The sequence below is a fragment of the Semicossyphus pulcher genome, unplaced genomic scaffold (genome assembly GCF_022749685.1).
Source record: "Semicossyphus pulcher isolate SPU_LCO1_2020_fin unplaced genomic scaffold, fSemPul1.0.p SCAF_23, whole genome shotgun sequence".
Classification (NCBI taxonomy): Eukaryota; Metazoa; Chordata; class Actinopteri; order Labriformes; family Labridae; genus Semicossyphus; species Semicossyphus pulcher.
In genome coordinates this window covers 12179648-12307354 of record NW_027211697.1, presented here as the reverse complement: position 1 = coordinate 12307354, position 127707 = coordinate 12179648, and the positions used below count along the sequence as shown (strand labels likewise).

The 127707-nt window shown below is 43.1% G+C and overlaps 8 protein-coding genes across 9 annotated transcripts; 2 read left to right on the top strand and 6 right to left on the bottom strand.

Annotated features, from left to right (window-relative positions):
- Nucleotides 1-8953: 8953 nt before the first annotated feature.
- Nucleotides 8954-11396, bottom strand: pvalb8 (parvalbumin 8). Its single transcript, XM_069674135.1, has 5 exons — nt 11209-11396; nt 10698-10765; nt 10074-10206; nt 9500-9609; nt 8954-9220 (listed from the first exon to the last, which is right to left on the bottom strand). Exons 2-5 carry the CDS (start codon nt 10756-10758, stop codon nt 9195-9197), a joined length of 330 nt encoding a protein of 109 aa, XP_069530236.1. The 5' UTR covers nt 10759-10765; nt 11209-11396; the 3' UTR covers nt 8954-9194.
- Nucleotides 11397-14927: 3531 nt separating this feature from the next.
- Nucleotides 14928-17184, bottom strand: LOC138602660 (parvalbumin beta-like). 2 transcript variants are annotated; one of them, XM_069674174.1, is made up of 5 exons: nt 17102-17184; nt 16427-16496; nt 16189-16321; nt 15313-15422; nt 14928-15223 (listed from the first exon to the last, which is right to left on the bottom strand). In XM_069674174.1, the coding sequence occupies exons 2-5, from the start codon at nt 16485-16487 to the stop codon at nt 15198-15200; spliced, it is 330 nt and encodes a 109-aa protein (XP_069530275.1). In that variant the 5' UTR covers nt 16488-16496; nt 17102-17184; the 3' UTR covers nt 14928-15197. The 2 variants fall into 2 exon arrangements, with proteins under 2 accessions (XP_069530275.1, XP_069530276.1); XM_069674175.1 differs by having other exon boundaries at nt 16427-16493; nt 17102-17177.
- A 1767-nt stretch (nt 17185-18951) lies between these two features.
- Nucleotides 18952-20055, bottom strand: LOC138602509 (parvalbumin beta-like). The gene is made up of 4 exons (XM_069673972.1): nt 19995-20055; nt 19598-19730; nt 19140-19249; nt 18952-18983 (listed from the first exon to the last, which is right to left on the bottom strand). Exons 1-4 carry the CDS (start codon nt 20053-20055, stop codon nt 18958-18960), a joined length of 330 nt encoding a protein of 109 aa, XP_069530073.1. The 3' UTR covers nt 18952-18957.
- A 2788-nt stretch (nt 20056-22843) lies between these two features.
- On the bottom strand, nt 22844-25542 carry pvalb5 (parvalbumin 5). Its single transcript, XM_069673971.1, has 5 exons — nt 25455-25542; nt 24859-24935; nt 23667-23799; nt 23258-23367; nt 22844-23083 (listed from the first exon to the last, which is right to left on the bottom strand). The coding sequence occupies exons 2-5, from the start codon at nt 24917-24919 to the stop codon at nt 23061-23063; spliced, it is 327 nt and encodes a 108-aa protein (XP_069530072.1). The 5' UTR covers nt 24920-24935; nt 25455-25542; the 3' UTR covers nt 22844-23060.
- Nucleotides 25543-26640: 1098 nt separating this feature from the next.
- Nucleotides 26641-54702, top strand: lmtk2 (lemur tyrosine kinase 2). The gene is made up of 14 exons (XM_069674368.1): nt 26641-27156; nt 33795-33928; nt 34098-34251; nt 35739-35815; nt 36039-36157; nt 36492-36579; nt 41393-41523; nt 44443-44527; nt 46362-46483; nt 47126-47275; nt 47391-50436; nt 50850-50982; nt 51069-51314; nt 52593-54702. Exons 1-14 carry the CDS (start codon nt 27054-27056, stop codon nt 52619-52621), a joined length of 4617 nt encoding a protein of 1538 aa, XP_069530469.1. The 5' UTR covers nt 26641-27053; the 3' UTR covers nt 52622-54702.
- Nucleotides 54703-56414: 1712 nt separating this feature from the next.
- On the bottom strand, nt 56415-70010 carry tecpr1b (tectonin beta-propeller repeat containing 1b). Its single transcript, XM_069674663.1, has 26 exons — nt 69923-70010; nt 69632-69736; nt 68414-68646; nt 68142-68324; nt 67914-68036; nt 67668-67790; nt 66954-67128; nt 66505-66605; nt 66316-66417; nt 64275-64402; nt 62244-62857; nt 61949-62064; nt 61713-61868; nt 61485-61634; nt 61229-61386; nt 60891-61018; nt 60585-60678; nt 60380-60476; nt 60210-60289; nt 60066-60122; nt 59805-59979; nt 59289-59424; nt 59006-59098; nt 58805-58911; nt 58593-58712; nt 56415-57476 (listed from the first exon to the last, which is right to left on the bottom strand). Exons 3-26 carry the CDS (start codon nt 68636-68638, stop codon nt 57336-57338), a joined length of 3582 nt encoding a protein of 1193 aa, XP_069530764.1. The 5' UTR covers nt 68639-68646; nt 69632-69736; nt 69923-70010; the 3' UTR covers nt 56415-57335.
- Nucleotides 70011-71914: 1904 nt separating this feature from the next.
- Nucleotides 71915-80036, top strand: bri3 (brain protein I3). Its single transcript, XM_069674340.1, has 3 exons — nt 71915-72491; nt 74702-74810; nt 78645-80036. The coding sequence occupies exons 1-3, from the start codon at nt 72347-72349 to the stop codon at nt 78775-78777; spliced, it is 387 nt and encodes a 128-aa protein (XP_069530441.1). The 5' UTR covers nt 71915-72346; the 3' UTR covers nt 78778-80036.
- Nucleotides 80037-81538: 1502 nt separating this feature from the next.
- baiap2l1b (BAR/IMD domain containing adaptor protein 2 like 1b) lies at nt 81539-125400 on the bottom strand. The gene is made up of 14 exons (XM_069674733.1): nt 125162-125400; nt 123547-123622; nt 122158-122244; nt 113373-113434; nt 110883-110954; nt 109564-109698; nt 99960-100112; nt 98213-98368; nt 97050-97164; nt 96695-96911; nt 92382-92444; nt 89871-90102; nt 82568-82614; nt 81539-82480 (listed from the first exon to the last, which is right to left on the bottom strand). Exons 1-14 carry the CDS (start codon nt 125210-125212, stop codon nt 82408-82410), a joined length of 1539 nt encoding a protein of 512 aa, XP_069530834.1. The 5' UTR covers nt 125213-125400; the 3' UTR covers nt 81539-82407.
- Between the last annotated feature and the right edge of the window lie 2307 nt (nt 125401-127707).

Here is a 127707-nt window from a genome sequence, read left to right as displayed (position 1 = left end):
TATCAGTTTTTGCCTGCACGTAGTCTGTAATACTCAAGGGCTGATTGTCTTAAGTTACTTCTCAAAAAGAGTGAGCAATAAAACACAACATACTATCTTTGTAGTTTCCATCTTCCACACACTGAAGTTTCACTTGAATCTTCCTAACTTGGGAATTCCAAGCATCTGAGCAACACGTGAACACAGGACAAAAACTGAAGTGAAGCGGCGGTGAGTAGTTTAATTAATTCCCTTGGGATTACATAACGTAGGAGCTTTTAACTTTTGTTTAGATGTTCACACAGCGGTGCTTAAATCACCCAGGTCACCACATTAACATTATCGTTACATACCACCACCTCTCTCTCTCTCTCTGAAAGTGTCATCCCAAACGCACTAGAGGACGCCACAGTATAATTTCTCACATCCAGGCTTTGTAAGTGCAATGCATGTCAGCAGTGAACAGAGGAGTTTTAACACTGGTATGAACCTTATAATATCTCAACTAACCCATGAAGATGCAAACTACGGTTTATCGTAATTTGTAAAGTTGTAAAAGGGTTTATTTGCAATTAGTAAAGCTTGTGTTCAAAAATGGTTTTCAGAATGGACTCCTGCCTCTGTTTTGCTACAGGTACTATGTTTATTTTATGTATAGATTACAAGATTACTTTTCTTTTATAAAAGAGGAAATCCTGTGCTGTTTTGTTTCTCCCATCAAGACAGATTACCTGCTGTGATACACTACACAGAGGTGTAACATCCTTGCTAGTATCAGCCCATAGAGTGCAGTGCTGCTGCAGTTTTCTGTCCTACATGATTCAGGGGGATTTATATTGCAATAAAATTATTTGATAAACATTTGCAACCATATTTTGATCCAAAATATTAAATATTTTATGCAATTTAAGCAAGCTGTTTGTAAGCCCTTGAGATAGATTACTTTATTAATGAGTTACACTTATAAATTACAGTGAAAATCACTGTCCTATATGGCTAAGGCTACCTCTTTGGTATTTGATTTGCTTCTTGGACCTTTTTCGTCTTTGTTTAAACCTTGCGTGTGAGCTTGGATTGTCCGGCCTGCATTTATGTGTGATTATAAAAGAGCTTTGTGCAAGTTAGTGAAGTCGTTAGTCTAGCCAGTCTAGTCTCACTAGTTTATTCCACCTTTTGTATCTCAGGATTACAAGTTAGGGATAACAACAGAGTATTTTTTATCTTACCATTCATGCAGTAAATGTACTTTCATGTCTTGTGTTTCTCCTGACATTCAAATATTTGTCACTGGTGGCCAGTTACATAAAGAGAGCATGTCAGATTTGACTTCTTCTCCTACAGCAGGCAACCTGTTGCACCAATCAAAACGAACTGCTGCCATCAAGCCAGTGTTAACAATCACAGATGTGATCTTCTGGCTGAAATAAACCTGGCGTCACAATCCTTTAACAATGAAGTACTTGAAGAGGCCGTGACTTTGCCTGATACCTTGCTCTCCTTTGACATGACCCCACGCGGTCACCGTCTTCTCTGGCACCTTTCTGTCAGAGGAATCAGCTTAGTGCTGTTTCACACTCGAGCTACATCCTCTCCTCTTCTGCCACCAGAGCCGCAGCAAGAGATTTAATGAAAATCCACAATTGGGTTTGCTGTTTCGACAGCTTGTTTGCCCTGAATAATTCACCGTTTGCTGAAGTTTGGCAAAAGAGAGGGAAGGAGGAGTATGGTCAGTGTGTGTTTGTGTGTGTGGGGCTGCTGGGGCCAACCTGGCAGCCCTGCTGAGGTAATAGTCAGATCTGATGACCAGACTAAGACCTGAACGAGAAACTGAGACTACAGAGGGAGCTGAAACCTGACAGTTCACAGCAGTTGTTTAAATGATGTAGGAACAAGGGACATGAAGTCTGTCAGGCTGTAGGTAACAAGGCTGAAGGATGTTGGTTGACATGGGCCTGGTAGGTGCTGCCTTACTGGGTCACGGACTCAGATGGACAGTGTGTAAACTGACAGATGGAAATAAATATTTTGCTTGGACTTGCTTACTCTGCCTCACAGGAACAGTTTGGGAAAGATTGAAACATTGATAGCACTCTCATCCAGCGCTGGTTAGCTTAGCGCTTATTCAAAGGCTTGAAACAGCTAAACTGGCTCTGTCTAAAAGTCAAAAAATATATATACTTATTAGTATGCCTTAAGCTTACTATTTTGACATTTTATATATGTTTTTTTCTATCTTTATTATAACTGAATTGTAAAAACAATAATTTTAGCTTTAGAGTTATAATCTAAAAAGGTCTCAGTTTCGTTCTCTTTGGCGACACCTGATGGCGATAAACGGCAATTGCGGGAGTACACGTCCCAGATAATCAGACGTCTACAGTTTGCTCCCTTTGTTACTGTTGTAACTCTTGATTTTCCTCGCTGACGGTCGCTTTCCTTTTCAGACTGTTTGCTTCATCTGAGCGTCGAGTTTGTTTCTTTTTCTTTGGATTTTCACTTCTTGTTGAAGTTGTATCTGTAGTCATCCATCTTTTCTTTGTTTGTTCAGCCATAGTAGATTACTGTTTACTCGCAACACTTGCAGAGAGCGGAAAAGCAGCCGCTTAGCTCCGCCTACCCTCTCTGGCAGACCAACCACTGCTGGCTGTTGGAAAACTTATCACTAACTGGGCGCAGCTTGTCATTCATTCCGTGAACGTTGTCACAGACAGCCAGTCTGTAATACTGCAAATACAAAGGCTTTCATCAGTGGGCCATAGGCTCAATCACCATTGTGTTACCTCATTAGTGACCTAAAAGACATTTATTTAAATGAAAATCTTCAAGAACACATAAATAAAGATACAGCCAGAAGCTAGTTAGCTTAGCTTGGCACAGACTGGAGATAAGGGGAAACAGCTAGCCTGTCCGTGTCACTCTTACCAGCACGTCTCAAGCTCACTAGTTAACATTTTATATCTTGTTGTTCTATCTTTAAAATAACTGGGCCTGGAGTGGTGACAAAGGTGAAGGGACATAAAGGAAGCAAAAGTGCGGATACTGCTACAAGCTAGTTAGCTTAGCTTAGTACAAAGACAGCTATAGCCTGGCTCTGTCCACAAGCAAAAATGATACTTACCAGCCAACTCAAGCTGACTAATTCACATTATATATCTGTTTTGTTCTTTTAAACAATAACTGAATCATAAAAACAACTATATTAAGTTTTACGCAGGTTCGTATGTAGGACTCTTTCTTGGCTGTTACAAGTGACAAAGGTGAAGGGACATAAAAGCATGTTGAGTTTGTTGATGAAAGAAACACTATTAGACACGTGTAAGTCATGTCTGAGTTAGTGAAAGACTCCATGTGTGCGTCTACTTCAATTATGGATGTTGTCAGGTGTTTACCGACCAAACTCCGCTGTGTCACACACATTTTTAACATGTCCCTCTGAACCACACAGTTTGCCCCCCATTATTCAGCTCGTCAAAGTTTAGTCCTGGGTGACTCTCGCCCATCTTCTCTGATTGTGCCTTCTCATTTGGAAAAGTCTGCAAAGTACCCGTCTACTGCTCCACGACAGCCATTACTGTGTCTGACGGTGAGTCAGCACGTGTAGCAGCTGCTCGGGGGTTTAAGCAGGGTGTGGCTTTTTAGTTCAAATTGCAAACTTGCATTAGTTAATAGCTCAATGTGTGTGGAATCAATAAGCAGATATGTAAACAAAAGGCTTAAGCTAGGCTGGAATTTCGAGAAATCGCCTTTCCATGAGCGCCCTGTGTGTATGAGGGACGGCCATTGATATGTGCTTTGCTTATCATTCATTAATGAAGGGAAGCTGCACGCAGACATCATAAGTAGAGGCTCAGGACTAATGCTTGTTGAGGAACAGAGGCAGTGCTGTCATCCCCTGCATTATGGATAGAGTTCCTGCGCAGAGCTCACAAAGCCCATTCAGTCATCCTAACACGGCAGTTAAATCTTTTACGACGTTCCTCCCTGTTCGGACTATCAGGTAGCAACATCCCTGATACCTGTAAGCTCCAAAACACCAGGAATGAGTCAAAATATGATCACTGTTTGCCCTGCGTGACTCTGGGTTCACAGCGGGCGCCCACATGGTTCAGCCTCCGGACGCCCGGTCTGCTCGAGCACCTCGGTTTGTTATCAGTTAAAGATGGGGTGCACATTAAAGTTTCACACAGACTTAATCAGTAAGGTGAGCCTGACACTCCTTTCTTGATATGAGTTTTTGGTGACAATGAAGCGAGGGCATTAATTATTGAAGTGCCGAGCAGACAAGCAGGCAAGGCCTATGTGTTCATCCTAAAGCACCTCTCCAAACAGGAGGTGCAGTCACACAAAATGTTTTAGTATAAAAGTGAAGCTCAGTTTGTATTATTGACTTTTTCTCTTCCTTAATGCTCGTTTGTTACCTGATGCTGCATCCTAACATTTCAGGGTGACTACTGCTGCAGCTAGTGTCACTACTACCACCAGTCCCTGCAGGATTTTGTGGCCTTTTTTTGTTGTTGTTGCGACCTAAAATGATTTTGCAGCGACCCTTTTGAAAAGTTCCGATGCAAGTTGCAACGTTTTGAGGTGTAAGTCTGATGACATGCGGGAGGAGGTGCACAAGGGAACTGTCCTGCTGAAGTTACATCCATCATCTATACCACTTATCCTGTTCAGGGTCGCGGGGGGCTGGAGCCTATCCCTGCTGTCATTGGGCAAGAGGCGGGCTTACACCCTGGACTTATCGCCAGTCAATTACAGGGCAGACACATAGAGACAGACAACCTTTCACGCTCACATTCCTACAGGCAATTTAGAGTCACCAATGAACCTAACAAGCATGTCTTTGGACTGTGGGAGGAAGCCGCAGTGCCCACGCATGCACGGGGAGATCATGCAAACTCCAGACACAAAGGCTCACTTTGTCCGAACCGGGAATCGAACCTTGAACCTTGAACCTTCTAGCTGTGAGGCAACAGCTAACCACTGCAGTATGACCTGCACTACTGAACTGAATCGTTAGTGTTAACCGTTAGTGTAACGGAGGCTGCAGTCCTGGACACACTGATCGCAGGTTTGACTCTGCCGATCATTTGGTGCATGTCATCCCCCTCTCTCTGCTCCCCACGGTTCCTGTCTCTCTTCAGCTGTCCTATCAAATAAAGGAAGAAAAACAGCCATAAAAATAATCTTTATAAAAAAAGAAAGTGTATGATTTACCATATTATTTTACCCCCACTGCTTCAGATACATCACAGGAAGTCATAGCATCGTTTTCCAGCAACAGACGTAATAGTGAACAAATGTATTGTGCCTGAAGCTTGTACGTCACATCTAAACTTCTGCTTTAGCTCTTAGCCGATGTTACGTCATCTTTAAGGCCATTCATGTGAAAGAAAAGCAACCTGATCCACGTTCACTTTACAGTCCAACATCTCTTTTTTATGTAATTGTTTATTTGAAATGGACAGAGCACATTAATGAAGGTCAGCATAATAATCCAGGATGTACATGCGCTGGAATTAGCACTAATGCTAATTTAATGTCCAAGCCCGGAACATCAACAAAATACAGAAACAAATACACACGAATAACTGCTGTTGTCTGTGTTGTTATTCACATCGTCCGCCACCAGGATTGTCGGACATCACTGCCCTGTCAGAGCTGCGTTCCCCGGCCTCTCTCTCATCCCTCCCTCTCTGCCCTTCAGTCCAGGTAATCTGCTTGTCACATTATCTTGTTCTGCTGTCCCACAGCAGCACATCCAGCAGTCAGTGTCGACCTGTTGGCTCACATTTCCTTCCTGTTTACCGCTCGCCTCTCCTGACCCGCAGGGGTCATGGCTTCATTGTGCGTCCTCTGGCTTGTGTTACCTACTGGCTTCCCCAACCTTGTCCCGCTTTCAGCCGCGAACCCCCCCGACTCCCTCGTCTCGCTCCTTCACCCCATGTCTGCAGGATCACGAACTGATAACAGCAGATATGGATACATGCTCATCTAATTAGCCCCGTGTCTGTCCGTGCATGTCCACTGTTGTCTCGATGGATGACAAGTTGCCTGTAAACGTCTTTAGTTAACATTCTCTTATATGCATTAGTGGTGAGGGGGGGTCAATACAGCAAATCATCGTGATATTCTGCATCCTAATATTGTATCAATACACAGGTGCTATTAACAACCTTTTATTAAATGAAACAGTTTTCAGGCCAGAGCAGTTTAAACAGGGCGTCTGAATGAGAGTTACCCATGGGTGCTTTGAAGGGAATCAGCTGAGCCATCCGTCTTGAGACCGGCTGCCATCAGCTGATGGAGTTTGACAACTAGGCTGAACTGGACTTCATGACCGGCCTGAATTAATACTTTGCCAAATCGGATCCCATCGGCTCTAGTCTGAGACTGGGATCACCGGTGAATGTGCCGGGCGGTAAGCGATAAACGACTTCCCGTCAAGACTTCCTGTTCCGCGTGCTGCATTGTTACAGAAACAGACTTGAGACTCGACTCAGATTCGAGGTTTGGTGACTCGACTACAACACTGCCAAGGACACGTTAAAAAAAAACCTGTTGACTTAAAGATGTGGGAACCAGAAATGCAAAAATGCTTATTTCTGGGTTTTTGGACTCATTCCTGAAATAGTCACCACTTACATAACATCAAATAAATCCTTATTTGGCTTCATCACATTAATTTCACTTTATAGCGACAGTGAAGTTTATGATATAACAAGACACATAATATTAGTGATGAACCTTATTTGAAGTGCTTTACAAAAAGGGAAATAGATGATGATCAAAATGATCCTTAAAACAAGGATAAAGTAAAATGGACTGTACTTATATAGCACTTTTCTCTACATGTCACACACTGATGGCTAAGTGCCAACCTCCAGTCAGATCTATGCACATTCATACAAGGTGGCTCTGCCTTCAGCAGCAGTTTGGGGTTCAGTGTCTTGCCCAAGGACACTTCATGTGACTATAGCAGTCAGGGATCGAACCACCAACTTTCCAATTGAGAGACTACCGACTCTACCACTGAGCCACAGCCGCCCCAAGTGCAAATACTCAAAGACAAAAGTAAAAACGTACAGGTAATAAATGTAAAAAATAAGATTACAGTGAAAATAGAATGCGTACATGCATCCATTCATTTTATTTACTCAGTTAATTTCAGTTGTTTTCTTGAGATCTCAACTTATTTATCTCGTTATCTCGAGATAATAAAGCTTGTTTTGTCGTGATAACGGGATAATTTTCCAACGACCTGGAAAACAGAGCAACAGGCTGCTCATATTACAGACCAGGACATGCCATGCTGCCAATGCCCACACCAATGAGGTGAGTTAAGTTTCTACGTTTGTTTTGTGCTCATGAAGCTCTGGGGATACGAGTTAAGATCATCAGACGTGACTGTGGTGCAGCGTTGATATCTCGAGATAAATGACGCAAAATCTCGAGCAACCGGAAGTTAGTAAATAAAATGTGGATACATGTGCCCTTAGGGTTTCCATACAAAATATAAGATGGAAAATTAAAACCATCATAAAGTAAATAACACTGCCCCCATAATAAAAAAAATAGGTGTATAGATAACTCAAGTAAAAGACAACACTTGTGTCAAAGTATAAAAACAAGCTTGTATCATTGAAGTCGTAGCTAGCTTAAAGCTACAGTGATGACATTTGTTTTTAGCTTCTTTTTTAAGCCACTGATCGATACAGGCCTGTAAACACTCTTAAATCCTCTATCATTATCACAGCGCACCATCTGAATCCAGCAGCAACGCGCATGACTTCACGTTCTGCACGGTGACCACGAGCTCACGCTAATAGCAGGTTCTGCCTTATAGCCGTGAGTAGCAGGTGTCTGCTGTAATGATCAGGTGCTGTCTGTAATAAACAGGTAATCGAAATGACACTTAGGTGGAACCGCTGCAGGGACGTGCGCTACTCTGTATTTTGGCGCCTCTAGTGGGCGGGTTAATAGTGAGGTAGTTGTTAGTTTTAATCCTGTGAATCCGCTAAGTGCAGAGAGCGGAGGAGCCGTGTGCTATTTAAAGAGGGAGGATGCAGAGATGTGAGGTGGTCAATATTTTGTCTGAGCGTTGGAAAATAGAAATGATTCCTCTTTAACAGAAGCTGAGCAAGCGTTTCTGCGCTGTAAACGAGAGCGGGCAAAGGAACACATGTAGCATGCTAAGCTATAGGATTCTGCAGAGTTGGCATCTCCAGGACACACACACACACACACACACACTCACACATCCGCACTCACACTGATGCATGCATTAACAACAACTCTGGTGTGCGTGCGCTTGATGTGTGGGATCGTGTGTGTTTGCATGGACCGCCGTCTGAGTCTGATCTCATATTTGATTTTTGCAAATGCTTTGGGTTTTGTGTTCCTGTATCTGTCTGTGTGTGTGTGTGTGTGTGTGTGCATTGTTGCCCTGGCCTGAGCAGCACCGAGGTTCAGCTGGGTTTATTTACAAAGCTGAGGTCAGGTGTCACTCGATCCAGCCACAGTGACACTCAGGTGGTCATCAAGGTCACCTCCTCTGCTTTTTCACTGCGCTAGCTCTGTGACTCACACACACGCACACACACAGACGCAGACGCACACCTGTACCGTATACTGTACAACTGATACTGAAACCCTGCGTTTCCAGGACAGGTCTCGCTTCTCACTTGTCTGGCCTTTCGCCTCATTTACCGCTGCGTTAGTGTCGGGTAAATAGAGAATTAAAGGCACAGAAGCATGAGTGTGTTTATTTGTGTGTAAGTGTATTTAGATGAGTGTGTATGTGGACTCCCACTTCCAGAGGCTTAATTAGGCTATTTAACACTGATTGACTCCCACACGGTATTTTTCTTAACCATGGAGAAAACACACAGAAACAAAGAGGCACACTTTGAATATAAAAATGATGAAAGGATTCACAGATTTGGGATTTTATTCTTTTATTTTCTCAGTAATTTGGTAAATTTATTGTACATTTATTTGGGAAATACAGCTTTACGATCCGTCTTAAACAAAAATAACTACAAACATGGTGAGAATGTGTTTGAGTGTGGACCAGAGTGAGTGTTTCAAAACAAAAAGTTTAATCTAACCAGGTGGGAAAATGATTGACTGAATCTAATAGAGCCCTTGAAGCAGTGGAGTAAGGGGAGGGAGCGGGGTCCGATCGAGTTGCAGAGGTGATGGAGTCCAGGTGTTTAGGACAGGACCATGGCCTGGAACTCTGTGGAGGAAAAAGATGTGATTATTCAACACGTCCACCGAGCACCTGCCTTAGTCTGATATAGCTGTCTTATAGAGCTAGCATGATGAGGCTAAATGCTACATTTCTGTGCTGCTGTTGTGCTCTTCTCAAGTCCACATAAAACAAACACATTTAAAAGTGGTCAGCAGCAACATGCGGCAGTTTGGAGGCCCTTCAGTGTCTCTTCTGTGTTGCAATTTAGGGCATAAAAATATGTTCCTACTGACCGCAATCAACCGGGCTACTCTAGGAACTCACCATCTGCTCCAATCCGACCATCGCTGTCGTCATCAGCAGCACACAGGAAGCCCTTGGTCTCCTTGTCTGTCAGAACGCGAGCCCCGGGAGAAAACCTCTGGAGGAAAAACCTGGCGGGCGCAGAGCGAAAAGGCCAAAAGTTAGAGGCGTTCCTCTGTGAGAACTTAACACGTTACGATACACAAAGGTAGAGAACAAGGAACAAGCACAGACTAACAAAGGAGTCATCTTAATGTGCACAGGTAGCATGTTTTAGCATGTAGTGTTGGTCCCTCTCCCCTGAGTGAAGTTAGACTTGATGCAGCTGTTTTGTTCTGGAGGTGATGACATCTAAAGGTGGGTGACGACTGTGCTGCTATTACATAGATCTGTTTGACATTAGTGTGGAGAACAATGGGACATAATTGCCCTGAAAAGTTTGAGAGCCTAAAGCAGATAGACATCCCCGTCCTGTGCAACAATAAACTGAAAGCAGATGTAATTATTCTCCATCTTTTCTCCGTTTGAAGGATCAGTAAATGACAGCCGCTGACCCCGACAGATCCCGGGCACAAAGACAGATCTGCTCACTCACTTGAGCTCTTCCTCCTCAATGAAACCGCTGCCATCGTTGTCAAGGATGCCAAACACCTTCTTCACATCCTGGGGGCTCTTCTTGGTGAGGCCGCACATTTGGAAAAACTTTTTGGGGCAGAAGGAGTCTGGTGCTGGAGGAGGAGAGAGAGTGAAGTGAGGAGCAGCTCAGGATGAAGACTCAGGTCAATATTTAGCTTTATTCACTTGTCTAGCTGAATGTTTTTACTGAGCTAGAATTAAGGCAAAGTCTGTGTGAGATCAGCTGATCCTCCAGATATTTAATTGGTTGAAATTGTGGAGACAACATGACATATGTCTGAAAAGGTATTATTAAGTGTGATGAGGTAGAGGTGCATCAGACCTGACTGATCCATGAGGAGTTTTTTAAGTTTTAGAGACCGATTTTCCTTCAATTTTGACCTCCAGTGATAAAACATTGCTTATAAAATCACTTAAATAAACACAACTGTATGCCCTTAATCATATAAACGTTACTAAGCCTAAGTACATCTTTCCATGCCCACGTTTTTCAGTCTTCCAGCAGGCTATCATGTACAGACAGGCTCCAGAAGAAGTACTGTATAGAATGAAGAGAAGTAATGATATTGGTGGAAGACGATACCTTGGCAGTCCTTGATAGCACTGTCGATGGCATCAGCGGAAAGGATAGATGAGAGCGACATTTTATTCCTGTAGGAGGAACAAGCGTGGTGAATTATTCACATATGTATCCAGGTAAAGAAGAAAACTCTCCTGCTTGACATTGATGGAGAGCTAAAGGCGTCCAGGTAACGATGCTGAGAAGTCACGGCACAAGCATGCAGACGTCCTTAAATGTGTCATTTTTAAAAAAGAAATTCGGGATGAAAATACTCTTAAAAGTGACTTCTTATTTACTCTTTCATCCCACAGAATACACATTAAGATAACCTGGCTTTTGTCGCCAAAATGCGCACAAGTCTCCACTTTTACGCACGCAGTTTTTTCACCTGTCGTCTAACCAGGCAGCATCGAAACAGCTCTAAAGTGCGCTGAATTTACCGAAGAGGAGACAGAGAGTCCGTCCCTGCACAATCTTGGAATATAAATTAACAAAAAGAGCAGCGACTTTCCATCTAAAGCCAGAGACTTACCGTGTTCAGGGGTTCTCGCCCGGTCCGGTGATCCAGCAGAAAGGTAAGGCTATGTGGTGACTGCTGTCTGTCAAGGCGGATTTATATAGGTCTGATTGCAGTGACAATGGGGATTGCTTGAGTTACCTGTCTATGGATCAAGTTCTAACTGCCCGCCCCTGATCCAATTTCTCTGCTAACTAATTAACCTTTACTATTTATAACGCCCGGGGACACAGAGAGCGGACCGTGGACATCTGTAACGCCCTTGTAAATAGCAAATTAAGTTAAAAAGCGCATTCTTCTCCCCCCATCCACCACTCCCTCTTCTCACCCCTCCTCCTCCTCCTCTTCTCACCTCTAGAATTATATAGTACAGTAAATGTAGGGAGGCTGTAATGTAACGGCAATATCTCTCTCTCCTTTTCTCCCTCTCTTGCTGTTTCTGTTCTCCCCCTCCTCCCCCCACCCTTTCATGCAGATATCCTTTTACAGGCAGCGGTCCCAAAACGAGCACATCTGAGCCACATCCCGCTGCAAGTATGCCGCTATGATTAGAGGTGAGTTGTGTGAAGTATAAGGTCACCTCTCATGTGCATAATTTGATGTTTTTTGGCGTTCTGCTGTGTTTCACCTACCCCCATTTGGACATTAAACATCCACCTGTCCCGGCTGCTTAAATTCGGATACACAACAGATGGGGGGGAGATTATTTCCAACCAAATCATCTGTAATATAATCCGTAAATTCACATAAGTCAATGTCAGGGACGCCGGTGCTCCTGAACCCTCGCTCGCTCTCTGACATAGGGACAGTCTCGCTAAATTGCTTTGTCAACTGTGCTGATTAAGGGACACGAGGTCACCCTCTGCGTCTGCGTCCCCGTCCCGCCATGATGGTGATGATGGCGCATAATGTGCAGTGTCCCAGGTACTTACGTGCACCATTTAGACAGGGGTTTGGCAGCCAGAGGTCACGCAGGTCTGACTTTCATCATACTGGAGTTTTTATAATGTGCTCTTTTAGCTTCTGTCCAATGTGTCCAGTTGCAAAATGACCAGTTCAGTTTGTCTTTTCCGAGGGCATTTGTGGCCCCGAGCGGGTCTGACACACAAACAACTTCAGGGGTCATTAAGCGCATTCCTGGGAGAGTGTTCACTGCAGCAGCGCACAGAAAAAGAAGGTTATCTCTCCCAGTACTGTAAGGTTAGCTGAAGGTGTGCAGATGCAGGATGCAGCAGCAGAGTGTGGGGAGGAGAATGGCAGATATGACATGCTAGAGATGATTCATGTGTTTAAAGGTATTTATAATCAGTGTGCACAATATTTAACCGGCAATTACGTGCCCCCACGAGACGCCCTTCATGGGCTTAGGTCGCTTGATTCAGAGTCCACAGTGCTGACCCTTACATCATGCATGCAACCTCCCCTGATTAGTGTCACCTCCCAAAGTGTCTCCGAAATATCTGCAACCCGACACTCGGGGATATCCTTGAATGCAACCAAAGGCAGTGGGGGACAGCATCCCCCACTCCACCCCACCTCCCGGGCAGCAGCCAGCTTCCTCACATCAGGAGTCAGCCTCTTCGTCACGCGTCAGCTGGCGAGCGTAAACCGCAAGTGATGCTGTCCTTGAGCTAAAGATCCTCTTTAACATTATTTAAAGGCCAAATACAATACTTACACTGTACTTAAGAGGAGTTTCGGGTATCTGTACTTTACAGGAGTATTTATTCTTCTGATTCTAACTTTCACCCCCTACATGTTAAACAAATATCTGCTTTTATCTTTGATTAACAAACACAAGCTGTCTTCTGTTTGATGCACTATAAAACAAATTGTGTGCACCTGATAAGTTGGGTTTTTACAGTGCAGCAGGAGACTCCCATCTGACTACATCATACATGAGAGCAAAATTTAAGTTCAGTTGTTCATATTTTGCCTTTTATTTTTATTGTATTTGAAGTTATTTAAGTCTCAGTTCTTCCCCAGTGCGTAAAATTGTGCTTCAGATGACTATTATTTACTTTTATAGTCATTTCAGAGCCTGAACTTTTTCACTTTTACTTTAGAAAAGCTGTTGAATCATTACTTTTGCTTTCACCAGAGTTTAATTTACGCACGTATCCGTACTTCTGCTTTCTGCACCGCTGGGACTCAGTCAAAGTAGATTTTAGTTGTTTTCTATTTGAATTATTCGAAGGTGACAGGATTAAAACGCCTTCATTATGTTAAGTAATAAGAAGAGGGAACCTTTACGCACAGTGAACGCACGGCAGCCTTTTGTTTAATTCTTTGGCAGCACCATGGCGTCTTTCATTATTGAATAAAAGCGTGTATCTCCGGTGGTTTGTCATTGTCAACCTTTCCTAAATGTAAACCCGGTGCCAACTTGTTAACGAGGCCCTCAACAAGTGATGTGCGATAGTGTTCAGCAGTGAGCTGCCGGTGAGGAGAAACTCAATCATCTGCTCCAAACTGTGAGTGAAAAAGAGCCTGAGGAGGAGGACACCGGAGCAAGAGCAGCGGTGCGATTTTTTTTAACCCACAACCAGGTGCATGATGTCATGCGCCATGCTGATACCTCACAGACTATACTGTTACTGCGCGATCATTTATTTATTACTAATGTTCTAACGAGCCTCACTGCTGGACGTAGCCTATAGCCTGGCCGAGAGAACGCCCCCGTCCTCAGCCGTTCTTTCGATCAATGGTTTATTTTAGTGGGAAATAAGACAAGATAAACGCACTGCCGGTTACTCTCTTAATATGGCAGCCTGTGTTCATCTTTGCATGTCAGTGTCGCGACATTTAAATCGTGTTTTCCTTCGTTAAAACGGGATAAACTCGCATCTGTGATTAATTAAACATTTCAGCAACCTTTTTGGAGAAGACCACCCCAAAGGATTCGCAGTGATACGTTTGAATATAACTTAACAGTTAGATTTTACATCAAGTACATTTGTTAGAAGCAATTTTACAACTATAGTTTGAAGAAAATCTTTACTATTAACATGTAGGCCTATGTGTAACGAATTTACTACTAACGTGAGTTCAACAGAGCCCCGTTACTTCAAGGCAGGCTCCTCTGCCTGGATAGTCTGTAAGTGACAGTCAAACAGTCGTTTTTACTATCGGATCATGATTTACTGTAACGTGCTCTGACCTCTAGTGGTAATGGACATGGCTCCATCTAGTGGCAGCAGGATGGGACTGCACAAAACGCGCGCGCACTTTTTTACACAAAACATTGTCACTGAAAGTGTGTGAATAAGTGTGAGTGCCCACGTTTTATTAGCAGGCTAACCATGGCACGTGGGCTACCCATGGCGAGAGAGACAGACAGACAGACAGACAGAGAGAATAGGCTATATGTGTGACTATATGTTTATTATATACAATATTAGATAGATAGATAGATAGATAGATAGATGCAAATTTAAACATGAAAAGTTCAAACTATAAACCTATATATGTCTATATTTTTACCTAACATTGTTGATGTTGTTTTCAACGAACATATACCCTAATAATGTAATAATAATAATGATAATATGGCATAGGCAATATTGTTCTATACAGTAAGTAAATTAAACCACTGTATTGAAATGATGTCAGAGGGAGAGAGAGAGGGAGAGAGAGAGAGACAGAGAGAGACAGAGAGAGAGACAGAGAGAGAGAGAGATTCGTTCATGAACTGTACAGACACAGTTAACATAGAAAGAATGAAAACGCCGTAAGACCGTAGCAAAAGAATATTTATTCTTTTTTTTACCGTTCGTTCCTGGAAAGTGCATCATAGATTTTACAGTAAGCAAAATTCATATTTAAGACATGAACACAACCGAGCGACATTCACAATCATCATTTTGGACAGTGTGTTGCATAGGAGGAAACGTCTCTTAAGCAAATGTATAAAAATTATTTAGCCTATATTCGGATGAAAAGAGGGGAGGTCGACGTGGGCTTTGTTGTTCCATCAGAGCAGGTGTGGTTGGTCAGCTGACATCTTATGCCTTAACCATGGCTGCGAACTCTGCAGGAGAGACAACAAGGAGACACGGTTAGAGAAGAAAGTCAGCACTCTGCGTGACAACACGTGATCAGAGTCCACGCGAGGCCCACCATCAGCGCCGATCTTGCCGTCACCGTCGGTGTCACCGGCCTTGAGGAAAACCTTGGTCTCGTCGTCGGTCAGTGCGCGTGCACCTGCCTTGAAGTTCTGCAGGAACAGCCTGCGGACGGGACAGGGTCGATGGTTAGTTCAAGGACCCGAGCTTGAATCAGCTGCCACAGAACTACCTCCTGCTACACTACAAAAACAAACTTTTGGGTAGAGTTAATCATTTTATATAAAACTACAAGCTTTATTATGTAAGAAGTTAACTGTGAATAAAGTTAGATTAACTAATTACTAATACTATTTAAATGTTTAATTGTCACCTCACACAACATTAAATGGCCTACTACGTACATTTTAATCGTGTTTACATCCGCGCATGCGCCTTTGAACAAGACAAGACACCTGTCTTTTAGGTAACTTGGACTGCTACAGCCAAAGGCTATAAAGGCAGGTGTTATCTGCAAAACAAACTAACTCATAGTTTAACTAAAGAGTTCATAAGTTATTAGATATAAAACAAGATGGAAATATTTAAAGATATAAACTATTTTCGGGAGGTTATTATGTTTATTTTCCTTTTAATAATTTGATGCATTAGCCTGGTGGCTAAAGGGGAAGTTTGATCTGAATCATGTCGCCTAGTTGGATGCAGCCGTAAGTCTGTCTGTCACTATTTAAAGGGGGGGAAACATGACATGACGCGTGCGCATACAGTAAAGATCATGTAAAGATCACAGACCAATGACTGATCAAAGATAGTTTGACCCTGTGTCTCCCAAAGTGCGCATGTCTACTTCTCTCGCATAGAACAGTACATCACTAATAACTGTTGTTCACCGGGCCTACGGGCATGATTCTCTCTTGTTAAATGCTCTTACTTCAGCTCGTCCTCCTCAATGAACCCGCTCTTGTCCTGGTCGATGATGCCGAAGGCCTTCTTGACGTCGTCGGCGGACTTTCCGGCCATACCGCACGCCTTGAAGAACTTCTTGTGGTCGAAAGTGCCAGCGTCTGAAACGGATGCGAGTTGTTACTTAAATAATAGCCCATCAAGAAGGCTACATCTATGAGCTGAACAAAGCAGCCACACAGGAGCGCTGTTACTTGAAGTCTCACCTTTGCACCCAGCCAGGGCTGCAGCGACATCTGCATCAGCCAGTACACCTGCGAAGGCCATTGTGATCTGCTGGAATCAGATTCAATCATGTTATCGCCGAGTTTTAAAGTAGGGAATATTATGGTTATAATAATAGACTATAACAAGTTGTCTACAATATGCTCACTAGCCTGTTTTGATTTATGTCACCATTAAGAATAAGCAATAAATCACGTCAAATAGGCGATGAATATCAACCATTGAAACAACATACCCACTCCATCTTTTGCGTAACAGTTTGGTCTTGTAGACAATCATCAATTCAATTTCAAACGGCTCTCTATTATTCCAAATGCAGTACAAACAGGCAATATTAAAATAGGAATATGTGAGATAGCAAAAGGCAAATAATTCAGTCCACTTTTCTTTGAGTGGCAGCTCGATGTTGAGTTTCCGAATCCCATAAAACAGGCTGAGATTTACACTTGTTCTCATAACGCAACTCTATAGATGCTGGGAGGTCTGACCGGTAATCCATGTCTTCATTCAGTGGACCCCCAAACAAAACTCATTTACCCGAAGTCCATCTTAAAACTGTTTAAAAATCAGTGTTTTCTCAAAGATGCCAATAATCGAGATGCTGCGTCTTTGTCTGCGCGGATCCGGGCTTTGTTCCCTCCCTTTATCACACTCACCTCTGGTTTCTTTGCTTTGTAGGGTACAGATGATACAGACAAGACTCCGAGTCGACTGCAGTGATCTTCCCGGTGCTCCCGGTGACCTTTTATAGTTTCACTCAATGGAAATCTGAGGCATAAGATAACTGACACCGCCGGGGAGGGGGTGGCGAAAAAACCGTCCTGTGGCCAGAGAGCGGTCTATTTTAAGTTTCACAAACGAAGACGCTTAAAAGGTGCGTTTGAAGAAGTCTTCAATATGCCCCAATGCTAAGAATAGGCTGTGCATTGCTGAGGAGGACGAATTGGAAGTGCTGCTGGCACCACACAGCCGTATTCAGGAGGGTGGATACGAGGCATGCTTGCGTTAGAGCCGGCGTAAGTGGCGCTAATTGGTTGTTTTCCCTCTTTTATGTTGATTTGGAGGATTTAGACTTTTGAATTAATTCACTTATTTTGAGTCTACTTTCCGTCAGACTGTTGGAGTTTTTAAATACACTTTACTTTGTGAGTTACTGACACTTTTGCGGTTATAGAACATTTCACAAGCCACAATAAGCATTTGTCATCTTGTTTTTTCTAAGTGCATCTTTTGTCATATTTAGTTTGTATGTTCAACCTTATAGCAAATTATAACCATGGTGCATTGAAAGAGCACAGATTGTAAACTTCAATCAGTCCCACTTTGAGTGGCTTGTTTAAGAAGATTTATGATCGTCCAGATGAAGCAGATTGCTCTGAACGATTTGTTTCTGTCAGTCCATGTAGCATTCATATCGTTACAAGAGCTTAAAGTGTTTAAAGGTACGAGGAAATAGTCAATGATTTTATCAACCCAAAAATGAAAATATTTAGAGAATAAAGAAGGAAAATCTGCATGTTACATCTTGACATTAAAGTCAGCTCTGTAGTACTGGGAGCAGCTTTGGCCTGCAGGGGGCAGCACTGCCTTATAGGCTGAGGATTAGGAGAGTCGCTGTGCCTCTCTGTTTGGTCTACTGGTTGATGGTAACAGGCTGAGACTGTCACCTGAGAGGGTTGTGGCTTTACATATTGCTGATTTGCAGTTCCTTGAGCGTTCCTAACATCCCAGTCTCGACTCGTAATTAGACTTAAATATGACTAAGAAGTCATTTCGATTTATTTCTGTGCCACTGCAGGAAAACTGAGTGGATGAATTGAGCAGTTTCTTAACATCCTCTCAAGAGCTGCATCTATGCACCAGATTCAAGCTGCTAAAGGTCCTGCTGATGCAACAGAGGCTGTTAATAGCCCTCCTGTTGCCACAGCACATCATCTAATTGACTACGCAGCACTTGAGACCTTGGAAGAGGCCAGCTCTTTTACTTATGTGTGACAGCTATCCATTGCAAACCCTCCCTGAGTCCTGAAAGTATGCTAGCAAAGCCCAGGGCCATTCCCTCTGGCCCGGGTCCAGCTGATTTCCCCCTCTCATTAACCAGTGATCAAAACAAGTGCAGGGCAGGTCAGCTGCGCCGCTTCTCAGAACCTTCCTGCTATTTAAAACCCCTTTGTGTGGACTTAGCCACGGCTATGCGAGCAGTTTGCGTTGTACCATGCACCCCATAAAAGACGACTGATCTGAAGGAGTTGATTTACACCAAAAGAGTATTTATTCCTGGTTTTTCACTCTTCCTCAAAAGTGCAGATGGTATTTTACAGTTTGCACAAGTCATTTTTCAGAACATTTAACACATCTGTAGCAAATTAACAGTTAAGTTTGTGTTCCATGTTGAGAAATAATCCGGAGGCAACTCATAAATAAGGTATAAAAAATATTCTTTCAGCTGATGATTACTGAATCTTGGAGTTCGCAGTTCCATGAAAAGAAGTGGATCTTGGTCAATGGAAATTTATGCCTTTACAAGGGCAGCAAACTCTGTGAAAGTAGAATGAAACTGCCATTAGTAGGGAGCAAAATGTATTCAGATTCTCATGCTTGTTCTGATTGGGCCCACTTTCTGACCAAAAAGATGTTAAAAGTTGTTCTGCTATTTCAAAGATGTGTAGATATGTGATATATGATATGTCTCACCATCGACTCCGATCTTGCCATCACCATCACTGTCACCAGCGGCGAGGAAAGCCTTGGTCTCCTTGTCAGTGAGTGCTCTGGCGGTGGTAACGAAGTTCTGCAGGAACAGCCTGACAGGTGGAGAGAACAGCAGGAGATTAATCTATGAACATCTCACGCTTAATTGGCTGGTATGTTGTAAATCCCCGTGCAGAATGAGCAGCATTTAAAGCATTTAAGATAAAATGTGGGGTGTTAACAAGCCCGTCTATGGGGATTTAAGTGTATTAAATCTTCAGGGCACATTAAATAGTGACTTTTTTTGTAAATCAAGTGTGCAGTTTGAGCCCCAGATTTAAGCCAAGCTCAAAGAAAGGCCCCCTTTCCCCCCTTAAATCTCATTCAAAGTGCAGTAATATGATATGTTGTGTGTATTTTTGGCATTGCTTGCTGAAGTGTGCATTTCCTAAGTGTCTTACTTCAGCTCCTCCTCCTCAATGAAGCCACTGTTGTCCTGGTCAATGATGGCGAAGGCCTTCTTGACATCTTCAGAGGTCTTGCTGGCCAGGCCACATGCCTTGAAGAACTTCTTGTAGTCGAAGGAGTCAGCAGCTGAAACACAAATTTTAACACCATTAGCAATGTGAGGGGGCCGCTCGAGCACAACTCATGACTAATAAGTGTTGATGTGATGGGATGACTGTGGCTGGCGGTTTATGTTACACTATCGCAGTGAGAGTTTTGGAGTCATCTCAGCCAGTTTGGAGTCGTTTTTTTTCTTTGTAGTTAAAGTGTGCAAGATTCAAATGTAGATCATGTGTATGGTGCAGTTACTTTATAGTTTAGTGCATATTAAGTGAAGAGAATGAAGCTCACCTGAGCAGCCATCCAGAGCTGCCTTGACTTCAGCTTCATTGAGGACACCAGCGAAGGCCATTTTTTATTCTGAAAGAGAGAGAGAGGAAGACAAGGGTTAGAATGAACATCACATATCCAGATCAGCTCTTATATTTTTGAATTGTAAATATATCCGTCTTTTAAAAAGTTTTAAAAACTGATATTTTGTGTCGGTGTGCATGAGATGCAGCAAAAGGCTGATGCGTTTAAATGGTGTCCTCCTGTATGTTTTAAATCAAACAGCCCCTGAAGTCTGTGGACTAAAACCAAGCATCCAAATATTCACTTCTAAATGCTACGAAGCAAAGCTCTCTGGCTTCCAACCCTGCATTTGGATATCATCTAAAGTCAGCAATTGTTAAAGTTGCTTTAATCTGAAAATCCTGCCAGGAGCATCACAGCTCCTGTTTTTCTTTCTGCAGGCTACTCTCTGCCTGCGGATATCTGATCGCACACAGGCCTGACTGCGTATCCCCACGAGTTATGCTGCTATGGCACTACATGGATGATGCTCCCATTGAGAGGCCAAATCACGGCAGCGTGATTCTCTGCCACCAAAAGTGCTGCTGTGATGCCAAACGCGTCGTAAGCTTTGATTTTCATCCAGATCATGTAAAATAGATGCATTTATCATCCACAAAAGTTGATCCTTAGAATTCAAGTGGCCTCCTTTCTGGCACTCATTAAATCGTCCTGTGGTCCGAGTAGCTGCTGGCTATGTTGGCTCCGTTTCTCTCTACAGTTATAGTCCACGAGGATCTCCCGGTCTGAGTCCCTTTTTCCTCCCAGTAATCTGCGTGAAGTCAGTGTGGCCTTTGCGGGGCGCACTCCCCACTCACCTTTGAGCTGCGTTGAGGCGAGTGAAAACCAAGGCGGACTCGAGTGAATGCCCCTAGCCACTTTCCCTCTCTCTTATATATGCTCGAGCAACACCATTTACAGAGCTTTGAGTCTCAGTATCAGGTACCAAGATGCATGGGTTTCGAAAAAATGTGTCTAGTAGTCTCGAACTATTTTTAGGTGAACAAATGAGGATGCTACCATGTGTGCGGAGGCCTATAGCTAGACGTGTGGAAACCCGAGCAGGACCGCTGCTCTCTGGCTTCACTGGACATGTTACACTTATGATTTACGGCCAACATTTAAGATGCTGATTCCGATGTTGTGAGATTCATCTGAGAATATAAATGAAATGAATGGAAATGTGTGAGAGTGAATACACAGCAGGGCATGGGTCATATTGCGTGTTTTGGTTTGTGAGATTCAATCAGACCACATGAATGAGCACCAAGGACTAAATTTAACCGCTCTTCACTTTCACTGAATATTTAATTTACGGCCTGGAACGAATCTGATCACTCTGTAAAGTAATAGCCTATTAGACCATTTAAAAGTTGTAAATATACGAGTATGTACTGCTATGTACCAACCCTTACTCCTTGTGTTATCACTATGATAAACATGAATATAGACACGATCCTGTGAACTGCTATTTTACACTTTTTATTGTGTTTATGAACTCTGTTTTCTGTGGCATCAATTCACCATAAAGCAGATGCGTAATAAACCTGCAGTGCAGTTCATGTTGGAGCTTATTTGATGTTTTATCTTTTATAACACCAGCACCATGTGCTACTCCTGCCTGCATTGTCTCCGGGCCGATACACACACGTTAAGTAACTTAATTACTTAAACCACTAACTTGGTTTAAAGTTATTACCTATTATTCTTTTATGATGTTTTGATCATAAATTGTTGGAGTCAGGTTTTCCACTTTTGCACCTGAAGGACTGAAGTTACACCATCGCCCTGAGATGGTCTCAGATGGTAGATATTTGCAGCCTCTGCCAATCCGCCGCCATGTGACATCAAGCTATAGCTAAAGTACAGGCCAGCGTATATTTCCATAAGGTTGATCTGAACTCAGCGCAGTGAGTCGAGTTTCAGACGAACCCAGCGCCCTAACATGGACGAGACTTTGGGGCCTATACCACCCGTCGGATCCCAGTCCTTAGTAGGTAATGTGCCAAACATACGGACTATTTTTTTCTGCGTGAACACGTGAACAAGTTAGCAATATGTTGACAGCTCATTCGTCTCTGACGCGCTCGCGTGGCGCAAAACGCTGCGCATTTCTCCCTCAGAATAAACACTTCAGTCAGGCTCAGAGGCTTGATCACTTCATAGATGGATTTTAATCCACGTGGGGCTGATGGACCTTAGACTGTAGATCATTTCAAAGTCATAAACGACCATCTAAACTTAAATCAGTCAATTACTCGGCTCTACTTCTGCAGGAATGTGAAAGCGTCCAGCAGAAGGTAGTACCAGTCCTAATAAGGACATGAGGGGAATTTGGGTTGAACCAATGTCCCGTGTCCTGTAAGACTTGAAGGAGGAGTCCCAGCAACATAAGTTAAATTTAAATGGCAAAACAAACGACTGGTGAAATTGGGTTTAGTGTCCTTTCAATCTTCTTATTTTCTGCTCTGATGTCTTTGGAATCCTCTAACAGGACTCTGACAATCAGTGGGATGAGATTTGTATCACTCACCATCCCTGAATATTTAGTATCAGTATTTTTCATAAACTAGAAACTGGTTTATATTTCATTTCTTTGTGCAAGAATTGAGTGAAAATCCTCTTATGATTTATTCATTTTGTCAGTCGCCTCTAACTTTTCTTAATAATGTTGCCAGGATACATGATGCTCAAAGGATTAAGTGAATTCATACCCCTGAATAACTCCTCTCATATTAAGACTAATATGGAAAGAAAAAGCACACTTGATATCACATCTTCAATCAATTTATTAATCCATTCCAGGTTCCTGATTTATTCAACACAAAACAAACATCCAGCTTGAGCCGTCCGTCCACCACACATCTTACACATTATTGTTTCACATCAACAGGGAGAGCAGCAGGCAGGTAGAGAATATCCGAGGTTTCTGGTGTTTGCATCAAACATTCTGGAAAGTTAGGCGTCCCATAAGAGACCCATTATTCAGAAAAGGGAAAGACAGCCGTTTATTGTTTCTTCTCTTTATTTCAGGATGTCGCAGAACTCTGTAGGAAAGAAAAAAACAAACAGTGTATTTAGTCAAAAAACAGCTAATTATTTTGAGTGCATGTGCTTTTATAGAGTGCAATTTCAGCACTAAGTAATGGACAGCTCCCCAGTATAAATAGCTCCCTTTCTCATCTGCTGGCAGCCTTTTTAGATCTTTCTCGTGCACGCACCTTCCATCCCGATCTTGCCATCCCCATCTTTATCTCCTGCAGCCATCAGAGCCTTGGTCTCGGCCACAGTCAGCTCCCTCGCCCCCGGGGAGAAATTCTGGAGGAACAGCCTGATGGGTGCATAAAAAAATACCAGCGATAAGTTCAGGCTTGTGTCATCGCGGACTTTATCTTGTTCTGATGGCATTTTCCCCCCTCCTCCAGGGCCTTTCTGCATCACTCACTCACCAGGCCCCCATCGTGTAATACTGAATTCATTCACAGCGGAAATGCTGCTCCATTCACACAGTGACCTCTGCCTGAGGGCAATAACACAGATGTGAGACACATGCACAAACACACTCACACACCCATCTGTATCTCGCTCCAGCCCTTAAACCAAACACACACTCCTACACTCTCTCCTTACTTGAGCTCCTCCTCCTCTATGTATCCGCTCCTGTCTTGATCCAGAACTGTAAACACTTTTTTCCCATCAGCCTCAGCCGAGCCAGTCAGTCCCACTTGTGCAAAGAATGACTTGAAGTCGAATGTGCCCGGAGCTACAAGGGCAGGAAGAAAGGGAGAGAGAGAGAGAGATGAAGCGAGCGAGAGAAAGAGAGGACAGATGAGGAAGTGAGAGGTCGATCACTGAATGACAAGAAAGAGAGAGTGGCAAGGGGCTGAAAAGAGCTGTCGCATTTACTCTTTCGCTCAGATGACTTTCTTTATACATCCCGTGACATTTACCAATACACACCCTGTAGCGCATCACTGTCTTTTACCATTAAAGGCAATGTCACTATGCCATTGAAACACTCAAAGCACACTGCATATTGCCCACGGGTCTAATGCAAACCTAAAATGTTAAAAGCCTTTTAATTTTTAAAGCCGTACAGCGTTGAAAAATCAGAGCTTGGATGAGATGACTGCATGTAATCGAGGAGGATTTGCAGAATGAGACTTGTAGCTACTGTACGAGGAATTGAAAGATTTACACTCTGATTTAAAAATTAATACGCGTATGAAAAGAGAGGAGATATCTTTAAAGAATGCAGCCCAACCCCTCAGGTGAGTGTCTTCTACCCCCAATTCATCACTTCTTAAAATAAAGAAATGAAATATTACTTCCTCTACAAGCTAAAAAACAGCGACTGACTGACAAGGTTTAAATGTAATATCCCCCAAAACTTTAAAGGGGCAGGTTCTTGTATAAAGGGCATGTAAGCACTGACATTTAATATGGCACTGGAGCGGTGGAGCTGTGTTTGCCTCCTCATGCAGACATAATTGCAAGAGATAAATGATTAAGTGCTCTGGGATGTGAGAGCTTGTGTGATTTGGGCTTCTCTGTGTGAATGCTCAGCACAAACAGTGTGGTATCCGGGTGGTAACGGCTCTCCTGCCACATGGCTGCCTGGTTACCTCCCCGTCCCCACTGTGAACAACACATCACACAGGTATCCCCTGTGGGAGTGGGAGTGGGGGTGGGTTAAACAATGCCTGCCTCTCTCTTCCTCTCTGCCATAGTGAATGGAAGTACATTCACTTACTCTAACAGATATTATGATTACAGGCTTTTAAAGCGTGTGTGTCCCTGCATGCTTGTGTGTGTGACTCACTTTGACAAGCCTGGATTGCAGCCTTGATGTCCTCGTCGCTCAGCATCCCTGCAAATGCCATGGTCCTCTGTAGCTGCCTGAGGGATGCAAGCGCACACACACATGCACAGAAGAAATGCAAAGTGACAGTAAATGACACTGGCGCAGGTGTTTCCTGATATCAGGTAACACTTTCTGTCAGTTACAAACAGTCAGAAGTTAACCTTTATCATTATTCAGTGGATAATCTGCAGGTACATCTGCACAGCCAAAAAACAAGGGGTTGAGTGTTACCTTTTTATCAGCAGGGCTGTAGCATTTTAGCAAAAGATATAATTCAGTACTATAAACTCAAACACAGATTTCACTGAATGACATGGTTTGAATAATCTAAGATTTGCTTTATGTTTCAAAAAACGATTCACAAAATGAAGGATTGTTCGTCCCCATAAATAAAGTTGTAACTGAAACTGACATCCATATTCCTCATCCTCTCCTCTTTTAAAACAAAAATACTTTTAGATGCTCTAAGCCACAAACACACCCCCACAGAACTGCCAGCTATCATCACACAAACACTGCAGAGCGCATGAATTCGCAAAAAGCTTGGTACTCACCGTGCTTCGGATGAGCTTTGCACTCTCTGAGCCGATGATGTGCAGATCTGCGCCTCACTTTCTTGCTTAGTGCCTAAAAGCCACCGACACTCTCTTGCTGCTTCGTGATCCAGAGTGCAAGAAGCAACCTGACGTATCTGTCCTCAAACCCAGGAGATTTCCCCCACGCCACACAGAGCATCCTCCTCCCCCTTCATCAGTTAATCAGAGCAGATAATCTTCTCACTCATATTCTTTACAGACCTCAGACACTTAAAAACATGTAAACTATAAAAATACAATAAAAAAATATAACAATCCCATTTTCCCAATTTATATTTTTACCAGTGTCCTTTATATTTATGTTTTAGCCACTGCCTCTGCTTTTACTTCTATTACTACAACTTCTACTTTTGCTTTTGCTACTCTTCATCTTAATATTGATAATTCATTATCATATAAAACACATGAGCAGGTAAAAAATTTTAAGTTTAGGCTTTATATACAAAGGAGAAATAGGTTGGTTTGTGTTGTAAACAAGCAAACATAAAATCTGCTGATATATTCTTTATTAAGGATTTAATCCCACCTCATACATATCCCAGTTGTCATGTGTTAAGACTTGGAAGGCATTGAAACAACATTGTCAACTTGCAGGTATAAAGAAGCAAGATAAGGCTGTCTTTATTTGGGAACAATAACCTATGACAACTTGAATCTTCAAGAGCATCTTCCTCATATCATTGTGATCAAAATAGAGTAGTATGTTGTTTGCTTTTACATGAGTATTTAAATACGTGAAATATCGAGTATCGAGTAAATCTAACGCCCAGTAATATTCATATGAATTAACGGGAAATAAAAAATCCAAGAAATAAATCGTGGTGCAGAAGCCAGCATTATTGCCAGTTAAATGACCCTTTCCATCTTTTAAACTATTTACTGAAGTTAAACGTTGACCATAAATCCAGACATAAACATTTACAAACAGGTCGTATTTTCTTGACAGTGCCTCACATGGTTGGCAAGTGGCTGGATGTAAGAAATCTTCATCTTTGAGACAGAGAACTGGATTTACTTGACTGATAATAAAGCTCGAAGCTGATTGGCTTAGTTTGCTCAATTTGTGGCTATTCTTCTCTGTGATTGGCTTGAGTGCTTGTCAATCATGTCCAGTTTTACGCCTCATTCTGTGATGTGACGTTGTACAGGAACATGGCGCTTTGGAGGAGAGGTGTTTCATGACAGTCAGGGCAATTGATTATTTTCTTTTAGCTATGTTAGTTTAAATAACATAAAGGTAAATACAGTCAATATGATAGGTCGTGAAAGGTGATCGCTTATTTTGTCTCTATGGACAACGGAACGTTAAATCTCGTAGTGGTGTTTGCTGCCGTCAGCTGAAACTGTTAGCATTGACATGCTAGCTTGGATGCTAGCTAGCTGGCTAACAGTAAGTCGCTAACGCTAACAGACAGAAAATATGCTTTTTTATGTAGTCTACACTGACTATAAACTGATTGTCAATGATTAAAACACTCAATTTAATATAAAATCAGTAAGTTACTGTTTAGGACAACGATTCCGCATAGCTAACATTTTGTTAGCTAAGCTAGGAGGATGAAGAGCCGCCATGGATGTGTTTTGTTGCTGGCCAGTGGGATTTTTCTGTCGGCGTTCTGTCTGTGTGAAGGTGCCCCTCTTCTGTATCCTCACAAATCAGGTGAGACAGCTCACTGTACACTGATGCACAGCTCAGCCTCTGTTTGTTCAATTACTACAACTCTTGTCTATCCAGCTGCTTAGCTAGCAGATGTTCCTGTGAGCTAATATTTGCTTGTGTAGGTGTTGCTAATCAGCAGCTAAAAGCTAACAACACAACAACAACCTGGCTTCATTTCCTGCTAACCAGTGAAGACTGTTATTGGTGTATCGATACTTGTTCTTCCCGTTTACTGTTTTGGGTTTACAGACTTTACATGATAGGACTTTTACTTTCCACTTTAGGCTGACAGATCTATTAAAATGCTTATTACATTATATCAGAGCACATCATATCATCGTCACGACTCAGCTAGATAATAGCAAACTGGTTAACTGAAACATTGCACTTTTTCTCTACCAGACTTCAGAAAATATTTATTAACTAAGACTAGTTTCATTTTCATTAAAATTTAACACAGACAAATCAGTTTCCAGGTAGCAGAGGCATGACTTGGTTAATAAACTACAGCCTATTTAAACTGCAGGTACAGAGGTGTTCACCTTTAAGTGGGTTGGTCAGGTCATTGACATGTAACCAAGTTTATGGAACAATGACAGGGATGGGCCTACCAGCATGGAAACATTGTTACTTATTGATGTGAAGTAACCTCTTGGTTTTTAATTATTGTGTCCTGACACTTTCCCTGCATCACAGGTGTGATCATATACACATGCTTACTTTAGGATGGATGTAAGTGTATGCATGGAGGACAATTGTCTGCCATATTGTTATGAATTGAAATACCATCTTTATAAAAACAGAATCTTACTCAGGCCTGAATAACAAACATTTTTGTTTGTATGAAAACAGTTCAACTGAAGCTGTTTTGCTTGGGATACTAAATGAGATAATAATTTGTAGTTGATAGTGAATCAAAAAGAAAAAATATTGATAACAATTTTGAACATTGCTTTATCATTTCACTCACTTATCAGGAAAACATTTGGTGGTTGCAGGATCATAAATATAAGTATTTATGTTTTATTTTGTTCCATTACATTGTAAACAAAACACTTGGAAGGTGTTTTGACTCATTTCAAGTGATGTTCAGATACCATATTTTCCTCCCTGATACCGATTTTGAAGTCTAAACCTGCTCACCATACAACACCAAGTACAGGTGTTATACCTGTTTGATGTTTCTATACATTTAAACTGTAGCCTTGCATACTGTAAGCTACTAGCATGAGTGTATTGTCAAAAAATAAATAACCTGAAATCTGTTCTTCTTCTTTATTGCTCTGAAACATGAATTCGAGTTGGGAAGCACAGCAGTACCTGCTTGGGAGCGGCGAAGAAGAATTGATTTCTGATGAAACATGCTGATATTTTTTTTCAGGGCTTATAAATGATGCCATCAGATGTGCAGGTGCCTGATTTTTGAGGGTATTTCTGATTCTGGTTTGAGTATCGGAACAGCTTCTCTTTTTCCTGACAAAATTCTGATCAATCAAAAAAATTACAATTAGACTACAACCGTGTTGTTATGGATTCCATACATCCACTCACATGCAAGGTAATGTTTCCAGAGTTTTCACTCTGTTCACAGCTTTTCAGGTTAAGACACTCAGTCACTGTGGCCTCTCCTGATAATATGTCTGCTTCCTTGTGAGAAATGATTACATGCATCAGGAAATAAGCTGTAGTACGGGTTGATAATGTGTAACTGTGACACATTCCAAGCTTATCAGCACAAGTCAATGATTAACAATGCTGCTGTTTGCTTACTCATAATACAGCATACAGGAAACTTATGTTGCAATACTGGTTTCCTTTTTATGCTTTTATTACATAGCAACCTTTTCTTTGCCCTATTTCCCCAGTCTCTATATGCCAGAGCGTACAGATGTGGTACAGTAAGTTTGGATTTAGATCATAGCTTGTGGGTGAAATCACACATGAAAGTAATACCTGGAAAGTCGGCTGCAAGGCCAGTCTTCAAGTGGCATGGGCTCTGCTTACACACATCCAACATGGGGAACTGTAGAAGCTTTAAAGGACATTTTAACTTTAGTAACAGCCAGGTGATAGTGCCACATCTAGGCTGTAAATCAAGGTGGACATTGGCCTTGACCTTTCACCACATTGCTCGATGATTCAGTGACAACCGCCCCAGGCTAAAGGGGATTCTGCTTGTACACACCAGCCAATGCTTTATGATGCTGTCATTGGCCATGGCTCCAGCCCCCTCTCTCTAGTGAAGTTGCTTGCTTAATTCAAAATCTTTCACACACACACACACACACACACACACACATTTTTTATTTGTTAGAAAAATGACATTGAAATTCTGCAGATGGATATCCTGACAAGTGCAGCCATTAGTATTGGCTTCTTCAGATCTTCGGGCTCTTCTTTGATCGATGAGGCTTTGAATGTTAGTGGACAGACAATCTCAGCCGAACTCACAATTGTCAGCCAGACAATGCCATCCTTCATCCTGTTTGTAGCCCAAAGTACAGATATGCACTGTGGTGCACGCTTGTGGGTGAAGTCTGCAAAAAAAATGGGTCAGCTCCCCCTCTGCGTGAATGCCTGCTAAAATATGCAGTGAAACCGAAATAAGACCTGGCAGCTCCCTGCCGTATTGGTCCCAAAAACCAGTTGAGTCATTTGGTGGGGCCTGCCAAGTCATAATATGAACCCATGACTCAGTTAATGCCTAACTGAGGAGAACTGATCCCATGTAGGGCTGCTGTGACCCAGCTCCTGTTGTTTTCTATCTGACTGCTGCTGCAGCCTCTCCAGGCATCCTGCTCTGCCTGCACCCCCGTTGCCCTGCTGAAACAGACAGGCTGTGTTTGAATCAAATTGCTGCCTCCAATTACAGCCAATTGTTTTTTATAAGATTGTTGGGAGCTGAGTTTTGTTTTTGTTAAAGCCAGTTTAAAATCTCTCTGGATGATTGCTCTGGCCTGCGACAAATACTCTTATTAGCTGTAATCGTAGATGATTTATGTAAAGACAAACATGCCATATTTTTTAAATGAGTGGAACAGATCTATAACAGTTTGTTTATATGATATTGGACATTTGTGCTAGTCTAGAATAATCATACAATAATACATCATACAATAATACATGTAGCTCAGTGGAAGACCCCATTCAGGGGTTTCCCTGCCTCTGTATGAAGCTGTAGCGGTGCCCACCAGGGTGTGGGTTGAACACTACAGTTGTGAATGCAGTAGATATATTGTGTCCTACGATAGCCATATTTTTATGGAGGTTTGGTGTTTACCTAAACTGTAGTAAAGTTGTGAAAAATGTTCATGTATGGATTCAGATCACAAAAATTAGCTGTATTTATGTTTAGCTAAGTTACCTCCTGTGGTTTTGATGAATGTGCTTGCTTTAGATTAAGCAGGGGAAGCCTTGTGTGTCTGGGACACCATAATGATTATTTCCTTCGTTCACATAAAGTGACATTGTGTTTAACCTCCACTAAATGTTCCCTGCTCTGGACTGCGTCCTCCAGATATCTCCCTCCTCTTGTGCTTTGGATGTGTTTGATGTGTGTTGTAGCGTGTCCCATTTGGAGACTGTGTCAAGTGTTAATTGTATAGTCAGACTTACAAGAAGCTTAAATGATTAAAAGTATCGTGTAGTCTGTGGCTTTTATTCAAGCACGTTAAGCTGATTTAGTCTAGTAGCCTGCGCTGCTTCGGCTCTCCTCCTGTTCTGCCCACTTACAACCAAACCACAAATGAAATTGTGTGTAGCCCTCGGTAGCACACATTACGCAGGGCTAACGCCTCTACCCTGCTGTAGATGATAAATTGCAAGGTAGGACACACTTTATTTTAACATTTATAAGTACACATCTGCAATTAGAGCTACATCCACTGGGCCTGTGTCCTGACGATGGACCCGTTTAATCTTTAATTCCTCTTCTCATCAATATTTCACAAAGACACTGTTTCTCTGTTGCAGTCTTTAGAACGCAGGAGAGGTTTGTGGAAGTAATCCTGTGGCAGCAGTATAACTCTTCTTACTTTTACTGAAGACACTCAGATATATGTTCACAACATATAGAAGAATTTGATTTCTAACGTTGTAAAGAGACCAGGTTGAAGAGTGCTGTCTATTTGTCGTTAATACTTTGTGTAGCGTGGTAGACATGAAATGAATCTCGGCTGACACGATCAAATACTCCCCTGGGAGATAAAGTGGCTGCTGCTCATCTCATCCCCACTTTGGCGGGATGCATAACTCTGACTTGTAGTACGACCGTTAGTCAGCATGTTGTTGGACAAGTTCTTATATCAAGTTTATTTCAGGCCTTGTTTTTATTTATGAAATGCAGGACGACAGGCCAAATTAAACAGTTTTAGTATTGACTGTAAGTTTGGCTGAGTCACCTCTCCGTCACCCTTAACAATGTTTTGGTCATTAGTTTAGGCCGTGTCTATTTGGATTAATCTACTGTGTCCAAGCAGACATCTGTCATGTTGCTAAACATTTGGAGAAGCTGTCCTTTTTGGATTCATCAAGAAAAGCACAGTTAATAGCAGCTTATACCCCTTTCCCTAAAAAATGAGCACCTGGGAAGACCCGCTAATAAATGCCGATTGTCTGTTTGGTCTCTTTTCTGCTGCGTCACCGTCTGACGTCACAAACGTGCCGGAGACAGGGATAGTAAACAGTGAAGCTGTGGTTAGGTCTTTATGTATCAGTCATTCAGTCTGTGTATCAAACTCGGCGCCGACAAATTTGGAACGATGTTCGAGCGCTGCTCGGACAGAGACGGGTGGAATTTGTAGCTGAGATGACGAGGAGTCGCAGAAGTTACCGACGGAGCATAGCATCGCGCTGGAAAGGGGGCGGAGATTAGTGTGTCCACACAGGTTTTGTGTTCCCATCAAAGCCGATCGGAGCCGAGGTGGTAATTACCCGGGTCTGAATGCCGATTGTAGCCTTCCCACTAAGCAAAAAAAACGTGTTAGCTTTTTTTTTTTGACCAGTAGGAAGCGGGCTTTAGTGTAAACATATTGGGTTTAGTCTGGTTCTCATTTATCCTGAAGCGTTCAGGCTGTTCGTGCTGCAGTCATACTAAATTCAGTTATAACTCTCTGTCTTGTCGTTGTGTGAAAACATGAAGCAACTACAAGTTGGTTTGTAGTCTGGAGCAGCCGCTTTCATCTGCCGGGAATATAACCGAGCAGAAGGAGACTCGGTAGGTGTTGAATCTCCCTCCAGCAGACAGGATGTACCTGACAAGCTACGACCAGTGGGAGACAGAATAAACACAGGGGGGAGAATGGGGAGGCGGGGCGGGGCTCACACACACTCTCTCTCTGTTCTCTCAGTACACACTCTGACTCACTCACATGGTGCCATGGGGAGGTGCGATGTCGTGTGTTGAGATTATGTTAACATTTATTTTGATACGACAAATTAAAATAACACGTAAAGCACGAGCGTTCAGCAAGACTCCGAGAGGACATCCAATCTCATTTCCGTCTGACTCATTAGTAACAATCACAAAAACACATGTAGGAATCAAGCTGAAGTGATGTTACGTCTTTGGACTCACAAGCAGCAGTGAATACGACACACCAGCACTCTTACCTTTCAGATAAACAGTTGGAAATGAGCTGTGACATTTCAGACGTGAGACGACGAGGTGGAGTTGTCACAAGGTGACAGTCCGGCAATTACTGCCAACAAAGGCTTCAGCTTATGTCAGAATTACAGTTAACACAACAGGCACCATTTAAATACTTAGTGCGTTACATGTCTTTCTTTGAGAGCTTCTTATTAAAGGAGAGTTTTTTAGACAAGGTAATCATCCACACAAGAAATTCTGCCTTTGAAGCATCTGAAACATTACTGACTTAAATAGTTTTGCTGTATTTCCTGCTTCACACTTTAGAAGCTGGCGTCAAATGGGACTCTAACAGTTAACGTGTTTTGTGTGTGAAGCAGTCCCTAGAACAAAGATGTTGGTTGCACTAAATTGGAAATCAGTTGCTCTAAAACGTAAAGCTGCTGTGTAAATGTTGGTCAGCGTTTGTGCAGTGAGAGAGCAGCAGCTGAGCGGTGCAGTGGGTGGGTTGTAAGGCTGCCGTCAGCCCTCACGCTCAAACTGCTTGGCCAGCAGCATCCTCACCGGCACCGACCCACACCTGCTGTCACCGCTGCTGCACCATCAGCTGCTTAGCAGTGGAAACCCTCACAGCTGTCTCTCTGAATGGCTGATTAGAAATGAAGGTTGGGTGGTGGGGTTTGAAAAGTCGAGTATTGTCACGACATTGTGCTGAAATTGTAAACCTGAAAACAAATCACTGTGTTCACAATTATTATACATCTTGCATGGTGTTGGAGCTGGCATTTCTCTGCACTCACTGCAGCTGAGCTTCATTGTAATAACACTGAGCGGTTTATTTTTGTATGTGCAGCTTTACCTTTGTTGTGGGTGGATTTAGAAGAGGAGCCAGTACACCCCTGATGTGCTGTGTTATACTCAAACACACTTTTGTTTATACCTGCGACAACGCTGTCAGCTTCCTTCTTCGTTCTTTGACAGATTGTTTTTGCAGCACAGCTTTAAATGTGAATGATTCAGCATCGTTTTAATCAGTTTTTTCTTATTTCAGGTGGAAGCACAGGGGACACGTTCTCTGTATCGCTCTACCTGTCCCTGGTCGTGTCACTGACGGCCATCGTGGCCTTGGTGGTGTTGCTAGTCAACTGTGTGACCTGCTGCAAAGAAAGGGAAATCAACTTCAAGGTGAGAGTCCTTGCAGGCAGGTAGCTGACATGCCCCATGTGGGCCACACCTACTGAATACAGAGTGGTGATGGATTGCTCTGTTGTGAAACTGTGCACTGTGAAGCGTTGTGTTGTCGTATCATGACAAGCCTGTTTTTTTTTTTTGTCTATGCTTTTTGTTGATGTAGGAGTTTGAGGACCACTTTGAAGATGAGATTGACTTCACACCGCCGGCGGAGGACACGCCCTCCATGCAGTCCCCAGCTGAGGTGTACACCCTCGCTGTGTCCCCTGTGGCCCTGCCCGGACCCCCGCACCTCCAACCTCCTGCCCGTATCGCAGGTGAGACGCAAGCACACTAAGATTTATTCTGTGTGTCAAAACATGTTCAGGGGTTGACAATGAGCACAATTTTCCACTGGCACGCCAGGCTAGTAACTTCACTGGCCCTGCCATTAAAACCACTGGCCCTCAGATGATTTGTTATTTCAACATAAAATTCAGTTTCTCTTTATGTAAGGGTTCTTATTGCTGAATATGTGTTCAGTCAATTGTGGAACTATTATAAACGTATAAAAATAGACCAAAATAAGCATATGGGTATAAAGAGGCTGCCTCTAACACTCTTGGTTCAGCGACTCTGACACCCGCATGAATAAGTAGTAACAGCTGCAGTTGCTACTTATAAGCCGTACCTACCATTTCTAACGCTGTTCAATGTTGCATGTTTAATTAGCGTGATCAGCCCGTGAGAGTAACTGTTCGAAACAAACTCGTACCGTCTCCTACTTCCTGTAGTCTTTAAACAGTCCGCACCACATCCGCTCCGTGAGCGGTCTGTTTATGTAGCCACAGCGCTAACGTGCACTGGGACGAGCTGCAGCTGATAATGGGAATACACACACTTGCCACCTCACGTAACGGCCCGTCTGGAAAACGAAAACGTGTGTGTTTATACAAGTCCGCAGTAGCTTGTTCTAGAATGACAGCTGCTCTGTCGCAAGTGCAGCGAGTAGCATGTAACGTATTGTTGACAGCTGTAGCCATTCTGCGTAGAAAGTAATTAGTCCCATCCATCGGGACTGTGAATCTCAGGAGGGCTACTATATTGTTTACACTGTGGGCTTGTGGATACTACTGGCACACCGGGCCAGTTAAATGTTTAATCTACTGGCCCGGTGGGTGAAAAGCATGCCGTCGGGCCACCGGGCCAGTGCTTATGTCGAGCCCTGATGTTGTATAAAGTCCTTGCTTCAAAGGTGCAAATGACACATTGATAAGAGTCATTTTCTGTTGCTCTTTTATCTGCAGTGCATTTTCTTTTTTGTCTGTGTCTCTGTTTATTGTATATTTTTACATTTTTAAAGTTAAAAGAGTAAATAAACAGACGTTTTTTAAATCCTAAAAACGTACGATAGATTCATGAGTATGCTCTTCTTGACGTGCCTTCCAAATGCAAACTAATTTGTCATTCAACAAGAAAAACTGGGATCTTGTCAGACTTGCACACCATCGGACACCATCAATGTTTAGATGGTATGTTTTAGATAGTATTTTGGCCTTTTGCTTTTATTAGATAGGACAGTGAAGATGGACAGGAAATGTGGTGACGAGAGAGTGAGGTTACACATGCATCAAAGGGTCACAAGTTTGAGTCCAACCCGCGGCTGGTGCGTAGAGGACGTTGCCTCTGTACATGCAGCGCCTGCTCCATCAGCTAAACTAAACTATCCATCCGTTCTTAAAAATACCCTCTCTTATGTGTAAAAGCTAGTTTGCCGCAGTTGGAACTTTAGTTAGTGAATAATTGTTGGTGGTTGGTTTCACAGAGGGATCCGCAGGCTTCCAGGTTGCACGTCACAGTCTGAGTTACATCCAAGAGATCGGTAACGGGTGGTTTGGCCAGGTAAGATTCATTTTCCTTTCTTGTAAAGTTTTTCATTGTCTGTAATTGTTCAGGGTGATGGTTGAATACCTGTTTTCTTGTGTCATTTCTTTCTAAACCTCTCCAACTCACTTCCCCCATTTTTCAAATATGTCGCATTTTGAACATTGTTGAAATCACTTGACCTTTATGAGCACGTTAGGTAACATTGTTTCATGTCTAATGAATTGTCGTGCATGAACAGGTCCTCCTGAGTGAAATCTACACTGATCCAGGTGGAGCCAGAGTGGTGGTGAAGGAATTAAAAGCTAATGCAAGTGCCAAGGAGCAAAATGATTTCTTGCAGCAGGGGGATCCGTACAGGTAAACAGAATCCTTTCACACGTGAACCTCCTTAATTAAAGTCTGTCAGATGTATGTTGTATGGTGTATATATGAGTAAAGATATTTATGATTAAAATATTAAATATTTGATTGATGGATACTATGAGTGTTTGAAAGCAAACGCTTACAGTGCATGTGGACAAAAATAGCCACATGACATCACCGTAATATCAGCAGCACCCTCTTTCTTTCCTCTGACACACTGCATGAGACTTAATCTGCTCTTAAATCTTACAGATGTCATATCAAAGAATGATTTTAAGCTTGTTGCAGTCCTCATTAACATCAGTGTCGACACTCTTCATCCACGCAGAGTGCTGCAGCACCCAAACATCCTCCAGTGCCTGGGGCAGTGTGTTGAGGCCATTCCCTTCCTGCTTGTCTTTGAGTACTGTGAAATGGTGAGTGACCGCATGCTCCACTTACGTATTGTGCAAAAACTTTTACTATAAATGCACCATTTTCTCTTTTTTTCCCTCCATCGAACATGCAGCGCTCGTGCTCTACTGTAAAGGGGATGATAGACGGTTTAATTACGACCTGCCGTTTCAGCACTTCTTCACTTAGAGGGCTTCATTAATGAGAAATCTGAGAATTAGCTTGTGTCAGTCTGTTAAGCTCACACACTCTTAGGGCGAGACCTCCTTAAATACTGTCCAGCAGGCATGCATAGCCGACCTGCCCTATTGACCATCTTGACCAGAAGCCTACTGTCTCAGTCCTAAATTAGCCCTTCTCTTCATCTTCACGTATTGAAGTGACTCAGACTTCATCATGGCAGCTGATTTATTCACTGTTTCCCTATCTATCCTGGGTGGGCAGGGCCCTGACTGCTGGGAGCTCCCTCCCCTCCCCTCCCCTCCCCTCCCCCCTCCCTCATCTGCTCCTCTTTCCTCTGCCGAAGTTGCAGATCTAGTCTAAGCCTGGGACTTCTCACATTCCCACCTCACCCAGTAAAGCAACAGGCTCCATTTACGCTCCCTCTGGTGTCAGCTCCACCAGTTGCTGTGTTTGTGCATTTTTATGGGTAGCACCTTGTGTATGTGGAGACTGTTGGGTTAAAGCAAACCAAGCTGTTCCTAAAGAACTGTACGGGGTGCCCAGTGACGAATGCAAGGAGGCAAAAACGCCACCCTAAAAATATACGCCACCTCGTTTGCTGTTGTCTGATTGATCTAAATAGGACATCCGACTTGTAATAAATACTGTGGTTTGTTGTAGTGCTGAATAACGTTAGATTGAAAAGTCTTTCTGATGCTGTCCTTGTGTTCATGAAAGTAGGAGCAAATATATTAGAAAAGCTTTTAATGATGAAGCAGTTTCATATCAGAAATGAGTGTTTTTCTGACGCTCTGCTTCAGTCGGCAGCAGGGTTTCCTTTAAAAAAAATCAGTGCCGGTGTCCGGAAGCTTTCGATGTTTTGGACAAATGGGTGAAATTACTGTCAAATGTTATCTGCATTTATTTAGCTTAAAAACAATTGATAGGCAGGCTGTATCAAGGGCGTAAATTGGGTAGGGAAATCACTGGATTGTCCCCACCAATAGTCCAGAAATGTATATATAATATGTGCAACTGTTGCACTTTCAACCTGCGGAGGAGACGCTCGATCACTCTGTCTGTCACTGCAAACAAGGACTCCCGTCTACAGCTCAGTTCATACACTTACAAATGTGGAACAACATGTCTCATGCTCACATGACCACTTTCTGCCTCGCGTCTGTGCTGTCCATATGCATGCGCACGCTCTCTCTCCCTGAGGGAGTGCACTTCGTTATAGGCTACATGCTAATATTAATGAATATGAATCAGGATGTATTTCACTGAAATCCCTGATGAGGACTTGGAGAAATTCAAGCCTCCATAGCCGCAGAGCGCTGTCATCTCGTGCGCTTGTGGTGTCGATGAGCGGGGCTGTGGCTGCTGACTCGTCCTTGGCGGTGATTCCTTTGCCAAAATGACCGATAATGGTTCGGGTGGCTGGTTTAGCATTCCTGAAGCGCCGAGGGGACGGAGTTATAATGAATCAGTGATTTTTTTCTTTGTTAAACATTTATTAGTTCCACTGAACATTATGACCGGGGGATTTTAATATGTCGGTTTTTACAGATAAAATATTTAACTCATGTAGACTGATAGAAAAGTTTGGGGTGGCAATGAAGAAAAAAAAAAAAAGGAATAAACGATTAAAGCTGTGGAGTCGAAGTTACAACGAACAGCGAGTTAAATTAAAATACTTATATGACAAAGTGTTAACCATCGCTGAGTTTGCAATCTTTATCTTTCATCCCTGCGTGAGCATTCTGTTCATCAGATGTCCTACTCTGGCACGAGAAATGATCTTGTGTGTAACTGTATGAGACCCAGGTGTGTCTGAGGCAGCACGGACGCAGCACAGGTCCATCCACTTCCTGCTTAATGCCAGGATGTCCTTATGTTGGCACAACGTGAGCCATAAAGATTTAGAACTGTTTCAGAGGAAAACAACTTGAATTTAAATCTGAATTTAAATGAGTTTGTGTTTAAATGTGCAGCCTGCAGCCTGGTAGGAGCCCCTTGTTAGGATGTGAAGCCACATTTTATTTGCTTGCAGGGGAAAAAAAGAGCATGCTGCCTAATTGACACAGATTCTTCAAGCGTCTCCACCCCCACCTGCCTCCCATTTGTCCGACCTGGTCCGACGTGCGTAGCAGGGTCCAGTTTGGCTCACCGTGCCAGAGATTGCATAACTTTGTTTGGCCGGGGCATTGTCAGCTGCCGAGGCCTGGCTGCCCTCCTGGCATTGTGGTCTTTCCCAGCCGGCTCTAGTAACGTCTCTGACAGGAGATGGAAATGAGTCAAGGTGAATGACTTATCACACGTGTGCGCCAGTCATTAGTGCGATGAAGAACAGGTCCTGTGTGTTGAAGGCGATAATGCGTGAGGGCAGCACAACTGAGTGATGTGTATGCACATTATCCCTCGCTGGATAGAGACCTTTGAGGACTTCATCCACGTGGGATACAATTTTTATGTAAACAGCACAAGTTAGGTTGCAGCTCTCGCACATGAAACTCCAAAGTTGCACTGTTTCATGTAAAAAATAAAATTAAAAATTCCTGCTTTCATGTCACTTTTTAAGTGAAGCGTGTGAGTAGCCTCTTAATTTCTTCAGGCCATGTCAATCAACTCCAAGATGTCGAAACATGAAATGTGACACCGCAGCTGCGCAGTGGACAAGATGAACCCCAAAAAGCCAATATACTGTGACGTTCCCCCTGACAGCGTGGTGATTGATGCTGGTTTTTCTGTCCCGTATCACCCGTGCCGGGTAACCCTGACTCAAAGCATTTTAGACATCAAAATACATCAAGCAACTGGTGCAGGGGCTGCAGAATGTCACATACCGTAGTTTGAGTGACAGCCTCTAATGCATGGATCCCCTGCCTGGTGCCTGGCCAGGATGTTAGACAGACCCTTCTCTGGTTCAGGGTCTCGGATGTAAGCCAGCTGACGTTTGGCTTTCGAAAGCTGTTGATCTCCTGCATTTATGACAGTTGTTAAAGCGACAATCCTGGCACAGATATGGAAGTGCTCTTTATGTTTCTGTCACGGCATTTATTAAGTTATACAAAATGTAAGTGACCACGCTGCTACTTTAAACATTCTGAGCTTTATAATCTACCTTGTGGGTGAATTGTTTCTTTTGACTTGTGTTGGCTGATTAAATCTTTTGATGGGAACTCAATCTCTAATTTAGAGGTGTTTTAACGAAGAAATAAACGCTCTTTGCCTTGGCAGATGTGAAAAACAAAAGTGCATTAACCCCTGTAAGTGCTTTAAGATTCAGCCCGTTTAGCCCACATGCTAATACGCTAACTAAATCGTGCTTCTCTCAGCAGGAACGTCAAGCACTTCACATATCTTGAAATGCTTCTTTTTTACATAACTCCGTCATGTGCTGCCCGAGCCAGACATGAATTAGTGCACTGGGAACCCGGAGCCTTCTTGTTTATTTGCAGACCGACACAAGGCCTAATTGCTTTGGCTCTTCGCAGTTAATGTTGTTTCATTAACAGCACTGCCCCCTCCCCCCTCCCCCGAAACCAAGACCTAATCACCTGCTGCGGAGCCTTCACAGATAGAGACAGGCAGAGGGGTGTCACTTACCATACATTGAATATAGCTCTTCTCTGAAGGCTGCTTCTCAGAGCTGCGTCTGTTTCTGTGTGTGTGCGTGTGTGTTTGTGTGTTTGTGTGTGCAGGGGTGAACATTGAAGCAAACCAAGTTGCTTACGTAAGACGACAGATCTAAGCTGCTTGTAGTGAGATAGCTCGGGGAAAAATAAACCCTCTGTAAACACACAGACAGACTCGGAGACTTGCACGCTCAGTAACTGCATGGCACTTGACATTTTAAACGAAAGCGCCTTATATATGTTATGCGAGTCTGCCGCAGCACGTGTGTGTGTGTGTGTACCGTATGTTCTTAATACTGTAGCTCATTCCTCAAGGGAGGCTTCATTCTGCTGGCTAATCAGGAATCCCATTCACTCCAACACTGGTGAACGCTGAACAGCATCTCAAAAGACACCTAAAAGGCTCTTTGCTGTCACAAGTCAAACTAATGTGTCCATTTGATGGCTATTCAGCCTGTTACATGTGAGTGAATGATGACTACAGGTGTCCACAGAGATTCCCGAACAGCTGAGGCCCTGAATAGCGGCATTCTCGCTCTTCCAGATCCCCTTCCTTATATTGTCTTCTCACACTCACGACAAGCTACCAACAGCCTGCGTGTACCTGTGTGAGTTTATCATGTTTGGCTGTAATAAATTAACTTGCAGTGCTTTGTCCTGCCTCCCTGTCAGGACACCTTGTTCTCTATTTCCCCTCCTCTCATGTTGAGCTCCGAAACCCAGCAAGACCCAGATACAGTTTATTTCACTGACCTGAGCTGGACTCTTTTATTTATAAATCTCTGTGACACAGCGTAGAGGTCCACTAAACGACGTTACCCTTATATGGCCCTCTCACCATCAGCAGTGAGAAGTGCTGAGGAGACAGGAACAGGAGAGTCTGCTGCCCCCGTGTGGCTGTCTCTGCACAGTGCATTTAACCACTTGTTGAATTCTTCCTATTTCTGTTCTACACGCGTCTTCTCTTCTTGATTTATTGAATGTTTATGTTTGATATCGATGTGCTAATACACGTGTTGTTTGTTTGTGTTTACAGGGGGATTTGCGGGGCTACCTGTCCCAGCAGGACTGGGTGTTCAGAAATGCCGAGTTGCTGCAGCTGCAGAGGATGGCCTGTGAAATCGCTGCTGGTGTCACTCACCTACACAAACACAACTTCCTGCACAGGTAGCACTTTAGAAATTGCACCACAGAAGCAAGTGCACCCACGTTAGACCCACTAAACACTTTGTCAAAGAGAGACATCTACTCTTTGTGCTAATGCTTCCCTCAGTGACAGCTTCACCTAAAAAACATTACATTACACTTTTAGATAAAAGCTTTTTTCCTGCGCCATCATTTTGTTTTTCTACCCCAGTTGAATGATTTTATACTCTTTATAAATAATATTTATTATTATTTATTAACAAAGTAGTTATATTTACACTCTTAGTTGTATTATTTTTAATAGAGAAAGGATTTAGACTGCTCATGTCCAGAGTAAAATAAGTGACTGTCTGTCATTCTGGCGTTCGACCTTTAAAGGATTTATTTTGCCGCAAAATTTGCTGGAAATTCATTTATTAACCAGCAAATTTAAGTCTCTAACATTGCATCTTGTTAGCACAGTACATATTTCTGTCCTTAACTGCTTGGCTCAAAGAATACTAGTCCAATTTTAATGTTTTATGATGAGTGTATTGTCATTTTTCCAGGGTAAGAATGTGACTTGGTAAATGTGTGGTCACGAGCCTCATAAACCATGTTGTAAAAACTTAGGTCAACAGTTAGTTTTACTTTAGTGCTTACTGTCCAACCAGTCTCAGGACTGCCAGTGTTCTCCAAAAAAGGTTTGTACAGCAGAGAGGCTGCATTTCATTTTCATTTTTACCCCAGCGAGACCCGGATGTGTGGCCGCTCGCAGCCAGCAGGGTACAGGGCGTGTTGGGAACTTGTGGTCTGGGGGCAACATACGATGCTCCGCTCATCAGCTCTATTTTGCATGCTCAGAATAAGCTCAGAGGGTTCCAATTACACAGCTTGCATGCATTGCCACAGTGTCAGCTGTCCGCTGCCAGAGGGATATGATGATTCTGCTATTTGAGTGTAACAGGATAGTCCAATATTGGTAGTTGTGTTTTAATCCTTGTTACAACTTAATGGGGTTCAACAAGCTTCCCTCCATGTGGACTGATTTAATTTACAGTCTTAAAAATATTTTGTGGCACTTAAGTTTAAGCCCACAAAACGTTTAAAAATGTAACTGAATGATTCTGAGGGCAGCCGGATGCTGGCAAAATCTGAGCGGTGGTTGATTGGTTGGATGTGGTGCGCTGCCATAGCCACAAAGCCCTCAGGGCAGGAGCTGTGTGGGCCGGTGTCCAGAGCTGAAACCTCAGCGGCTGCGAATGGTGTGAAACTCCAGAGGGAAGTTTCTGTCTTTCTCTGCGGCGGATTTTTGTGTCTTAAAATGTGAAATACAAAGAAAATGAATCATAACTTTGTACTTTTTTCAAAGTTTCTCTTGAGGATAAATTATAAAGATGATAAGCTTAAAGGCTTTTCAATAAACCTCTGAGCCATTAAATCATATTCATATTAATCATATTAATTAGACACTTTGGGAACACTTAAGCTGTTCACTTTACTTTGAGATAAAGATCAATTTAAAAGGGACCAGGTACAGTTTAAAACATAAATGTCACCATGTGATGCACCGTACCAGATTATAGCTTTAAGCTAATCCACATCCACAGTCCCTTGGCAACACAAAACAAAAAACAGGACAATAACAAACCGTTCACAGAAAACAACACAACACACAAGCAATGCATAAAGAGCATTTAACTTTTTCAGTTGTTTTTAAAGATGCTGATAGAGCTGCAGCTCCTCACGTCATCAGGCGGGGTGTTCTACTGATGTGTGGCTTTACAGAAAAAGCCCAAAAGCAGTGCGGCGAAATGGTATGGTACGCTGATTTATAGAGGATATTCTTATAGGATATCTTATAGAATTTACCGAGCGAGTATACACAAAGTCGCGTAGAGGGAGAGGGGATCTTATAAACCAGGCACAAAGCTCAGAATAAAAAAAGTCCTACCAAATGTCGTGTAAAGAAGTTATTAACAGTCCTCTCTTCAAAGAAAAATCATTGCTTCTCAGTAGAATTATGATTCATGTGAAGGGAGGTGATTTTTAACAGCTCCTGTGGGTAGAAATAATGCTATCCACAACTTGAAACAGTAGCTGGTAGCACAGATAAAATCAACCACCTTACTGCACTGGTGTCTCATGTTGTTGGAGTGATCGTTGCCCTGCCATGTATTAGCCTTGTAGGGTTAAGATACTGGACCCGTTTCATTACTGCTATGTTACTGTATGTTGGGCCGACAGCCAAACTCGGGGGACAGGAGAGTCTAAAATAAATCACCATTTATCTTACAGAGGTTTCAGCGGCTCTGACAGTGGCCGGGCCGTGTACACACAAGAACACTGGTGTCAGCAGTGTTTGTCGTTAGGCGGGTAAAGGGGACTCGAGCGCAGGGAATGCCGTGCTGGGGGCTAACGGGAAACCAAAGCCTGCCGCTTCATGCTCTGAGAATGATCTACCATATGTCTGCGTGATGTGCAGAGAGGGCCACAGCGCCTTACGCCCTCTCCTGGCAGCCTTGCAGAGCCTGTGTCTCCCTCCTGAAACGTTATCCTGCTGCTGTATGCACGGGTCAGGAATAGCCCCCCGATGAGTCTTGTTGTGAGGAGCAGAGGCAAATGACAGAATAAGAATTTCCTATAGTTGCCAAAGTCATTCGTGATCCTTGCGTGACTCCCTTGCCCTTGATTCTTGCGAGGTAATCGGAGCCTTTAAGGTCCAGACAGATGGTTGATTCCTTCTTCATATTGTGGTCACTTCACCACATATTTATAGACGTGTATTACAGTGCACAGGATAAACAAAACCGACTAACTGGGGCAAGAAGCTAAAAATAATTGTGTTCCAGTCATGATCACAAAAATGCCTTCTAGCTGTTCAAGTGAAGTCATTGTAAACGTGTACCCAGTCCATCCCTATGTGTCCCTAAGCTGATGTCTTTCTCTTTGCTCTCGTAGTGATCTGGCTCTGAGGAACTGCTACCTGACTGCAGATCTCACAGTCAAAGTGGGAGACTATGGAATTGGACCCTACAGATACAAAGTAAGCATCAGTGTCTTCATCATGACCGTTCGGAGCTGCATATCCTCGTCAAAACCAGCTGCTGCTTACAAAAGATCTTTTAAGCGTGTTAATAAGGCACGAGCCGCCCAGTGATATACAGCACAGGCAGCCTGACTGCGTCTCCACTCCCACCGAGGTTAAGAGCGCCATCTGGAGCGAGAGAGACATTTATGCTGGCTTACAAGGATGTGTGGAGGAGACTGGGAGCCCATGATGGATCACCAGTTTAAACATTTATGTTTGTTTTGCTTAATTTATGAACTTTTTGTTCCTGAGGCCACTCATCAAGGCATTTATTATAAATATTATCTGATACAAAGAGACCAAATAGACTCGGGTGCCTTAACTCTCGCAGAGTTAAAAGTAAGCCACCCTCAGAAAATGATGAGCCGCAAAGAGATGAGAAAAAAGAGGTTTAATAGTTTGTGGTGTGAAGAAATATGCAAATGTTTTTAAAGACCTCAAAAGCAATTGACTTTATTTATTTTTTCTGCTTAATGTACATTAAACTGCAGCTTAAAAAGTACATTTTTTACCTTCATGAGCTCTCCCAGTCGCTGCTGCAGCTCTACATTGATGAGCCAAATCAACGGCTGAAACTTAGAGAGAAACTTCAGCTTCTGAACAGACACCAGCTAAATAAACGTGACACTTTTAAACTGTAGAGCGGTGTTAATTTGTGCCCTGAAAAAAATCTTATTGTTACATTCGTCCAAAAGGTGCATGTGAATGAAGGTTTAGGAGTTGCTGCTTAATTTACCAAATACAACAAATTAGGCCTCGTGTCCACATAGCGCCTTTTTCTGGCAGAGCAACGCTGGCAGGGCGCTGGGATGAAGCGCTGCACGCGGGTTTTGTTTCTATGACAACTATAAGCTAAACTTACTACACAGCTAACAGCAAGCTTACAACGCGTAGGGCGATAAAAGCACAACACTTACCAGCAACATTCAGTGCCCCGCCGATCTGCTCCCACAAATGGGCTTTTCGCTCTCTATTGTGATTCGGTTTGTTTGTCACATCGTGCAGCTCCGGGTGGACAGAAACGGCCAAAACGAGTCGCTCCTCCATGTTTGGTGGTAACCAGGGTGATGAGTGGCGCCCCATCTGATTGGTTGCCTGACAAAAAAACGGCGGTGACGACACCAGCGCTTTTCTTAAAAGTTCAGACATTTTTAAGACGAAGCGCTCGGAGCGGCCGCACAAAGAAGGTGGCTGCACACGCTCAGTCCTCATTGGGAACAACTGAAAAAAGCCGCTCAGAAAAAGGCGCTATGTGGACACAGGGCCTTATTATTAAGATGGCTGAGAACTACTGCGTGTTGTGCAACTACTGAACTTAAGTTACTCTGAAGTCACATCAACATCTATCTTTGACAACCAGCCCCAGATGACCTGACAGAATATAAACCCCTCCTGTCAGAGGCTGTGCAGGTGTTTGCGTTTGATCGATTCTATGTTTCACTGAACAATTCAGATCGTCCTCTTTTGTAACCTAACACACTGCATATGTCCCCAGGCACTTCTGCCGGCTGCATTCCCTAAATACTGCTGATCCGTCAGTTTGGCTGTCTGAATTTAATACTCATAAGATAAGGTCACACACTGAGTCTATTTCTGTAAAGAAAGGGAGAGGCGAAGTCAGAGTGCACTGCCTCAGTGAGAGCTGTTAAACAACCATATTTCTCCTATGGCCGAGTGCTTTTTAATGCTTTGCTGTTTGCACAACAGAACCTGCAGCCTTTCCTGGAGCTTCAGTTTGTAGAAGTTGCAAATACCGTGTGTGACGTATTTATTAACTGTGTTATAACAGGAGGATTACATCATCACAGAGGAAGACGTGTTTGCACCCCTTCGCTGGTTGGCTCCTGAGCTGGTGGGCGAGCGCCATGGGGGTGTGATTACTATGGAGCAGACCAAGCCCAGCAATGTGTGGTAGGTACCAGTTTACAGCTCTCCACTACACAAGAGGACACTGGAGGACAGTTTTAAAAACCCATAAATCATATCGCCTGTGAGTGGACCGGAGTCTAATCCAAGAATATCTTAAACCGACACCCCGGGGCGACAAGTAAATACTTTGAATTTAACATCCCTGTCCTTAGTTTTAAGACGTGTCAGGGTTCCGGCTTATTGCTGAGAAAACGAGCCCCTTTTTACTGATTGCAGAGCTTGTGAATCCCAAATAAACTGGATTATTTCCAGAAACTATTAAACACCTCTCCACACTGTACCATCTATTCAGCCCCTCCTTGGCTTCACCACTCATTGCTCAAATGCTTTCTGGTCATAAATTACAGAGGTTACGTAAGGCAGTTGTAGTTACAAGAACCAGCCCCCCCCCCTCAAGGAAAATATGTGGATATATTCAAAATGTTTCTCCTGTAAAGAGCAAAAATTTGGCTGATCATGAATCACATTATTAACTTACTGTGGGTTTGGATATCCTTTACAACTCACCTGAAGTTTTACAACACAGGGTCAAGAGGTTAGGGTCATTTTCTAAACTGGTAATGTGCAGTATAACTTTGTGCTGCAGTAAATTCCAACAACTATTTTGTCCTCGATTGTCTGTAGGGCCTTGGGGGTCGCCTTGTGGGAGCTCTTTGAGAATGCCGCTCAGCCGTACCCACATCTGTCTGACCGGGAAGTTCTCAATCATGTGATCAAAGATCAACAAGTCAAACTCTTTAAGCCACAGCTGGAGCTTCCTTATTCTGACAGATGGTGAGTCTTACCAACACATCTATTAAAATTCAAATAATACAAACTAAGAATGTCTTGGTCAGGTCTCAAGTGATCAAAGTTATTAAAGATGTGTCTTGTCTGAAAATATCTGCAGGTACGAGGTCCTGCAGTTCTGCTGGCTGTCTCCAGACAAGCGGGCCACGGCAGAGGAAGTGCACCGTTTGCTTACCTACCTGCGCATGCAAGGCCAGAAGGACATAGAAGAAGATTTCGAGCAACGCTGGGACACTCTCAAGCCGAACCCTTCCACACGCCAGACCACTGTTAGCCACTCCTCCTTCCCTATCTTAGAGCAGTTCGCTGATGACGCCCTGCGACAGGAGATCGATGAAGTCCTAACTGTCACCGAAACAAGCAAAGGTCTCAGCTTTGAGTACGTGTGGGAGGCAGCCAAGCACGACCACTATGAAGGCAACCATGCACGTTCAGGCATGGACACAACGCTGAACTATCACAGCATGTTCTTCCCTGTTTCCAGTGAAGACATCCAGGCCCATTTCCCTGATCCTGTTGCCAGAGCACCGAGCACAGAGGGTGGGAACACTACTTCAGGAATTCCTGGGATTGTACCAGTGTTCGATGCACAAAAGCCATCAAATGGGAATGAATATTATATACAACTAGAGGAACAAGGGGAGAGCACCGTCGGGGGAGACGGCAACAGAGGGCAACACATGGACTTTAGCACAGGCCGGCAAGACTTTGTTGTTCTGCAAGATGTCCGTCTGGACGAGTCTAGTACTGATGCTGATTTTTTTCACCAAAGTATTGACTCCAAGGATTCCTATTTACCAGACAGCCACATCTGGTCGTCTCTTGAAAATGACAGTCCGTACCACACCAACATTTTCACTGAAGGTGGCTCAAAGCAAGAGGACTCTCTCTCCTGGGGACAGAGTTTTATGGAGCTTCCAGAGCGCAATGGGAACCCTTTCCATGACGGTGCATCTTTAGAAGTCCAGGTGCTGGACACGGATAAAAGCAATGGGGATTCTTTTTTAGGGGGTAGTTCAGAAGCCACTCACCTGGTGGATTTTGTGGAAGGGGAAGGAGAGAAAAGCATCGATGTGAAAAGACTTCTGAACACTGAAAAGCTCACTGAAAACTTTATGTTTCTCAAAGAACAGAACCTGATGAAAGACGGATCACGTTTCTCAAGTCCACAGGAGAACTTTCTTTTACCCGGATTAGCCCACGAACCGGAAACAGCATTCAAAATGCGTTCTTGGGACAACCTTGACAGTTTAGGCAGCTTGACCATACCAGACTCTTACTTAAAGCCTGCAGCAAGTAGCACAACCTCACAACAGGAACTTTCAGACTCTCCAAATGCCAGCTTAGGGGAGTCCTGTCAGTCTCTGGTAGAAAATCAAACACTGGTGCCTTTCATTACAGTGGTCACAGAAGATAACACAAGCATTCAGCTGCCAGTTAGAAATAGTTCTTCCACCGAAGACCTCGGCCTCCTGCAGTCCTCAGACAGAGGTCTAGACTCTGGGTTTGATTCTACCTCAGAGAGGTTTGAGGTTCTCATCAGTCACACTGACGACCACACCCCTGCATTCTCTGAAAGTGCCACTACAGACTCATTGTGCACAGATGCCAAAATTCCCAGCCTTGAAGAAGAACTTGGAACCTCAACAGATAATAGTCAGCCGTTGGACAGTAACACGCCCGAAACTTTGCAAGTCCAAGCATTGAACACAGACAACGGGCACAGTGAAGACCTAACGAGTAACGACCTGCTGAGCGAGCTGATCGAGGATGCAGATATAGAGCTGGAAACCACTCTGTCTGACCATGAAGAATCCTTTATGGACACTAATGGGCCTCCTCTTGTCAGGTCCTCTCTGTTGGTCTCTGGGCCATCCTTGGACCAGATCAGCCAGGACAGTCTGCTGGAAGACAGTATGTCCACCACGCTACCAACTATAGAAAACTCAGCGGAGACACCAGACTCGTTAGACTCTCTTGACATCCACAGGCTCGGTGAACAAGGAGAAGAGCTAACTGCTCAGATAGCCCAACACAAACTCCAGCCTCCGTACAAAATCTCCGACAGCGGCTATGAGACGGAGAACCTGGAGTCTCCTGAGTGGAACTCTCAGCCTAATGTCCATTCCCCTGTGAAGAATGGCCTGAGTGTTGCCAAAGAAGAAGAGGAGACAGAAGAGCCGCCATCTGCGGCAAATCTGGTTCCACCAGAGATCATCATCTCTGAAGTCGAGGGTGTGCTGGATGCTCACGGTGAGGACCAGCAGCCAGATCACGCAGCTCCTGCTGAGGAACCTCTAATGGGGAGTAACTACAGAGACTCTGCCTACTTCTCAGACAATGAATCAGAACCTGAGAAGAAGTCAGAAGAAACAGCTGCAGGAGGTTCTGGTGAAGCAACGTGGCTAAGGAACTCAGACACGTCCAGCGTGGCTACAAAGGGTCCAGCACTGGAGGTTACTGTGGAGACAGATCATTTATCATCTAAGCAAGAGTCTCCTGAATTGTCTGAATCACTGGCTAATGGAGAAACACCCGGTCCTCAGGTTGGAGTCATAATACCACCGGCAGATTTAGAAATCAAAGAGAAACATGAGAATGAGGCTACAGAGTCAGTCAATGATCAGAATGGAGATGGAAACAAGCCAGAGGTGTTGGAGGACGTCGTACCTCCTGAAGAACCAGGTCCATCAGAAGATCTGGAATCCTCAACTCCACCTCCTTCTGCTGCCCTATCAAACGCAGTTCATGCCAAACTAACCAGGACCTACGCGAGCGATGGGCATAAAATAAAGGAGCCGGACATGGAGGGGCGATACCTGGGCAGGCGGGATGGCTCGGGTTTAGACGGACAGGAGGACGGCGTGGATGCGGACGAGGAGGATGAGAACAGCGACGACTCTGATGACGACATGCGTGCATACCAGCTCCACAGCTCCAGTTCAGACAGCGAGGATGACACTGTTCACACAGTGCCGGTTATCATCTCGGACGACAGCAGCGCGAAGAACCTGAAGAGCTTGTTAAAGCCCACCACGTTGAACATTGAGGCATCTTCTTCCCCGTTACCGGCAAGATCTAATGCAGATAACTCCAGAAGAGCGGTGTCTTTCTTCGATGATGTCACTGTCTACCTGTTTGACCAGGTAAAGCATTGTCTATTTGGCTGTTTTATCAGACCCTTCAGGACTTTCTCTGGGATTGTTGGTACCTAAAACACCAGATTTTTTAATCGCTTCACAGCAAACACAAGTCTCCAGCATGCAGCGTTCCAAATATATTAGATATGTTAAGCAAACAGTAAACGAAGCCCTCTGATGTTTTATCGGACGTTGTCGGCCTAAGAGGGTTATGTTTGATAACAAGGAAGTGAGTCTGGAGGCATACATGAGGATGCTTAAGTGACTGGAAAAGTTGTGTTGATGAGGGAGAATTGTAAGGGAGGGGGGCTGGTTACATTTGCATTAATTGCTGCGAACAAACCGTTCTTTTGTAAGAGCTACTGTTGGTATAGCTAGCACACTTTTAAATGACCCTTCTTTTTAAATGACCCTTCTAGGAGACCCCCACCAAGGAACTGGGTGACCACTCCTCAGGCTCAAACAGTCAGGCACCAGAACTCAGCAGCCCAGTGTCCACCTCCAGCTACCTGAACCGCTTCACCAACTCTGAGAGCTCCACTGATGAAGAAGGTACTTCTAGAACCGGTGAACGTACATAGATGCTGAAAGCTGTTTTTGCCATTACATGTCCTGACTGATTCATTAAACCCCCACAGGTGGCGGTTTTGAGTGGGATGACGACTTCTCCTCCCCTACGCCAGCCTTCCTGCCCAAGTCAGATAAGGAACCCGTATCAAAGATGTTGTCTTCGTCTGCAGCGTCACGCTTCACCTCTCCGCCCAGCACAGTGCTCGAGCCCAGCTGGACCAGCTCCTCAAACTACTCCCGTTTCTCCATCTCACCGGCCAGCATCGCCAGCTTCTCCCTCACGCATCTCACCGACTCTGACATCGAACAAGGAGGCAAGTCGAGCGTGCAGTCACACCACACCAGTATGATGTTCCTAGTCAGGCTTAAAGAGACAGGCTGACATTTGGGGAAATCCACGTGTTTGCTTTCTTGCTAAGAGTTAAATGGGTAACATTTTGTCTTTTCAGGAAATAGTAAGATAAAATATGGGGTTTAGGTTTTTCTACTTGATGCTTAAACCACTTTTCAAATTATGTTGCAGACCCTCCTTTTACATAGCTATTAAACAGTGACAGTGCTGTCATAATACATGCATCTCAAGTCTTGCATCTTCTTGTAATAGTTTTTATATACTTTATTTTAAAATGTTTATCAGTGAGCTGCAGAGAAGCTGGATGGGGCTGCACTGAATGATTTATTTTTTCACTTTTTTACTGAAGTAATTTACTTTAATAGTAAGTAATTTAATTTACAGAACGTACTGCTTCAAAACATAAATCAGCAACTATTGAGAAGGTACTACAGAGGCTTACTTCTTACCCTTCCCTCTATTAAAAGATCGAGTTTGAGTTTGTCCCAACTGGACCTGAACGCATCTCTCCTCTCCTCTCGTTGTAACTTGTGTCGTGAAGTGCGCATCTGGTGAGTGGTCGAGCAAGTATGAGACACGGAGCGGCAGAGTGACAGTAAATACGAGCCGAGCAGAGAGACAGCTAGGCTTATATTTAACATCGTACCTGGGCTTCATTCAAAATGTTTGAGGCTCAAGCCGGCGCTCCCCAGAACGTGGCGCCTTAGGAGACCGCCAGCAGTGAGTGACGAGATCCGTTTCTGCACGCACATAACTTTAATGGGCTCCAGCGCTTAACTCAGCCTTCTTGATTTATGCGACGCGTGTTATACCAATCGACGTATATCTGTAATCGAGTCGCCCCAGGCCTCAGGCTGGAAGTTGATTTATTTTACTTTTGGACAGGCTTTCCAAGTCATCATGAGCTAAGCTAGGCTACTTGCTGTACCTTTGTATTAATCGAACACATTAAGAAGTAATTATTTATTGTTTTCCCACCAACAAAGCAAATATGCACATTTCCCAACATATCAAACTACTCTTTTAAAGATTGCTCATTTTCACAGCAGTGTTTATCGTATTTTTGTGTTTCTTGGTGCAAATGTGTCGTGATAACATTATTAAATTGTATATTTTATATAAAGGAATCCAAGCTACTTCTTTTAGCAGATATTACTTGCACATTGCACCGTATGCTAAAATGAATTGGTCTTGTTTGTGCACACGTTTTAACTCTCTCCCCCTCTTTTGTTTACTTCAGGAAGCAGTGAAGACGGAGAGAAGGACTAGTGTGATAAAAGAAAGGACCATTTATTATCACACGAATGAAAAACGAACCTTTACTCGCACTTTTTGGGAAACGGCTAAACAAGGACAGATGACGCAGTTTGTGAGTCAAACTGCGGATGCTTCTCTCAGGCAGAACAGTTCTTTACCTTCATGGGAAAGGCCACGAGAACAATGGCTGTAAACGGACAACATAAGACCGACCAGGCCCGGTCCCGGGGTCTGAGCCACATCACCTCTCCAGCTACATCAGTGTGTGTGAATTCAGTTCAGTGCAATTCCACTAGGAAGAAAAAAAAAAAAGAAAAAAATGTTTCTAAATGTTTGCTTTAAAGACTCATCATGCGCATTCCAGGTGTTGGCTGCTTCTTTTCATTGTGTGTCCAAGTGCACTCCTTTTCCAGGACTTTTGCATCACCAAAAAAAAACAAAAGAAAGAAGAAGACTTTTTATGTTCTTGAATTATACACACAGGACTGGCGACCTTCTCCCCACAGCCAAACAGGAATAAGCTCTTCAGCAGACATATGATGATCCAAGCCTCCATTGTTCCTTTTCCTCCTTCATGTGCGATTATTTCAGTGGTTGCCTTTTTTTGCAGGAGGGATCTTTTGGTACCGCGATCGTTGGGTATACGTCTGCGTGTCATGACGGGAAAGATAACGCGTGGCGACCTTCTGTAGCAGCGTTTGAATAAGAAGGGTTGCAATTTAGGAAGCGCCATCCATGCAAAGGATCCTTCATCTACAGAGGTGACACACTGTATGCTCCTTTTATTTATGTATGAAGGGAACATTCACAGCACGTAGTTTCATATTTTTGAGACGTCTTAGTAAGAATGGTTTGTGATCTACAGCAAGGGTTATCATGTTCGTCCTTTGAAAGAAAGTTGTGATGCTTCGTTGAGTGCTCTGAAATGTGCAGGACGTTGCTCTGAGGGTTTTGTCACTGGGTTTAATCACAGTGCCTGTTGATGCTGTACAAACAGCCGCACTCCTCCATTTATCATCACGACAAAATTTCAAATCACACGTTTTGTGTAAAAGATTGTGTAAAAACAAAAACAAAAAAAAGTCGGAGATTTTATTTTTAAATATCAGAATGAAGAAATGTAATAAGCTGTTTGTAAACAAATGTGCAATGGATTTATTTAATTAGTTTAAATCTGCGTCATAGGAAGACCTGGCGAGCGTTTCTTCAGGAATGTGCAGGGACTCAAAGCTTCACAGAAACACTACGAGAACAAAACAACACTGCTGCTTTTATCAGCGTCACGAACAGAGTTTGTCTGCCTTTTTTCTTTTTTTTTTACTTTGTGTCAAACTTAATTAACCTGTTCAGACGGCGTTCTCCTCCTCGTCTGGTTGCAACTTCAAGCATTTCATTATTGTATATTATCATTTTCAGGCTGTGCATCGTCTCTGTGGCTGTACAGGGTGTGTTGGGGTTATGTGTGTATCATCGGTTTGTGTAGCATAATGCAAACAGGTAGAGACGCTTCCAACCCACGTTTCCATGTACAGCTATAAAACAGTCCTCTGAACTGTAGGTTATACAGTTAATGTATGGTTCTGTCCTTCTAATGACTCAAACACCTAAAGCTGATGAACAACTATACTTCACCTGTAGTAGATAAAGTCCACCCCGCCCCATACAGACGGCACTGTACAGTATCTTAGACTATGTTAAAAACCAGCAGCCTGTGCTTCAACTTGAACGTTTATTTAAAGAGATCTTGTTTTATTTGACTACAGTATACATTTGCTTAATCTTGCACATTTGAGAAATGTAACTTAATGTTGAACTGTACTGATGTATGTAAATGTTAATTTTTTCTGTCTGTAAATTGGGAAATGATGTAACTAGGTATGAGGTTTCATTTTGTAACTTAAAGCTGAGTTGATCAGAGGAACATATCACCGTCATCGGCTACAAGCAGTTAAATTAAGACACAAAAGGAGTGAATTCATTCTGTCCTTAAAACTTGTAGATTTTAAAAAATATTTTTACTTCCTATTTATCATGCTTAGTGTAATTGAATGAAATGTTTATAATTACACTGTTTAATATGAAAATAAATGCAAATGAACTTCTACGGCCTCTGTGTTTGCTGCACACAGTGAGGAAAGACCCCTGGATACAAAGACAAAGGCTCATAGCTATGCCAAATGCCATATCTGGGAAGGTGTCAGAACGCCTGTGGTAGGTATTGAAGCAATATCACATGAGAGGGAGGGATGTACTGAATATCATCACGGCTGTGATTCGGCCAAGTGCCGCACATAATCACAGCCACGATGATATTCAGTACATCATGACCTCGAGTGCGATACTGCTTTTATGCAACAGTTAAACAAGCAGCAAACAATAGCACAGATTGTTTTTCGCTCCACTAACTCGACTCGCTCCACAACTTCACTGAAACTGGACTGCTGTTGCCAAGCAACCCAAACATTCTCCTGCACTGTGTGTCTGCAGGTTACCACAGATAAGAGCAGCTACTTTGTATGATGTATATTTATCTGTTTGATTTGATTCATAAAGCAACCAGTGGAATAAGAGTCTGCTGTGTGAGTCAGAGGTACCAGCTTGATCAGTGTACACAGCCTCTTGTCCAATCAGATTACTCGGTCAGAACTAACTGTTGTATAATGTTGGATAAATTTGACTATAAATATCACCATGTTTTTATAATAACAGATTTTTCTGGGTGCAGAGATACTTGTGACCTGTCCACGGTGTTCTGGGATGTGTACCAGTCCAGGACAGGAAACACAGAAGCAAAGCTTCTCCAGAATAAATCCAAGCAGACCATGAATGTCCCCGTAAACACTGGGAGCATACGAAGTCTTGGTTCTTACACATCCAGTTATCAGTGTTCCGCTTGCAAATAAATTCGATAAAAGATAAACACACGTTTATCCCTCATCCTACCAACATATTTAACCAGCAATGAATATTAACCAGACCCAAAGAATAAACTACTAGAAGAAACATTTTAGCAAAAAACCCCAGTTGTGTTCAAAAAGTTGATAATTATCATTTTAGGAAAGTAAGTTAACTTGCATTTTATCTGAAAGCAGGCTGCATGACGGTTCAGTGGTTAGCGCTGTTGCCTCACAACTCAAAGGTTCAGAGTTCAAATCCCAGTTTGGACGTAGTGGGCCTTCCTGTGTGGAGTTTGCATGTTATCCCTGTGCATGTATGGGTTCCCCCACAGTCCAAAAGTGCGAGCGTGAAAGGTTGTCTGTCTCTATTTGTGACTGACTGGACTCCAGCCCCCCACGACCCTGAACAGAATAATGGATGGATTATGTGAAAGGAAATCTGCATCTGTTTGTCTACAAATGTGATCGACAGTCATTAAAAGTTTGTGTTGTCTGTTCAGCTGTTATTCCAGTCAGTAGGATAAAGACTCTAAAGAGTCTTCAAATACTGTAACTATTGTGTTAAGTACTCTAAATACACAGCCTTCTTTAGTGAGCAGAACTTCCATCCATTCATCCATTAGCTATACCGCTTATCCTGGTCAGGGTCATAGGAGGGCGAGAGCCAATCCCAGTCATGTCATTGGGCGAGAGGCGGGGTTACACCTGGACTGATCGCCAGTCAATCACAGGGCTGACACAGAGACACAGACAGACTTTCACGCTCACATTCCCACCTACAGGTAATTCAGAGTCACCATTGAACCATTTCATTCTTACAGTCCATTAATTGTCATAACAACGTGACAAAACCAGGCGATTATTATCTTATGAAATAAAGTCAGCACAAAGATAAATATTTTCAGACTTTTATTTCACATCTCAATGCCCTTGTAGGATGAATGTCGAGCCCTGGTGACACTCAGACCTGCTGTGCAGCTTCAACAGTCACGGTCATATCATGGTGGATGGGTATAATACGAACAGGAAGAGCTTTCCTTATTGCAGGCGGATGGAGAGGTATAATTTGGTAATGCAGACTGAAGTTTTCCATCAGTGTCTCTGCAATCACTTTTATTTGAAGAGCGTTCCTGAAGATCTCAAATTGTGCCGGTCCTTTTGGAAACGTTTGATCATAGGACGTCTCGCCGAAGCAATATGGGCGAAAAAAAACACTGCATTTCAAACGTATAACAGGCCAAAACATATGAGGAAACAAAACCAACAAATGCATGATAAATAAATAAATAAATAAATAAATAAATGAATAAAATCACATGCAAATATCTGACAGGCAACAACAAACAAGATTCTAGACACAAAGACAGTTTAGGCTACAGTGGGAGTGTGTGTTTGAAGTCAGTTTGGTACCCAAGCCTTAGCCCTTTATCAAAGTCCCACCCGCTCAGGTTTCACACGATGTTGTGTTAAATATTAAAAGCTATTGCTAGATCCCAAAACACCCAGTAGCCAAAGCCTGGTAAGAGCAATCACATGCACTCCGTTTTAATTTGACATCCCATAAAACATCCGGATCCTTAAATGCTCTTCTGTCATCACTGCATACTGACGTGACTTCTGCCCAGGAAACAAGCCAGGGAGTAACATTCATCCATCGATCGAATCCAACCGAAATATTCAGTATAAACTCAGTGGTTTGTACGATTGTGCATTCCCTTTACGAGAAGGGATAAGGGCCTGTGGGAATGGTCTGAGGAGACGAATGTTGGATCCAGGCACAAACAGGACTGGAGGAGGAGAAGGAAGGAAGAGGAGGAGATGGGGGGATGCTACACACCCACAGCGTTCCCGTTTACTTGTGCAGGAGGCCGAGGGGGGAGCGGGCTGCGAGGGAGTCCTGCAGGAGCAGGATGCGGGGCGCGAGGAGCTTCTGATGCGTTTCCTCTCACGCTGATGTGCTCCCAGCCTCCCTGCAAGGCAGACACACAGAAATGACTCCAAATGAAAAGAAATGTTCAGAATACTAAAGAGTCAATTGAGTTAAGTTATATCCCTGTAACCAAACCCTCATACAGCTCATGTTTCAGAACCTTAGAGCTTCACTGCAACAGATCAATGCCGCACACTCTTACAAATGTGTATTAATCCTCTGCTGGAAATAGTCCCAAACAAATGCATTATTTACTCCTATTTAAGCAACATTTAAAATTACAAAACTGGTTTCTATTTGTACTACGCTTGTAGTCCGAGTGATATTGACCAATCACGTATCAGCAGGCTGCGGCGTATGCAGGAAAAACAGTCCGTGTGGAGAGCAAAGTAATGGGCCGTAGTCAGCGGTCGTCTGACGATAATTTACCTTCTTATTAATCTCTATAAACAAACATCTGCATGCTAACAGCTAACAATCTAGACCTAAAATTCAACTTGAGATACATTCCCTTGATGCTGTCACAAAAGTCGTTCAACGCTCAAATTTCCCGACTTCCTCAAATGCATCAGAAAAGATCTATCCGACCTCCGTTCAACAAACGAGCATTTTAGAAGTTGTTTCTTCTCCTCTTGAGGACAGACCTGACGAAGCTTCAGTTTGACTTTTTACTAATCTGCATCATGATGTTGAAATTTCTGCAAACTTAAGAGCCGTTAATTAAAGTAAATCCCCCCAAAAAACGGTTTATTTTTCTGTAAACAATGCAGCACGCGTAAAAGGAAGTCTTGACTGGAAGTTTCTTCAGCTGTCCCCTTTTTATTCCACCTGCTCCTGATATTACTGCGACCAGTTACATGTGCAAATAAATTATTTAAATGTGCTATTTTCCAACAGTACCAAATCATTTGAGGGTTTTATTTCCATTAGGAAATTTGAAACGTGTTTCTTGTGTATGTTATGTATGCTATTCTCTCGCCCATTGACAGCTGGGATAGGCTCCAGCCCCCCTGACCACTCTGAAGAGAATACGCAGCAAACATGTTGGATAGATGTGCTGTTTATGTTTTATAAAGATATGAAAACATAAAACGTTCTTTTTTCCTTTAGTTCCATTTGTCTGAATTGGTGAAGGTGTACATACTGATGGACTCACCCCTATACCATAGTCCCAGGACTGGCCCTTGGGCTGCATAGGTCCCACCCCCAGCCTGTGGCAGACGGCTCCAGGAGTCTCAGAAGTGAAACCTGGAACTCCGTCTGCTATGGTCCACACCTGGAGAGGACGACAGCGCAGAGACATTCATGGTTTACATCAGAAACAGATGACTGTCTCCTCGACAGAATGGAGGCTGTGGTATTACTGACCTGGTCCAGCGGTCCCACAGAAACTTTGGTGACGTTGTTAGAGATGAGCTCCCAGGCGGAGCCCTGAGGGTAGCTGGGGGTGAGGCCCTGTCTGTACCACATGTTACCTACACGAGGACAAAAAGGGGTTATTGTATTTTAGTCAGGACAGTTTTAAAGGCTCTTTGGTTCTAATACATTAAAAAAAGGAAGGTTACTTACTGTTTTCATCCACAGCAAAGACAGAGGTCCTCCCTACTGACAGCTGTCTGAGTGTCTGCCTGAGGGGGGACGGGATGTGGTACCAGCATTCTCCTGCAGAGGGACAAGAGAGCTGGGACTTTGAGTACATGCTCAGGGCAGAAATACACCAAATTATAAAAACTTCATCGGCTTTTATGCGTTTCATGTTGAAGCTTTACAGATTTCTGTTTAAACATTGAGACATTTTGTCCTGCAGATACGATACATAATACATCAGCTGGGTTTCACATCGTAAACAGACCTGCAGGGTTTTGCGGGGAAACGGATCCTCTGTAGAACACAGCTCCGTCCTTGGCGATGGCCCACACCTGGTTGGCTCCGCCGATGGAGATGGACTTAAAGGGCTGATCTGTGCCCACGTGCAGCCAGGAGCTGCCCTGTTAAATAACACATGCGGGCGTTAGAGAGAAGATGTGTGCAGAGAGGAGATGTATGCAAACAATTTGAAGGAATAACAATGAAACTAGAGGTAGGAATGATCTGGAGGATTTGAATGTACGCAGGCGATTTTCACTCATGGTAGAACTGCAGAAGAGTTTGCAATCAAGCTGACGGATGTTCTGTTAAGGGTTGTCTTTATTCAATGTGTTAAAAACAGTTAGTTTTGAAACCTCATCAAATATAAAAATGTCTGCCTAGCTATTAAGGTGGTTTAGCTCCTCCCCTTTCGTCTGGTTACATCCGGTGCATTCACATATTTTGGTTTAAGAATATTCAGTAGCTCTACAGGAGAAATCAGAGTTAGTTTTTCCCTCACCGCTGGGTTTTGGGGGCTGACTCCGAGCCGACACAGGACGTCTCCTTTGTCACTGAGGGCCCAGACGGGGACCTGCTCCATCCTGCTCTGCGCCAGGCACGGCATCACAGAGATGTCAGTCAGAGGGATGGGAGGGACCTGCAGCCACGGACCTCTCAGTGTGATCTTACACTTCCTGTGTGCACAACATGTGATTACTTTCAAGGATGAATTGCGAGTAACAAACAGGAGAAATGTGGGAGCGTGTGTGTGTTCAGTCACCTGGTCCATCTTCTGCGCCTGACAAAGTCTTTCATGGTTTTATGGCCATGAAATGTCCTGCAGGAAGAGAGACAAATGTTAGCCTCTCTTTCTTACAATGTAGGTTTTTTATTTTTAGAAAACACCCCAAATAATAAAACGTACACAGGGAAGTCTGCAGCGTACTGCCAGCCTTCCTTGTCTGTCCCCCCAGGAACGTTGTAGCCCACCGCCCACTCTGACACCTAAAACACATGTTGGAAAATAAGCTGATAATAAAACAGGAACTATAATCTGTTTGCACGCAGGAGGATTTTTGAATTGATCCCACCTACCCAGGACCACTGAGGGGAGGGCGGGTGTGTGTTGCCTTTGGTGCACTCCTTCAGGCCGATCTCATCGCTCCACATGGGGCGGTCTGTAGGAAGTCCTCTGGAGCAAAGAACAAAAAGTTTGTGTTAAAAGAGAAGTCAGAGACAGCCACGTGAGATTTAATTAACCACCCTGTTAGTTAATAAACGGTGTAAGAGACGTTCCTACTTGTCTGTATATCCTGTCATAGGGTTCCATCTTTGATTCTCGTACACATGAACACTCCTGACGTCGGTCTGCTGGTGCATCTCAAACACATCTCCTGCAGCGAACACAAACATGGACAAAATGTGATGCTAGCAGGTAAATGGTTATATATTTGTGTGCATCAAAGAGTGTGTTTAAAGCTGCAACAGGTGAGTCTTGAACCATGCTTTGGCAAATGCACACAAAAATACAAGCTGTTAGCAAGAAGAAAGTGCATTGACTCTCTTGATGACATCTGAAAATAAGTGTCCACAGGGGCGTGATTACCCGCGGTGGGCTGCTGCCCAAAGCGCCCGCTGTAGACCCAGGCGGTGCCGTCCCACCCGATGCCCCACACCAGCCCCAGACTGTTAGACTCTACGAGGCGCAGGTGACCCGGGACCTGCCGCCAGAACCTGCAGCACCGCACAGCAGAAGCACCCGGCGTTAGCCACCCATTGTTAGCGTGCAGAATCACACAGGAAAAGTGAAAGAGAGAGCGGCACAAAATCACTTCCAGTAAGTTAGCATGTTAGCGACATGAAGACAATGTAGACAGCTGATGAAGACCACCAGTATGACAACAGATAAAGCAGACAGAGACGACTGTTTGGTGTCAGTCTCACATGAGGTCACAGGCTGGTGTCTGTGAAGAGGCCTCCAGGGAGAAGGACGGCTCGTGAACCATGATGTCTCCCTTTGAGGTCGTGGACCACAGGGCCTGTCTGGACGGGGGACCTGTGATCCCTCGACACTCACAGCAGCAGTCAGACAACAGGCTCAGCTAAACACACACGACAGGGAATGTGATCAGCAACCGGCTTTAGCTCATGAACATTAATATTGATAATGTAAATGATAACAAATGTGGGTTAATGTTACCCAGTCATTCATGTCCCTCTCTGTTTGTGCTGCCAGCACCAGAGGCCACCTCTGTTTGGTCCTTTGGGCCGTGTACACAGCAAAGGCGTAGTGGCAGTCCCTGAGCACCGGAACCAGCGCTGTCACTTCATTTATGAACACATGAAGGTACTGAAGAGGAAAAACAGACAACCGTGAGTACAAAGTGTTAAATATATAAGAACTCAACAACTTAACGGAAAAACAAACCTTTTTCTCATCATACTGTGTGTAGTAGACGAAGAAGATGCTGTCCTTCCTGCCGTCAGGTTTCGTGGACTGCTCGAGAGCAACACCCACGTCCACCCAGCGCTGAGGCTTCCAGTCTCTCCACCAACGCAGCGAACCTTTACGCACCCACACCGACTGGGGAGGGACACAGGAGTGACCACACGTAGACACAGATAGACGCAAGCGATAGAAGTGTCAAACACAAGCTGTCTTACGTTGCTCCTCTCCAGCGGCTTCTTGCTGATCTCCTCTCTGTGTTCCTGCTGCTGCTGCTGCTCGCTCCAGGCTGCTGACTGGACCGGAGTCAGTGACAGGGAGCTGGTGAGAGGCCCTGACAGAGAGACAGACAAGTTTAGACAGACAGACAGGTATAGAGATGGCACATATAGTGTGTCTCTATGGATGTAAAACCCATACACACAGTGTAGACATTGAAACGACACACAAAGACAGACAGAAAAAACTCAATTGTAGATTCTTAAAATCATTGCATACTGGTTGTTTATATACCTGAGGGACTGAGCCAGCTGATCTGTGATTCAGCGTCCACATCACAGCCTCCACCAGACATCCAGGTCCACACCGGCCCGTCCTCCTCTCCAACACCCTGCGATGTCTCCAGGGTCCCCAGGGTGTATGTGGCAGCAGCACCGCCATCGCCCGATAACAGCCCCGCTGCGTGTGCGCTGCGAGCCGCTTCCGCCCCCTCCAGATCCACGTTCATCCAGGGGACGTCATGTCCCACAGCCTCGGGGGTGAGGAGTACGGGGGCCGGGCACGTCTCCTCCACTTCCTCCTGCGGTGCCTCTGCGATGGACGGTTGCGGCGTGGAGGTTTTGTCGCGGTCTGACACCAGGCTGTTGATGAAGCTGTCGCTGGCAGGGATGAAGGGTTTGGGCGCGTCCTGGCTGGAGGCTAAGGGAGTGTGATCTGTGTTCAGGCGAGGTGAAGGTGTGTCAGCTGCTCCTAAAGGGACCACAGAGGGGGCTGCCGCCTCCAGGGCCGGCGTGTTGTTGGTGTTGTTTTGTGGCTCAGTGGGGCCTAACTCTGAGTCAGAGTCTGTGCAGCTCAGAACTGATCCCTGTGAGGCTTCAGTCAGCTGGCCGATAAACTCACACTTTTTCCTAAAAAAGACACACAGACAGAGCAGGGACGATAAAGGAACGTGGCTGGTTTCATTACTTAAGTGCTCAAAATCCTTCTTCCTGCCAAGTCTGAGGGGGCGGGACTTATCCTCCACCTACCAGGCCCGACTGAAACTGATAATTCAATTTCCCGACGACAGAGAGTGAAAACCTGGAAGGACATATTTAAAGGTAAAACTTAATATTTGATTAGCTTCTGTTAGACAACAGTTTGTAAGAATTAATATTTGCTTTGATGGTGTCACACACTGAGCTAATGGTGCTTTTAATGTTTCAATAGCTCTTGTCTAATGAGTTTCAATTAAAATATGGCCTTATGTCACTCCAGATTCTCACTAACCACCGGTGTTTACTTGCCTTTTAGACATTAAGTCATCTGTGTAAGTCACAACTTTAAGTGAATACATTGAAAGAGACAACTGCTGGATGTGTGCCTTAAAGAGCAGCTCCAGTCATGTTTTAAGACATATAAAATGCTCTGCTTGAAATAATAAATTGTGTCTCATTTGTTTTTTTCTGCAAAATACATTTAATCACCTTAAAGTAAAAATCCTCCCAAGGCATCTCCTCCTTCCCCCTTATTAAAGATTCCTGAATCTGTCCCCGTCCACCCTGCATATTTCCAACCGCCCCCTCCGTCGCGAAAACAAAACTTGTCTCTGCCATCGTTCAGTGGCAACTTGTTGAAACTTAGCTAGCTTGAAATGTAGTCATTATTAGTAGTAAGCGGTTGCCATAGGTTACACATAATGATATGCATAGCGTCACCCCGCCCATTAACGGGATTGGCTCCTTAGGTTTGTGATGTCACAATCCTGCCAATCTGAAAGCGTGTTGTTCAGCCTGTCCTTGGTACACTGCAGTTTAAAAGCAGACAGGCCCAGCCGTGGAGATGACTGCTGATGTTGTCCCTGATATGTCTTGTAGCACATGAAGAACACCACATGGAGATGTTTACATGGTTAAACACTGGATTTTACCTGAAGGGGGGCTTTAAGAAAAAAAAAAGGTGTGGCAAAAAGTCTCTGCTGTGCTTTTATTTTGAAGGACAAGGGTTTCCTCTGATGTGTGCAGTAGAAGTGTAGTTTATTTACACTCCATGCATCCACTGATTGGGTAATCACTGCTACAGTTAAATTTACATTCTTTAAACCTGATGAGAAGGACAGTAGTTATATTTATAAATATTTCTGTTGAAAAAAAGCTGCTAATTGAGTTAATTAGAGAGAGAATGTTTTCCTCTAGTGCAGTGCCACCTGCTGGTCATTTGGCTCGACTATTACACTGTTTGGGTCGTGATTTCTCATTAAGGAGGTGGTGGCTGGACCAGATGAGAACCACAGACTGAAACGACAAACAATGCTCAATAAGATGTAACTGGATTACTGATACAGACCTGGGCGGAACAACCTCTTTACTGTTCCCCCACTGGGCAGACACAGGGATCCAGCCGCTCCCGCTCGGTTCAGACGGGGTCACGCCCATTCTGAAATACAGGCCGCGATCCTCGCCTACCGCCCACACCTGACAGAAACAAGAGAGAGGGAAACAATGAAGAACAAAGGTGACACAATCGCAGCTACATGCACACACACACCTGTTGTTGCATGTCAGACTTCTTTATTGAGCAATTACATAAAATTTACGAATAATATAGAAAAAATAATGTCAGAATTCTCCTAAATGTCAAAGTAAAACTCGTACTCAGTCGTCACAGACGTGTCAGAGGCCTCAGTAGGACACAGGCAACTGTTACTTTATAAGGCCATATACTGTAACACTGGCGCCTGCCACCTCACACAAGCCATACCCATAATTACAGCGCTGCAATATGAAATATGGGATATGATGACGACGCCTTGGCCAGCTTCTAATTAGGGAGTCTCCCATATGTCAGGCCAGTAGGGATATAGTCTGGGGATATATAAGGCTGGGCCTGAGGGGCTACTGCTGGGACATTGGCTGGAACGTCTGGCTGTACTCGTGTTACAGGACAGGACGGGAGGCTACAGGAAGAGAGGCGGGGGGCAGGGGTGAGACACGGAAGGGGAGGAGGTGTGAGATGTGAGTTTGCAGTGCTAGCAAAGTCCTCAGCAGTGAGATACAGAGCGAAGAGGCCCTGCTCTGGATTATCCTGAAACCAGAGCCAAAGTTGAGGCCGTAGTGACTCGGTCTGAGGCGAAGCGGCGAGAGGCTGGCTGGGTGGACACAGGCAACAGTGACGTTTAAAAGGAACAAAAAATAATATTCTTATAAAATCTAATAAAGCACAGAATCTACTATATCCTCTGTATCCTTTTAATGTGTGTTTAAATGTTGTCTTTACTTATATGTTATATTATCCCAATACTTTACTCACAATTTTATTGCCATTCTAAACAGTTTGATATGCTTAATTGCACCAACATCTTTTGCAATGTGTTGATTTTTAGAACAAATTTACAACTGAAATTTTGGCCCCTAAAGAAAACTTCCACTAAGATGACATTTTCAGTCTGTTTTTCTCATTAAATCACTTTTTATTGCAGCAATATGCCATTATCAAGCTAACTCAAAAGTAATGCAAGTAAATAGGAGGGGTTTGAAAGCACATTAGAGTTTAATTGAAACAAGCAGCGATGAACGTGGGGTGGGGGTGTGTATTAGTTAACGTTGTCTCCAGACCTGTTTCAACAAACTTCCTGCAAATCCCGCTGACTTCATTAAAAAACATTTAATTTTTATTTGCTATTTTACCTTAAAGTTATAATCTGAAAGATCTCAGTTTCGTTCTCTTTGGTGGCACCTGTGGCGATAAACGGTAATTGCGGGAGCACACTTCCCAGATATCCAGACAGTGCTGCATGTGTGACGTCCACAGTTGGCTCCGGTTGTAACTCTTGATTTTCCTCGCTGACGGTCGCTTTCCTTTTCAGACTGTTTGCTTCATCTGAGCGTCGAGTTTGTTTCTTTTTCTTTGGATTTTCACTTCTTGTTGAAGTTGTATCTGTAGTCATCCATCTTTTCTTTGTTTGTTCAGCCATAGTAGATTACTGTTTACTGCAACACTTTTTTACGACCAACCACTGCTGGGTGATGGAAAACGCGTCACTAACTGGGAGGCGCTTACGTGATACTGCAAATGCAAAGGCTTTCATCAGTGGGCCATAGGCTCAGTCACCATTGTGTTACCTCATTCGGTGATAGATGGAGACTTAACAGACATTTATTTAAATGAAAATCTTCGAGATTATTACCTTAATAATATATATAATAAAAGATCAATACTTGGCATCTGTGGAGCAATAAAATATTGCGATTTTATGCTGTATTGTTTTTTATCTTATCACTAAAAATAGCAGTATTTGTTTCACATTAGACTCACACCCTAATGAGGTAAATTACTACAATGTTCAACAGAAAAAAGGCGTAATGATGATCAGTAGGAATCTTTAAACCTGGTCATTGAGTCCGACATCCACCATCATCATCTCCCCTCCGATGCTGATCCAGCCGGAGCCGCAGGGGTTGTGGGAGTTCACACCGCGCCTGAACCAAACCTTCAAACACATACACACACATGTACAGATCTGTCAGCACCACAATGAACAGCAGCTGTACACACACATGTGAGGAGTGTTTATCACCTTGTAGTCTTTAGTGACCACCCAGACCACACTGACTCCCACAGCCACATGGAGAGCTTCTACCTCCTTTACGGGCGATTCCACCTCAACCCACGACGTGCCTGATGGAAGATAATGTTGTGTTCACTGACACTACGCAAAGTCAGGACCTCATCTTATCAAGCTGTCAGCAATACAGTGGTAGTTTTTGCTATGTGTTAGTTTTGCTTTATAGAGATGTATGGATCTACTGGTCTTCTCTATGAAACTTGCTTTTAGGATACAATTAAAATCCCGTTTACGGTTCACAGTTACCTCATATATTATAACGCTGTGACACAGACAAATTAGGACTTTTAAAGCAAAAAATCAAGCTTAAAAATAAACTCAACCTCTAAGAACAAGAATAAAGAATAAATTGTTAATTGTAAATTTAAGAGGTGTTAATGTGAACTGCAATAATCACTCACCAGTCGGGCTGTCCAGGGTGAGGCCCGTCCGAACCAGCAGGTTCCCATCCCAGAGTAAAGCCCACAGCAGGTCTCCGGGGCCGGCCGATAACTGAGCCACCTCTTTGGGCACTTCCACCTCCTCCCAGCTGGAGCCCTCTGGGACCCGAGGGTGGATGCCCTCCCTGAACCACACCTGCAGGGTAAAGACAAATGAATGAACTGGACTGGATGGGACAACACATAACATATTCATTGGCCTAAAATGAAACATCAATTACAAAAAGAATATATTATGTATATATGAGTACATTCCAGTGCCAGACCTGTAAAGTTCATAAATCATCCAATAATTAAACCATAATTTTTGTCGCGTTCCAAACAATATACATCGAGTACTCCAAGTCACACAGGATTTAATTTGCTTGAGAGGACCCATAAATGTAACTCCATAAATTACATGAGGTCATGCTGCCCTCTTGTGGCCAAAAACTAAAAGTGAACTACACTTACAGCAGAATATCGGCCTGTTGGTACAGTGTCTGACTGTGATCCAAATTTGCAGGATTTATTTTGTATAATCAAACATTTGTGTAAATCAGTGTTCTTGACTTTTTTTTGATCATGTAACTGTTTTTAAATAAGCCCCATTTTGGGATATTGAGAGACAGCTGTGTGCACTTCACATGCTCTAAAACCTTTGACACATGATGAGTGTGTGTCCAACAGGCTGACCTGTCCTTGCTGGGACACGCCCCACAGGTAGGGGTACCTTCCAGACTGGTCACTCATCTCCCAACCACCGCAGCTGATGTCACAGAGCGGGAGCGGGAGCTTCCTGGGGTTGTCCAAGGGGATCTGCAGAAAGAAAGTGACTCCACTTGAATCGTCTGACCTGTGCTCAACTTTCCTACGCTGATAGTATTTGATGAAACTCACAGAATTTTATACAAAACTTGTGTATTTAAAAAGTGTCCAAACCTTGGCCCAGCTGCCTTGTGCTATGTATCTCCTGTAGCGGATCCAGCGCCTGCGACGAACACACGAGTTCCACTTCTTGTCAGGGGAGAAGTTGGCTGGAAAATCGACTGCATACTCCCAACCCTACAGAGAAACATGAACCTTGTTAATGAGAGTGATAACAAATCTTGTATTTTATTAGTTAAAATAAAAAAGAGAAATATAAAAAAAGGACGTGTTGTTTCTTACCCCAGTCTGGCTGGGTTCTCCTCCACAGGTCTGATCCACATACCAGTCTCCCTCCCACTCCCAGCTGCGGGAGGGCAGCTGAAAGCTGTGGAGCGGCTGAGGATTCATCCCAGTCACGTCGCTCCACGGCCAGCGGTCAGTGGGCAGCAGCGTGTCGGTGAAGCTGTCAACTGGGTTCCACCTCTGAAACGCACACGCACACACAGCGACTTCAGCATAAACAGCATACAGCATCAACATTGTGAGTGTGTCGACAAACAGCTCAGACAGACCTGGTTTTCGTAGGTCTCCTCCCGGTAGCGGATGGAGGTCTCACTGGGCATCATGTTGAGGTAAACATGGTGGTCGCAGCCGATGCCCCAGCAGCGCCCCTTCCCCGCAGTGACACGCTTCAGCTCCAGCAGCATGTCGTCTGCTCGCTCCCAGCGCTGGCCGGCTGTGGAGAGGCTGTACACCCTGCCGTACACGTCCACGGCCCACAGCAGCGTGATGGGCATGATGGCCCCTGAGCAGAGACAGCAAGAGTGCACTCATCTTTCCAAGCTTGCTGGTATTCTCTTTATGACTTTGTGTACTTAAAGAGCAGTGTTGGGAGGTAATAAACTACATGTAATTCCACTACATTCATATCTGCATAATGATTCAAGTAGTTAAATAACTTTTTTGCCACTTTTTGTGTCGTAAACAAATAAAGCTACTGAGTTGTGGTCAGATAATGTAAAATTACGATTTGTTTACAACCAAAATATATAATTGCTTGCAGATTTTTGCAGTTGGGATAGTTTTTTTAGAAAGATTAAGTCTCAGGTGTATTCCAAGAAGCTTGATTTTGCGGTAGTTTTGTTTTGAATTTAAATTTGAAATACTAGATTATATAAAAAGTAAATTAGTCATTATTAGTGATCATAATATTTGAAATATTTAATATTTGTTTACAAATGTTCAGAGAAGTTGAAGTATGTTATTTTAGAAGTTAGTGGTCACATAAACAGAGAATTAACAGAGAACAATTCCCTTAGTTTTGACTTAAATCTTCAGATTAAGTATACCTTAAATATTCCCTAACATTTTAAGGTAATTCTTACTTCTTCTCAGTCAAGTCATGAGATAAAATTTGATGTGTTCTCAAGTGACCACGAAAAGAGGCAGTGGAGTTTTAATTTGAAATTTCTGACCGGAAGTACGGAACTCTTGCTTTATCGACTGATACTAATCCGCTACAGTATTGACTGTCACTGCTACACATTCAAACAGGCCTTTATTTGGTTAACTCAAACTAAATGTACAGTTATGTGATCAAAAACAGTCGCTTTAACTTTATTTTAAATTATAAATTAACGGAACTAGCGGCTTTAAAGAAATAAAAATATCTTAGCCTATCATAGTTTTATTATAGGCTGCAGGTTTCTAGAATAAACTTAATGAACCTGCATGGAGCTGAAAGTACACAAGCTACAGTATATCCAGGATCAGAAACATTGAGAACCTACCTGAATATTGTTCGGCTATCCGATCCGCGGTTGTCAAGGGAATATCAACAGACGTGTCATGGCATCAGGTGCAACAGCCGATACCTGCCGTCTCCGAGGCCCATGCTAGGACACATTCAAACCTCCCGTTAAATAACAACAGAGGGAGTTACAGCACGCTATGCAGCATAATAACACAGAAAGCTGATATGGAGTCGTATGCCGCAAAGTCGGCTGTAAGCTGTTTACATTAGGCTGCGGTTAGCATTCAGCTAACAGTTACAGGTTTAAAATTACTTAACAGTTACTTACATATGAAGCTGTGTCATGAGCTACACCTGTGTAGAGGAAAAGTAAAGTCTTTCGTGCACATTCCTGCAGTGTTGTTTAATTCACATTCTGGACCAGAGGAATGCTCTGCCCAACTCTGAGCCCACAACAGGAAATGGCGGAAGTACTGCTCTGATTGGTTGAGACTCCACACGAGGGCGGGATCACGTCTTCCTATTGGTCACACACAGCAGCCCCTGGTATGTTTTTTTTCCGACTGACGGCAGCTGATTGACGCGCATATTTCAATAATTCATTCAGCGGCAGGTTAATTATTGAAGCACAAGGTTGGTGTTACTTGTTTGGCAACAGTATATTTAATGCAGAAAAAACCTTGTATGTAAACCTTTGTTTCGAATTAAATCATTATAGTTGTTATACGAGTTGTTTTATTACATTATGTATAATTTATTGTTATTGCAATACTCATTTAAGCATGCATAGCCTACCCGTAGTCTGTACTGTTGTAGCAGCATCCAAACTGTCTTGATCCACTGTAAAGCACTTTGGGTGAACTCCTGTTGTTTTCTAATTCTTTATAGATAAAATGATTTAACTAGACTGGACTTATTGTCAACTTTCCAAAATATCATTGAATATGCAACACAAATAACCAGTTTAGTGATAACTTGATTAAAATACACCTAATCTAATCAATTGCACTAGAAGTTTAAAAACCTTGGATGATGGTAATTTCAGTGTTATGGTATGAAATTACATTTTTATATGATTCCTTATAGAAAACAGGGAAATTTCAACCCATAACATTTAACTCTGCAATGCATTTGGATTATTTTATATCAATTTAAAAAGCTTACATGTTCCACATCTTATTGTAACTATGTCATGCAGTGTGGGACATGCTCTGGTCTTGGCTGTGACTCGGCTTTATTCCCTTACAGTCTTGATCTTGAGCTCGACCTCTTAACACAGTGTTGGTCGCATGACTTGGTCTTGGTTTAGGTAACACTAGTACATGCTATGACACTGCCTTTTACTACCTCGGACAGCTACCTCACCATGGGGGTCCTATTAGTTCAGTACCCTGGACAGAGGTGGCATCATTGGCAGATAATGTTATATATCAATGTTTTAGCCAAGGGTGACATACTATGTATATACAAATAATGACTTATATAAATAAAGTGGGTTGTTATGTATAGCATTGTCATGTACACATACTTAAATAGAGAGTAGGTACAGTGTGCAAGTGCAATGGATGATAGGCTATACATTACATGTTACCACAGTGTGTATTTTAGACTGCTAATGTTATTCATGATTCAGTGTGTTTGTTGGATGTTAGATAATCTGACCTCTTAGGGCCTCAAACAAAGGTCATACACCTGAAACATGACGAGAGGCCGACTGGATCAACCTTTAACAACATATTGTGTAGGTGATTTATAAGGTTATCATAATTTTAATATTAAATATGTATCTAAAATACATATATATTTGTCGAATTAATGTATAATAGTTAAAACTACAACATTTCCCTATAAAACATCATGATGTAGAAGTGGGAAGCAAGTACATCAAAATTGTGAATGAGGGTATTATGTGTAACTTTACAACATTGTGACACCCTTATATTCTCCTATGCTGCAGCCTTATCCCCCCTGATTAAATCTGAGGCTGTGAATCTAATATTATGCAACACCAAGGGGAGCCCACTCATAATCAGGACAAATATTATGTAAGTCAGAGGAAACAAGTTTGCTCTTTATTCAGTGGGGTCTACTCAAACTCTGAAGCTGTGAGCTAATGTTACAGACGGCGTTATGAACAGACCTCTCATTAAATCGTTCTGCACTGAAAGGTAGTCTCGTGCTTTTGACATGAAGCTGCTGGCTGCGGCTCTGCAGTGCGCTGCATGACGCACTCCAGCCTTTTGTTTTCATGAACTGTCTCTTTAAGAAGCCTTTCGCTGCGCAGAGGCGCTACAGCAGCGCATCACATGATTCTTCTCTTGTGACAATCCAGACAGAAAGGAAGCCTTTCTGACTTCCAGCTGAGTTAGAAGGCGCTGCGATGACAGATCGCTGTTGTTTTTGTGCCAAAGGACCAACTTTAAGAAGGGAAATGGAGTTAAGTTAACCATTACCAGACCGACTCGGGCCATTCCTGTCTGTAAAGTGGACATTGTGGTAAATATTTGGGGGTTGTTGCGCCGACGGGGACAAAGTTGGCGCATGGAGAGGGACGAAGTTTCATTTTTGCGCAGCATCTTTTCTTTGTTTTGTTTGTTTTTGTCGCCTCTGCGTGTCACTCAACGCCGCACTGCTTTTTTGGCAACATAATTCAAGACGCTCGAGTTCAGTTTTTAGTCATTCTGTTGCCGAGCTGAGTAAGTTGAGGACACAGAACGAGACAACTTGAGGACGCAGTGTTACGTCGGGTGAGATGGTGGACAGCAAACCTCTTCTTCAGGACAGACCTCCCGCCTACAACACCGTCCCCGGGGCTTATGAGTATGGCCCGCCGCAGCAGAGCTATGGGGCCATCCCCACTCCGGCCCCGCCACCGTACCCGTACCCCGATGCCCAAGGCAAGTAGCCCCGTTTCTGCTGCACGCATTCAAACACGGTCCCCACGTTTACCTCAAAGTAGAGAGGACTCACTGGGCACACTTCCGCCTTCGTTTCAAGGAAAGACCAAAGACCGCTTAATTATGACTCAGGAACTATTTTTGTCTCGTTAAGGGTTTCATTTTGAACCGCCCTGCATGTGACTAAGTTACATATATATACTGCGGAAGAGTAATTAGTTATGTTTATCGTTTGTTCCAGTGTTGCGCACGCGCAGTCTGGCAACAGAGAGGTCTGTTATTCATAAGGAGCAGTTTTTGCATAAATGAAAGAATATGCTCCTTTTAGAGTAGTGCAACACGAGTCATTTAACAACTGTAAAGTTTGCAACAAGATAATTCAAAGTTCAAGCAAATCATCGTGTCAGTGTTGATATAAGAAGCTGGAAGATATGTAAAGTTTTTGCACTGTGCAGGTCGAGCTTTGTAGCCTGTAGCCTCCCATAGCGTATGTCTGTTGTGTTCTTTAAGGAGGTTGGAATTATCTGACTCTAACTGCAAAGAGCTGCAGTGAGTTTGACAGGGAAGTTCAGCTTTCCTGACACGAGGTCTCATTTCCTGTAATTGCGTGACATTTCCTGTTTTTGGTGTTCACCGTAGATTAGAATAGTCAGCTGCTGTTGCTGAAAGGGAAACTTATTATAACTAGGCGAGTTCATGAACAGCTATACGGTTAGTTTCTCGCATGGAGGTGTCCTTATCAGACGAAAAGGTTCAGTAAACACTTCTGAGAATGTAAATGTGGTTATCAAAGTTTACTGTTTACATAAGCATCGATTTGACCTGAAAGTGTGGGTGAAATGAAAGTGAATATCCTGCAAACACACACAACAGAGACACAGCAAGTTGGATTTAGCCATAAACCTGTTCTTTGACTTTCTTCAGCAGGTTTTTATTTATAGCAACTTAATTATAGAAGGAGGAGCCTGCTCTCAGCTGTCTTATTAAAAGACAAAGTAATGATTGAATATTCTTACTTCCCATTGATCAGTTTCATTACCCCTGTAAAGCACATCCTCACGCAGATTATAGCCCTCCACATGACTGGATGACATTTGCTTGTTCAAACTTGGTTTTTCACTGATGGCTCAATCTCACATGACTCCCTACTCGACTTTGAACTTTGTGTTCTGCTACTATCTGACTGTGTAGCTGTACGTGTTTACAGTGAGACGTGCAACCTGTTTGAGAATGTGTGTCCCTGCTGAGTGTACACTCACAATCACATTCAACTATATACGTGCAAAAAACAGCACAGTGCAAACAACGTAACGTACATTTATTCAGTGTAGTTTATAATGTGTATGCAGCGTGAACAGTATTAAGAGAGTGAAATAAAAACACTAAGTTATGTACAGTTGAACATATAGTTAGCGTAAGTTTAAACTATAAACTGCAGGTTCAAGATTCAAGATGTTTATTGTCACTCCAGCTGTGTGCAATGCTTTAGCTTGGATGCTCCATTTAAAAGGGTAATAAATATAAAGACATATAAAATATAATAAAATCAAAATATAACAAAATAAAAGTGTAACACAGTGTCTAAAATGTGTACAATTATTTATCCAGTTATTAAAAACATGTTTATATTACAGTTTCGCTTTTGGGCATTTCTCAAAACAATTTCAAAGTTGTCATCATGGAAGATGCACGTCCCAGAACAGCTCACACACTGAAGTTAACCAGCAACAGGCTGTTAGTCGCCTAGAACCAGGGGTGGGAATCACCACTGACCTCATGACTCAATGCAGTTATGATTATCAGGGCTTCGATTCGATTGTTAAAAGTGTCGTTGTTACACTTCATGGTTAAAAACTAGAATTAACTTCAGTTACTGACTGTTAGAGGGTTTGAACTGACACACGATGCCAGCAAAATGAACAGATTCAAAGCCCAGAAAAGTGGACAAAGATCACTACGATTATCGATTATTTCTCCCACCTTTACCCAAAACCTTTATTCACGTGTAAAAGTGAATGAGGACAAAGAGCTGGATCAGCTACTGTTCCTGTCATTGGTCAATAGGTTACAGATGTATTACAAAGTAAGCCGTAAACAAGTAGCAGATCTTTATATCTGGCGACTATTTTTCGATCTATTTATTCTTGTTTTATTCTATTTTTAATCGAGACAAAGAAACTGAGAAAAACTTCTTCCTCTCTCACCCACAGGTTTCCCGTCAGCCCAGATGGCCCCTGCTGTCTCCCAGCAGCCCTACCCGGGGACTTACACCATCATACAGCCCTCTGTAGTGGTGGTGGGAGGCTGCCCCGCCTGCAGGTGAGGACACACACATATACATACTATTTACAGAGAGCTAATATGATCACATGATGTCTGAGTGTCCTGGGTGAAGACACTAAAGCGCCATTAATGCACATGAGAGCGTTCACAGACAGGGAGGTCTCTTTGTGTTCAGCATGTGGTTAAACATGAGAGTCTCATGCTCACTGTGACTAAAGCTGGTTTCTGAGCGCCGTTTCTTTTGATTCTAAATTAACTTTCTGTCCGTTTCTTTAGTCACGTTCACACATTTTAACCAGCTGTGTGTGTACATTCGTTGACACAGCGTGTTGTGTCGTCAGTCCGTACAGCTAAGCAGACATGACTTTCTTTTTTTTGGAGAAGGTTTAAATGTGCTTGAGTCAACATCCCGTCAGTCAGATGATTTCAGCCTCAAACATGTGACACAGCTGGTCAGGCCACACGGAGGCCAAAGGTGACCGCAGGACACGATTCACAAGAACAACACATGGAAGTCAGACGTGCTGGCTTCAACTGGTTGAAGCTGAATAATCAAATAGACTCTATATCCATTCACCTGTTAATTAGCATCTTAGTGTTTTCGTTATCTAATCATGAGCGATTTCTTTCTATAGAGGGAGCAGGTCTTCTTATATAGAGCCTGTCATGCTGCACAGCCATGTTTCTACAGTAGCCCAGAACAGACAAACCAAACACTGACTCGACCGACAGCCTTTTGGCTTTTCAGTAATTCAGTAAACAGTAATCTACTCTGGCTGAACAAACAAAGAAAAGATGGATGACTACAGATACAACTTCAACAAGAAGTGAAAATCCAAAGAAAAAGAAACAAACTCGACGCTCAGATGAAGCAAACAGTCTGAAAAGGAAAGCGACCGTCAGCCAGGAAAATCAAGAGTTACAACCGGAGCCGACCGTGGACGTCACACATGCAGCACTGTCTGGATATCTGGGAAGTGTGCTCCCGCAACTACCGTTTATCACCATAGGTGGCGCCAAAGAGAACGAAACTGAGGTCCTTGAGATTACAACTTTAAGAAAGAGGAAAACCTCAGTCCTAAATGAGGTTGACTGACTTGCCAAACTAATTAGCTTGGACTTCAGTAAAGGCCAGGTACAACCTATGAATAGAGTTTTTTTTCCATACAAAGGGCTTTGTATCAAGTCTGTATTTTTTAAAGCACCTTTGAATGCTTCTCCCTGACACTTCTACTCTAAGTTAAGTTCCTCAGACTTAATCTCAACCTCAAATAGTCCCTGCTTTGGGGGGCTATGACTTTATAAAAGTTCAGAAACCTTTGAGGATGGGGCTTGCGTCTAGATTTAGTTAAACTTTCAGAAGTGTTGAAAGAGGCTGGTACAGTTTAAGTCAGCATTTACGTGATGTTTCAACATGCTTCATTGGTCAATGAAAGCCTCAGCTCCTGGCACAAGTGTACAAACAAGTTGTGCAAATCCAAATAGTTGTGACTCGGCACGTTCTAGAAGCACAAAGAGTTGTGCGGTGCCATTGTAGGCCAAACACTGTTTGGTCACACCCTGTTGCTTACAATGCCGTGTAAGAAAGCCCTGCTTAAGGAGCTTGAATACTTTTAATACGGTTTAACCCGGTTCATCAATGCAGCGGAATCTAATAATATGAGTGAAGCCGGAGCCTATTTATTAAGATTATTTCTAATTATTCAACATTGTACATTCTAATTATTCTCAGTCCTCAGCTATGTGTCACATTTTAATAGCATTAGCAGTAAGAGCGTTAGAAAGTGGCTTTTCATTTCCCACCTCTGTAGGACGTTGATACGTCGCATTTGTAAATGCCTTCTCGGGGCCTCCAGCAGATTAACACGGCGCGCTGCTCTGCGTGGTTCAGTCATGAGACCACGGTCAGCACTTTGTTTACCGTGACGTCGGATTAAAGCTGACCTGAGACACAGATTTCAAGACATTCTGCTTCATGTTCTGGCAACGATCAGATTTTTTTGACAGGTGTTTGTCACATGAGGCAAAAACAATTCTAAAAATGGGAGACTTGGAGATTCCAGCAGGAAATATCTGACCTGTTTTATTGACGTGCTACTTTGTTTGATCTGACTTATAAATAGATAACTTCTGTGTGCTCTCTGGTCTCCACACTGAGGCTTTGTAAAAATACATGTAAAGGGAAAACTGAATTTCTAAAGACTTTAGAAACTTCTTTTTACTGCACAATTAGGTCAGACTCAAACTAAGCAGCCGCCTCTTATTGGTTGATGACTGTGAAATGTCAGGACATGAGATCATACAAAGAGACTGCAGATAAGCCTTCAGTAAACAGTTGTTAGGGAAACTGATACAACTGATACTGGTCAGACTTCAGGACTTTTAAGATCCTTTAGTGGACGTGTCCCGCAGGCCCAAGTTTAGACACTTTGATCGTTTGTCTGATTTGGGCGAAAGAAAGGGGGTGAAAGTTGTGAAAGTGTGTCGAGACTTTTAAACGAGAAGTTTAAAGTCCTGGTTCTCTGCAGCAGTAAAGTGTAAATCATTAACAGTTTCAGTGTTTATATGGTTTGATAAGTGGCTTTTATAGTCTGATAAAAACCTGTTTCTGTGATGGGCTATTTAACTCCAAAGAGAGACAACATGTCCGTGGTCCCACACCCCTCCTTCATAGCACCAATGGGACTCTTTGTAATCATTTTGCATCCCTTTACTCTTTTACTTTAAATAATCCCTTTGTAGTTGTATTTGTTTCTTTGTTGATTTATGTCTCTTTGTTGTAGTTTTGTGACTCTGTGGTTTCTTTGCCTGCATCCATTTGTTTTGCATTTCTTTGCAGACAGTTTGCATGTTTATATTGATATGTTGTGGCTCATTGTTTATTTTGCATCCCGTTGTTGTTTTGCAACTCTTTGTATTAATTTTATGTGTCTTTGTTGTGTTGATCTTGTGTTGTATTTCTTCCTTTTGTAGACAGTTTGTGTGTCTTTGTTGGGATTTTGTGCCTCTGGAGTTTTTTGTGCCTCTGTGGTTATTTTGCATCCCTTTGTTGTTGTTTTGCCACTCTTTGTGTTCATGTTATGTGTCTTTGTTGTGTTGATCTTGTGTCGTATTTCTTCCTTTTGTAGACGGTTTGTGTGTCTTTGTTGGGATTTTGGGCCTCTTGGAGTCTTTTTCGTGGAGATTTTGCATGTTGTGTTTTTGAGCCTCTTTGTTGTCACTTTTGTGTCTCTGTACTCGTTTTGCATCCCGTTGTGTTTGCTTTGTAACTGTTTGTTGTTGTTTTGTGTCTCAGTGGTGTTTTTGCGTTCTTTTGTAGTTGTTTTGCGAGTCTTTGTAGTCCTTTTTTATGTGTTTTTCTGATAAATTGTGTCTCTTTGTTTTAGTTTTTTGTCTCTACAGTCATTTGGCATCCCTTCGTAGACGTTACATGCCTTCGTGATAATTTTTTTTCCCTTTGTTGTGTTGTGCCTCTTTACAGGAGGTCTCTGTGGTTGTTTTGCATCCCTTTGTGGTGGTTTTGCACCTCTTTGTGTTCTTTTGAGTCTCTGTGGTAATTTGGCATCCCTGTTTTCCAAGTCTTTGTTGTTGATTGTGTGTCTTTCTGGAAGTTTGTGTCTGTTTGTTATTATTTTGTGTCTCTTTGGTCATATTGAATCCCTTTATAGAGCTTGTTGCATTTCTCTGTGGTCATTTTGCATCCCTTTGTAGTCATTTAGTGTCTCTTTGTAGTTGTTTTGTACCTCTTGTTAATATTTTTAGTCTTTGTGCATCTTTGAGGTTGTTTGACTTCCAACACAAAGCTTTACCAGTAACTTCTTCAGTTTGGTTGGTGCTCCTTACTCACACTTCCTGTTGTGTGTGTTGCAGAGTCGGTGTCCTGGAGGATGACTTCACTTGCCTGGGGATCCTGTGTGCCATCTTCTTCTTCCCCCTGGGTCTCCTCTTCTGCTTCGCACTGCGTCAGAGAAGGTGTCCCAACTGTGGCGCCACCTTCGGTTAGAGGGACCAAACCACAGCTCCTGCACCTGCTCGTGCTCCCATGCATACAAACACACACACACAGAACACACACATAATCCAGAATAATCTGTGTCTTTTATTTTGTTATGTTTTCTTAATATTGCACATCGCTGTTGCCATTATGTTATGTACTGCAAATGATCAAGATATTACCTTGGATTATGATGTTTTTATTAGAGGAACATGTAGAAATCTGTTTTCATCTGCTCGTTGAGACGATATATTCTCGCATACTTAAGTGTCCATCTGTTGTCAGTGCCTTCACTACATGCCGAGTGATCATCAGAGATTCCATCAGACTCCTTCTGTAGATTTAGCACAGTTTTCCAAGGATCATGATTCCTTCATGTTTTCGTCAAGCCAGTAATAATCACGGCACATGTTTGTGTTTGTGTTTTATTGTCCGTCTTCGCTGACACGCTTTAAACATATTTTTTTGGGGTTAAATTTGTGCTTACTAGCGTTGTACTCATCAGCAGCATCAATGTAGATAACTGATACTTTCGCTTATTCTGGAAAAATCAGCATTTTATTTTTTCTCTTTTTTTTTGACTCAGTTTGTCAAAAGGAAAAACAGATACATATTTCTAAAAAATAAGACATGTAAAGATCCTCCTCGGACGAGATCTGTCCCGGCTGGAACGAAGGACTTGCCTCAGACAAAGAAGCCTGCACCGGTGTGTCTGTTCTTGTTGATATTCTTTCTTGGGGCCATATTTGCACTGACCGTTTGTTTGATGACTATTCTGCTGGGTTGTGCTTTTCCAGGGCCAATGCAGAACTCAGGTACATACAATCTGAAATGCCCTCGACTTTACAGCCTCAATCACTGTTTTACTCGGACTTCTACCTTCTTTTAAGAGGACTATTGTGTCAAAACGCAGACACGAGGAAGCATGCTGAGAGTCAACGCTGAAGAAATCTCTCACTAATGTGTATAATCTTTGGATTTTTATCTTAGTACTCTGTGACAAGTCACCCTACCCCATTCCTTCCAACCAGACAATCAACGGAGAATGTCTATGTCCATGTATCTGCAGTATCTCTGTGTCTACGTCTTCCATCACAGCAAGATGTAATATAACTGCTCATGGCAGGAGAAGGAGAGACGGAACGGGGTGGGAGGGGTTTAAAAGAATAACCTTCTTGCTTTAGAAAACACACTACGCACGCTCTTATGATTGAGGTTCTTACTTTTTATATATCAGTTACTGTAATTAAAAAAAGAATGCTACTTATGTTTCTGACTACTCTTGATTTATTCACTGAAATGTGCAGTTTCTTTTCATATTTATAAAGGTATGCATGACAACGATGCTTTCCCCCTCTTTTGGAGGAAGGGACCAGCGTCTTAATTACACTCACCGGCCACTTCATCAGATACACCTGAAGAATCTAATGTAATCTAATACACCAGCGCAGCCATAAGATTTGCCTTTATGTTGCCTGTAATGTATAGACTTTTTTTTAAGCTGTCGTAGATGTAGAGGAGTACAAAAAATTAGAGACACGTCTCAATATAATTTAGTTGAGTACAACACCACCTTTAACTACGGCCTCAGTAATAGACATCATTGAATTTACACACTTCCGACTCTCAACAAAAATTAAACTTCATAAATCAGAATCCACAGCAGTGCTGTTGTGTTGAACTGCATTAGACAGGTGTACCTAATGAAGTGAACCACCAAAAAGTCCTTGCTTGGGGGCTATGACTTTCAAGGGTGGGTTGCAGCGTAGAACATATGATTGGCGGATCTCTTGCAGTGTTTTATTTAAAAAAATCTGCAGCTGCAAACAGTCTGTTTTTCTTTATTGAGCTTTAACACGTCAATAAAGCTACAGGAAAAAAAAACTGATGGCAGACGACAATTTCAAGGCAAAGATCATGAGGGAATTGGAAATATTGACGACCACTGATAAGGTTTCCTGTGTGACAGTTGTGCACAAAAATGACGTGTAAAAAAACAACCATCATCAATATCAAAGACCATCCATCCATCCATTATCTATACTGCTTATCCTGTCCAGGGATGACTGGAGCCAATCACAGCTGTCAATGGGTTAGAGGCGGGGTTACACATCACATAGACAGACAACCTGTCACAATTTGCCTAATTCTTTGTGGGTCTTTAAAGGTATAATAAGTAGGATTTTTCCTTGCATTTTGTCATCAACACATTCAAACTGGGCCCCTCCTCCTGGGCTCTTCGTCATCAGAAGCTCACTCTCTCGTGCGAGAACACGCCCACCCCGCCGAGCTAACACCGATAGCATCATGGTTAGCTTTGCTTGGTAGCTTGTCCTACCCGGTTTGAGGCACTTACCTGTCCAACAGAATGAAGGCCAACTCTGCCTCGCTCTGTTCGCCGGTCTGAATGGCGCCCAGTTGCTAATCTGAACCACTCCCACACTCACCTGTACGCTGTGATTGGCTCAGGGAACCACAACAGCGCCCCTCCTGAAAACGTCCCGTGCACAGCAAAACAACAGAATAGATGGGAAGGGTCTCAAGGGTCTGCGCACACGCTCACCAACACACATGTATAGAAGCCCAGAAGTGCTCATTTATATTATATTATATTAGTAAAGTCTATTTTATTTTTCTAGGGAAATCCTTATTTTTATCCTTACTTATTAAACCTTTAAGGGTAGAAAAAAGACAACAGGCAAGAGGAGCCTTTATAACTACGTCTCTGGACTGTGTAGATGACTTGTGTTTAGATAAAAACCCAAACAAGTTGAAGAAATAAATCTTTATTTTCATACAGCAAATTCTATAAGAGTGTAATGTTGGCCGAAGACCAAAACAAGTGTTCACACTTTGGTCTCAGAACGCCATGTTTTACCATTAAAGCACAAATGATTGACTGTCGATGAAAGATGAGGCAATTGTCACAACTCGTGTCCACAATTTGAAGAATGCAACAGGTTCATGATTAGTTTTTTTTTTACAGCAGGTATGTGTGTGTCGTTAAGGCATGATCGTCTAGCTCTACAAAAAGTTCAGTTAGATGGCAAAGGATGATTTTTATAGCATCTGATGTACAAATATATACAGAAGAGGGACTTATGGGTAAAGATCACTTGTGGATGCATCTCTTTAAACGTTTGCAGGTTTCCGCTCAGCGGCCGACATCGTGTGAGCGTCGACGCTGAGATGCGACGCTGTCATAAGGACCTGAAGGTGAAATGCGGAGGTCCTCTACAGTACATTCTTTTACTGTCCTATGGCAACAGAAAAGATCCCTAACAGTCATCTTAACGACGAACGAGCAACATCAACAGTATAAATACGTCGCAGTGTTTTCTTTGACCATTCTTATTCATCCGTTCCTCGAGTGCAGGTAAGAAAGTGGTCTTTAAATATCACCACCACAAACAGAGGGACAAAAATAGACGTGGAAAATACATATATCTTAAATAAACGAGCTCCTGTTCGGTATGTCCCAAAAATACTTCCAGATGAGTGTTTGCAGCAGAGAGGGGATCCCACATTCAAATGGCATTTTTGTTTCTCAGTACTGGTCAAAGTTTTTGTGCTTCCATTGAGACCAGGACGGAAAAGTCTGCAGGTCCTGGGGAGATGAGTTGTGGAAATGTGGAGCGATCAGATGACCGGTGCAGAGCGGTCGTTGGTGACGGTTGGACGTAGTCGGACCGTGGCGAATGGGTTCCCTCCCCTGTGAAAACACAGCAGACGTGTGTGATGAGTGCACGTCTAAGAGAGAGAGAGAGAGGCACCTGCTTCTTGATGTTATGGGACTTACGCGAGGAAAGCAGGTGTAGGTCTGGAGACACCATTCGACTGGGCTGCCTGTGGAGTAAACACAGATTCATGTATTAATACCTCAATCATCGTTTGGTATATTTACATGCTTTTGCTGCTCTTTATAACACAACACACGCACTCAGGCTGCTGAAGGATTGGACACGCTGGATGACGTGCTGGGGGAGGGAAAGACAATGCGCTGTGTCACATCACGAGACAGCTGCTGTGGAATCTCGACCGTCGAGAAATTCAAGTCTGCATAAAGTTTTGTTACGATGAACAGCGTACAGGGTTCACGGCTTATGAGTTTGTTTTGACTGTGGTTTGACTTTTTATTTGAGGTTAAACCACATAAGAGAAAAAAACAAACAGACGTGTGTTCGTTTTTCCAACAAGCCGAGACGTTGAGGAGGAATCTTACGCAGGCACAAGACCAGAAAACAGAAGTCAATCTTCACTTTTAAAACTGTTTCCATGCTGTCTCTGATTGTCCTCCAGTAGCTGTTAATCTCTGAACAATCCTAAGATATGTGGTAGTGAGTTCTCACAGTGTGGAAAGTTTGAGAGCTGCTGTAATAAAGTAAGTTTATGTGCTCTGTTTGCCTCTGGTCGGCCCATCCAGTCGAGGCTGACGTCTGTTCAACTGTTAAAGGACGTTTTTCTGCCAATGTGCCAAATGTTGCTAAGTGCTGGGTCTCTCTATAAATAATATTAAAAACAGAGTACGGTCTCGACCTGCTCTTTTTGTAAAGTGCATAACTTTGCTTATGATTTGGCGCTATATAAATAAAATGTGATTGACTGATTGGCCTATGAGACGAGTTCTGGGTTGCATTTGAAGCTGGGCTTTTTGCATCCAATCAAAGAAATGATATTAATCAGACTGTTCACAGGCTATTTAATGATATCCCTGCAGTCTGGAAATAAAATGAGTCCTCTCTGTCTGAGACCGAGAAAACACAACGCAGTAGATTCACAGACTCGGCTGAGACCTTAAAAATCAGTCTTTAGACCGAGACGGATCTCAAGTAGTTTATATTAGGGTTAGTTGATAGGTAATAAGACCCTTATAAGTCCTATAAGTTGTTTCTGGCAGCAGGTGGCAGACGGGCTAGCTGAGCAGGCAATCTTTCTACCTTTATCCCCATTTAATGTTATTTGTGGCTTTCAAGATGATATGATAACAAAACATGTCTTTGAATATGATTGTAGTGCTTGGCAAAGTTTATATAATGAAGTCTGTGCAAAAGTTGTCTTTGAGAAGCTTTATTTTAAGGATTAAGGATTATTATCTTATTAAAGATTAAGGACTATTATCTGATTTTGAATAATAAAAAAAGCAATAAAAATGAATAGGATATCCTGACATTATGGAAAGCCTGGGATACAGAGGAAGGACTCTTAGGATAATCTTATGCTCTCCATAATGTAATCAGTTTTGGTTTCTTCTGATGGTAAAAGAAACTTTAGACCTGAATTAAAGAACAAAATATTTATTTGTATTTTATTTGTATTTTTATTTATTTATTTTGTATGTATTCAAATGTATGTAGATATGTACGTATACACGTATGTATATACTGTTTGTTTGTTTATGTGCAAAATAAAAATAATAAGACCCTTATAATATTCTTTTAATATTAAATGTATGTATAAGACTATATAAGTGTGTGTGCACTGTTCTCGCTTTAGATCCAGTAGCTGCAAAAAAGCATAATTAACTGTTACTAAGCGCATAGTTAATTGCTAATTACTGCATAATAAAGTAATCTTAATAAAGCAACTGTAAAGTTAGCAAAGGCTTAGCAATGGCATAATAGGTACGTAAGACTCAATGAACGAGATTGTAATATTATAAACAATTAAGAGAAACTTATATGGCTTTGATTAACGCTCTCAAGCTGTCAATCAATTGTTTACAAGTTTCTTATAAGTGCTTATAAATGTCTTATTTACATATATTTAATGTTAACATGCATCTTATTAGGACTTATAGGTCTTATTACCTATTAAGTAACGCTTATTAAAAGGAACTTAATGTAAAGGGTTACCAATTTGAATGCTTAGGAAAACGGCAATGAATCTTAAATTACTTCTAAATATGGATTTAACTCCAGTCAGGAGTGTAATGGTGTGTATCATACAGGGAGCAGGAAGTGATCTCCAACACAGCCACTGTTTATTGGCTTGTAGTGTGTCTAAATAGTTGAAGTTCCTGGCTGCAGACCGGCCGTCCTGTTGTCAACCTGCAGCGCTGCAGAGCTTCCACAAGAGGTCAGCAGTGGATCGAGTTACTGAGCGTGTTTCAGTCTTGGCACAGACGCAGTCACTGTGACCGCTGTTATTCCCCACAGGACGTAACATCTGTCCTCCTCTTACAGATGTTTGGATTATGAATCACGTAGCAGCGATCATGGAGGTTAAAGGGTTTCTTTACTCATGTGAACAGTTAGATTTTTATTCACCAATTCTTGTGCAACCTGTTTAATCGCAGCTCAGACAGGGAGCAAAGATCGTCTTCACCGCCGAGCGTTCTGCTCTGTTAAACTTTGAGTATTGTGTTTTTGTTTCCTTTACACTGATACTCAGCTCCGAGGTCAAAGCTTTTAACTCTCTCAGATCTCTCGCTCTCGCTCTCTTCCTGCCTCCGTCCTCTAAATAGATTCATTCCTGCGAGTCTTTATCTTTCTCTCAACAAACCAGTGAGGGTGCATTTTTTCTCAGAGTGACAGTGCATTCCAGGGTAACCCCACCTCCCACAGCCCTCATGTCTCTGATCTCCCCTTCCTCCCCTCCTCTCACCTTTCCTTCCTCTGGATCAACCTGCAGCGCTGACAGAAGCTTTGTTGCACTTTAATGACACAAAGAAAGTAAAATATGTGGAAAGAAGACTGTCAGCTATTTAAAACAGAAAAGAGTGAGAAAAGAGAGCTGGCATTCCTCTCTTGCACACTTGTTTACATCTATCAGTGGGAAGGAGGCAGTTTAACGCCCGAACACAAAATGCATATTGACGTTAATGTTATTTAAGTTGCAGCCACAACACACCAACACACAGCCTCAGCCACCCACTTACATACTGAGCTGAACATAAACCAAAGTATCACAGTCCACTGCAGAAGTAGCGAACTTTTTCCCACACGCAGGTCTATTCTGGGATGTGTGTGTGTGTTTGTGTGCGTGCGTGCTTTGCACAGAGTTAAAGCAGAGGTTTGTGAGTCGCCAGGAATGACTGGAGGATAAACTTCTCTGCAAGCGACCCTTATTTACCCTGGAAACGGAGGGAGGGATGAAACCCGGGTGAAAGAGAGAGCGAGAGGTATGAACTGAAGATGAAGAGACAAGTGTGCCGATGTGGAGATAAACAGACCAGCAAGAAACTGAAAGAATGAAGAGAGCGCGTCAGAGAGGAGGAAGGTGGGTATCGGGTTCACGCAGAGTGGAATTCCAACTTAAAGCCGAGTCAGAGGCGCAGAGATGAAGGCTGGATACAGACGTGACACACACGCACACACGAAGCAGGGTAATCATTGGCCTGAGTGGCTTCATGTGGCTGTGGACCAAATTATGGTGAATTATGAATCCTGCAGAGGCAACAAGGAGAAAAGTATGACCGTGTTCCAACTGACCACAGAGCCTCGATCTGGGTCGAACATCACAAACAAATTAGTTCATTTTTTGATCAATGTCAATATTAACAGAGTTATTAGTTTGATACCGCTGCCAGTTTATGAATCTCCTGATAATGACAGAGGCCTGAAGACACGGATGGAGGCAAGGAAGGACCAGGGAGCCGATCTGCCGCTAACACTGGCTCAACTTATTCTCGGCCTTCTACTTGTTTTAAGCTTTTTAATGGTGGTCGAATCATCCACAGAGGTCTCCTGCAAAACAAAAAGACATTAAAGGGCCAGTTCGCCGATTTTCAACCTCAGTCCTGTCATGCTATCATGGGGAGCTAATGTCATTATGGTTGGAAATAATGCAATTTGGCTCGGTGCCTTTGGAGGACGCTATCTGCTTCTCCAGTGGTCCCTGGAAAACCTCCGCCAGACTATGTAAACGTTCATCTGGCGGAGGCCGGGGAGCTCGCTAAACTACACATCCTCAATCTAGGCTGCCCGTCTCGGATGTCATGTCTCGTTCAAAATCATCAGGTTTGAAATGTAGACTGCAGACCTGAAGATTTTTTAGACAATCCACCGGTATATTCTCGTCATATTTCAGATTCTGTACCGCTCTGCAGTGAAACGGTAGTATTTAACTCCAGCATCTCTCGCTGGGCCGTTCCTTTCAGAGGGAGGGGCACAATGCACGCTGGGTGTTGCAGGAATGTAGAATTGGCGAAACCACGAGCTGTTTGTACAACTTTCTCCACAGCTATGGCGCCAATTTCAAATATTATCGCTTCTATCGATTACAGAGAACACCAGCTGACAGAACTGCTCCTTTCAGACTGGTTAAAACACAAAATAAAGGTTTATTAGGTTTAACTCTCAGTCTCTACGATGCTCTTCGGAGGGCACAGGGTATGAGGAGCTGCTGCTAAGACTAACTCGGCTTGTTTTAGGTTAGAATTCCAGTTTTCAACGTTAACTTTTCTAAACAAGAGTCAAATTATCTGCAGAGGTCTCCTTTTAAAAGCAAACAGCAGAAAGTTAGAGACCAACTGGCTGTTGTTGCTGTTGCGGGACAGATTAGATCTAAAGAGTGAACTAATAAACACATTTAAAACAGGACAGAATTTAAAACATTGTCGTGACTTGACGTTAGTGTGTGTTGTTTTGACACATTCTGAATGAACATTTGCATTCATAAGAAGATATCAGTGTAACATCCAACACATCACGTTGGTTGAAAGGTGTGAAATGTTATCAGAGGTCCACAGGTGGACTGGAGACGCATTGTGAGCGCGATCGTGCAGACGGGGCAGGTGCGTTTGAACTGAGGCCCCACAACACATTTACATTGATTCAGCTCAGAGGAAATACAAAAGCTTTCATAGAGAGGAAAACCACGACTTTGGCTGCTGCTTTGCATGCTATGCAAACAGAAGAACATTCACAGAGTAATGACTGAAGCTGGTTTGTGAGATTTAGGAAATAATATGTGGGAGGCTGATCATGTTTAAAAACACATGTTGCACGCATGGTGAATGCTGCTCCTCGGCAACTAACCGACAAACAGACAAAATCCCTCCTAACTTAAAGGCCATCAAGCAGGAGTACACGTGTCACACAAGATCTTGAGATATTTATCAGGCAAATCTTAAAGTGATAATCTCCAAGCTTTTCATGTAAATAAACGTCTTAAGAATGAGGTGACATAATGGTGATTTGCATTGCCTTTGCATTTGCAGTATTACAGACTGGCTGTCTGTGGCGACTTTTGCAGAAAAAAATCACAAGCGGCGCCCGGTTAGTGACGCGTTTTCCATCAGCCAGCAGTGGTTGGTCTGCCAGAGAGGGTAGGCGGAGCTAAGCAGCTGCTTTTCCGCTCTCTGCAAGTGTTGCGAGTAAACAGTAATCTACTATGGCTGAACAAACAAAGAAAAGATGGATGACTACAGATACAACTTCAACAAGAAGTGAAAATCCAAAGAAAAAGAAACAAACTCGACGCTCAGATGAAGCAAACAGTCTGAAAAGGAAAGCGACCGTCAGCCAGGAAAATCAAGAGTTACAACCGGAGCCAACCGTAGACGTCACACATGCAGCACTGTCTGGATATCTGGGAAGTGTGCTCCCGCAATTACAGTTTATCGGCATAATAATAATAATAATAATAATAACTGTGTATATAAAAAGTAAACGTCAACAAAAAGCCAGACGATAAAAGTGAGCTTAAGAGATTTAAAAGAAGATACTGAGTTTGCCTGCCTGAGATCTCCAGGCAGGGAGTTCCACAGCTCTGAGGCCCGAACTGCAAAGGCTCAGTCACCTTTTGTGACCAGTCGAGATTTAGGAACCTTGAGAGGGGCCCTGCCGGAAGATCTCAGGCAGCGGTCAGGTTCATAAAGGGTTAGCAGCTCACGGATGTAGGCTGGAGCTCGACCATTTAAAGCTTAAAAAACAGTTTTAGAATCAATTCTAAAACTCACAGGGAGCCAGAGAAGGGCGGCAAGGACTGGTGTGATGTGGTCGCTTCTCTTGGTGTTGGTTACCAGCCTGGCTGCAGCATTTTGAGTTAATGGCCATCTTTGGATGTTGTGCTTGCTGATACCAGAATAAAGTGCGTTACAATAGTCGAGTCTGGTGGAAGTAAAAGCATGGATGACCTTATCTAAATCGGAAGGGGAAAGGAGTGACCGGATCTTGGCTAACTATTCATAGGTGGCGCCAAAGAGAACGAGACTGAGATCTTGTATCTCTCTTTTATTATGTTTTCTATTATGTTGTGTTCTAAGCCTGTTTAATGGTTTTAAATGTGCCACCTTGTGTAAATGTGTTGGCATTTATTTGCACACACAAGTCAAAGACAAATATAGACAACAAAGTATTTTCTACTCTGTTCTTTATCACACTTAAAAGTTTCCTTCACATGTTCAAAACCTTCAATATAGCTCCAATGAACTGGCTATCTTACGAGAAGGTGGAAGGTGGAAAGACAGAGCTAAACATCAGTTTCTATGACCAGATGAGCTGTCAGTGTGTATTCGTGCCTCACAGACATTTTTAATGAAGTTGCCCACGAGGCTGGACTCAGACGACAGAAGGATCAGGCTGATAATGTTAACAGAAGCAGTGAGTGAGTTATTTTCAGATCTTAGAGAGATTAGAAAGAAGTTCTTCCTCGTGCGTGACAATAATTCTTTAACTGCTCGGGAATTTAAAACTCCTGCAGTGTGAGTGCGACCTGAGGCAAACTCTTTGTTAAACTGTTCCCCCGTCCTGTCAATGACTTGTTTAATGTGCACATCAGCTGACACTGAGACTGTATCACTGTACCAGAGTGTGGCCGGGCTCCAGAGAATGCATAAAAAGCTCATCTTACACCTCACGCACACACATACAGTCATCAGCAGTCAAGTAAGGCTGCACAGCTGAGGGTACAGTAGCCGTGCTGCAGGAAGGTATCAGGTGAGAGGCAGCCTTACAGTGCCAGTCCTATTACGTCACAATGGCAGGGCTGTGCCAGAGCAGCACAAAGGTCTGGCAGAAGACAGTGGGTCAAATTGTTCTGATTATATTTCTAAGAACAATCATTTTTAAAGGCTTACAGGATTATTTACATGTGACTGAGCTCTCACTAAAACTGTGAGATAAATGCACAAAAACCAAAGCAGGGAGCTGCTGACTGACCGTGTTGTGATCGGACGAGGAGGAGGAGGCTGCAGAGGGCGTAGGGGAGTGCTGGTGGTTGTTGTGTGTGGTGGTGACGTTGCTGCTGCACAAGGCGTTGCTCTTGATGGCATTGCGATGCGCGCCGTCGCTGTAGTCCGCCGGGGGGAGCACCATGGTGGCCTCGTCTGTCTCCGTGTCCTGGTGGTGCAGGTTGACCACGCTCCGACTGCGGTACGGGGCGGCGGACACGCTGCGGAGGAGGAAGAGGGAGAGAGAAATGTGGGGACAAGGTGGAAACAAAAATAGAGCGCAGACACAAAGAGAGAGTTGATTAAGAGGAGTGAAGACGGGAGAAGAAAGCTCCTTAATCAACCTAATTACAGGACTTTGCATGAGTCTCCTGGCAGGTGTGTGTGCTGCGGTATTTCTAACTTCCCAGGTCTGTGTCTGAGGTATACTGTTACTGGATTAGATTAGGATTAATCTTGTAATTGCTGTTAGGTTAACAGGGATGATGTCAACATAAGGACTAAAGGATAAAGACTGAGGGGGGAATTCACTAAAGGATTGAGCTAAACTGCAAATTACACAGAAAGACTCCGCCTCATGCTCGAACACACCAGGTGCGCTGCAGAGCAAACAGCGTCTCTGTGCTCTGGTGCCGTTTGCGCCAAGCCTCGTGGCAAAAAGCACCAAATTCACAAACGCCAGCGCTAACCGCACCGCGCAGTCAGAGTGAAAATATTAATGTAGCTGAGCGTAAGTTCAAGCAGGAAGACTGTTCATACTGATTCATTAGCATCATTCATCATGTCCTGTTCTCTCTCGCCCTCTCTGTCCTTCCTGTCTGGTGATCAGCTGATTATGGGCGTGTACTATTCAAGTACTAAACCAACCAGATTCAGCCTCGACGTCTGTCGACCAATCATCCCGCTGCTGCCAAATTTTAAATCTGCTCTCCTCTCTTCCGCAGACAGTTCGTCGTTTCAGCTCGATCGTTGCGACCCTCCTCCAACCTGTTCACCTCAAATCCATCTCATCAGTGTCCAAGTCCAGCTGCTCAGCTCATCCTGCCTTCACCATCATCACCACCACCAGTGTCTAGACTCCATCGGGGGGGTTTCCTATCCTGCTCTCGGCCTCTCGACATCTTCAAGTACATGAAGACATCACGATGGAGTCTAATCGCCAAAGACTTTAGACATTTTATTCTTTCCAAACTTGTAAATAAATAATTGTTCAATCTTAATGAAGTCTGATTGAACTGTCTGCAGAGAGCTGGTGGTAACTTCGGTGCAGTATGATAAGAGCTGTCACGCTCTCAGTTTACCTTTTGTGTGATCAAAAAAATGTGTCTGTAAAAACAATCTGTCAATAATATTTTGTCACTATTATAATAATCGGGAGATCAATCAGTCCGAGGCTCAACCCCGGCACACGTGCACACTTTGTCCACGCGTGTGGAGGCGGTCAGGAGCCGTTATTTATTACATGGACAAGCTGCTGTTGCGCGCTCGTTTAAAAAAATGAAGCTGCGTTACAGAGAGTGAAACTAGTAAACACCTGTCGAGTCTGGACTTTACAATAAACTGTTCAAAGAGCTGCCCCCTCCTCTTCCTGCTCATCGATCTGTGCAGGGAGTTGAGATCCGTCAGTGTGCAGCTCAGTTAATGCCTCAGCAGAGAGTGGAGGTGCAGCCAGCTTCTCTCCACACACAAAACGAGAGCAAACTGCACTTGTGTGCGCTTGAATATCATCAGTGCAATTCTCTTAGTGAATCAGACCTTGAGACGGAGCAGATAGAGGGGGCAAATGATGCGCAATTTACGTAGCTATCAGCGGCTGCAATTCCTTCTTAGTGAACCCCCCCTAAATATATTAAGGACAAGGATGAGGATGTATATGTGTGTAGTCGTGTCCCCGGGCGCTGGTTATAGTTTAAACTCTCTGTTTCCCCGACAGCTCGCGGTTGGCTGGCAGCCTCTCTGTGGGAGGTTCAGCACATTAAGATCTAATAAATTAATCCGTCAGGGATTAGTCTCTTTGAAGAAGAGGCTGCAGTCGACTCTCTGAACTCTCTCTCTCTCTTTCTAATCAGCAGCAAAATCTATTCATCAGCACACAACATCCTGTTTCCTGATATTTGCTGAACTCGCCTGAAAAGTCTAATTTTAGACTCATTTCAATTACGCAGATTCGAGGAATATTTAATATTAATGGGAGCAGACGTAAAAGCTTTTATCAGCGTGAATAAATCTTAAAAACCAAATGCATCACTTGTTCCATGAGGCGCATTAGTCATGTGACGCAGAGAGGTTTCATATGGCTTGATGATGGAGGAGATTGGGAGGAGAATGTGGCTGAAGCACAACAGGAATCAAAGGTTGAGGAATGGGAGAGTCCCCCATCGGATTAGAAAGGTTATCACGCTAAGAGGAGTAACCAGAGGAAACACGGCCAACAATACAGCTGGCTGCAACACGAAACCTTCTGCTGTGTGTGCGGTGCGTGTGAGAGGAGTCTCCTTACCTGTTGTTATTCACGAGTGGCTCGGTGAGTGCACGGCAGTAGGATGAAGGGAACCAGCCCCTCCTGCAAGACACAGACAAAGACAGAGACGCAAAGTCAGGGATGATCACATCTGTGGGCCACACGGTGCTGCAGCCTCTCTGTCGGCTCTCATTGCACGGGAATCTGAAGATGAAGATACAGAAATAGACACATGCTGCCTGGACGGTCCAAAGAGTCGGGAGGTCGTTCTGCTGTTTGGTGTGTTCACAAACTCTAAGTCTTAATGTGGAAACAATAAAAAGAAGGATTGCATTTCACTGCAGAACTAAACTAGGTCATCTTACGTTAGACAGCAATTAACAGCTGCAACCTTACACCAAAGTGCCACTGACAAATGAGCCGAAGGGTTCATTTGCATGATGAGAATTCATAATTCTCAAGCCAACGTTTGTTTTGTTCCGTCTCTATGTTAAAGGGGTCATATCTTTTAAATGGATATACTCAATGTTTCACATGTTTGGGTGTTTATTGTTCACAGTGAAAAAGTGAAAACTGCATAATTCCGTGTTTTTCCAGAATTACATTTTTAAAAAGGCTCGCCTCTGAAACGGGCCGTTCAGTACAGCTGCAGGTTTCTACGTAGAAATTTGCTATCGCAGAAATCGACCAATCGTCATTCACCGTCATTCACCTCAGGCTGCCAGCTCACCATTCCGACACCTCCTGGCGATTCTGGCTCGGACATATAAGGCCGAATAACCGATCCTAGAGCAGTCAGGTTTCCTACAACTTTGGAGTGACAGTGCGGCGGGGTCGCTCCCCCACGTGGGATCACACACATGGGGGAGGGGCTACGCGGTCACTCCAAATACTGTCAGCCAATCGTGGCTAAGGTCTGACCTTTGAATGTCAAAACAGCCTGTTCGCTTCAGGAAAAATAATTGAATTAAAATATGTATACAATTTTTAAAATGAAACAAACTTCACCAACATGATTCAAAAACACATTAGAATAAAAGAAAATTAATTGCACAGCTAAAATATGTCGCCTTAAAAGATATCATCTTGAAGATCTCAGTGTCGTTCACTTTGGCGCCACCTATGTTGATAAACAGTAATTGTGGGAGCACTCTTCCCAGATATCCAGACAGTGTTGCATGTGTGACGTCCACGGTTCGCTCCGGTTGTAACTCTTGATTATCCTGGCAGTCATCCATCTTTTCTTTGTTTGTTCAGCCATAGTAGATTACTGTTTACTTGCAACACTTGCAGAGACCGGAAAAGTAGCCGCTTAGCTCCGCCTACCCTCTCTGGCAGACCAACCACTGCTGGCTGATGGAACACGCGTCACTAACTGGGCGCCGCTTGTGATTTTTTTGACACCCAGTCTGTAATACTGCAAATGCAAAGGCTTTCATCAGTGGGCTCCATCACCATTGTGTTACCTCATTCGGCAGCCGTCACGTGAATCTTCCAGTCTAATCAGTCGCCATGTGAATGCAGGGACGGAGACTTACAGGCAGATGCTCCTTATGTCCCCACACTGAGTGTTATTTCAACACTATAGCACTTCTATAGTTCTCTCTATTGAGGTTTGCCTATAGAAACTATGGTAATAAAGAGCCTGATGAATGGACGCCTCTTTGTAAAGAGAGATCTTGAAGGCACCACTTGAAATACCTCTTTCCTTTAATTTTATCTCTCCTCGACACAATTCCTTCGAGCAAGTTCATTATTTCCCGTGTTCTCTTAAGTGCGAAGAAAATCAATGACTTGTTCGAGATAAGACGCGGCGGTCAAGGTCTTATCAAACCTGCAGAGCTGAGTGTGTTTGCTGGGAGCTTGAATGAATCTTTGTGCTGGTTTAATAAATGAGTCAGAGTCGCCGCCAGACTTCAGGGACCGCTGAGGTTTCTAGTGATCTCAGGCAGTCATTTGTTCCTGCCCACACACACACAAATACACCAAAATAACTTTATTATAGAGTCAAAAACGTAGTGACGGGGCACTCAACCTCTCCCTTTATGTGGATAAACGTTGCATATTCAGTCTGGTTAGGCTTTTCCTTCGTGCACCTGAGATAAAAAGACTCTAGTTATTTAGGACGGGGTTTATGCTGAGAACACACGTTTGTTTCCAGCACTGATGTTACTGCTGACCACTGAGCCGGTTTACTCTGCATTAATAAGAAAAGCGTGTTCAAGGTCGTCTCCGTGGCAGCCACAGCTGCTCACTTTCCCATACAGAGCGTTCCTGGACAGGCATGAAACACTCTAAGAAGCCTGCATGGATGATAAGACTGTGGGATCAAGTTTGTGCAAATGTTATGTTGTACTATTATTTATTACGAAGGTATTTTCCCTCACATGTAGCTCTGCCTCCCTCATACTCATCCCTCAGTGCGTCAGTGCTCTGTGCGGGTTTCTGAATCAGTCCAGGTGTTGCCAGGCTCGTGTGTTTCAAAGCTTTTATATCTGACAAATAGAAAACTTTGTAAGAGACCCAAATACATCAAAGCCAGCCCTCCTGCGGGACCCAGAGTCTATCTCCTCAGAAGCTGTGCTCTGATAAACATGATGATGTACACTTTTTGAGCCTTTGGGCGCTCCGGCTCGCCCGGCTTTCAGCGGCGAGAACAAAGTTTACTTTACCGCAGCCTCGCTCAGAAGTGATTCCTGTCTGCCCTTGATCAGTCTGTTTTGGATACATTTGCCAGGTAATTTCCCTTGATGGTGACAAAGATCAAAACTGATAAATGATTAAAATTCAAAAACACACTTCCAATGGCTTCAGATCAAATCCCTGTTTAAAAAGTCAGACATCAGAGACGTGGGGGGGAGCCAGCTCGGGCGGCGCCCGTCTGCGTGGGAGAGCAGGTGGTGCTCTGAACCTCTCTCTCTGCCTCACCTCAGTCCGCTAACGTACATCCCACCCTCAGGCCATACTTTACTTTGATTTCCGTATCAGTGAGCGCTCTAGCTCTGGCAGCACTCGGCTCGCTTGGAGCTGTGTGCGTGTACATGGTCAGCCTCACAATCAGGCGAGGGACCGCCTGTCCGGTAAGGACAGAAAAACTCCTGTCAATCACCTGACTGCTGGGAGGAGGGAGAAGCAGGTCTAACCCTTTGAACTCTAATAGTAATGAGTAGACCAGTGCATGCACTAATGTTTTTGGAGTATCCTCAAATGTTTCATATCCCGAAAGTCTGTAGAACCACAGCTAAAAGGTTACAAACCATGATCATTAATTAGAGAATTAATGGAAGTAAACTTGGTCTTGTATTTCTTTAATATACTGTAACAGATTTTCCTAAATGAATACACAAAAAATACAGACCTTTAAGAAGATTTTCATGTAAATAAATGTCTTTTAAGTCTCTATCTATCATCGAATGAGGTAACACAATGGTGATTGCGCCTATGGCGCACTGATGAAAGCCTTTGTATTTGCAGTATTACAGACTGGGTGTCTGTGACGACATTCGCGGAACAAATCACAAGCAGCGCCCAGTTAGTGACGCGTTTTCCATCAGCCAGCAGTGGTTGGTCTGCCAGAGAGGGTAGACGGAGCTAAGCGGCTGCTTTTCCGCTCTCTGCAAGTGTTGTGAGTAAACAGTAATCTACTATGGCTGAACAAACAAAGAAAAGATGGATGACTACAGATACAACTTCAACAAGAAGTGAAAATCCAAAGAACAAGAAACAAACTCGACGCTCAGATGAAGCAAACAGTCTGAAAAGGAAAGCGACCGTCAGCCAAGAAAATCAAGAGTTACAACCGGAGCCAACCGTGGACGTCACACATGCAGCACTGTCTGCATATCTGGGAAGTGTGCTCCCGCAATTACAGTTTATCGCCATAGGTGGCGCCAAAGAGAACGAAAATGAGATCTTCGAGATTATTACTTTAAACTATTCTGAATGTAAAAACATGAGCAAAATATTCCTTACCTATTCGATCTCTGCATATTTTATAGTATTCAATGTATCCTGAGTCGCCGTAGAAGTGAAGTAACATAATTAAGTCACCCACAAACAAACAGTGATGCAGACTGGAGTCCTAGTTTCCAGCTTCAAGAAGAATAAAGTATGTAGCTATAATAGCTCTGATTTTAAATTGCTTCCAACAGGATCCAGTTAAAATGATTCATGTAAAAAACTAAGGTCCATTTTTACAGGTGTAAAAGTGATAAGGCCAAGATGAAATGGGTGGTGTTAAAAGTAACACTTAAGAAACACATGGTATCTGAGGTGTATCTTGGAGTATATGTAGTGCATCACACATGTAATGATGTCCTCCCTCTTCTGTGTAATTCCTGTTATTCACTCACTTTCCGTTCTTCTCCATTTCCCCGTACATCCAGCCGTCTCTCTCTTCGGGGATCAGCAGGACGATGACGTCTCCCTCGTCAAAGCTCAGCAGCGTGCTGTTGTTGCCGGCAGTGTGGGGGAATATGGTGCGCACACGCGGCCTCTTCACAATATTGTTGAGGCCTGTGGCGACAGACACAGACCTGGCCAGGCTGCTGTCCTCGCTCATCCCGTGGTCTGGAGGAGGATGAAGATTTACAGTGAGGGTAAATCGATAAAAACATTAAGAATCTACTAAAGCTAGACGCTCTTCTCGCAGTATACATTTAAAGCAAAAGGAAGGTGCAAAATGAGCCACACTGCATGCTTTAATACCTGTGTTATTGTTGCTAATGGTGGTTATGCTGGAGGTGTTGTTGTCCTGGGTGAACATGTTGGCCAGAGGGCTGGTGTGAGCCTTCAGAGGCGGGGCCGGAGGAGCTGACATGTTCTGTCACAAAAACATTAATGATAACGTCAGTGTGTCGGCAAATGTTAAGGTGTCAGAGCAGCACTGTTACCTATTAGGCTCTCTAAACTTTAACACACAACTCCCACCTGGTGTGACAGCAGAGACGTCTATAGAAGCTAAAAAGAATATACAGCATATAAAGCAAAGTGCACGAGTCTAGTAAAAGAGACTGAACCTGCATTAAACTCTTTTAAGCATCTACTACTTACTTCTACTTACATATTGCTCCTTCATTAAGCTTTAACGTAGGACTGCTGCGCAATATATATATTGTTTAACAACGCAATAGTGCAGGACGTGCTGCAAGCTGCTACTTTACTGTTGCACGGTGCAAAACAAAAACTTTGCAGCTTCTCGTTTCCCATGACGGATCTGCAGGAAGTTATCACATTTGTGCAGCTCAGAGTGAACCGACCGCTGTGCATGCAGAGTCTGTGTGTCACCTGCCTGCACGCGACACTGCTGCCGCCACATCATGTCGGCAGGATGATCGAGGCGGACGCTCCGTTAGGTGAGGTGGCTTATAAGTGAGACTGTTCCTGTTATCAGTCGCACCTTGTCCCGGTGATGGTTAGTGCTGTGGCTACATAAACGGAGCGTTCATGGAGCGGAAGTGCCGTTTACTTTTAGCGGCTACACCTGCAGTGCACACGCGGCGTCAGGTTGTGTGTGCTGACAGGAAGCACAGCGAGCTTTCGTTTCAAAAAGTACGATGAGATACCGTAAAGTCTGTTTGTATTTATTTTATAAATAAACGAGTCGCTCCACCTGAACTCTCTCTCTCTTTTTCATGCAGGTGTCTCTGAACCAAGAGTGTTAGAAGTAGGAGAGATTTTGTTAGAAAAAAAAAGACTTAAAAGTCTAAAAAGACTAAAAAGCAAGATTGTTTATACGGACATGAAAACACACTAAGTTTATCTGGTATAGATATCTGGTGAAGATATTTTGTCCTCTCACAGAAGAGTGAAAATACAGGAAACATTTCTAATACACGCATGCGTCTTAATTTGCCCCGCCCCCATCATACCACGCTGTGTCGTGATGGGGAAGGAGAGGGCAGAGGAGTGATGGAGACAGGCAGCCGCAGTCCCTCGATCATGGACAGGACGCTCTCGGGCATGTCGGTGGCGTCGTTGCACTGGTCCTGCCAGCTGCTCAGCTTTGACGTCAGGATGTCTCTGGCCTGTCCAGCGGGCACAAACACAAGACAAGATATAAAAAGAAAACATGAGTAATCAGTGGAAAGGGTGCACGTTTTTTCATCACTATGGGAACATGTTGCAATGTCCTGCGGTGTCCGGGTGTTTTAATTAGACCCACAGTTGTTGAAAGACTGTTAAAAGACTTGCTGACAATCTAGTCTTTTAAAGCCCCCCTCCAGTGAAAATCTAGTGTGTAACCTTGTAAACATCTCCATGTGGTGTTCTTCATGTGCTACAAGACATATCAGGGACAACATCAGCATCATCTCCTTGGCTGGGCCTGTCTGCTTTTAAACTGCAGTGTACCAAGGACAGGCTGAACAACACGTTTTCAGATTGGCAGGTTTGAGACGTCACAAACCTAAGGAGCCAATCCCGTTAATGGACGGGGCGACGCTATGCATATCATTGTGTGTAACCTATGGCAACCACTTCGACAATGCGCTAGCCAGCTGTAACCATCATCGTAATTTTCACAAACTCACTACTGACTACTAACGTTAACGTTACTACTGCTAATGACTACATTGCAAGCTAGCTAAGTTTCAACAAGTCGGCACTAAACGATGGCAGAGACGTGTTCTGTTTTTGGCTGTAATTTTATGAAAGGAGAAACGTAGTGCATAGTGCAGATTAGGGAATTTTTAATGAGGGAGAAGGAGGAGATGCCTTGGGAGGATTTTTACAAGGTAATTAAAGTCGAGGTGAAATGAAAAATGTCATTTTAATCCTTTTAGATCACATCCCGGTAATATTGTGCATCTATTTGACAATATAGGCCAAAAAACCCCAGAAAATCAATTTCTTCGTATTCTTATATCAAAATCTGATAATTTTTTCTTCCTGTAAAACTAAATTGTGCTGACGTTAGTCAGCACCAAACAATTTAGCTGCAGAGCACCAAGAACGCTCGGTCAGTTAGCTAGCTACTGCGCTGTGGAGAACGTCTGTTTACGCCCACTTCTCAACGATCAAATCAAATCCCTCTAATGATATGTCCCGCCTACACGTCCTGTTTCACTCGGAAACACGTCACGATACGGAAGCTAGATACTCTCGAAATGCCGTTTCAGCTCGACTTTAACTGTATTTTGACGAAAAAAACACATCAGGCACAATTGATTATTTCAAGCAGAGCATTTTATATGTCTTAAAACATGACTGGAGCTGCTCTTTAAGCTTGTTCAGTATTTCTCATACATGGATCTATCTGAGGCGGCCAGTGCACGGGAGTCAGGATTGTTGTCGACTTTTCCCCAGCCTCCCCAGCTAGTCAATTAGCCACGTGCACAGACTGTATAGCTTTGATAACTAAGCGTATGCCAAGCGTGTGCGTCCTTGCTCCTCTAGTTCAAGTTTAGTAACCTCTGGCTCCAGGAATCAACATGGCGACGGCCAAAATGCGTCACTTGACGCTTGACGTCTCTGTGCCTGTGTTCATTATTTATAGAGACATTATTTGGTTTTATTCATTCTCACCACCTCCGCAACGTAGCAAGTAGAGTGTTTAGTCAAGGACAAGCAGAACTTCTGCTTGTTTGTCACTTGAAGAGTGGTAGGAGTGTGTTGTACCTTGTCATGGAAGGATGCGAACTGGTAGGAGAACATGCAGTGTTTGTCCACCAGGAAACAGAAGCGTCTCTTCTCCTCCAGCAGAGCCTCCTTACAGCCGTCTGCGATGAACAGCTGCATGTCCGTCTGACGGCTTGTCAGCGTTTCCAGGCACTGAAGGGAAACATAAAGGAGCGTATGCATCATAATATAATAACAACAAATCAATTTAAATTGACAAAAGTACATTTGTCTCTGTATCTGCAGTCTTACAACCCACCCTGTCAGACATGATCATGGCTTATCTGCCTGGCCACATGCCTCACAGCTATCTCTCCTTTTAACGCAGAACCGTACACAAACAAAAAGGAGCTTCCTTTCTGAATATCCTAATCTCTCTCTCGCAGGGGGAAAGGTATCATCAGGCTACACTTTACTGTACTGACAGATTTAGTGTTTGGTGAATGGATGGAGCAACAGGTCTTATCTACGACGACAGCCTGGGGTTATAAAAGGTCAGAAGGCTCGTGAGAGGACTGGTGTGTGTCTTTGTGCGTGTATGACAAAGAGTGAAAGTGAAGTGGAATCAGTTGATCTTCAGCCATGATCTTTTCTTCTTTATTCTCACGTTGAGCTGTGTTTCTACCGCAGGAACTTTCCACAGGGGCTAGGGACTTTTGTGGGATAGTATGTATATGTTCAGCTCAGACCAGGGTCTGAATAGAGTACTTTATGTTATCCCCCAAAAGGTCCCTGATAAGTGGGTAGAACTGCGACTTTTTTTGCACCATTTAGAGGAGTGGTTCTCAACTGGTCTAGCCGCAGGACCCACCACCCCCTCCTTAATGACTAATCGCGACCCAAATTGAACTAATGAAAAATGTTGCAGTTGGACCTGAGACGGAACAAAACCATCACAGTATGTCAACATCACAAAACACAACAGTATAATAGTCAATGAAAATGACCAGCAGTGCATTAAAGGAATAAACTCCCCCTACAATTCAATGCAATAAATGCAACAACTGTCGGGCTCATCAAGTTTCAAGAATGTAGCTGTAGCTGTGATCACCCAATCAGTGAATACATGGAGTGTGAATAAACTACACTACTACTGCACGCACGTCAAAGGAAACCCATGTCCTTCAAAATAAAAGCCCAGCATAGACTTTTTGCCACAACTTTTATTTTTTTTAATCACACATCCGCGACCCACTGAAAACAGCTCTGCGACCCACTTTTGGGTCCCGACCCACCACTTGAGAACCACTGATTTCACAGGTCATCAGACTAATTTGCCCAACCTCAACAGGTGTTTTGAATCCAGTGGAAAAGCAGTCAATAAAGAACTGAAGGAACTTTTTAATTCCCTTAAAAAATTCCTGGTTTCTTTTTGTGGAAACACAAGACAAGAACAGACTCATGGAAATACAGAAGCCATAGTGCGTCATATTTATAGCTTATGTAGAGTTTATGTAGGATTACAAGGGCCTAGAGTCATCGTGTGAATATTTACTAATGTTAGCAAAGTATGTTATTGTGTGTATTAGTATTCTGCAATACGTTTGTATAAAATGTCAAAGAGTCCAGTCAAGACGCACAACTTCCTCTCAAAAAGAGTTAAACAAAATGCCCTCAGAACCACTCCCCTCCAAAAAAACGGGAGTAAGTAAGCACTTCTTTTGTCCCTGATTCCCCGTCAAAGCTACACGTGAGATCCACATAGTCATCCTCATCCAACGGGCTGGGATTGGCACGCCTGTAACGGCTGTGAACACAATGGCACACGCCTTCCCTATTCAGCTTGTACAACCGTTTTCTTCTGATAAGCCTTAAATGGCCGAGGAAACTCTCTTCCTCTAACCAGGACACTGCTGTGTATTAATACTAATAACTTTATATAACACCTTTGAAAACAGGAGTTTACGAAATCACAAAACAAGCGAGACCAAGGGGACAAAAGAGGAGGAGAGAGGAGACAGAAAGGAAAGGATAAGAGCAATAAAAAGCAGTCAAAGAGAATAAATGAAGCAGGAAGTGGAAACAATAAATAGAGATAAAAGAAATAAAAGCGATAAAAGAACTAAAAGAGATACAAGCAATAAACAGAGAGAGAGCAAAAAGGAATAAAGTAAGATAATAGTTTTTCATCTTCTCTGTGAAACCTATCCCCAGAAACACATTGCACAAGCAAAGGTGATAGCCGCTCAGCAGGAAAATGTTAACATGTTCAAGCTAATTAATGAGGAGTGTCACATGAGAGTGTAAAAATCTAATTCCTGTTTAATAACTAAACTATAATGTTTGTATACTTGTTCATCGGGGTGTTAAAACCCAGAGCAAACATGCCCCGGCTACTCATCAAGAAGAACAAGCGTACTTCATTAAAAACACCCGGAGAGGATCACAAATAACAATATTTCAGTCGGTGATGATGCACCTCACAGGATAGTTAAGATTGTGTTAATCTACAAAGGCAGCTCCCTCTTTAATATTTATATCAAAGCCAAACTGTTCTTTTCCCAGAACAGCAGTGGTACATGTAAAAAACATGAGTGTGCACTCACAACTCTCAGCAGAGGCGATATCATCTTTGTCCAAACAGTGCCGTCTGCCTGTCTCCCTGACTGAGCCAGAATCTGTCTGTCTCTCCCGCTAATGCCAGGAAGCCCTCACATGAACCCGTCCTTTCAGAGATGATGAGATCTGGATAACAGGCTTACCTTTGTGGCTACGTGTCAACAGGCGAGCAGATGCAAAGTTACACAAATAACAGCAGAAACATTCATCCGCGTTTTCATTACTGGCTCCCCGTGTGTCTATTTATTTCTCCTCCTTCCTGTTATTCAGAACAAATCTAAAGTGAAGTCCTGCTTTATAGACTTGTAAATATGAAAAGACAGTAGTATACACCGATCAGCCTTCAACATTATGACCGCCTGCATAATATTGTGTTGCCACCAAAACAGCCCTGACCCGTCGAGGCATGGACTCCACTAGCTCTCTGAAGGTGTGCTGAGGTATCTGGCACCAAGACGTCAGCAGCAGATCCTTTAATTCCTGTAAGCTGCGAGGTGGGGCCTCCATGGATCGGACTTGTTTGTCCAGCACTTCCCACAGACGCTCGGTGGGATTGAGATCTGGGGAATTTGGAGGCAAACACCTTGAACTCGTCGTGTTCCTCAAACCATTCCTGAACCATGTCTGCAGTGTGGCAGGGCGCGTTATCCTGCTGAAAGAGGCCACTGCCATTAGGGAATACTGTTTCCATGAAGGGGTGGACTTGGTCTGCAACACTGTTTAGGTAGGTGTCAAAGTAACATCCACATGAATGGTTTCCCAGCAGAACATCGCCCAAAGCATCACACTGCCTCCGCCGGCTCGCCTTCTTCCCATAGTGCATCCTGGTGCCATGTCTTCCCCAGGTAAGCGCCTATCCACATGACTGATCAGGCCACCGTCTTCCATTGCTCCGTGGTCCAGTTCTGATGCCTATCGTAGGCGCTTTCTGCAGTGGACAGGGGTCAGCATGGGCACCCTGACCGATCTGCAGCTACGCAGCCTCATACACAACAAACCGTGATGCTTTGTGTGTTCTGACACCTTTCTATCAGAACCAGCTTTAGCTTTTTCAGCAGTCTGAGCTTCAGTGGCTCTTCTGTTGTCGCTCCCCACGCACATCAGTGAGCCCGCGAACACTCTGCTCTGACCCAGTCATCTAGCCATGAGAACTTGGCCCTCGTCTGAATTGCTCACGTTTTTTTCCTGCTACCAACACATCAACTTCAAGGACCAAATGTTCACTTGCTGCCTAACATATCCCACCCACTGACAGGGGCCATTGTAGCAAGATAATCAATGTTATTCACTCGACCTGTCAGTGGTCAAAATGTGCATCAAATCAATGTGCATTAAGGCTACTTCTTCTTCAGTAGGATGTGGTGTGAGGCTAGGGTTTTATGAGGGAGTAAACTTTCAGTAACCTTTAAAACAACTTCTTAACTGAAGAAATGACAAAACAATTAGATTAAATCTGCAGATTTTTTAAGATGTTATTATAAATATCAAAAATGTGAAAAGCCTTCCCCCCCATCCTTTCATTTATAGAGCAAAGTGGATTTGCTTAAAATGTTAAAGTGTAATTTTAACCGACCAGCTGGTTATAAACGCAGCAGCAGCACCAGGGTGAAGATGAATCATACGTGCATATAAAAACATTTTTATGCAATTTACCCTACATAAACTGGTATTTATAAAACAGGATTGTGCACCCCACACAGACTTCAGACCGGTGCACAGAGAAATATACTGAAGCTGAGGGTGATATCATGGAGAGAGACGTAACCCCTCACAGCTTTACATATCGTGTTATAAGGTCTGCAGGCTACGGAGCGTTATGTAAAATGTAAATCAACTCAATTTTAAGTTATTTATGTGCAGTAACTTTATGTTTGACGGGTGAGGAGTGAGTGTCTGCATCAAGTGACGGAGTTTAAGTCTCTCATGGTTAATATGAATCGTGAGATTGACAGATGGATCGGTGCAGCATCAGCAGTAAGTCGGGCGTCGGACCGTCGTGGTGAAGAGGGAGCTGAGCCTGAAGGCAGAGCTTTGGATTTACCAGTCGACGTACGTTAAAACCCTCGCCTGTGCTCATGAGCTTTGGGTAGTGACCGAAAGAATGAGATTGCGAATACAAGCGGCCGAAATGAGCTTCCTCCGAAGGGTGTCTGGGCTCAGCCTTAGAGAGAGGGTAAGGAGCTCAGACAGCCGGAGGGAGCTCAGAGTAGAGCCGCTAATCATCGCATCGAAAGGAGCCAGCTGACTGGAGGCATCATGTTTCGGGTTGTCCGTCCCTCTCATTGTTGTGAATACGAACTCTCAGAAACGCCTTGAGGGAATTTCTTCAAATTTGGCAAAATTGTCCACTTGAACTGAGTCAATTTTGGTGGTCAAAGGTCAAAGGTCAAGGTCACTGTGATCTCACGTCCATCCCATTCTTGTGAACACGATATCTCAGGAATGCCTTGAGAGAAATTCCTAAATTTTGGCACAAATGTCCACATGGTCTCAAGGATGAACTGAGTCAATTTTGGTGGTCAAAGGTCAAGGTCACTGTGACCTCACAAAACATGTTTGAATTCATACGCTAATTATGACAAAATTTCACGCAAATTTCTTATAAAATGACGAAGTGACGACATTTTATACCCACAAGATGAAAGGTCAACTTCACCGTGACAGCTAACGCTTCATGTTGTCACGCCATCCAATTCTTATTAATTCATTTTATTAGTATGGCGCTTTTCATGGTACTCAAAGTCACTTTACATTATTAAAAACAACTAAAGAAACAAAATAAGAACAGAAAAAAGAAACACAATAAGAGGAACTATGAGAAAAAAATCGGCATTAGAGGTTAAAAGTAGTTCTCAAAAGGTGGGTAGGTAGGTAGGTTTTCACTTCCTCTCACTGGATGACACCCAGGACAGTGGACCTCCTGTTCCTCTGGTAATCCTCAGCAAGCTCTTTGATCTCGCTAATATTGAACTTAAGGTGACGATAACTGCGTCATGTGTCAAAGCTTTTCATCAGTACTCTCTACCCCTCTGGAAAAATAGTCTCTAAGTAAGGACAACATATTTCTCACTGGAAACTATTCACTGGAAACATACATGTCGCTGTAGTGTCGCCAAAACATGCACGTAATACCTTTTGTTTAATAACTCCAACATCCAGAGTTGACACAGACAGACATGTAACTTGACGAGTTGGCGGAGGCAAACAACCGCAAGGCAGCGATTCTAGTTAATCGAGGCTTAAATGAGGCTTCTCCTGGTGAAATGAAATTTAAATTCAATTAAAAAAATTAAGTCTAAATATACATAATGTTATATATCTGGCCACAGGTCACCAATTCTGTATTCATCACTTGCATTCATTCAGCTAACTGAGACGTTCTAAGGGGGTAATTATAATTTCCTTTCTGCTCTTGAAATGATTCACCAAGTGTAACTCGAGCGTTTAAAGCACTTCTCATTCCTTTTTATCCATTTTGTGTTGATTTAGCAGGAAATTGTGCAGCACTTCACGACCAATAAACATCATTTGAGTGGAATAATATTAATGTAGTGACACAAAGAGAAAAACACCTCTGCAGAACTGCGCGAGTGGGCGGCAGAATTTCTTTCAACAAGTGGATGAAGGAGAAAAGGGGGAGTGTGGCATGCTTTTTCCACACACACACACACACACGCGCGCACACAAACCTCTTAATCACTATACATCTGTCAACAAAGAAGCAAGCTTGTTGCTATGGACAACTACAGACAACCTATGTTTATCTTAAGAACTACGGGTAAGAAAGAGCGAGGGATGGCAACAGGCCACACACACACACACACACACACTCTTTACAAAATGAATCACTCTTCCCTCTTTGACATTTAAAACCTCGACACTGATCTCAATCGTTTATATTATTATGTATCTTTGTTGGTCTTGTGTGCACAGACTCAAAGTTAGGCTCCGTTTTTTAGTTTGACAGTTTCCTCCAAAGTCTCCAAAGCTCTCTGACGGATCTCGCTCAGGCTTTTGACGAGTCTTTGTCGAGTCATGTGACTCATCTGTTACTGTAAACTCCAGCCTCTAAGCTCTGACACCCTGTCTGTCTGTCTTGCTGTCTGTCCTCCCGTCTCTGTGTCTCAGCCCTAATACCTGGCCTCGGATCAGATGAGTGAGCGCAGTGGCGAGCAAACACTCGTGACTCATGGTTAGGTGGAAAGGGGCGAGGCAGAGAGGAGAGGAGAGAAAGAAACAGTGACAGAAGAAGGCGGGATGGAGAGAGAGCGGGGAATGAGTGCAGAGGAACAGAGACACAAAAGACAGGAAGAGAAGAACAGAGAAAGGAAGTATTAGACGCCTTTCTGATAGAGTTCAGTCGTGTTTATACAATGACTAGCTTGTAAAAGACACTTTTAAGTTCTTGGGTTCTCCTTTTTTTAAATGTTATTTATTATATATTTGTCCTTTTATGCCCTTATTGACAGAGCGAGGACAGTGGAACGTGCTGGAAAGGGAAGAGAGAGTTGGGATGACAAAGGGTCGAGGACTGTAGCCTCCGTACATGGGCCACCGATTTAACCTCTGAGCTAAACTAGCTCCATAATCAGGTTATCTCACAGATTTTGTCTAGACAATAAAATCTTTAAAAAGTAGAGAAGAAATGCTCGCCAAAACTTCTCAAAGGTTAAATCTTCACTATCGTGATTTCTGCCCAAAAGCCAAAGAACCCAAAGTTACTTTATTCTGACATGTGACAAATAAAAGCAGCTAATCTTCACGTTTAAGAAGCTCAAAGTAAAGAATATTCTCCAATATTTACACTCAAATAATCAACCGCTTGCTTCAGCTTGTGTGACAGTATTTACACTTAAAGGTGACAGCTGTTTTTTGCCTCTGCTTGTTTCCATCATGTTTATGTCGAAGGTAAAGCCGTGCAATAAACATATATCAGTGATGTATCCTCTCTTCTTTTATCTCTGCCAGGCTATGGGTAGGGTTGAGCGTGTTGACACAATACACAAACCCTTAAACATTCACACATGCACACAAACACACACTCAGGCGAACAGGCTGCCTGGCTGGGTTCGATGGTGGAGAGGTTGTGTAATCGTTTAGGCTTGGAGGTTTAACTCTTTACCGCAGAGTCGCTGTTAGGGAGTGGTGATGTGTCGTAAGAACAACTGAAACTGCTTTGTTATGACATCATGTGTAACAGTGAGTAACACCTCAGGTAAACCACCACAAATGGAGCATGAACGATGCTAACTCGAACACACTGTATCATTTAAAACAATAATTTTAACACCTATTATGATGCAATTCTTGGGTAAGGGTTCGACACATCTTTTGCGTTGTCCACTGTAAGTTTGTTGATGACGTAACTGTGTTGTTACATTTGTAGATAGCTGGTACATAACTCACTAAACATATATAAACCTTTGATGTTGGACAGATTTTATGAATATAAAGCCTTTAAAGAAACTCCAAAACATTACTTTATAATAAGCAAAACTTGTATAAAAAGATGGACGACATGACAGCTCCCTAAAAGTGCAGCCGAACCCTCTCTATCGCCCCCTGCTGACTGGCTGCAGTATAGCTCATAAAGCCCGCCTCCTCCATGTTAACAGATGGGACATGAGTCAAACTATAAAATCAAAATACACGCCAAATACATTTTTCTCAAACATGGTTTCTGTCGTTATAGTTAGTTCTTATCCTGCTGATTTATGTCCAAGTGTTCATTTTTCTGACAAGTTTACTTTTAATTAATTATTTGATGCTGTAAAAAGGGGGTGTGACCTCATGATTGACAGCTCTGTCGACAAATCTCCTGCAGCGTTCGGTTCCCGAGTAGCAGAGTAGAAGAGGAACAACGAGGAGACGCAACTAACACTAACACTACAGTCACTGAAGTTTCCATAACCGTGTATGTCTGCTTCAGACCAACACAAGTAGCTGCTCTGCTGTTAACTAGCGTTTTTTTTCCCCCGGTAAGTTAAGTGAGTGTTTTGGGTAGAGGAAGGGGGGGAACATGGTTACCGCTGCTCCATCCACCAATCTCTACTGTGCCGTCTCTGGATACAAAAAACGTCACTGGTGCAAGATGGCAGCGCCCGCTTCGGGAGTATTTTGGCTTCACTTTTGTACAAAGAGAGAAGATGCGTCGTCCATCCTTATATACAGTCATTGGAACATACAGTATTTTTTAAAAGAGTTTCAATAATGTCTGGAGCATCAAACTATATTTTGTCTGTGCTTCTACTTTTAGAATTGTTTTGGATCCTTAAGTTTTGTGCGTTTGCAAAATCGGATGAAAAAACAAGGGTCTTTTTTGTATTTGTGACACAATTTCTACTACTTCTTTCATCAGCTCTGTGGGTTTTTGACTTTGACAACATTTTAGCAAAGGTTGTGCAGATTCTACGGATATGAAGCATTTGACAATACTCCACAAAAGACATTAGAATGAGCCAAAATACCAATTTATACACTGGTGGATTCATTTCTATTGCAGAGTACAAAGGGATTAATCAAGCATGATTTTAAACATGAGAGGAATATTAAAGTCAGGCAGCTTAAGCGTTCAACATCACATATCATTCCTGCTACTTCTGCATTTAACAAACGTGTTTCAGGAGTGAATAAAAGCTTCCTCTTGTGTGTTTGACTCGTCTTTCTGAGTTTATGCAGATAACTGTATTGTAACTGAACAGTAGATTATATCCTGCAACTCTTCTAATTGTAACACGTCTTATCCTGGTTACTTGTTTTTAAAGTGTGTCCATGTTTATCAGTGAGCATGCAGGTGGAGGTAAGAGAGGACTGCATGCAGGTGTTTTTGTGAAGCGGGCAAAACAACCAACATAGATCCGGTCCTGCATGGCTGCACAGAGACGACACTTCACACACTGTCCCCAACTACTGTTACACTGGCTTTGACACTGTGCATCTCAGGTGTCAGGGTTTGTTAATGTCTGTGTAATTATGCACAAATGAACACACCTGTGTGTGTGTGTGTCACGTGTCTGTACTGTAAGTGTGTTGCATGTCTGCTCACCTCGCTCTCCTTGTTCTCGTACTTGTTCGCGTTCTTGCCTTGGCTCTTCCTCCTCAGCTTCTTCAGGTCCGACTGAGACCGCTCCAGAGAGTCCTGCTTCATCTTGTGCTCCACCTGGTACCTTTTAAATGTGGCCTGGAGCAGAGGAAAGATCAATGTCAGAGCGGGAGCATCAACCTGACACATGCCCGAGCTGTAAATATATTACATCTGCTGTGTCACATTTTATGGAACAAACCATTTCTGAATGAAACACGTACTTCTATTTTCATCACGGTTCTTTTATTCATAGTCGCTGACATTTCATCAAAGCAATTATATATTTCAGTTTTAGGTTGCTTTTATCTGCCATTCTGTGAAAATGCAAATTTGTAGTAGTAACAGTGTTAAAGGGCCAGTTCGCCGATTTTCAGCCTCAGTCCTGTCATGCTATCACGGGGAGCTAATGCCATTATGGCAGGAAAAAAATACAATTACACTCTGTGTCTTTAGAGGACGCTATCCGCGTCTCCAATGGGCCCTGGAAAACTTCCGCCAGATGACGTGTTTTACGTCAGGAAGCTTGCTAAACTACACTTCCTCAATCTAGGACGCCCGCCTCCGATGTCATGTCTCGTTCAAAATCGTCAGGTCTGAAATGTAGACTGCAGACCTGAATATTTTTTAGACGATCCACCGGTATATTCTCGTCGCATTTCGGATTCTGTCCCGCTCTGAGCCGTTGCCTGCAGCGAAAACGGTAGTATTTCACTCCAGCGTCTCTCGCTGGGCCGTTCCTTTCAGAGAGAGGGGCGCAATGCATGCTGGGTGTTGTAGGAATGTAGAACGGGTGAAACCACGAGCTGTTTGTACAACTTTTTTTCCAGGGGCCAATTGCTCCTTTAACATCATTATGCTTATTAAATGGATAACATCCTAAAGTTTGAGCCAATAATAGTTCGTGCAGATGTTTGCATCCGGCTTGTATTACACAAAACATTGCAATTTGAAAAAGAAAAAAAAGCTTTAACTTGAGAAAATAAAACTTTTTTTTCTCTGTTGTGTTGCAGCAATAACTCCCATTAGGACATAAATGAAGTTACTTGCCTGCAGACATAATGGTATAAAATTATAGTAGTGTATTGCTGCAGAGGATTACATCACAGTTCAAGTGTGTTAATGAAGCCCTCATATTACTGAGTGAGCACAATATCACCTCCAGGACTTTTGCGTACAGACATGTTTATGCATAACGTAACATACTTATATAAAGCAGTGTGTGTGTGTGTGTGTGTGTGTGTGTGTGTGTGTTCTCATAAGGACACACAGAAAGAACTCACTGTCATGTATTTGACGTCCATGTCAGTCTTCTTCTCCAGCTCGCCTATTATCTCCCTGTGGAACCTCTTAAACTTCATGAGAGGAGGAGGTGGCAGAGAGAGGAGAGGGGAGGAAGACACACTGCTGATTAGAAACTTGATGGGAGGATGGAGAGCAACAGTTTGTCAGGTTGCTGTCAGCGACAAACGGGGGGAAAAAATGCTGTAAGCCTCAAAGAGAGAAACGGAGAGTGATCATTAAGAGTGTATCGGTGCGTGTGTGCGGGGGTGACAGCCGAGGCCGAGGTTGCGCTTATGAATGAGTCAGAAACGAAGCGTGGGAATGCCCGTAGCCTTCTCTCTTTTTCTCTGCAGCGCTCTCTCATTAGTGCGAGGGTGTCGGAGCGCTCCCATCATCACAGCCTTGCGGTGCTGGGGAAGACCGGTGAATTGGAGGACCCCGTTACTGAACACACAGGAGACCACAGAGACAATGTCGGCAAGCCAAACACACACCCTCACTGCAGTCTGTCAAGAGGTTCCTCCTTCTTCCTCTCTGACCTGAGCTGATGCTCTGACTCACACACTGGAGTCCATTAACAATCTTCCCACTCACTGATGCTGTTCGCAACAAAGCCCCAGAGGAGCGCCGAACAACGTGAAGACCCCAAAGTTCAACTTTAAGATGTTATTTTTAAACTCTGGTATTATTTATTTCCCGAGCACAGGACTTTTTTTTGTCTGTAATGTAATAAGTGAGGCTGCATTAACAAAATAAATGTTACCAATTATTGTCATATAGCACTGAAACAATTAGGTATCAGTAATTGCCTTACTGTGAGGAGTTGTTGACTGGTTATTAAACTTTCTAAAGATGCTTTCACACCTGACAGCTTTGGTCCAGATTTTTGGACTTTACTCAGAAAGTCTGGTTTGTTTGGACAGGTGAGAACACCTGAACCACGGTCCAGTTCCATTCAGGTGAGAAAAATAATCATGAAGTAATAATGTGATTGAGCCTATGGCCCACTGATGGAAGCCTTTGCATTTGCAGTATTACAGACTGGATGTCTGTGGCGACGCCCAGTTAGTGACGCGTTTTCCATCAGCCAGCAGTGGTTGGTCTGCCAGAGAGGGTAGGCGGAGCTAAGCGGCTGCTTTTCCGCTCTCTGCAAGTGTTGCGAGTAAACAGTAATCTACTATGGCTGAACAAAGAAAGAAAAGATGGATGACTACAGATACAACTTCAACAAGAAGTGAAAATCCAAAGAAAAAGAAACAAACTCGACGCTCAGATGAAGCAAACAGTCTGAAAAGGAAAGCGACCGTCAGCCAGGAAAATCAAGAGTTACAACCGGAGCCAACCGTGGACGTCACACATGCAGCACTGTCTGGATATCTGGGAAGTGTGCTCCCGCAGTTACAGTTTACCGCCACAGGTGCCGCCAAAGTGAACGAAACTGTGATCTTCGACATTACCATTTTAAAGTAGGACCTAATGTAGGAAGCAAACCAAAAAACAGTGCATTGTGGGTTGATTACAGGTGCTGACACTTGCAGAGACAGCGACGCAGCTGGGCAGCAAGATGAGCAGAGGACAGACGTGGGGGGCGACGAGGTGAGGGCTCTAATAGAAACATCCGGAGGTGTTCAAAAACTAAAGGAGAGTGGAACTGATTGAACTGTGGAACAATGTTGGTTAAAAGTAAAACCTTACAGTCCGCGGTCGTGTTGGGAGTGATTAGGGAGCGTGTTCTCCCTCTTCCCTCACCTGGAAATTCTGACCAATCACAAGGAAGTTTCCTTGCACAGCAAAGCTTTTGGTCCGCTGGTAAAAGCTGCCATTCGACAGATAATTCACTAGCAGACCAACCTTTGAGCTTAGCAGGGTGAGATTCAGCTTCTACAGTGTGAAATGTTTCAGCTTTCTTGGTTTAAACCAGAATAACACCTGGAAGACGACACGCTGGGATCTGGAAACTTCTTTAGTCATATCAGAGGCTACCTGATTAATATGTTATAAATGATCAAAAGTTAAAATGTAGTAGCTTTCCTGTGGTGTAGCATGCTAACAGCCTAATGACTCTGCACTTTCTTAATGCACCACCTTGTAACAGCTCCAGCTGGTGTTTTCCCAGGCATGTTGAGACCTGCCCCCTGCTCTAATCAGGGAAACAAACCAACAGGTGCTCCTGCATCCTAAACCTGTTGTTTCGCTTCCTCTCGCAGCCTATTTGTATGTTTCTTATTCCTGGAGCGACTGTAGCTGCTGTAGGTACGGAGGAGGGAGAGGAGGTGGTGATTATCTCTAAAAAGGTGGGAGGAGGAGAGAGAGAGAGAGAAAGCGACTGGCGGACTGTGCTCCTCTAAACGGTGTTTAGTGAATTGAGGCTTTGCTTGCTTGAAATAACAACAGGTTCAGAAAGTGACATTTGAGTGACGCAAAGCAATTAGGAGAGAAGCAGGGTTACGCAATGATATTCAGCGAGCGTAAACACCTGTAGCACTCACATTTTCTTCCAGCTCCAGATGAACCTTCCTGTGGACCTCTGAGATTTCCATCAGCACTACACCTGCAACACAGAGAGACGGAGAGGGGGAGGGAGAAACATTTACTTCTCTTTTGCAAAGAAAACATGATGTCATCTAAAGACATTCTGCAACACTGACAACTTTCTGCAACGACAATGAGCACAGTGCATGCACGATGCGGTATGTACTGTATATGAATGAACTCAAATCCATCAGAAGTCACCGACTACAGATTATGTTACAAAGGATTTCCCTCACTGGGATGAAAGGAACACTAACACGTGTGCCTGAACCAGAAAAACCAGACCACCGACTGCTCTGCTAATCAGAGAGAGCTCTGATGGCAGGCGGCCACAAATTACAACCTTCTGTCTCTGGATGTTGCCATAACAAGCAATAAAATTAGGATTACGTTGCACGAAACGTGGAAAATTGTAATTAATTTTCCTATTGACCTTCGCTGGTAAAGTTAACAGCACACCTTGAGTGATGACAAAATTATAATCAGACAGGAATTCACAGAGCTCAACCGGAGGGCCTTCGTAATGACTTGTGTGTGTTTCTAAGACACAGCCTGTGGCCTCTATTGTGCTGCAAACACATCATAAAGGCCTCTGCCAGTGCGTGTTTATGCACTGTGAAATTCGGTTAAATAATTTCTTTTTCATCTAAAATGTGGGCTGCGTCCTATATACCTTTGGAAAAGGTATTTTACTGTGTTACGGTATTTCACCCCGACGATGGCGCTCTAATCTAGCTCAAGTTGTCGGTTGTTAAGTGGTGATGTCACACCTCCGCATTAAACTGTTTCCAGGTTCGAGTCGCGTCAAAGTCTCCTATTTACAACATGCCGCGGTGCTGTTTTGCTCGCTGTTTTAAGCGAGGAAAACTAACTTGATTGTCGCTTACGCTTCGTCACAGACATGCACCGTCATGATCGCCGGTGCAGCCGCCACCCTCACAACTATCAACATTAGCGTAGGCTGCCAGCTACCGCTAGCGACAGCACCAGTAGCTGTAGCAGATGGTTTGCATCTTTTGGTTTCTTAACCAGTCGTCATTTTCCTAAGACCTTAATGAGGATGTTTGATTTGGAAGTAGAGAGAAAAGTTGTTTCCAATAAAGCAAAAGTTAATTTTACACAAACCTATAAATAGTAGAACCAGAGAAAAACAGATTTTTGCAGTGGTCTCTTAATATTTTCCGGAGCTGTAGGTTTTCCACTTTTCTGAAGCCGGAGAGGGAACGTGATAAATGATGTCTTCTATAGATTGTGGTCTGTTTTAAACTTTATACAACAGCAAATCATTTGGGACACAGTCCTTTGAGAGACATGATTAATATTCATTGCTGTTCTAACTGTAATTTAATCTATGTGCAGCACAAGTGTGCAGTATAACTGTAGCACACAGGACAGATTGAAGACAGGGATCATTTGTCCTCTTAGATATGAAAGCCGGATACAAATATTTAGGATGGAAACTAGATACTTCTTCCCACACTGAGCTTTTCCCATAGGGATGCATTTTCCATGTGCAGTGAGTAAATAAAAAATATTCATCAGGAGCTAACAGAACAGCTGTGCTGCCCACAGGGGCGTTAGCAGTGATGCAACCCTCAGAAAACACAGCGAAGAGCTACGGATAATTTGTCTGCAAAAAATGGAGCATCAGATATTCATCTTTAAATATGCAACACACCTGCATGCGTTAAGCCGAGACGTCTTTGAAGACTGAAATACAAGTTAAGTTACCCTGAACTCCAAAATATCCTTTTAATATATCAAATATTAAAAATATGGTATCAATATGCCTTCAGAGATTTCAACCCATCAACTTTTTAAAGATGTAACTGCATCAGTGTTTTTTTCCTCAACAGGGAAGTGGCTGGAAAATGTGGGAAAACTCCCTGACAGGTGTTCAAGAGGTCAGTCTGATGTATGACTATGACCTGCACATTCATCAGCATGTAAACAGTGCCCCTCCCTGCTCTGTCGCCTACACCTCCACTGCCCCACCTTCCCTTCTGGTGTGACTCTCTGTCAAACCATGAGGGAGAAACGCCCGGGATAAAAGGAGGAGAGAGGAGGAGGAATAAGAGGATTACGTATGAAAGTTCTGACACAGCAAAAAGCAGAAAAGTCCACCATATTGCTCAGAGAAACTCGGGGTTAAAAGTAAACCAGACTTAAAAATCGTCAGACTGACAGATCGGACCTTTAAGTCCTCTTATCTACAATAAGAACAACGTTATCTTAAGAACGTCAGCAGGTGTGGAAAAGGGCCAAATACCTAAGAGACTGGATCATTTGAAAGGCATTAAAGTTGTGAGTCTTTAACCTGTCAATATATCTGAATAACTATCAATGCAAATGTGTCCTGTCTCTAAGTGCATACAAATGCCTGAGCTAGGATCAACAGCCTCTTCCCAGCAGCTCACACTCATTTGTTTATTGTTGTCATGGCCCGAGCAATACGTTGCCAGGAAACTGGTGAACTTGATTGAGCAAGGTGCGAAAGTGTGTCATGATGTGGATAAGAGCAGAAGCGATCCTCCACCATTAGCTAACAAAACCAACACAGACGGGCTGCCTACAGGCCTGTTTACCCAGGCTGTAAATGACTTAGACTGGACGCGCTGTTGCACTATTACAGAGGTGAGAGCTGCTATTCAAAGCCTCTGACAATTCAGCGAGCTGACTGGGAAGTCTCTAAAGTCGTTTATTCACCTGGATGTTAGCAGGCATACCTCTGCTGTTCAAACCTGGTTTGGTAATCGCACAATTGGTGAAAAGAACAGGCTGCATGTACAGTATGATCATTGGTGTTAAACTGCTGGATCTGTTTTATATCTTCTGTCAGAGTGCTTTCTCTAAGGCACATTTTAAAGTGTCCTCTTCATCTAACTAATGATACTGTTGATAACCAGTTTCCAATTCACTTCTGATGGCTGGTGCTGTTTTTAATGTTTTACAGACGACTTTCTGCGACTTTCACCGAAAATTCAAAAGCGGCGCCCAGTTAGTGACGAGTTTTCCATCAGCCAGCAGTGGTTGGTCTGTCAGAGAGGGTAGGCGGAGCTAAGCGGCTGCTTTTCCGCTCTCTGCAAGTGTTGCGAGTAAACAGTAATCTACTATGGCTGAACAAGCAAAGAAAAGATGGATGACTACAGATACAACTTCAACAAGAAGTGAAAATCCAAAGAGAAAGAAACAAACTCGACGCTCAGATGAAGCAAACAGTCTGAAAAGGAAAGCGACCGTCAGCCAGGAAAATCAAGAGTTACAACCGGAGCCAACCGTGGACGTCACACATGCATCTACGAGATTACCACTTTAACAAAGTGGCCAGTAAGATAATTTAGAGTCGCTTTACAGTGTCCTCTTCATCATTTTACCCAAGAATTCCAGCTCCTACCCTCTGGTCCAGGATTTACATAAAGTTAGTTCTAACAGGATCAGCTTTAATCAGACGGTTTCAAATCCTCTAGGTTACCTGCATTAATGTGTTTCATCATGTGTGTTTGCACCTGTGCCTGTGAGTTTAAATCTCTGATAAGTGTTTTGTTTTTACCTGGTTGTTAAGCAAATACCCTCCAGGACCATAAAGCTGAAATCTAAGTTGATACAGTAACCTCAGTCAATATTATGGAGTATGTACTGCCCAATACTTGTAAAACACTACTTTTATGTTTCTGTTCTTAGCTTTATTTTATTTACATTTTTATTTATTTGTTTTCTTGAGTGTCCAATGTTCAGGGTGGGGGTTTGGGGATGTTTATGTATGGTTTAATAAATGTTATCTGATGACAGAAAACCATAAAAATAATGTTTAAATAATAAGGTTGTGAAATAAAACACCTTCAGTAAATGTGTGCTGTGCTGTTGCTCATGTCACAGTGTCATTGCTTGCTGTTGAACGACACCGCTAAGAGATTTAAATCAGTTGCACCGAGCCTCTGGTGGTGTGTAAATCATGCAAGTAAACATGTCGTGTTCTGGTCTAAGATAGGAATGAAGACAACAAGACGAGGTCAAAACCTAGCATGTGGCTGACCGCATCAGGTCAATGTGCGCTTTTGTGGGCAATGTGTTACAAGGACTGTCCTCGTGAGGCCGATGACAACGTGTTTGAAAGCAGGTGCGCGCTGCGGACGTAGGCGAGGACAGCAGGACGAGCAGCGGAGGAGCAGCACCGCCTACTCCCAAAGTATCCAGAGCCGTGTAGAGAGAGAGTCGCGTCAGTTGGAGGTCCAATATGCTCCATGATCCGCCATTGCGATGTCGCAACTCTCTCTCTCTACGGCTGTGAAAGTACCATCTTACTAAAGATTGTCACCTGAATATCTTTGACTTTTGGACAAAATAAGACATTTGAGGATGTTGCAAACACTAAATGACATGTGTTCAGATATTACAGATCGATTACTCTGGGAGATAAATGCCGGATTAATCACCATTTATTTTTGTTGCAGCCCTATAAGAAATGCTATTTGCCTTGCTTACATGTACAGAAGGATGGGTCACACTCATCTGTGTCACTTTGCAACAGACTTATAAAGTTACAAACATGTTATCAGGCACTATTCTTGATCCACTTCATGGCTACATTAGAGCAGATATGAAGATAAAAAAGTAAAATAAAAAAATACTGAAGTGGAGAGAAACAGGACAGGATGTGTGCACCAGGAGCAGCTACCTACTCGGAGCTGATTTTGCTGGTAGCACGCAAAGCGGCCCACAGCTCTTCCTGTTTTTTACTGTGGGCAAAATAATCCTGGCATCGGAGAGAGCCACCTGACACACCATGCAAACATGCTGGATTATGTAAAGTGGGCCTGGTGCCATCAGAACAGGACATGACCATCAAAGGACAGCAAGTGTGTGTTTGTGTAAGTGTGTGTTTGTCAAAGCTTTTGCTGCTGTGAAAGGACTGACTGACTGAGATACGAGAAACAACCTGGTTTCAATACTTGTCAAAAGTCCTTGTCCCTGAGGAAACCAATATATTTAAGGTTCAAGCATCAGCATTCCTAATTCTTGCTCCTGGTCCGACCAGAGAAGGCAACGTGTCAGACACCTGAGTGCGTGAATGAAACAACTGTTGGCATTTGAACTCTGACAGAGGAGGAGGGGGATGGAGACTGAAGGAATTAAAGGACGAAGGTAGGAGGACGAGGCGCACCGGTCCTCCGATGCCTCTCGGGAGTATCTGGTTTCTGGTCGGCTACGCGTCACTAGAGCTCAGGTTTCTGGCGGGGGGAAGCTTCACTACATCCACGAGCAGGCTGAGAAACCAGAAGCAGAGACTTTTCTGTATTCTCTGTCTGTTTTAAGTATCTAGTGAGATCCATATTTTTAATAAGCAGGGTCTACATTAGTCTCGAGATTGTAACCGCTTTTGGTGTCCCAGGTTTGGCTGGCTACAGGAACGGGCGGTCCAAACTCCAGTTACAACGCATTTAGGTTAACAGCCTTGGTTCATTAGACGAGATGACTGTTAGTGTGCATTTAATCGCCCCCTGCTTTACATAATCCCCCATAATGAGTCAGACTAAACTGATCCGTCATGAGAAACAGAGCTCCTCTCTCCCGTGTCCGTCTGTCTCTCTCATTCAGGGATTAGTGGGAGCTGGAGTTTGTCCACAGGTCAGAGGCGAGGGTGACTCAGCCTTAACATTTTAACTTCGCCCTGCATAGAGCGGTTTTGTAATGCAAATGTCATCTCTGTGTCATCTCCAGGACTTATCATTTCCAGGTTCTGTTCTTGAAACTTCGATAAACACAGGTTGTAATTTGGTTAAAAAAACTGAGTTTCCTAAGAAGCTGCTGATAATAGGCTGGAGTTGTTTGCATTCCTCCCCTCATTTCCTCTGCATTTCCGATAACAGGAAGTATCTTCCAAGCTGCCCACGTGCTGGTTTTGCTGCTCTAAAAGATGCTCCCTCACAGCAGGATCCAACACCAACTTTAGCCTCCATGTGGACATGAAACAGATGGAAATCAGTCAAACAGACACGGTCTCTTAAAGGGCCAGTTCGCAGATTTTCAACCTCAGTCCTATCATGCTATTATGGGGAGCTAATGCCATTATTGTAGAAGAAAATGTAAGACTGCAGATCTGAAGATTTTTAGACGATTTGCGTAGTATTTCACTCCAGCGTCTCTCGCTGGGCCGTTCCTTTCAGAGGGAGGGGCGCAATGCACGCTGGGTGTTGTAGGAATGTAGAATGGGCGAAACCATGAGCTGTTTGTACAACTTTCTCCACAGCTATGGCGCCAATTTCAAATATTATTGCTTCTATCGATTACAGAGAACACCAGCTTTGCCTGACAGCGGCTTTTTCAAGGGGCGAACTGCTCCTTTAAGCAATTTGGTCTTACCAATACTAGATGCTAGGGTCATTTTCTTTTTACAGACTACAAACACAAGTGCATCATCTACACACTGAGGATATTTCTAAGTCACACATGACAAATGTTTCTGCCAGACGATTGAGAAAATATGTGTGAAGATCAAAGACTATCTGTGGACACAAATACAGTCACATCCTCTTTTCGCCTTTGTAACCAAAAAAAGGTTTTGACTTCATGCACATGCTCAGAATGGACCACGCTTTTCCCGCCAAATTCACACTCCTGTGCTGTGATGGGCTGGTGCTTGTGGCCTCAAAGTTTTCCTTCATGGCTATCTTCTAAACTTGTTTTAACTATCTTCCAGAATGCTCTTATTTTATGCAGCACCAAAGAGTTGTTTCACCAACATTCCTGAGTTAAGTTAAAGGCCAACTCCAGTCATGTTTTAACACATATAAAATGCTCTGCTTGAAATAATAAATTGTGTCTGTTTTTTTCTTCAAAATACGATTCATTACCTTGTAAAAATCCTCCCAAGGTGTCTCCTCCTTCTCCCTCATTAAAATTTCCCCAATCTGCACTATGCACTACGTTTCCCCTTTCCTAATTACAGCCGAAAACAAAACACGTCTCTGCCATCGATTAGTGGCGACTTGTTGAACTTAGCGAGCGTCAAATGTAGTAATTAGTAGTAGTAACGTTAACGTTAGTAGTCAGTTTGCCAAAATTAAAATGACGGTTACAGCTGGCTCGTGCTTTGCTGAAGTGGTTGCCATAGGTTACACATAATGATATGCATAGCGTCACCCCGTCCATTAACGGGATTGGCTCCTTAGGTTTGTGACGTCTCAAACCTGCCAATCTGAAAACGTGTTGTTCAGCCTGTCCTTGGTACACTGCAGTTTAAAAGCAGACAGGAGATGACTGCTCATGTTGCCCCTGATATGTCTTGCAGCACATGAAGAACACCACATGGAGATGTTTACAAGGTTACACACTGGATTTTACCTTGAGGGGGGCTTTAAGTATCATGAAAAGATCAGGTCTTGGGTTAAAGTGTTTCACATGTGACTGGAATACCAAATCAGTTGGATGAAAGTCAGTTGCTTCAGGTGCTGCCAGCATGCACCAGGCAACACAGAACATTTCAGACTAGACACAGGAATTTACTTCAATTAAATCTGTTAAGGTCCAGGCTGGGTGTTGTGGAAAGGATTCCGAGTTATCCATATGTTGCAACCACGCAAGTCTTTGCAACAAAAACAGAGAGTGTTTCCAACTGCTGAACAGACGGAGGGATTGAAAGCTGAGATTTACAATCACAATAGTTACAATTTTGCATAATAAAGCTTAGCAGAATTATAATCCACTGTAGCCTGCATGAATTAAGGAGCACATTTTAAACTTTTACAGACATCCAGCAAGTCTTCTTTCAGGAGCATCACTTTAACTGTGCCAGAACTTGGACACCAGCCCAACACCACGTGGCACTTCCCATTGTGCTGCTGAATTTAATTAGCAGTTTTGCTGCTAATCAGCAGGGGAGTTGAGAGACATGCAGCGGTTAAATCAGCGTGCCACTGGCGACGCTGAGCGAGGATGCCAGACATCTTCAGGCTGCAAATGAGCCTGTGGGAGCTGGAGCGCGGGGAGTTGGCTAGAAACTAACACAGAAGCAAACAAACTCTGTGCCACAGTTTGTTTCTAAAATACCAAACACACACATCCATAACAAGCATCATGCTGGCGTTAATCAAAGACTGACTGCTGCTGTGATCGAGCTACAACGCTCCCTTGTTTGTCTACCTCGATGATGATGAGAAGATCTGACAGTGCACACTTGTTCCTCTTGTTTACCTTCTGTCATCAAAGAAGGTACAACAACAATGCAGCGTGAATAACTTTAACTGAAGACGCCAAAACATCTACAAGAACAGTTGTTTGTTTTCAGATTTTGTGCATTACATTTCAGGCTGCTTTGATTCTTTACTCAATGTGAAATTGTTCATTCTTAATGAGATTAAGTGCACGGACTTACGTGAGCACAAACGTGGCTGATGTCTGAGGGTGTTTATGTTACCGTACTTTATCTTAAATCTATGACTGTTTACCTCACTGAGCTTTTTACAGTTTCATATTTCTGTTGATTGCTAGGCACTGCAATACAAACAATGGACTTAAAATATAGACAGAAGATAAACGGAAGAACAGAACGTACAAGAAATTATCCAACTAACAGCTTATATTCATATATTCAAATTGCAGACATATACTGTATAAATGCATCTTGGAAACCAACAACAAAGCTTCTAAGACAAAGTGAGACTGCAGGAACCGTCTCCAGTCTGCAGACCTCCCCCAGTTTGTCCCCAATAGAGAGGCAGAGGACAGGGTGATGTGGAAACTTACCCAATTCTCTGGAGACAGGAGACACTGCAGCATTCTCCCCAATCTTAGACATTGCATCAAAATACAACTTTCCCGCCAGGGTCATTGCTGGGAAAACGATAAAATGATCATTAATGTTCATCAGAATAGTCTGGGGAAAATATAGGCTCACTTATGCCTAATGATGCACCCTGAATATTCACTCAAATGTACTGCAAAACAGAGGAAATGTCTGACAACAGTTTGGACAATTAGCAAAGTGTTACATGTTTCCTTTAGCTACAGAAGGACTTCTGGGGCTATTGATTGATGTTTACAGCAGCCAATACAGCTGAATGTGAGAACATACAAACACAGCGACAAGACAACCTGTGCGTGATGTAGGGGGGACCTGAAAATTCAAAACAGCGTTTCATTGGACGCAAAATTTGTGTCGCATCTGAGTGCAGGATGTGTCCGGGAAATAACTGACTCTAAAATGTAATTTAGAATTGCCAAATAAAGACATTATTTAAGGTTTTTATTTGAGCAAACCTACAGTTGACCCTTAGCTAAGCCCCGCCCTTGAACAGCCACTGTCCAATCCTACGTTAGCAACCGTAACTAGGCGTGGGAGGCCTGTCAAGCTTTCAGAAGAGAAATGCCGAAACGGTGTGCATAGGGAATCTGCAAGTCCGAAAGCAGATGTTCTCAAAGTTTAGAGGGGGGTGTCATATTTTAAGCTTTTCCAAAGCCAAGGGGAAGATGTCGGACATGGATTAAAAACTGTGGAAGACCGCGCTCACAGCTCAGATCAACAAAAACTCCTTTGTTTGCTCCAAGGCAAGACGCTAACTAACTTGGCTAGGTTAGCATGTTAGCAAAGAAAGACGGTTAAATATTGATTATAAGTGATTAAATGTCGTCTTCTCTCTGATATTTGGGAACTATTTTTCCAGAAATTTGCTATTATTTCCCTTCATCTCGCCTTACTTTTTACAGGCTGGTGCAAAAGCTTGACAGGTGTAGCAACAGTTACCAAGGGGGGCGGGACTTAGCGAAGGGTCAATCGTTAGCTAGCTTGTAGCTCCTCTGTGTCATGGAGGGATAGGGGGAGGGACATAAAAACTCAAGAAAGCATTTCATTGGATGAAACATTTGTGAACGCTCACGAATGCAGGATGTGTTGAACGTTTTTTAGGTGTTTTCCAGGAAATGAGTGACTGAGAATTTCTACAGAAGGACTTTTATCTTTATTCATTGTTGGGTCAGATTGGGGAGATTTATGTGATTAAAAATATTTTCTTTTCATGGGAACTTTAAAGATGAAGATCAGTTCAGTGCCACACTTTAGCCCTTATAGTAACAAAAACATATTCTTATGAAATTTAAGTTTCTGTAAATGTTAATTAATATAGTTAAAATGCTCACCTGCCACTGATTTCTCGTAGTTCTTGCCCAGGTTGACTAGATTCCTCAGCCCTGGGTTGAACTGCTCCATCACATTCTGGGTGGGTGGAGACAGAAGGAGGGACAGTTAGTCATACAGATTTCATTCAAGGTTTTAATTGTTGAATTGTTGGCAAAACACCACTGAGTTTCCAGGTGGGTGACTGTTCTCATGAGTAAGTGACATCACACCATACGTGAGTAAAGGTGGGGGAGAATGAGACACACTCAGTCATGCGGTGGACTATTTATTAACAGGAGCTGCGACCTTTAGGCACAAATTCATTCTTTGAATTCTCTCACAGACACCTCAGAAGACAGAAAGAAATAATAAGAAAGAAAGGAAACAAAAACAGTTCAATATGGAAGAAAAGGGGGCTCTGATATTTGCATCCCTTGACCCATGTAGCTGAGTGGAGCTATCCTGTCTTAGCACTTATCGCTGCAATTATGTAAATTATTGCCATTTTTCCTTAATGTCACAAGAGTATGAGGTCTTACTCACTGCAGGAAACAATACATCTTCGAAACCACCTTAAGAAACACACTATTTTCCGTGCAGTAATCTAAAACTTCTGATTTAAGAGGTCAGCAATAGGTGACACATTAGCTACAGAAGCAGACGGTAAATAAAGCTACAACACCTCACAGCACTAACAAACCTCACACTATAAACTACAATCTTTGGGTAACAAAGCCACCCCAGCTTGGCCCTAATTTGCTGCCTTCTCCATGTAAACATGTTGTATTATAGTGAGGTGATTGCTGCTGGAGGAGCGTGCTGTATAATCTTACCACACAACACACACAGGCAGCTAAATTATTAAACCTGGAGTCTTTTTCTTGCATTTCATCACACCAAGGAGCAGCAGGGGCTGTCCCGAGAGGAGGCGGGTGGATACGAGCTATTCAAGAAGATAAATACCTTTCTGCCCCCTCCAGCTTCATTGTGCAAACTCACCTTCACTTAGTCACATGCAGACATGGCTGCAAAGAGTGGAAAGTTACATAACTCCAAGTGGAGTCTGGATTACATCCATTTATGTTACTTTTAATGTTATTTTTGGATAGATTTCTCTGATGATATTACATGGAAAAACAATGCTACACATCAAGGGACATGCTTTAAAATGTTTAAGGAAACTTTCCCAACTATCCGAAATTAATTATTCTTTAAAAACTGTTGCATTAAACGGTTTTGTCTGTTCTTTGGGTATTTTATGGAGAAGAAGTAAAAAGAAGAAGAAGTGGAAATAATAACATAACTCAAACCAGGGAATCCTTAAAAAGCACAATACATGTTGGAGTATTAACGAGTATTTACAAATCATAATAAATATTAGCATATGTATCATCCCGGTTGAGTTAGCTTTAAGTCCAGCAGCTTGCTAATATTCAAAAAGACACCTCAAATAAACGGGGGCTAATTAAAAAGCACCTGTAAGACAGTAAGCAGGTAAAAGTTCCTCTTTTTAAAGCATGAAAGTTGATCTACAGCGGGTCTGACTGCTCTAGTAGCGGAGACATGAATTCATGGAGGTCTGTCTGTTTTTCCTCCAGCCGTGGTCGCACCTGTTGTGTTCCCAGCGGCACCCACCTTGTATGTACTTTCAGTGAGCTTGTACACCTCCTCCGTGCTCCTCGACATGGTGAACGTGTATCCCTCGCGATGTCCGACAAAGAAAAAAAATTTAAAAACTACAACCTCGCCAACCCAAAATAAAAAACAATAACGTCCAAAGTGACAAAACCTACGGACACGTGAAATTCCTCATAGCCAGCAGGAGACGCAAGACGCACACATAGCAACAAAAAAAGATCAAAAGTGAGAGACAGAAAAAGAGGAAAGTAAAGAGTCCCGCTGCCTGTCTGTCGCTGCTGCTGCTGCTGCTCTGCGGGTGAGCACGAAAAAAAGCTGAGCTGTCAAACTTGTTGTAGATGGTTAGTTCAGAAGAGGGGAGGAGGCCTGTGGAGGTAGGGAAAGGTGGACACAGGTGTCAAGCCAAACGGAAGTAGAGATTAGACCACATTTCCGGCCGGATACCTTCAAATTAAAACCTTTTGTTTGGTTCTTTAAAATTTATTATTAGTATTTATTGAGCTAAATTTACTGGCAACAATCTAAGGACACCTCAGCAGGAATGTGACATGAATTAATTGACTGGCAAAAAGTAAAACTGGAGCTGGAAGGTTTTAATTATGAACTATTTATTTGATTTAATTATTTAATTCCCTGTAATGTTTGTTTACATTTAAGATATATGTTAGTTATATTTTAGATTAGATTAATATTTATTACTGCTGTTAGAATTCATGGATGTATATTCCTTTCTTCTAGTGTTAGGGTTATTTTTACTGTTATTTTGTCCTGTATACACTTTGATTACTTGCAGCTGTAACGCCACAGTTTCCCAGTTTGGGATCAATGAAGTACATCTCTCTTTTTCTCTCTCGCTCTCTATCTATCTATCTATCTATCTATCTATCTATCTATCTATCTATCTCAATTAAGGCTTTAAATGTGTTTTAGTCCAAAAAGAACAAACCTACAACTGCAAACATCCACTATCTATAATTTAAAACATTATTTTTGTAAATTACATCTTAAACACATTTTATATATCACTCTTTATTATCTCAAATTACTTTTATCAGACCACACACATATGTGGCTGTATTTTTCTTGCTCTTAGTTGGACAGTTTATGACTCCAATTAGGACTCTTTCGTGCTTTTATTTTGAAATTATCGCTCCAGTATTGTTCTGCTAGATATAACTGTCTAGCTTGACAGTCGCTGCAGGCAGGTAGAAAATGTGCACAATAGACTACTTACAGGAGACGGGCGCTCCCTGGAGGTAACACACATCAAACCATCTAAAGTACACACACCCTTTAATTAAATAAAGATGATCTAGGATAAGAAAAGTAGATGTTTAAACTTGTAACTTTCTGTATTAACTGATGAAATCGGGGAATTACATAGGGTCCATTTCGTATTAGCAATGCATTTATTCATTCCTTTTTTGTGACTGCCGGTTTAACTTTTTGAGTGGTTTATTTATTATTATTTTATTTAAAGTGTAACAGCTTAAAATCCATGTAGATATTATATAACGCCTGAAGCAGAAGTCGCTCTAGTGGGCCTTAAACAATTAACAGACGAGGATATGTAAGGATACATTATTTTATTTCAAACTAGTCAAAAGGGCTAGGGTTTGACATTTCAATTGACAGGTGGGCGCTCCATCTGTTAATGAGCAAATTATATTTTAAAGGAGTTTCATGATCTGCCACTAGATGTCCCTCACGATCAGCTGATTGTTTTTCAGTGTTCGGGAAGTTACAAAGTCTTTGAGACAAAAAAAATGACAAGCATGTATTTATACACTTTAATCCCTGGTAAACCTGCATTTTAATTTCTCATTTTACTCTTTTCATATTCTATGACAATCTGACACAATAATTATCATTAATCGACCAATATAAATAAATATGCAAGACATCTTGCACCCAAATTAAACAAAGCAACAGCAAATATCACAAGAATCAAATGTCAGCAAACATGCTAAACCTTTGCTGTGTAAATGTCATTAGATATAAATCTCTGGAGGCCACAAGCAGCCACAGGTAGCTACAAAGGCAACTGAATGTAAAATGAGATTTTGCCCTCAGGCTCTAAACGCAAACCACTGCCATCCGCCTTTAAAATGCTGTAAGGTGACACACACAAAGTAATTAGTCTCCAAAGCCACTGTGTAAATAATATGCTATATTCTGTCTCCTCCTGTTATCTCCTGCAACACGACCATCCTGACAGCCTCCCACTGAGCGACGCTGCTGTGGGCAGGAATCAATACTGACAGAATATGATGCTAAATAAAGCAGATTGAGGGTCAATTATAAGCAGTCACTCGCACTTCTGAACAGCTGAAAACACATTTCAAGCTTTCACTAACTTTTGTTCTCTCAAGGACAAATGTGAACTAATATTAGCTTGTAACGTAATTTCTATTGAATGAACTTCTTACATAAAACTTTCTGTATTTCAAACTGCAACACTTCATACGTAGGTCTTGTTAATAAGCGTTAGGAAACATTTAATAGACTGGTAAAAGAAGCTTTTTGTGTGTTAAAATGACTAA

What these genes read in the sequence shown, in the direction of transcription:
- pvalb5 (XM_069673971.1), bottom strand. Translation starts at nt 24,919, where the DNA reads ATGGCATTTGCAGGGATGCTGAGCGACGAGGACATCAAGGCTGCAATC. An exon ending in TGCAATCCAGGCTTGTCAAA is followed by an intron (nt 23,800 to 24,858) that starts GTGAGTCACACA and finishes CTGCCCTTGTAG; the next exon opens with CTCCGGGCACATTCGACTTC. An exon ending in TGGCAAGATCGGGATGGAAG is followed by an intron (nt 23,084 to 23,257) that starts GTGCGTGCACGA and finishes TCTTTCCTACAG; the next exon opens with AGTTCTGCGACATCCTGAAA.
- pvalb8 (XM_069674135.1), bottom strand. Translation starts at nt 10,758, where the DNA reads ATGTCGCTCTCATCTATCCTTTCCGCTGATGCCATCGACAGTGCTATC. An exon ending in TGCTATCAAGGACTGCCAAG is followed by an intron (nt 10,207 to 10,697) that starts GTATCGTCTTCC and finishes CTCCTCCTCCAG; the next exon opens with CACCAGACTCCTTCTGCCCC. An exon ending in ATTGAGGAGGAAGAGCTCAA is followed by an intron (nt 9,610 to 10,073) that starts GTGAGTGAGCAG and finishes TGCGCCCGCCAG; the next exon opens with GTTTTTCCTCCAGAGGTTTT.
- LOC138602509 (XM_069673972.1), bottom strand. Translation starts at nt 20,055, where the DNA reads ATGGCCTTCGCTGGTGTCCTCAATGAAGCTGAAGTCAAGGCAGCTCTG. An exon ending in ATTGAGGAGGAGGAGCTGAA is followed by an intron (nt 19,250 to 19,597) that starts GTAAGACACTTA and finishes TCCACCTGTCAG; the next exon opens with GCTGTTCCTGCAGAACTTCG. An exon ending in TGGCAAGATCGGAGTCGATG is followed by an intron (nt 18,984 to 19,139) that starts GTGAGACATATC and finishes CTACTTTCACAG; the next exon opens with AGTTTGCTGCCCTTGTAAAG.
- lmtk2 (XM_069674368.1), top strand. Translation starts at nt 27,054, where the DNA reads ATGAAGAGCCGCCATGGATGTGTTTTGTTGCTGGCCAGTGGGATTTTT. An exon ending in TTGGACCCTACAGATACAAA is followed by an intron (nt 44,528 to 46,361) that starts GTAAGCATCAGT and finishes GTGTTATAACAG; the next exon opens with GAGGATTACATCATCACAGA. An exon ending in CTGTCTACCTGTTTGACCAG is followed by an intron (nt 50,437 to 50,849) that starts GTAAAGCATTGT and finishes TGACCCTTCTAG; the next exon opens with GAGACCCCCACCAAGGAACT.
- tecpr1b (XM_069674663.1), bottom strand. Translation starts at nt 68,638, where the DNA reads ATGCCCATCACGCTGCTGTGGGCCGTGGACGTGTACGGCAGGGTGTAC. An exon ending in AGGAGACCTACGAAAACCAG is followed by an intron (nt 68,325 to 68,413) that starts GTCTGTCTGAGC and finishes TGTGCGTTTCAG; the next exon opens with AGGTGGAACCCAGTTGACAG. An exon ending in AAAGAGGTTGTTCCGCCCAG is followed by an intron (nt 62,858 to 64,274) that starts GTCTGTATCAGT and finishes TGTCTTTTTTAG; the next exon opens with GAAAAAGTGTGAGTTTATCG.
- bri3 (XM_069674340.1), top strand. Translation starts at nt 72,347, where the DNA reads ATGGTGGACAGCAAACCTCTTCTTCAGGACAGACCTCCCGCCTACAAC. An exon ending in CCCGTACCCCGATGCCCAAG is followed by an intron (nt 72,492 to 74,701) that starts GCAAGTAGCCCC and finishes TCTCACCCACAG; the next exon opens with GTTTCCCGTCAGCCCAGATG. An exon ending in GGAGGCTGCCCCGCCTGCAG is followed by an intron (nt 74,811 to 78,644) that starts GTGAGGACACAC and finishes TGTGTGTTGCAG; the next exon opens with AGTCGGTGTCCTGGAGGATG.
- baiap2l1b (XM_069674733.1), bottom strand. Translation starts at nt 125,212, where the DNA reads ATGTCGAGGAGCACGGAGGAGGTGTACAAGCTCACTGAAAGTACATAC. An exon ending in TCACTGAAAGTACATACAAG is followed by an intron (nt 123,623 to 125,161) that starts GTGGGTGCCGCT and finishes CCACCCACCCAG; the next exon opens with AATGTGATGGAGCAGTTCAA. An exon ending in TGGACGTCAAATACATGACA is followed by an intron (nt 109,699 to 110,882) that starts GTGAGTTCTTTC and finishes CCTCTGCTCCAG; the next exon opens with GCCACATTTAAAAGGTACCA.
- LOC138602660 (XM_069674174.1), bottom strand. Translation starts at nt 16,487, where the DNA reads ATGGCCTTCGCAGGTGTACTGGCTGATGCAGATGTCGCTGCAGCCCTG. An exon ending in AGCCCTGGCTGGGTGCAAAG is followed by an intron (nt 16,322 to 16,426) that starts GTGAGACTTCAA and finishes CATCCGTTTCAG; the next exon opens with ACGCTGGCACTTTCGACCAC. An exon ending in ATTGAGGAGGACGAGCTGAA is followed by an intron (nt 15,423 to 16,188) that starts GTAAGAGCATTT and finishes TCCCGTCCGCAG; the next exon opens with GCTGTTCCTGCAGAACTTCA.